This window comes from Ostrinia furnacalis, unplaced genomic scaffold (genome assembly GCF_004193835.3).
Source record: "Ostrinia furnacalis isolate ACB-3 unplaced genomic scaffold, ASM419383v2 OfSCF1161, whole genome shotgun sequence".
NCBI classification, from domain to species: Eukaryota; Metazoa; Arthropoda; class Insecta; order Lepidoptera; family Crambidae; genus Ostrinia; species Ostrinia furnacalis.
The window spans coordinates 40,586-162,001 of record NW_021131400.1 but is presented as its reverse complement, the minus strand read 5'-3'; the positions used below and the strand labels follow the sequence as shown (position 1 = coordinate 162,001).

Sequence of the window (121,416 nt, the reverse complement as noted above, 5' to 3'; positions counted from 1 at the left end):
GGCACACGATGCGCCAAACACCCTGTATATCGGATATATATCATAAATATCCGATATTTTGATATTTATAATAAATATCGGATATTTTCGAACCCTGGTAACAATGTGATCCAAGTTAAATTACAATTTATTTTAACAAGCAAGGCTATAAAATGGTACTTAATAAACTCCTATATTGTCTTCTTCTGACTAAGGGACAAATATGCGAACATCAGGCCTCCCCAACCCGTCTGGCCAGCGTGGGGAGTGTAGGCCAAATCCTTCATTTGCTTCTGGTAAATTAGAGAGGACCGTGTTCCGCTCCCACTCTTCCCGTGGATGTCGTAAGCGACTAAGGGACAAATATGCGAACATCGGGCCTCCCCAACCCGTCTGGCCAGCGTGGGGAGTGTAGGACAAATCCTCCATTTGCCTCTGGTAAATTAGAGAGGACCGTGTTCCGCTCCCACTCTTCCCGTGGATGTCGTAAGTGACTAAGGGACAAATATGCGGACATCAGGCCTCCCCAACCCGTCTGGCCAGCGTGGGGAGTGTAGGACAAATCCTCCATTTGCCTCTGGTACATTAGAGGGTCGTGGTCCTGCAGTGGAGACTAAATGACCTGATGATGATGATGAAATAAGAAGCATCTTAGAGCAGTCCAATTTTATGTAAAAAATCTCTGGTTAAAAAACCTTAAAAAATAAGAGATGACTCTATAATCTACATTACGTCAGAATGACGCAACCAACAAACTATAGTGTACTAGAAAGGGAGGCTTGTTTACAAAACAATTTGCAGGTATTACACTATCCGAGATCATAGCAAATGTTTGTCAATATTGTCATCCATTTCAAATCACGTTAGTGTGTGCCGTGAAATAGTCTTGAAAAGGTGTTTTGTGGAAAAAAGTTGTTGAAGTTGGTTCTATAAAAGTGTTAATTTAAAATAATAATATCTTAGGACGTTTTACAAGTTGCCATCTAGTGCTACACATTAGTTAACTAAAATTTAAGTGACTAATTGCATGTAAACTCAGTATTTAGTAGCAAGTTTCAAGTTAAAATTTAGTTAACAACTTAAAACGTGTAAATCAGCAAATTAAGCTTGTATTCGATATGTAACGGATATAAACATACTTATTTTTTTCCGGAATCATAAAAAGCGCAAGGACGAACAGTCGATTTGATACCTAAGTTAAATACTAAACTAAGGTATTTTGTACAAAATTGGGAAATTAATCACAGCCAAAGGCCCTAGTGCAAAATAACTGACGAATTAGTTTAGGTCCGCGTTGTTTGGAAGAGATCGCTTCCTAGCGATAAGACCGTCTAAATTGTGCCATTTCTTTTATTTATATTTTGTGTGGCACAAAAAAAAAAATTAAATCAAGTCAAAACTTTTTAGGAATGCTTCAGTATTTTTTATTATATGTATTTTCACAAAAAAAAATTAATACTAATTTTTCTGCATAACCCGAAGGTAAACTGGATGAGAATGCCTTATGGCATTAAGTTCACTTAATGTTAAAATTTTAGCATTAAAGTATAAATAAATAAATAAAAAATGCAGTCTAAAAATAAAACTTCAGTAACAATGACACAGTCTGATAGTATCGAGTTATTTTTTTATCAATGATAACATACGATTGTAGAGATATGGGCAAGAGCTATTTAGTCTTGGTATAACTACTTCAATACGTGACCGTATTAATTGTGAATACTAATATGTTTTAATATATTATTTCAAGTGTTAAATCTGTGCAAAAAGTGTAGTGAAGTTTGAAAAAAAAGTTATTGGTTTGGAAAAAAGTTGTATTTGGAGTTACGCCCTTTTTGTTACTGCAAAATTTATCAATCGTTTACGACTCAGATGTAAGATATCTTAAATGTATATTGCACTAGCGTTTGCATGGTTACAAATGAAAGAAAGAAAGATTTTTTTTATATTACTTCGTACAGTCTGCGTCAAATAGTTCGTGACACCAGGCCTGTTCATCACCGCGAGTTTAAATCAAAAACAAAACACGAACGACTCAAGACACTGAGAGGTAAATAAGTAGTTAATATTATTCATGATAATTCATGCCAAATCAATCATGCATTTCCTCCGCCACATTTTCCGCAGTTTGGCACCTCACGTCATCATTTTACCGAAGTCAGCCCTATAGCTTCGGCGCAGTGCCGATCACTGACGTTTGTCAACAAAATGGTGCTTGACTCTTGAGACAGGCTAAATTACACCATATTGTTAATGACATTGAGCATACATTTTTTTAAATACCTTCGCGAAGTAAAACTTCTGTACGTAGTACTTATTATTATTCTGTGGTGACACCCAAAGTGGCCAAACAGTTCGCAACACGTCTTTGTTACAATTGGAATAAGGTTGTGTTGTCCACTTTTTGGCCACTTTGGGTGTCACGAACTATTTGAAGCTGACTGTATTTCATACATTATGGGAATAACATTAATGTACAGTCGCGGAATGAAAAGGTTCGTCACCTTAGTGTCGGTTTTCGCTTGCACTAGGTACTATAAGAGTCAAACCTGCCAACATAACCGTGCAAGAAACAGTGCTGCTAACATTTAAATAAATATGACGTTTGCTAACGAATAAGGTTTTGCTTGTTTAATTTTCTATCCCATGCAATGTTACAAAATGTAGTTTTTATTTTATTTAATAGATAATGGCAGGTTGAACCAACAAGAAGGTTTTAGTTTATCAATCATAATAATCTTCTTGACAAGTTAAATCGTCAAACAACTTTGATCTGAATAATTTTGAACTTTACTGACGAACAGTTAAAGATTATTTTCTCTAACTCGAGATTATTCTGTAACATAGTTTCAAAAGGTAATAGGGTAAGTGCGCTAGTTTTCGTCCAATTATCGGAGTTGCCAACTTTGTGATGCGAAATGAATATCTTGAAATACCCTTACTCATATGTATCATATGTCATTTTAGTCCTTATATAGTCTACTTTACGTTAATATTATATGACAATAAGTAAATACCACGGGTTTTTTTATAAAAAATATTTTATGCAAAAGAGGCGATTTCACTAGTTTTCGTCCAAAAAAATCAGTTTTCGTCCTAGTGTACGCTAGTTTTCGACCACTGTGTAGAAAAAAGGGTGCAGTTGAATTATTAACTTAAAACCAATTCTACAATACAGTAACTATGGATTGTGGTATATCATTTGAAAGGTAATTTTGTTAGCTTTCAAATGATATCAAAAAGATTAAAATAAGTTTCTTACCTAAATTTAGGAAAATATTTCAATAGGTCGAAGGACAAATGGACGAAAACTAATCTACAGGAATAGCTAATTTTGGTTTTCGTCCACCCCAGTGCTTGCTCATGACGTCATGGACGAAAACACAACAACGTTTAAAGCTGTTTTTTGTTTTCGTCCACATCTTTTTAACGGTTTTTATGGGTTTATCACTGTTAAAAAGTGGACGTAAACTAAAATGTTTAATGTAATAGCAATAAAGATCATATTGGAAGAAAAAACATTGTATTTTGTAGGTCCATTGAAGTAAAATGATTATTAAAAATATTAACTAGGTGTCAGGGTTTCCGTCCACGTGGACGAAAACCAAAATCTTGCAAAATTGTTATGCTAGTATTAGTCCACTTAATTATCTAAGATTTCTATACAAAAACTTTAATAAACCCTTAAAATAGTGTTTATTATGCTAATAATTAGACATACGTGCCAAAAACATTACGTAAAGTAGCTAAAACAGTAATTAAACATACCATGAAAGTTCCCTACCGGCACGTTTTTTTCTAACTTGACGACGTTTTCCATTCACCTGTGTGCAGCAGCAACTTCCGTAGATTTTTTTGGAGTTATTACTTGTCAAATTACATTTTCATGCGGACAGAACTGTTACTTAGATATTATAGAATGTAAGAAGTCCAAACTTTCACGGAAAGTTAGGTTTGTATTCAAATTTTCCGTATTTGTTTGTGGCAAGTCGGTCAAATGGACGAAAACAGGAGCTGGACGGAAAACCGGCGCAATTACCCTAAATGTGCTCGCGATTCGTTGAAGGAATCAATTTGAAAACTGACGAACCTTTTCATTCCGTGACTGTACCATATGCGTGCAATAAAACATTTAAAATATGAATTTGAACAGTATTTCATTTTAATGATTAAATGTCATGATAAGTATAGTTAATATATAGCTTGATAAAATTCCCCATAGCTTAATTACCACAAACATGTTTTTCCATAAACAACTCAATAATTTAATTAATTTGATAACTCATTCCTATCGATGGGGTCAAAGATAAAGAATTACATTAATTACCTACTAGCTTTTGCCCACGGCTTCGCCGGCGTGAAATTAAATTTGTCACAGATCTTTATAAATTATGGAGTATAGGTAATTATTCTGATGTGTGTAAACAATAATACTGAAAAGTTTCATCAAAATCCGTTCAGTAGTTTTTGCGTGAAAGAGCAACAAACATAATTAACATCTATACGTAAACTTTCGCATTTATAATATTAGTAGGATAGTTAGGATGCCGGCAACATGGAAAGCATTGGGGGATGCCTATGTTCAGCAGTGGACGTCCTGTGGCTGAGATGATGATGATGATGATGATGATTAGTAGGATTAAGTTGTGAGTATTAGTATTCCAGTGTAAGCTTTGCGATAGCTATTTGTTAATTCCAGATGTAACAAGTTTGATTCTAAAGTGCGTAAAAAGTGTTAAAAACTGTAACACAAAATGGACAATGACCAAGTTACTGTAACTCTGTGACAGTGAAATGTTACAAAAATAGTCGTTAACTGTGGTGAAAAGTTAAAAAAATAGTTGTAAACTGTAGTGAAATGTTACAAAAATAGTTGTTAATAGTGGTGAAATGTTACAAAAATAGTTGATAATAGTGGTGAAATGTTACAAAAATAGTTATTGTGTTACAAAATGAGTGATGAGCCGTCCAAGTATAGCAGTCAGAGCTTGCCTCGTCTGAGGAGGAAAGAAACATGGAGGAGGAAGAAGGTCAGTTTTAACATTATTGTTATGTATTTATAAAGGACAAATTTTCAGGATTGCACCTTTACTTTTTTTGAATTCTTGAGGTTGGGAATTGAAGCTGCGGCTTTCATACATGTATGGAAGTGCGCACATTATATCAATTTGGTGTTGGCCGATTTCTAATACAAATCAGAAGCTGACCAATCTATCGACCCATTAAAAAACTGTTGTCTGTTCTTCTTCTTATCGTGTTGACAACAAACCTACACAGTGTCAGCCCAAAACTCCGCTACAAGAGTGGCGTTGTCATGATGTCGTGCCCTGAGTGCCCGAGCAACTGCACTCAGGAGGATTTAATGAATGCTACTGACAACGCCACTCTTGTGGCGGAGTTTTGGGCTGACACTATGTGTTGTCTGTTGAGACTCTTAGAAACTATCGACCGACTAAGAGGAAAAGTCTGTAGTTTGCTGTGCGGTCTCTTAGGTGTAAAAACGTAACAGACAGACATACTTTCCTATCTATATTAGTATCGATTAATAAGTATATTCGGTAGCATTCCAATGGTCTACCGACCTCCATCAAGTCACGAATCTTGAATGGCATTTTAGAACTAAACCGTACTCTGTCGGTCACGCCTTCGATTCCGGATATGGACAATGTGTCTTCATTGACTCATGTAAATTTGTCACAGAAAATCTTCTCAAAAATACTTTTTGAATAAAGATAGATAGATAGATAGATAAATCATTTATTTGCATACACTTAACACACATAAAGAGTAAAGTTGCAGCATAACAATAATAAGAAAAGAATAGAATACAGTAGAATACTAGTTATATAAGCATGCATAAAACAAACAAAAGCAGTAACAAGTGGAAGAATACTTCCTGCATGATGTGTGTCGCAGCGATGCAAAAAGCAAAGAGCTCAATGTAAACACTGCCCTGAAAAGGGCAGAACACTGATTTTCAGCTCTTGCTAGGGAATCCGCGAAGCGCACGAAAACGAAATGAACCCTCCCACCATCCGCTATCAGTAAAAATGTTTAAAAAACGACTAGGGGAAATACCAATCAATATCATACTAATATTATAAAGGCGAAAGTTTTGATGTCAGGGTGTTCTTTACTTCTCCACGCAAAAACCACCGAACGTATTCCACTGAAACTCCACAGTAGCATTGTTTACAAACCAGATCAACACATACGCCACAATTTATGACGGTATTATGTGACAAATAAATTTCAACAAATAAATAAGACGTCTAAAAAGCGCTATCTATCGTCATTGGCTAAAATCTACAGCGCTCGGCAAACCACTGTTTTTGACATTCGTAAATATTCATGCCGTGAAACACCATCTATCAACACAATATCTAACGGGGGCAAATCATGGTCCACACGTACGAAGTTGCGCATAATACTAAAAATGGTTTGGTGGTTCCCCATATTACAAACTTACATCCCCTTCAAGTTTTGTTTTCCTGACAAAAACTGTATTCTGTGGTGCCTTTAAATAAATAAATAAATAAAAAAGTATTCTATGTCCTCTGCAATAAATATTCGTCGCAATTTTCATCAAAATTGGTTTAGTGGTTTAGGCATAGTAAGCTTCTAACTTTCATAAATTGAAATAGGGATATTTTATACAGTGTGAGTCACGTTAAAGTGTACATATGAAAATATATGAAACTAGACCTATTTTTATCGACAAAAAAGAGGCCAAATTTTTTTTGAGATTTTTTTTAAATTTATTATAGAAATGTTTTTCTTCCAATTACTTATTTTAAAGAAAACGTAATAACTTTTAAACTAAGAGGTATATCCTGATAAAATAAAAACAGTAATAATGCTAAATAACAGACGATACTAAATAAATACATAAAATACTCCTAAAATGCCAACAAATAATAAAAATTGATACTTTTTGAAAAAAATCTGCTTAAAAATTCCTGTTTTTTTGGTTATTTGATAAATTTCTCCTAAAAATACCCGTATAACAGGTGGTTTTTATTACTTTTTATTATTTTCTATCGTATTGCCTTTGTAAAACCAAAAATCGCATGTCTCTATCCCTATCACAACATTTGCTATGATCGTTCGAACTAAGCCTCTCCGGGCGCGCCATTCAACGCTTCGTTAACAACGAAACTGAAAGTGGCTCTACATTTGTAAATTTGATAAAGACAAGTCAGATTTCAAATAAAAACAAAAGATTTCGAAGTAAAACAAGCATTTTAGTTAAAATTAAAATTGTCCCTACCTGTAGCGGAGAATAATGTGGTGGCAGGCCTTTGTTCAAACTATCATAGCAAATGTTGTGATAGGGATAGAGACATGCGATTTTTTATTTTACAAAGGCAATACGATAGAAAATAATACAAAACAATAAAAACCACCTGTTATAGGGGCATTTTTTGGAGAAATTGTCAAATAACCAAAAAAAACACGAATTTTTAAGCAGATTTTTTTCAAACAGTATATTTTTTTATTATTTGTTGTCATTTTCTGAGTATTTTATGTATTTATTTAGTATCGTCTGTTATTTAGCATTATTACTGTTTTTATTTTATCAGGATATACCTCTTAGTTTAAAAGTTATTACGATTTCTTTAAAATAAGTAATTGGAAGAAAAAAAATTCTATAATAAATTAAAAAAAAATCTCAAAAAAATTTTGACCTCTTTTTTGTCGATAAAAATAGGTCTAGTTTCACCTATTTTCATATGTACACTTTAACGTGACTCACACTGTATTACGGGTCGTATTCTGTAAAACGTCTCACTATACGTCTCGCTCTCTCACCACAGAACCCACATCGATGAAAGAGAGAAGTGATAGATCTTCGATTCGCGAATAAAACCGCTACGTGAGCAGCGTACTTAGCGCATCATTGGAAGACGCGAAGGTCGAAAGTTTGCAAACTTATTAGCATTTCCCTATGACCTTAACTATTGCGGAATATTATGAGTTTTGTAAAGCATTTAATTAATTTTCGCGAGTAATAGTAGAGTTTGTTCCGGCGTTTCTTCTCAGCACTTGCCTTATGTTTGTCTCGAAGCGCTGGTAGGGCCCAAAAGATAAGGAGACATGTAAAGTGCCCCATAAGGGCTACCTTTTCTTTTTATTATTTACTATATTTTGACGTTCATAAGTGCCACTTGTGGTCTAAACTGAATAAATATTTTTGATTTTGATTTTGAATAGTCTTTATAATTTATTTTTGTGGTAACTGACTTAACAGTCAATTTCTGTCGTCAACTGCTGGGCTTTCAAGAGATGATAAAGTTTCAATATTCAAAAGATGGTAAAGTTTCAAACTCATTTTAGGGCGGAGATGAATCCTTGTTGGATTTATGCCCGGTTTCACCATCAATCCCTAATTTTTAAGTGACCCCTATAGTGACATAATAATATGAATTTTGTTGTCATAGGGGTCACTTAAAAATTAGGGATTGATGGTAAAAACGGGCATTAGACCATTAAAATCCGTCCACTTCTTCTTGAGTTCTAAATAGTGTTGTAACTAACTCTACTTTGTCTATGTCCTTCTTAGACAGAGGAAGATAATATTGTATCTTAAGTAGAGGTAAATCCTATGATTGATAGAATATTAGAATATAATTTTTGTCATAATTCTGTCACCAGCTATTAAACACTAATGACATCACCGTGACATCACTGGGTCAGTGTCATCAAGTGTTGCAATGGTGTGGGTGGACGCGTTAGGTGCCAAGTCTATGGGGCCAATAACTTGTTCTGATGGAAAACTTGGGAAAAGTTAATAAAATATGTCAGATAACCGTCTCCCCAACCCGTCTGGCCAGCGTGGGGAGTGTACTCCAAATCCTCCATTTGCCTCTGGTACATTAGAGAGTGTGTAAATCTTGCAGTGGGGATAAAATTGATCTGATGATGTTGCGTGAGACTCTCAATAATCCATATATTATAATAGTCTTAGAAACAGAAATGATTCTTTCGGACCTTGGATTTAAGAACCAAATAGCCGTTTAGAAAGGGAGCTATGTGGCTAAGGTGAGAATGTTATTGGTCATTCATTACGCAGAGAAAGCTAAATTATACGTGGAAACTACAAATTTATTTTTCCGGTCGCTGTCACTAGAAATACTATTATTGGTTGGGAATACGGTTAGGTCCATGGTATAGGGTAGTTGACCATTAGTCGATTGACATACTTTTTGTGAGCTGTCATAACACGGCCCCCTAAGATTTTGTTAAAAAGGAACCCGTGATTTTTTAATTAATAAACATTATTTATCGATTTAAGGCTAGGAATCTAAAATTACAGCTATAATAATTGGAAACGGTTTTCAGGACTAAAATGAAGTTTTTAAGGTAGTTTTCAGAAAAGTTGATGAAAATGAGGGAAGTCTGTAAACTTCCAACTCCGTCTATTTTCTACTGATTAAATTCGCTATGCATCCAATGACAGTGATATCTTTCGCTTAAGTTTTTTATTGGATGTAAAGCTGTAGATCCTGGCTACACAGGAGTTGCAGCGGTGGGAACGAGAGGTGGGAATAGTCCCATCAATATCAGGAGTGATAGCGGTGAAATACCTGCCTTGTATTGTTTAAAAATAGTTGCAGTAATAAGAAAAGAGGTGGGATTAGTCCCCATACATTATTGCCTTCTAGAGTAAACAAATACGCGACCTTGATCGACGGTCATCGGTGCGCGTGAGCAAGCCGAATGTCATGCGCGTTACGTCACCGTGACTACACTACCGGTGATGGTATTCCACCGTTTTAAAGCTTAATACTTTGACAGACGATCACGACTATGTTGAATGACGTGGGAGATTAAGATGTCTGTCAAAGTGTTAATTCAACTTAAGTTCGTTCGTTTTAGCCAAAGAACGTCCATTGCTGGACAAAGGCCTCTCCCCCCAGGGATTTTCATAATATAGGAACATTAAAGCATAAAACCTTTATAATATTGGTCCAGCGCTTCTGTGTCAGTACCTAAGGTATGGGAGCGGCACGGGATGTTTTTGTGACGTCGAACATCAGCGAGACTAAAGCCTGGTCCGTGAGCACGTAGAATTTTATCCAATGACCCCAAGCTACCCATCCTTATCGCTCGCGCGTAATCATGTTGCTGTCACCCTCGCACACTCACTGCGGGCGCGCGTCGCACAGTCGCGACAGCAATATAATTACGCGCGAGCGATAAGGATGGGTAGCTTGGGGTCATTGGACAAAATTCTACGTGCTCACGGACCAGGCTTTAGATGTGCTTCAGATTTGTATGTTTCGTCACGTCATGATATTATGTCAATGTCACCCCTCCCGTGCCGTTCCCATACCTCAGGTACTGACTCAGTTATGAGCCTGGCCTATAATTTTCGTTGCAAAAGCGCCTTTAAATCCTACCAAACAAGATCCACGTCTTATTTACGCTGCTGCAACTCCTGTGTAGCCAGGATCTACAGCTTGACCGCCAATAACCCAACCAGTGAAGGTCAAGTTTGTCCCGGGGGAAAGTTGAACTGGCATTGGACCCGCAACGAAATTAATCAGAAGAACATAGGAGTTCGAAGTTAAGGATCATTACTTACTACTTTAGTACAGTGCTTAGAAGTTCTGTTGTTTGTCTTTTGTTTCTCTCTTATCTATTTTAATTAGATGCATTGTGTGCAGAAAGTCGTCCGTCCATCGAGTCAGGTGGCTTTTCTTTGCTATTAGACTGAATTCTAAATTTTAGTTAAATTAACAATGTACATTAGTAGTTATGATAATGATGATGATCTAATGTTACGCTCAATTTGTTATTCGACTAAACACGATGATGAATCATTGTGAACTCTATTAGAAGAGGCATAAGGTTTTTTATATGAATGTTGTTTGTCTACTTAATGTAGCTCATATTTGAAGAGAAAATTCAACGAATAGTTATGTTGAGTTTATCACATACTAGTTTCTACAACCGTCTTTGCCTGCATGAATTCCGATTTTGCTATTCAGAGGTGGAATTGTGTAAAGCAATCGTTTTCATTTGACAGTTCATAACGTACGATTATTCTGTCAAACGCTTTGTTTAATTGACTTTATCGTACGTTATGAACTGTCAAATGATTACGATTGCTTTACACAATTCCACCTCTGATGTGAATGTTCTAACATTGTAAAGTTTACCCAAAATCCTTCCAGTAGTTTTTGCTTTAAGAAGGAACCGCTGCAACTCCTGTGTAGCCAGGATCTACAGCTTGACCGCCAATAAAAACCCAACCAGTGAAGGTCAAGTTTGTCCCGGGGGAAAGTGTAACTGTCATTGGACCCGCAACGAAATTAATCAGTAGAACATAGGAGGAGTTTCCCATTAATATGTTAACACCAACATCATCTGGTCATTTAGTCTCCATTGCAGGAGCACGACCCTCTAATTTACCAGCAAATGGAGGATTTGTCCTACACTCCCCACGCTGGCCAGACGGGTTGGGGAGGCCTGATGTTCGCATATTTGTCCCTTAGTCGCTTACGACATCCACGGGAAGAGTGATTTAAATATTTCTGAATATTAACTAATGTTTTAAAATAGAACCGGCTCTTCTAGTTCCATAATTACGATGACGTCACAGTATATTAATAGATTAATTAAAATAACTGCGCTGTAGGAGACAATGGCCTGATTACACGCGTTATGATCTAAAATAGGCGTAGTCTACTGTTAATTATATTTTTTTAATAGCGGCCGCCCGCGACTTCGTTCGCGTGGATCCCGTTTTACCCCCTTAGGGGTGGAGTTTCGTAAAATCCTTTCTTAGCGGATGCCTACGTCATAACATCGGTTTGGGCTGTGCGTTGATAGATCACTATGTAAGTCAATCAGTCACCTTTGAGTTATTATATTTAGATATCTAGACTAGCTTTTTTCCCCGGCTTTTCACGAGTGTCTCATTTCCCTCCTGGTCCTACTAGCTGTGCCCGCGACTTCGTACGCGTGAAAATAGTTTGAATAATTATTTTAATTTATTTGCAACATTTTACTTTACTGCTCCGCCTCTATTGGCTGTAGGGTGATGTTATATAGCCTAAAGCTTTCCTCAATAAATGGGCTATCCAACACAATATTTTTTCAAATCGGACCAGTAGTTCCTGAGATTAGCGCGTTCAAACAAACTCTTCAGCTTTATAATATTAGTAAGTATAGATTTTACCCCAAATCCTTTGGCGAGGACTACCTTCCTCTTTTAAAAACTCACAAAACTCATAAATTTTTGCAAATAGGCTTTTAAAAAGCATTTTTACACGTCCCAGTATTAACCCTACCACTGCTTCAGGACAATAAATGGGCCAGTGCTGAGAAGAAGCAGTGCAAGAAACTCAGTCACTATTGAGTATTTTGTATGGAAGTTTAGTATGTTGTTCTATATTTAGTGCAAGTATGGAAGTTATAATAACCATAGATATGTGGAATTGGGTCAAACGCAAACGGAGGTCAACTCGATCCATTCAATACAATCAATTAACCGGTTACATTGAGATCGATATTGCTTCTCAATGAACTTGCTGATCATACAGGGTGGAAATATGTCAAGAATGAGGTCTTTGTTGACCAGTGTGGGTTGCCAGGGGTCATATTTCGAACTGAGACGTGGTCGCTTACATGGTCCTCATAAGAAGGCTCCTTGCTTATCATAATATAAGCTGTATATGTTTTCCTAATGAAGAAAAATAAAATAAAATAAAGGGTGGAAATATGTCAAGATTAAGGTTTTTGACCAGTGTAGGTCCTCGTAAGAAGGCTCCTTGTTTATCATACAGAATGGAAATATGTCATGAAGAAGGTCTTAGACCAGTGTGAGCTGAGTTCTGTTGCCATACACCCTGTACATTAATAATTATAACTTGTCGTCTTCTTGTGACAAAAAGTCCTCTCCTCTGTCCCACTAGGACTCATCTGTTTTTTTTACAAAATTCATCAAAATTGTATCAGTAGTTTAGGCGTGGAGAACATATCTGAGGGCATGTGTGAGTTTACATCAAACGTCTCTAGAGAGCGCGTTAAAAAAACTAAGAATTTAGTTCTTGAAAGTTTCCGCTAGGGGCGCTGTACAATCCTTCATACATTTAATGTCACTTTACGCAGTCGACATCGAATGTATTTGACGTAAACTCACACACACTACACCCCCTGAAGACGGAGCTACTTTCTTGTTAATAGCATTTTAAGAAACACCTTTTTACAAACAAAATATGAGCACAGTTGAGGTCACGTCAGATCACAGATATTTATTGCAGAATAGTACCTATTACGACTACATAAACACAGTGATTAGCTTAATGTGCTATCGTAAGTACAACCTTAAAATTCGCGCGCAAACTCCCGCGACGCGCGCGGAATGCTATCGCTGTGGCCACAGTGGAAATATACCCAGTAAGCCTAGGCGCAGACCACCGACTTTTAGTTGGCCGATAGTTGGGCCCGATTCTAATTTGTATGAAGAATCGGCCGATACCAAATCGGTGTAATGTGCGCACTTTTATACATCTCTATACTGATCAACAGCCCGACCCAACTATCGGCAAACTAAAAATCGGTGGTCTGCGCCTAAGATAAATCTAAAACCAACAACTGCCGTATTCGCTGTATGTGATTGAAAAAGAGGCTTAAAAAGGTGACTGAGTTTCTTCCGCTACTTCTCAGGATCATCCCATATGTTGTCCCGAAGTGGTGGTAGGGCAAGCTATTTGGGCCGTGTATAAGCGCCCTGGAAAGGCCCTGTGTACCGAATAAACTATTTGAGTTTGAATTTACCAAGCTTGAGGAGTGTAGGCCAAATCCTTCATTTGCTTTAGACAAAAAGAGAGTCGTGTCGTGCTTGTGTAGTGGTGACCAAATTGCCTTGTTTTATCCACAACTGAGAAGCTCTTAGCCATCATCTGCCTCTCGCCTGATTGATGGAAAGTGATGATCATGCCGAAGGTGGAAGCGGGCTTTACCTTAATCCTCATCCAAAGGAACTGACTATCTTACCTCCAACTACCGAAGTACAACAATGCTGTTAAGTAAACATTATTGTTATGGCGACAGACTTAGGTGGTGGCAGCCAGAAAGGTAAACACATTAAAATCATGACGCTTTACTTTCTTGCCAAAAATTCCCTGAATGTTGTCTTACTGAGTTTACTTATACGATGGTCGTGATGTCACGGACGCGTGCGTATCAAAGAAAGTACAGTATAATGGGAGCGATCGTGGCGCTTGTTGGCCTATATCAATTTTATATGAAAGAAAACTACCTCAGTTGTCTTACTGGCTTTGCTTATACTCTCTCTGACGTCACCGACGCGTGCGCACCGAAGATAGTACAGTATAACTGGAGTTATTGTTGCGTTTGTTAGCCTATATCGATTTTCAACCGACTTCAAAAAAAGGAGGAGGTTCTCAATTCGACCCGTATGTTTTTTTTTCTATGTTTGTTACGCGATAACTCCGTCAATTATGAACTGATTTGAACAAATCTTTCTTCGGCGTATAGGTAATACCTCAAGGGTGGTCCCATTTAAATTTAATAATAAAAAAAACAACCCCCAAGGGCGGAAAATTGGGGATGAACTTTTTTATACACAATATCTCCGCCGATTATAAACCAACTTGAACGATAATTTTTTTGTTGAATAGGTATTATCAAAAGGGTGGTTTCATGCGAATTTGAAGAAAATATTTCACCCCCAAGGGTGGAAAATTGGGGATGAACTTTTTTAACGCAATACCGATTATGAACCAATTTGAACGATTATTTTTTTGTTGAATAGGTATTATCAAAATTTTTTAATTTTTAGTTTTTTTTTGTGTTCACGCATTTGAAGTCGGTTATATTTAAAAAAAAAGTTAATTATGTTTGTAGTATCTCAAACTTGTCTTACTGGTTTTGCTTATACTGTGGCTGTGACGTCACCGACGCGTGCGCATCGAAGAGAGTGCAGTAACGATTACGGGAGCGATCGTGGCGCTTGTTGGCCTATATCGGTTTTGTTTTTGTTGTTGTTGTTGAAACAGTGTTGTGTGTGTGAAATTAGTGAAGGTATAGGGGGCGTGGTTTTTGGTTGTAATTGTGTGTGTGTCAAAGTATTTAAAAGCAAAAGAAAAAGATAAGAAAATAATATCTTTTTCCTTTTAAAATGTTGTTTGAAGGTGTACAGTGAGTAGGAAATTTGGAAATTTTGAATGTAAAATATGTAATTTAGGCTTTTATCTTTACAAGTTTCTGCCCCGGGTTCGCTCTGTTCATTGTTCTTCTATAAATGTGAACCATTCAAATTAATAGTCAAATTATGTTAAAAAAAGTGCAGTGGTTCATATAAAAACTGCTGTCACTCTTTCAAAATAGTAAAGTTTTAAAAGTATTGACTAAACGGGACTATTCCCACCTCTCGTTCCCACCGCTGCAACTCCTGTGTAGCCAGGATCTACAGCTTGACCCCCAATAACCCAACCAGTAAAGGTCAAGTTTGTCCCGGGGGAAAGTTAAGCTGTCATTGGGCCCGCAACTAAATTAATCAGAAGAACATAGAAGTTTGAAGTTAAGAATCGACTTCTTGGCGGGAAATATTGACTTTCTGTATAAAATTGTTAGTCATTTTTATATTGTAATAATATGACTCGAAAACTAAAACTTACGCATACTTTAGCTCTCTTATCTACCTTATGACTTCCTCAAGAAATAGCATCATCTGTTTTGGAATTTTATCATTCTTAAGCTGAATACATAAGGAAGTATTGCGTACTAAATATCGTATCTAATACATATTGTTTTAACTTGAATTTTAACACAGGTGAACAAAACACATATTCCTGTGTCACCTTTATGTTGTTTAGGAGGAGATATGGAACGGCTAGCTGTCAAAAATTGTATGGTAGCGTCACGTGTCAGATTAGGGGTTGCAAGTCCCGGTACTAAGGAGTGTTACTGAATTCCCGGTACCAGGTCTAAACCAGTACCGGGAAAACCGGGAAATTCGGGAATTTCGGTACCCATGTGAATGGTTATTATTTATTTAAACAAATTACCTAATTTGTACGTAATTTTAATAAAAATGTAAATAGGTTAACAAAAATAAATTAAACTTTTTCTGTTCAGTTCAATTGGTTTGTTACCTTAATAATAAATCAGTCCAAACAGTTACACAACACGACAAAACTAGTTATAAATGCCTATTAAAAATCATAACCGCCATATTCATAAAAAGCAACAATCGTTTAATCACATTGAAGTAATATTTACATTATAACTCAATGTTTAATCAACCTATTTTAGTTAAAATATGTTTTCTCACTTTCTTTCAATGTCAAATACTGGCAGCGACAAGAGAGAGTAGGGGCACACTGTTGATTTTTAGTTGGCCGATAGTTGTGCCCGATTTTAATTTGTATGAAGAATTGGCCAAATCGAATCGGCATAGTGTGCGCACTCCCATACCTGCCCATACTGATCAACTGCCCGACTAAATTATCGGCCGACGAAAAATCAACGGTGTGCGCCTACTCTTAGGGACAAAACATAAATAATAATTAACTAAATTAGGTTTATAAAAAAACACGCTGTTGAAAGAAATAATAAGTAGTATCTAAGTAGGTACAATCAGCTAAAACAATCAGTCTTAAAAGGATAGTACCTAATGAATTAGGAACATTATTAATATTTTTTCATTTGTTGATAGTGTGTACGTAAAAATATGATGGTATCTAGTCAAAAAATTGTTATTAAAAATAAATTATTGAAGTCCCGAAAGTACCGAAAGTCCCGGGAATTGCATCGTCAGTACCGGAACTAGATAAAGGATTAGATTATCGGGAATTCCCGGGAAAAATGAGTACCGGGATTTCCCGGGAGCAAACCCTATGTCAGATGCTTTAGCTTAGCGCTATTAAAATTTAAAAAAGTTGTAGTTCCTAAACAAAGTTGTAAAGTAATTTAGTTTTCACAATTGCAACCAAAATTCGCGCGGGTTTTTAAAATCTTATAAATGTACGGATGGTAGCACAGTTCTATTTCAAAAGTGTATAGTTTTTGATGCGCTGTCGACTGTACTTTATTTTTTTTTTCAACCATTTCAAGTATTTCCAAGTGAAGTGACTTGCAAGAAACAAAATAGTCATTTCAATTTCCAAAGTTTGCTTGCGTTTTTGTGAACTTTTCTCTGTGTGTGAACGTTAGTGAAGTTGGTTAAAAATTAAAAAGAGGGTTATGTTATCAAATAGTGATGAAGGCGAACGAATACTGGAGTTACTGGGTTAGTTTGTGCCCCCGGATTCGCTTGCCGAAATGTCGGGTAATGTGAAATTAAATAAAGGGTTTTTATATTGGTGGTGGTTTTGCATGTGAAAAATTTATTTTATTCTATAATTTTTTAGACTAGTAAAACATGAGGGAAAATGTTATTGTGAAAATAATTATGTATTGGTAGTCTAAATTATTCAGTTAGTTGGGAAATAAATAAGCATAAGCATTGTGTAACTTTCTAAAATAGAAAGATAAGGTATAGAAAATAGGTTAGACAGTGTTTCTTAGAAAGTTAGGAGGACTTAGTTGAAAAAAAAAAACATTTAAAACAAAAATCAACAATAAATAAATACATACTCGTACAACCGAATTGAGAACCTTCTCCTTTTTCTGAAGTTGGTAAAAAAAGAAGAAAATAATAAACTAATATTTTATTTAATTGTAGCACTTTAAAATAAGATACTAATGTTAATTGTCATACAAAATTAGTATTAACCAAGGATAATCGTATAGATAATTCCTTCCAATGATTAGTCACACCCAAATACGTTATCGGACACATTCCAATCCATACAACAATGTAAGGTCACCAGCAGATAAACCAACTACAAAATAAGAAATTTTCCCGATGTATTCTTATGTATGGCTACTACTAGTTTTTTTTTTTTGAAACCTTCCTGGCCTGGAAATTTGTACCATTGGCCGAATACTTGTAAGTTGTCAATATTCTTTCATTACTACTACATAGTTGTGCCCCGGGCACAGTGCCCGTGACTTCGTACGCGTGAAAATCGTTCGTTCGTTTCAGCCGAAAGCCGTCCACTGCTGGTTATCTAAAGGTTTTCCACAAAGACCGGTCCTGGGCCGCCCGCATTCAGGCACCTCCCACGACCTTCACCAGATCGTTGGTCCACCTAGTAGGAGGCCAGCCCACACTACGTCTTCCGGCTCGTGAAAATAGTTCGAATATTTTTTCCCGTTTTCGCAACAATATTAATTAATGCTTCGCTCCTATTGGTAGATGTGGCGTGATGGCACACAATGTATGATGCATGTAGCCTTCCTCAATAAGAGAGCTATCCAACAGGAAATTATTTCTTTTTAACTACAACGAGGAAGCTCTTGGCCTGCATCTCACTTGATGGTAAGTGATGACCAGGTCGAAGTTGGAAGCGAGCTTCACCCGGAATACTCAACCACAGAGGAACTGTATCTTGACTCTTTTTTAAATCGGACCCGTAGTTCTTGGGCGTTCAATCAACAAAAAAAATCTTAGCATTTTAATGTGAATAAATGTAAATCAAGTAGGTACCTAAAATAACTCTTTCAAATTGGACGTCAGTTGTGGTGCGATTGAAACACCCTGTATAGAATCCTAAACTAAACACATTCAATTTTATTGGCAACTAAAATAAACAGTATTTCAGTACCGAGAAGTGATTACGGTGATGATAATTCCATCATCATTGCTTTTAGACTGCATTTACAAACAAACGATGACGTAAACGCAGTGAACTTATTCAGTGTTCTTTGGAATGATTCCAATAAGGTGAGATGAAAGATTTTAAACTTTCGCCCTCTATTTCAATGAAAATACAGAACAATGTCAAATCAGTCTGCTTGTGACCACGGCAGCAGCATAACAGCCGAAACGTCAACAAGCAGCATATAAAAATTTCGCGTTGAGACCCGTGTTTCTATATTTTAGGTGAGAATGAAGTTGTTCATAGGTTTTACAATGGTGCCTACTGGTGAGGGTAAATAGGATAGCCCTCGAAAATACTTTTTTCTTGGCCGGAACAACTTAAAACCTCGAATACAAATATAAACCGTAAGACAAAAACTTCATATCTTTTATTACATCCATTGTGCCCTTTCCATAGCACGTATACAAGTCCCAAGTTTTGGAACTTGGCTGGCCTTATCCTATCACAGATTTTCGGAAGTGGAACAAATTATCGGCTGGTGCTGGGAATGGTGGAAGAAACTTAGCCACCCTTGTCAGCCTTTCCCTTAAACGCCTAAAGGAAGGAGGCTTTGGATTTGGAGGCTATCTGCTGTCGAGGAACTGAAGAACCGATTGACAAAGGTGACTGAGTTTCTTCCGCCACATCTTCTCAGCACCAGGCCATAAATGTTGTCCCGAAGTGGTGGTAGGGCAAGCTATATTTGGGACGTGTACTGGAAAGGTCCTAAGTACTGAATAAAAGATTTGATTTGATTTTTTAAATTCTTTCACCTGTAGAAAGCTATCCCTCATACATACTACGAACCCACGCACTTAAGCTAGTAAGCAACAAAAACAAAGAATAAGCAGATGAAAATAACACCACATCGTAATGAGATCACACTCACATGTCATCTCAAGATTCTCAAGCCAAACATCTTTACGAAAGACAAATTATATTAGACCATTGCTAAAATTACCCACGACCTTGTTACGTACGTAACAAATGCTTTTTCTATCAAAAACAAGGAAGACACTTGTCAGTTTTGTGTTTTGTATTTACTAATGGGAGCCATCAAAAAGGTCGATGACTTGGCTAAATGAATTTTAACGACAGTTGATGGGTTCTGAGATATGTTTAAGGACATAGCTGAGCTGAGGTAATTAGCAAGGAACTGTTACAGGAAAACATCAAAATAATGTACCTATGTCGTTATTCTTTTACTTTACCAGTAGGCCTAAGATGCGCGCCGTGATAACTTTTATCGACGTCAATTTGTATGGGTAAAATCGATAAAATGGCGTGATAACCGCCTATCACGACGCGCATCTTAGGCCTACTGGACCCTTTACCTGCAAGCTTTCAAGAAGAGAGCGTATCTTCACCTTAAAGGCCGGCAACGCACCTGTAACGCTTTCCAATAAAGCATATTAAACTTCCAGTCTTCCTCGGATTTGGCGTAGTTTATCAATTATCTGTTTTAAGTACACCTAAACCATCTGAAACAATGCACATCTAACTCTTCGATGTCATAGTTTTTAGCTTTATGTTCAAAGTTCCGTACCTTACAAAGGGGTGATAGACTTTTCAAATACCTTGAAAATAATAATACAATACAGTCGGGACTCGGGACAATTCATCAGACTATTTGTTACAAAATAACCCCTATTTAAAACAACATAAGAAGCAATGTTTAAATGCTCCAAACCATGGAAAGACCAATCACCATCCATAAGAGAGTCATCACCACCAAGGGCACGCCAACACATTGTCAACTTTATTCACTCGACACTGAGTTAAAAATAGTAATGCACCAACTTCTTATTTTTGGCGATTCTGTCCATCGCAGACTTAATTTTGGATTCAGTGTTTGCTTTGATTTTGTGAAGTGCGGACAAGTTGTAAGAACATTTCGGATTGAGTGAAGTGGAAATTGATGAATACTTGTTCTAAAATAAAATAAAGAAAAAAAAAGGAATTGCTAGAGGCCGCCCGCGACTACGTACCTACGCGTGGATCACGTTTTACCCCTTAGGGGTTGAATTTTGCAAAATCCCGTCTTAGTGAGCACCTACGTTCTAAAAGGAACAAGTTGTAAGAACATTTCGGGTCATGTGAAGTGGAAATAAATGATTACTAATTGTTCTAAAGCAAATATTTATACGGTCACCCGCGACTTCGTACGCGTGGATCACGTTTTACCGCTTAGGGGTTGAATTTTGCAAAATCCCGTCTTAGTGAGCACCTACCTTCTAAAAGAAACAAGTTGTAAGAACATTTTGAGTCATGTGAAGTGGAAATAGATGAATACTTGTTCTAAAGCAATTTATACGGCCACCCGCGACTACGTAAGCGTGGATCACGTTGTACCCCTTAGGGGTTGAAGTTTGCAAAATCCCGTCTTAGTGAGCACATACGTTCTATAAATAACCCCCATTACAGTATCATTCTTAGTCCAACTGAATTAATTAATTTGTAACAATTTTAAGTCTTCAAATAAGTAATTCGACTTTCCGCATTACCCAAATTTCTTTGTATGTCTATAGGTAATCCATTACCATCGTGTATAGCGACGATTACACATTCAAGGTTAAACTCATAGTTAATTTAAATAATGATAACATAATTAAAAGTGAAGTGTAAGATAATGGATACGATAAAAGTTGTCGGGGATTTTGTCAAAGAAAAATCGCCCTTCTCGGTAAGTGGAAACAGCCTTGAGTTTTTAAATTTTCCATCAAATAACATGAGAATGGTTTGCTTTGAACGCATGATTTTGATGTCAATTGCTTAATTTGAGTCCCCATAGACTGTCTCTAATTTGTATGAGGAATCGGCCGATACCAAATCGGTGCAATGTGCGCACTTTCATACATGTTCAAGTTCATCTGGGGGCACGGCAGTGCCCCCACCAAGTCGAGCAAAAAAGCGGCACGGCCGTACCATCCTTTTCTCGAAGCAATTCAGGCCATTTTCGACCGCCTGTAACTTCGTTGTGGATAAAACTAGAAGGCTGAATTTTCATTAGCTATGCAGGCATTGTAAAGACACGGTATATTTAAAATTTCATTCAATTTTAACCAGTAGTTTAAGAATTATAACGGGTCAAAGTTACTTAATTTTGTCACTCACTGACTGACTCACCGATCATCAAAACTCTAAGGCACTTCTAGCAGACCTAGAAGCTTCAAATTTGGAATATAAGTAGTGTTTGGTGTATGAATCAAGGAAAAACTAAAATATTTGGGGGCACGGTAGTGCAACCGCCAAGTCGAGTAAAATTTTTCAATTTCGGTCCAGTTTTCTAGATACATAACTGCTGTCTACAAAATACAAAAAGAAATGAGATCCCATCAAAAACAATACTTGTCAAAAAAACCAAGTCTCGCAACTCAGTTGTTCTACGGTAAAAAGTTGTGAGATCCATGTAATACCAAGTCCAGGCCAGGAAATCTTTAACGTTTTACATAAATATATTGACTTGGCCATCGCATGAAAACACGTGTAAATTAAATTATTTAGTGCGATGGCCAAGTCAATAATTTATGTAAAACGTTAAAGATTTCCTGGCCTGGACTTGGTATTACATGGATCTCACAACTTTTTACCGTAGAACAACTGAGTTGCGAGACTTGGTTTTTTTGACAAGTATTGTTTTTGATGGGATCTCATTTCTTTTTGTATTTTGTAGACAGCAGTTATGTATCTAGAAAACTGGACCGAAATTGAAAAATTTTACTCGACTTGGCGGTTGCACTACCGTGCCCCCAAATATTTTAGTTTTTCCTTGATTCATACACCAAACACTACTTATATTCCAAATTTGAAGCTTCTAGGTCTGCTAGAAGTGCCTTAGAGTTTTGATGATCGGTGAGTCAGTGAGTGAGTCAGTGAGTGAGTGAGTGAGTCAGTGAGTGACAAAATTAAGTAACTTTGACCCGTTATAATTATTAAACTACTGGTTCAAATTGAATTAAATTTTAAATATACCGTGTCTTTACAATGCCTGCATAGCTAATGAAAATTCAGCCTTCTAGTTTTATCCACAACGAAGTTACAGGCAGTCGAAAATGGCCTGAATTGCTTCGAGAAAAGGATGGTACGGCCGTGCCGCTTTTTTGCTCGACTTGGTGGGGGCACTGCCGTGCCCCCAGATTATTTAGTGCGATGGCCAAGTCAATAATTTATGTAAAACGTTAAAGATTTTCTGGCCTGGACTTGGTATTACATGGATCTCACAACTTTTTACCGTAGAACAACTGAGTTGCGAGACTTGGTTTTTTTGACAAGTATTGTTTTTGATGGGATACTGATTAACAGCCCGATTAAAGTACTTGACAAATGTGACTGATTTTCTCGCGCTGCTTCTTCTCAGCACTGGCCCATTTATTGCCCCGAAAAGCGCTTTTTAAAATCCTATTTGCAGAAAAAAGATGACTTCTAAACGCTTGTTCCCAACCACTCACAATTACTAAACCTTTGTTACCTGTCATTCACTTTGCAATGGAGGGAAGTCGAACCTTAACTTCGAACTCCTCCTATGTTCTTCTGATTAATTTCGTTGCGGGTCCAATGACAGTTTAATTTACCCCCGGGACAAACTTGACCTTCACTGGTTGGGTTATTGGCGGTCAAGCTGTAGATCCTGGCTACACAGGAGTTGCAGCGGTGGGAACGAGAGGTGGGAATGGCCACGTAACCAGTGACAACGTAAAGCTTATGTCAGAAAATACAGGTTACAGTGTGACCGAATGGGAAGATAGTTAAATAAATGTCCTATACGAGTGACGATGTGACTTGATGGGCTTTTTTCCAACGAGTAGCAGCGTATGTCTACCCACAAGGTAGACCGACGACGCTGGATGCAGGCCGCTACCAATAGGGCGATGTGGAAATCATTGGGGGAGGCCTATGTTCAGCAGTGGACGTCCTATGGCTGAAATGATGAGTAACACTGTTACACATTACGGTGTGACTAGTTGGGAACAAGCGCTTTTAAAGAGTCTGTATTCTGTGGGGACTTACGCTCGTATTCACAAACGATCACCAGCTCTGTGAAGCAGCAAATCGAACGCACAGCGTTGAATAGAGCTCTATGACTGTTTCGTGTGTCTCCCTGTGCGTCCACGCGCACTGTGAGACATAGTAATGTTTGTGAATACGGGCGTTAGCTTGCACATAACAAAATCAAAATTCAATGAACCTTCATCACCATCGAAGACCTTCGTATAATCGATTAGTTAACTATCGATTGCATCGCCATTGCTGAATCGATTGTGGACAAACAATGGGACAATGCGATGACCCGTATCGACTTATTTGTCAAAGTCACCATTTAAATTCGTGTACGTACTTCGCGAGGCAACCGTTTCAAAACCATTGAGGTCAATTAAATCAAAAGGCAATGGTGCCGGTGGTGATGGCCGCTGGAGCAGGAAAGTTCTTGAGTGGCGACCACGAGCTGGAAAACGTAGCGTGGCAGGCCTCCCACTAGGTGGACCGACGATCTGGTGAAGGTCGCGGGAGGTGCCTGGATGCGAGCGGCGCAGGACCGGTCTTTGTGGAAATCCTTGGGGGAGGCCTTTGTCCAGCAGTGGACGTCTTTCGGCTGAAACGAACGAACGAACGAATGGTGCCGGTATCGGTATCTATGGATCGCTTCATCCACGAAGACGCGCCCCACCAATGTTTGGTCTCGGTCGCGCGGGGTGCGGGGAGTTTGATCCGAGCAATCCGAGCGGCATTATTGTAGTGTGCGTGTGCACTCATGGATCATTTGGCGTGTACCGATAACACTCAAACATTAGCGGAAGAATGGCGGGGCGCGTCTTCGTGGATGAAACGATCTATACCTGCCTTGAGCGAAGAGTCTACAGTGTAAAGCTTGAGGTGCCCGCGCGTCGTCTGTGGAAATCGTGTTGAAATTCTTTTTTCAGACCGATAATTAAATTAATTAGTAATAAATATTTAATATTGCAATAATCGTTCACACTGCAACTCATTAAGGAACCAGAAAATCAACTTTTCAATATGTTCTATATTAAACAATGCTATTTATTGCTTAAACATTTTTGTGCATTAATATGCATAAAGTATATTGTATGTAAGTACTAGCGGCCGCCCGCGACTTCGTAGGTACGCGTGGATCCCTTTTTACCCCCTTTGGGGTTGAATTTTGCAAAATCCCGTCTTACTGAGCACCTACGTTCTAAAAGGAACCCCCATGCAGAATTTGAGACTCCTAGCACTTGTAGTTTCTGAGATTTCGTGATGAGTGAGCGAGTCACTAGTCAGTGACCTTTCGCTTTTATACATTGTAGATTTACAAATAGAAATATAAGCTACCGTTGTCTGTTTACCATTGTTTTCTAAGTTTGGAACTAGATGGCAACTGAAGTACAAAAATGCGAACATCAGGCCTCCCCAACCCGTCTGGCCAGCGTGGGGAGTGTAGGACAAATCCTCCATTTGCCTCTGGTAAATTAGAGGGTCGTGCTCCTGCAATGAAGACTAAATGATCTGATGATGATGATTTTCTTTATCTTTAAACTTTCTTTAATCTGTTTATAGTATACAGTATGAAAACGGAATACGAAAACGCACCATCTCACATAATAGATTATGTAGAAATTACGAGGTTCATGTAAATATGTATATTTTTCTTGGTATAGTTGAAAAGTAGCCTGCCCGTACGTATTATGAAACGTCGATCAGGAATCAAGAATTGATTTAAGTCTTGTTGAATTTGAATATAGGGTGAAAAAAATGATACAAAAAATATAAATAGTAAAATAAGTCTCGCTGGCCCGTCTAGCCATCGCGGCAGGTGAAGTGTAGGTCAAATCCTCCTTTTGCCTCTGGTAAATAGAGAGAGTCCTGATCTTACAGTGGAATTTCAAATCACCTGATGTTGAAAAAAGTTTTGACTTATTTATTTTGTACCAACACAGTTCAGATTCTGAAAACAACATTCAGAAATCAGAAACATAGGCCTCACAAGATAAAACTAAGTTCGTAACCAAGTTTTTAACTTGAACAAAAATATTTCTTCATGATCATTTTTTTACAAAACTAATGCCTTTGCCCTTTTAGCACTTGAGTAAGTGACACAAGACTATGCTGAAATGAATTTCAATTTAAAGGGGCTCCCTAAAATCCGTAAACAACACATTTACTCGTAAACACATAACTTTTTTATATTGTGATTGTTGGCTGAGGTTTTAAAAAAAGCGACACCCTGTATGAGTAATGCTCTTACGAACACTTCATATGGCCGTGCTACTTAGCAAAGCATGCACCGACTAATAGATTCGCATACTAACAAGGCACCTACGTCATTGTATTTAAATCATTTATCAACAATGTACAGAAAAACTTACGTTTCTTTGGTTTACCGGTAAATAAGGAAGCATTTTGTTAAATGGCTCACGAAGAAAAATACTGTTACATCTTTAGAATTGGTGTAATTTTGCCCCAAAAACGTAGTACTACCCGTATTCACAAACGATGCTTGCTGAAGTGAAGCAGCAAATCGAACGCACAGCGTTGAATAAAGCTCTGTGATTGGTTCGTGTGTGACCCTGTGCGTCCACGCGCACTGTGAGACCTCATACTAATGTTTGCGAATACGGGCGTTAGATTCTGTCGACTGTATTGTTTGCTCCATGTCTCCAAATTAGTTTGCGATAACCACTTTTGGTCAATCTGGTGAAGGTCGCGGGAAGACCCTGGATGCAGGCAGCGAAGGACCGGTCGTTATGGAAATCCTTGGGGGAGGCCTTTGTCCAGCAGTTCCTTTTTGCTGGTATCCCGCTTTGCGTGAGAAGGATGGAAGCATTTGAAACTTCGGATTACTTTTCTGACTGTTGGACAGGGTTTCCCCGAAGATTTTCACAAAGACCGGTCCTGTGTTGCCCGCATCCAGACGCTCTAGATCATCGGTCCACCAAGTGGCTGCGTACACTAACTTTTCCAATTGGTGGACTCCGCGGTTACCACTCGAGAACTATCAGTTCTACGAGCTTCGTGCCCCGTCCACTGCCACTGTGGCCATTTTGCGGACTATATCAGTTACTACTGTAGTTTTCCCTAACCATTTTCTCTCTTTGCCCACAGCTGGACACATGGTTCGGGCGTCCGAAGAAAGCGGGCGGCGGCCCCGAGCGCGGTTACGATACGGTACCGCGCGCCGAGCACCGCGGCGAAGAAGACGAGGCCTCCGCCACTGCTGAGTATAGGAGCAAGCTGGACGCGCTGGATGATGCACAGCTGCAGAGGAGGTTCGAGGAGATGCTCGTAAGTACACCTGGAATGTTCTAGATAGTTCTCAGAATATTTAGGAAGCTGGAAGCTTCTAAAAAGGAGCCTGGATAGAGATCTACTAGCCTAAGACAAAAGCGTGGATAGGACATCCTCGTGAAGACGCCTGGAAGGGTCTAGAAGGCTCCAGAATGGGAAGATGGAGAAACGCTGATCTGATGTGGAGACGCTTCAAAGAGACCTCGTGAGTATTCTAGAACATTCCAGAATGTTCACTACGAATGTTTCACGGAGCTGAAACAGTAAGACGATGAGGCCTCCGCTACTGCCGAGTATAGGAGCAAGCTGGACGCGCTGGATGATGCACAGCTGCAGAGGAGGTTCGAGGAGATGCTCGTGAGTATACCAGGAACCTTCCAGAATGTTCTAGTGACTTCTAGAAAGAGCTGGAACGCTGAGAAAGAAACGCTTCCATTAGACGCTCCTGAGTAGACCAGGACCCTTCTAGAGACTGTTCAGGCCTAAAAAGGAGTCTAGGTAGAAGCTAGAGACAGATACGCTCAAGGCGATGCTAGTGAGTACGCTAGGAACCTTCCAGAATGTTCTAGAGACTGCTTGGGGCTTTTACAAATGTTCCACGGAGCTGAGACAGTAAGACGACGAGGCCTCCGCTACTGCCGAGTATAGGAGCAAGCTGGACGCGCTGGATGATGCCCAGCTGCAGAGGAGGTTCGAGGAGATGCTCGTAAGTACACCTGGAATGTTCTAGAAGGCTCTAGAAAAGGATCTAGATGGAGAACCGTTGGCCAGAGAAAGGGATGCTTCTATTAGATGCTTCTGGGTAGACCAGGAACTTTCTATATACTGTTAAGGACTGCGGAGGCTTCTAGAAAGGAATCTAGGTGGAGAACTACTGGCTAGAGGCAGAAATGTTTCAAGCCGATGTTAGTGAGTACGCTAGGAACCTTCCAGAATGTTCTAGACTCTGCTCGGGGCTTTTACAAATGTTTCCCCGGAGCTGAGACAGTAAGACGACGAGGCCTCCGCCATTGCTAAGTATAGGACTAAGCTGGACGCTCTGGATGACGCCCAGCTGCAGAGGAGGTTCGAGGAGATGCTCGTGAGTATACTGGGAACCTTCCAGAAGGCTCTAGAATGAGATCTAGATGGAGAACTGCTGGCCAGAGAAAGAGACGCTCCTGAGTAGACTAGAAGTCTTCTAGACACTGCTCGAGGCAGTGGAGGTTTCTAGAAAGGAATCTGGGTACAGAACTACTTCAGGTAGAGACACTTTAAGGAGAAGACCAGGAACCTTCTAGAAACATGATAGAACTGGACTTAGACGAAGACCGCTGGCTAAGGGACGACGCGCCTTGTGAGTATCTAAGAATGTTCTAGACACTGCTTAGGCTGATCTGGAAGCTGGACACTTCTAAAATGAAGACAACTGCTTGCTCAAAGCAGTGTGGCTTCGTATAGATGCCCTAGAACCTTCCAGAAACCATCCAGGTCAGTGGCTACAATACCGTACCGCGCGCCGAGCACCGCGGCGAAGAAGACGAGGCCTCCGCCACTGCTGAGTATAGGAGCAAGCTGGACGCGCTGGATGATGCCCAGCTGCAGAGGAGGTTCGAGGAGATGCTCGTAAGTACACCTGGAATGTTCTAGAAAGTTTTCAGGGAATTTCGGAAGTTGGAGGCTTCTAAAAAGAAGCCTGAAAAGAGATCTACTAGCCTGAGACAAGAGCGTGGATAGGACATGCTCGTGAAGACGCCTGTAGGCCTAAGATGCACGCCGTGATAACTTTTATCGACGTTAAAATGTATGGGGAAAATCGATAAAATGGCGTGATAACCGCTTATCGCGGCGCGCATCTTAGGCCTACTGGAAGGGTCTAGAAGGCTCCAGAATGGGAAGATGGAGAACCGCTGATCTGAGGTGGAGACGCTTCAAAGAGACCTCGTGAGTATTCCAGAACATTCCAGAATGTTCTAGACTCTGCTCGGGGCTTTTACGAATGTCGAATGTCCACGGAGCTGAGACAGTAAGACGACGAGGCCTCCGCCATTGCTGAGTATAGGACCAAGATTCGAGAAGATGCTCGTGAGTATACATAGAACCCTCTAGAACTTTCTAGAATGAGCTGGAACTGGAGCTAGATAGAGAACTCCTGACCTGACGCTTTAAGGATATCCTCGCAAGTCTCTTAAGAATGGTCTAGAAACTGCTCGGGACAGTATAACAGTTGGAAGTTTCTAGAAGGGAGTCTGGACAGAGGTCTGCTAGTCTGAGGCAAATGCTTGGCTCGGAGATCCCCATGCATGAGTGGATACGTTTTTAGAAACTGTTTGGGACAGTAGCAGGGGCACCTTCTAGAATAGAGTCCAGGCAAAGATCTGTTAGCTTCAGGCAAAATCTTTGGTACATGAGTAGGCCAGGAACATTCTAAAAACATGGTTAATGCTGCTAGTTCGACCAAGAAAATTCTAAAAATGAGACAGTCTACATACATAATTTTGATTTGGAATTGATTTCAATTTGCAAGCTTGTTCTTTCCAAGTTGTACCTACTGACCATTACTATTATTTTTTCAGTCCGACATGAACCTCAGTGAAGAGAAGAAGGCCCCTCTCCGGAAGTACTCCAACGCGCAGAAGAAGCAGATGCTTTTCGCGTACAAATTCGTCAATGCTCAGGTACTTGTTATTTCTTTATTTCATCTTTAACCTTTTGTAAGCATTGATCAGGACGAGGCACAATGACTTTCTTATTGTATAAATTGGTACATAAGAAGAACTCAATGCCATGAGACATTCTCTGCCTGTTGACCTTATGGGTGAACTGATTTTGAAGAAAATAGCGGCCAAAGCCGCACTCACCAAGGACAGTTTAACTTTCACCTGGGACCAACTCTGCCTTAACTGGTTGAGTTTTTATTGGCTGTTAAGCTGTAGATTCTGGCTACACAGGAGTTGCACTAGCCTATTTTTGCTCTTTAAAGCATTTGTTTGGTGTTTTTTTTGCCCTACCAGCTATTCGAGACAAATGTTTGGTAAATTTACTGACAAGAAGTCCTGCTACAAACTCAGTCATCACCCTGTTTAAGGTCAAAGCAGACTTATCAACTCGGAAAGGGATCAACACCGTATCGCCTTTCGCGAGCTGTCATCGTCTTTCGCGCGCTGTAAATCGCGAGGCGAGGCATTCACATTACGGTGCGGATAAGTGTGCGTTGCAGTATGGAGTTTACTGACCGCCTCGAGTTGATACGGTTACGATCCCTTTCCGGGTTGATAAGTGTGCTACGTCCTTACATTTGTGGTTAAACCTCGATCTCCTGTGCCCAAATAATGATAAAACCTCTAAAATGCACATTCTCCATTCCAGGCGGGGCGTTCCAAGCTGGAAAAGCCTTCAGACTACGTCCAGTACCTCAGCCAGCCAGAACTATCCGTGGGGAAACTGCACGGATGCCTGGAGAACCTGAGGATAGCTCTCACGAACAATCCTCTATCCTGGATTGAGGAGTTCGGGACCAAAGGCATTGAGACGCTGCTTACTACCCTCAACCTGTGTTACACCAAGTAGGTTTATTGTAGACTTTTAGGTTATGGTTTTTGCAGAGATGTCTTTATTCTAGAGGTTGAGGGCTCTCTCACCAACAAGCCTCTATCCTGGGTTGAGGAGTTAGGGACCCTCTACCTGTGCTATACCAAGTAAGTTTATTATAATAAGCCATCCACGAGGATGCGCCCATTCTTCCGCTAATGTTTGAGTGTTGTCGGTACACGCTAAATCATCCATGAGTGCACACGCACACTACAATAATGCAGCTCGGATTGCTCGGATCACACTCCCTGCACCCCGTTAGACCGAGACCAAACATTGGTGGGGCGCGTCTTAGTGGATGGAACGATCTATACACTCTTGTTATTAGGACTTTGCACAGATGCATCCATATTTTCTGGTGACCCTGAGGGTTGCGGCTCACCAACAATCCTGGGTTAAGGATCTTTAAGACGCTACTGATCACCCTCAACCTGTGTTATATCAAGTAAGTTTATTTGGCAGAAGTTTATAAAGGTTGCAGGAAGGCGCTGGATGCAACTTGGCAATCTGGAAATGTATAGGGGCCTATGTTCAGCAATAACCGCCTCTGTCGTCTAGTGGTAAGACCACCTGCTTCAGACGCAGAGGTCCCGGGTTTGATTCCCAGTGGGGGCAAATTTTTCTGTTCGGTTTAGTTGGTAGGGCTTGTTCTAAGTCCGCCGGGCTAGCTACCACCATCTTACCTAAGTCTGTCGCCATAACAACAATGTTAACAGCATTATTGTGTTCCGGCAGTTAGAGGTAAGATAGCCAGTTCCTCCGTGGTTGAGTTTTCCGGGTGAAGCTCGCTTCCACCTTCGGCCTGATCGTCGCTTACCATCAGGTGAGATACAGGCCAAGAGCTTCCTCGTTGTGGATAAAAAAATACACGTCCTGTGGCTGAAATGATGATGATGATGGCGTAGGTCACGGCGTCATTAACCAGGCATCTCACCCGATGGAAGGTGATGATCAGGTTGGAATCAACCACAGAGGAACTGCCTATCTTACTTCCAACTGCCGAAAAAATATTACTGATAACATTGTTTGCATTGAATATTACTTATTGCTACATATTATATTCATTGTTTTTTCATGCTATCAGTGGAAGTGGATTCTATCGGTAAGTTCTTGCGCGCAAAAAGCAAACCTATGCAAATAAACAATTATTCTATTCGATGTAAAATCATCAAACTTCTAATGCACGTAACTCAGTTCAGACTGAGTTTAGAGGTATAAATGTAATAATAAGTTTGGTTTATTACAGTATTTTGTAATCAAAAAACAAGGTTTGGTCGATGGCCGCGCGAAAAAAAAAGACGCCAATTTCCGGCATTGTCTTTTATCGTGGATTAGCGGGGAGCCAGTTGTGGTTGCGCCGAATTTTGTCAGTGTGTGCGTGCGCGCCGCATACGTATTGGCGCGCTCACACACAAACCGCGCTCGGTGCGTTTCTATGGAGATGACCTACTCATTTGTATTTACTCTGTTAGTGGAGATAATCGAAAGCCTGTATGTTGCCGTGTTGTTTTGACATACTTTTACGAGGATAAAACCATCCCCACTCTTCCCGTAGTAATTTGAGGTGTCGCGTTTAAAACTTATAAAACATTTTTTTTTGCAAGTAGGCTTTTCAACAGCTTTGACACCCTTTTCAAATAATTTTATTTATATCTAACATCTGCTATCTCTTTCCAGCGATTCCCGCTACGACCGAGTCCAGTACGAATGCATACGATGTCTGTCCGCTATCCTGAACAACACGGTGGGAATCCGGACCGTCTTCGAGTGTCGGGAGGCTCTACCAGTGTTAGCTAGAAGTCTGGACGCGAGGAAACCTCACTGCGCCATGGAGGCTGCTAAGGTTAGTAGGCAGTGGGAATATATTTCCCACCACATTTTGAAGCTTATTCGTTTGTCTTAATGTCCGCCGCACTGCGCCATGGAGGCTGCTAAGGTTAGTGAGGATTGATGATTTATAAGAAAGTGGGAATATATTTCCCACCATATTTTGAACCTTATTCGATATCATCCTCAACAACACGGTGGGAATCCGTACCGTCTTCGAGTGTAGAGAGGCTCTACCAGTGTTAGCTAGAAGTCTGGATGCGAGGAAGCCGCACTGCGCCATGGAGGCTGCTAAGGTTAGTAGGCAGTGGGAATATATTTCCTACCATACTTTGAACATTATACGCTTGTCTTAAGGTCCACCGCACAGGTTTATGGAGACTGCCAAGGTTAGTGGTGATTGATTCTTTTTAAGGAAGTGGGAATACATTTCCCACCATATTTTGAACTTTATCTACTTGTCTTAAGGTCCGCCGCACTGCTTTATGGAGGCTGCCAAGGTCAGTAGGGATTGATAAGGCAGTGGGAATATATTTCCTACCATATTTTGAACCTTATTCCCTTGTATTAGGGTCTGCCGAACTGCTTTATAGAGGCTGGCAAGGTTAGTGGGGGTTAATCCTTTATAAGGCAGTGGGAGTATACCGAGTTTCCCACCACATTTTGAATCTTATTCGCTTGTCTTAATAACTATGAAAACAAACTTAACTAGCTGCCTTATTACAAAAAAGTTAAACGCGCGATGAACGCTGGTTTAAAATGAAATTTCCGCACTAAATGCCAATTTAAAGTAGTGATCAACATGAGTTTAACTTTTTTTTTAATAAAGGGATAGTCGTTGACGAAACATTTCTTTTTTATTGCGCACGAGATTAAAGCCCGGCCGCCGAGCACGTAGAATTCCGTCCAATGACCCCAAGCTACCCATCCTTATCGCTCACGCGTAATTATATTGCTGTCGCGACTGTACGACGGGCGCCCGCAGTGAGTGTGCGAGCGCGACAGCAACATAATTACGCGCGAGCGATAAGGATGGGTAGCTTGGGGTCATTGGACTAAATTCTACGTGCTCGGCGACCGGACTATAGATGCCATTAACAAAAAGGTGCAATTTGGTGACAGTTGTCAGCCACACGCCAAATTGAAATCCAGGCTCTAAACTTTTTCTACTTTTTGATTTATTCATTTATTTATTTAAAACTTATATGCACATAGAACGGTGTACATAAGGCGGACTTAATAGCAAATCCATACGTATTAAGCACTCTTTTTTGTCTTCCAGGTGTTGGCAGCCATTTGTCTGATTCCCAACGGTCACGAGAAAGTTCTAGAAGCGATCACGATGGCGGGAGAGTCTAGCAGGAAGCCTCGAATGTTGCCCATCGTTGAGGGACTGGATACTAAAGCGCCGGAGAGCTTGAAGGTAATTTTTAAACAACTATTTATGTGGTACTAGCGGCCGCTCGCGACTTCGTACGCGTGGACCCTATTTTACTCTCTTAGGGGTTGAATTTTGCAAAATCCCGTCTTAGTGAGCACCACACATCACAGAAACTAAAGGGAGATATGACAAGGGGGCGTGGCTTGTGTCGCAGCAATATGCCCAAAAATAGTGGGCTGTATAACTACCGTAATAATTATATGTAATATCAATATTTCTTCGATATATTTGCATGCTATTGTTGATGGCTGGATAGGTGATCATATTTTGTTATTTTCGACCTTATGTGCACCCTATTCAAAGACAAATAAATATTTCTATTTCTGATTGTGAGTATACATCAAACGCGCTCACTAGTGAGCGCGTTCAAAAAATTTATGAAAATTTTAGTTTTTTAACGTTTCCCGCTAGGGGCGCTGTACAATCCGTCATACATTTAATGTCATTTTTTGACGCTCTCACTAGTGAGTGCTTTTGATGTAAACTCACACTAGGCCCTCAGAACACATTGCTCGTGACAGCAATGATGACAGCAGCGACGTCATAATGTAAATAGTTTACATTGCTTGCGTAGTACTAACGATTATTCGAACGTTGAGTACTGATACCGCAGTGGATAATGAGCACATATTTTGATTACTTTGTGTGTGAATTTCTAATGCGACACTTGAGTTTCGAACTCAGCGCATTAGTTGGCATCTCTCTATATCTCCATGGGTTTTGTGCAACAATAAGGTAGATCAATACGGAACTCTCATCCTTATGTACAGTCGCGGAATGAAAAGGTTCGTCACCTTGGTGTCGGTTTTTGCTTGCACTAGGTACTGTAAGAGTCAAACCTGCCAACATAACAGTGCAAGAAACAGTGCTGCTAACATTTAAATAAATATGACGTTTGCTAACGAATAAGGTTTTGCTTGTTTATTTTTCTATCCCATTAGTGCAATATTACAAAATGTAGTTTTTTTATTTAATAGATAATGGCAGGTTGAACCAACAAGAAGGTTTTAGTTTATCAATCATAATAATCTTCTTGACAAGTTAAATCGTCAAACAACTTTGATCTGAATAATTTTGAACTTTACTGACGAGCAGTTAAAGATTATTTTCTCTAACTCGAGATTATTCTGTAACATAGTTTCAAAAGGTAATATGTGCTCGCGATTCGTTGAAGGAATCAATTTGAAAACTGACGAACCTTTTCATTCCGTGACTGTACTTTACAATACGTGTCATTTCAGAACGGCTGCATGCAACTGATAAACGCCATCATCACGGAGCCCGAAGAGTTGGAATTCAGGTTACATTTGAGGAGCGAATTCATGAGGACCGGACTCTATGATATATTGGGTAAGGTTCAAAATAACCAAGCTATTGGTCCAAATATTGAGTGAAATGGCAATGCCAGATTTTGTATGGAAGGTGGCGCCTTTTTTTTTTCGCGCGGCCATAGACCAAACTTTGTTTTTTGATTACGAAATAGTGTAATAAACCAAACTTACTATGGCATGTATACCTCTAAACTCAGTCTGAACTGAGTTACGAGCATTAGAAGTTTGATGATTTTACATACTAGATTTGCTTTTTGCGCGCAAATTTTGTAAGAAATTGTAACTTGTCAGTTACTCTACTCGCAAAGTTGGAGTTTGTTCCGCCGTTTCTTCTCAGTACTTGCCATAATATATTTGTCTCGAAGCGCTGGAGACATGTAAAGTGCCCCATAAGGGCTACCTTTTTTATTTTGTACTGTATTTGACGTTCATAAGTGGTCAAAATTTAATGAAATATTTTTGATTTTGTATTAGAAATCGAATAATACCAAATCAGAGTAACGTGCGCAATCTACACTCGACAGCAAATAAATCGCACCACCCGCGACAAGCACTTTCAAACGTATGCATCCCCACTTCACACCAATATTGGTACCATTCAAAAGCCTAGTTCTAAACTTCATTTCATTATAGGAAAGGTTTTTACCCCAAAAATGTTTCTTTAGAAGGATCCAGACTCACTTCTTCAAAAAATAGATAGTTACGCTTGAGCCAACTTTTATGGCTATAAAACTGTTAAGTTGGGATTAATCGCTATCCATCTGTTAAAGAGGACACGTGTGATCATTATTTGGTTTTATAACCATAAAATTTGGTCTAATTGATCCCAGAGGTGAGCCCAAAGTGAGGTCTTTTTTCAAGTCACATTTATGGTATATGTTAATCATTTATTAAGAAATTAAATGTGTTTTTCTTTAAGGATATTTATTGGGCTTTCAAATAACACCAATATTGTTGGGGCACCATGATTGTGTCAAAAGAAAATCTTTAAAGTTCGCGTCGCGGGTGGTGCGATTTATTTGCTGTCGAGTGTATGATGGTAACAATGACACAGTTGGTTAGGTTCGTTATAAATAAAATTTATGTCTTTCCAGACGAATTACGCGCGGGCGCGGAAGGCTCGCGTCAGATCCAGATGCACGTGTTTGACACGCATGCTGCTGCAGACCAGGACGAATTCCTGGCCAAGTTCGATGACGTCAGGTAATTATCCGCTCTCCGCTTCATCTCCGCAACATTTTCTTTCTCCGCTTTCCTTCTCCGATGCCCCTCTCCACTCTAGACGATTTGCGACTTAACGGTTGAATGAGAAAACCATTAGGCGCGAATACACTGCAAATTTCAAAGAAAACGAATGTACAAAATTGCCTCAATTGTTGCCTGCCATCTGGAGACGCATGACGCGGAGGGCCGACCCCAAATAAAATGGGAATGGGCCAGGCAAAGTAGTAGTGTTGCCTGGGACATAATCTATATATATACAAGAAAGTCGTGTTAGTTACACCACTTATAACTCAAGAACGGCTGAACCGATTTAGCTGAAAATTGTTAGGGAGGTAGTTTAGAGCCAGGAGAAGGACATAGGATACTTTTTATCCCGTTCGAAATAAAAAAAAAAGTCTGCTTATTTATTGCCATTAAGGCGGAACAAAGTTCGCCGGGTCAGCTAGTACTATATAAAACACCTTTTGTACTCTATTATACTTATTTCACTTCCCCACTCTGATTCTCCTCTTTGCTCCCTCTCCGCTTGCTCTCCGTTTCCCTTCTCCGTACCCGCTCTGTCCCTGTGGTCATAAATACGGTTTTTCGTTGAGAGCGGGAGACCTTGCATAAAAATCCTATTCGATTCTGTGGGCGTAGTGTGAGTTTATATAGAACGCATTCGGCATCGACTGCGTTAAAAACATGTATGAAAATTTTAGTTCTTGAAAGTTGCCGCTAGGGGCGCTGTACAATCCGACATACATTTAATGTCACTTTTTTACGTAGTCACTAGTGAAGACGTTTTATGTAAACTCACACTAAGCCCTCAGAATGCCATTATAAGCATATCTTTTGTTCACTATTAGAGCGCTTTCACATTTAGGCGATTTAGCAGCGCTACAAACACGTGTCAGACGCGCTGGCGAAAATTTCATACTATGTGACAGCGGATGCCTGCCTTCACATTACAAAAACACCGCTGCCGCACTGCAGTCGCGCTTCTAACGCCCTAATGTGAAAGCGCTATTATACTTATTTACAAAGTTTAAAATAAATAAATATTACTTTCAGAGTGGATTTCAACGATGCGAACGAGTGTTTCGAGTTGGTGAAAAATCTAGCGATGGACACGCCAGCGGAGCCCTACCTGCTATCAATACTACAGCATTTATTGTTCATAAGGGACGATGAGCTTATAAGGTTAGTATCATCTACTAATAAAGAAATTATAGGTCTACAGTCTGGTCTGCGAGCACGTAGAATTTTGTCCAATGACCCCAAGCTGCCCATCCTTATCGCTCGCGCGTAATTATGTTGCTGTCGCGACTGTGCGACGCGCGCCCGCAGTGAGTGTACGAGCGCGACTCAGAAGAGCGATAAGGATGGGTAGCTTGGAGTCATTGTACGAAATTCTATCTGCTCGGCGACCGGACTTTAAAAAACAAAGAGAGTAGACTAAGGCCCCCCAATCGTGGGACTATAGTAGTAACCAGAGTGCCCTGTGGACAAAAGGGGCTTGTACCCCAAGCACCAACAACTCGTAATCATCGGGCTTTAGAGCTTATCAGTCAGTGCCTGAGGTATGGTAGCGGCACGGGAGGAATGACATTGACATATTATGACATGACAGAGCATACAAATCTGAAGTCTCGCTGACGTTTGTCGTCTCAAAAACACCCTCAAAATACTATCGATACTGGACGAATTATAATCGATCTTACTATCGTAAAATTAATAAATAAATATATAAATAAATCTTTGGACAATTTCACACAGCGCCAGCTAGCCCCAAAGTAAGCAACTCAATGCTTGTGTTATGGGTGCTAGCTTAACGGATATACTACTTATATACTTTTTTTTATTAAATACATACATATTATACATATTTACACCCAGACCCGTCACAGAAAGTTAAAATTCATCATTTCAATTTCTGCCCGGCCGGGAATCGAACCCGGGACCTCTCGGCATAGTAGTCCGTTCTGAACCACTACACCAAACGGCCGAAATTAAGATCGATGCTATGGATACTTTAACAATAATTGTAATGAATCGATTATAAAACACAAGCGAGTGTTTCGAGTTAGTTAAGAATCTAGCAATGGACACGCCAGCCGAGCCCTACCTGCTATCAATACTACAGCATTTACTGTTCATACGAGACGATGAGCTCATCAGAGGTGGAATTGTGTAAAGCAATCGTAATCATTTGACAGTTCATAACGTACGATAAAGTCAGTTAAACAAAGCGTTTGACAGAATAATCGTACGTTATGAACTGTCAAATGATTACGATTGCTTTACACAATTCCACCTCAGGTCAGTGCCGATCAAAGCTATTTCAAATAGGGCTTCGGATCATCATCATCATCATCATCAGGTCATTTAGTCTCCACTGCAGGAGCACGACCCTCTAATTTATTTATTTATTTCTATGTTTAGCAGTGGACGTCCTATGACGACGACGAGGACGATGATGATGATGATGATGATGAAATGGAGGATTTGGCCTACACTCCCCACGCTGGCCAGACGTTATTTCTGTGAAATAATTTAATTGAATTGAACTCAGACAATATTTTACATACTAATGAAATGGTGAACACGATTCGATACAGAAGACCGTATTTTGGCGAAAGGCACCTTCCAATTCTGTATTTTTGTGATTTTGTGGATTTAAGAAGATTAAATTAAACGATTAAAGAAGATCGCAATCAGACTATCCTGATTTTTTTTGCCAAAAGTTGCCTTTTTAATTCATACAGTTTGAGCAGTTACCCAGAGCTGTAATTCAAATAACTCACAATTTGAAGAAATGTTTCAAAAAGACAGAGGAGACCAAAATACCTCAATGATGAGTGATAAAAACACAAGAAAAACACTAAACGATATGATGATGATAAAATTATAAGTAATAATAATAATAATAAATCCTGGTAGTCCTGTCTTTTGGGGACTTGAGTTTGGTACAAATGTGTTTGATATATAACAAAAATTCAAGACCGCTATAGAATACCTGGTTTTGCAAGTGATTTCAAAAATTTACTTGTTCAAATTACACAGAAAAATAAACATAATATATAACATAATATAGTATAGTTTAGTTTAGGGGCTGATCAAATAAGTTGCGTGTGAGTGTGTGTGTGTGTGTGTGAGTGTGTGTGTGAGTTAGTATACTGACGATAACAATGTTTCAGCTTCGATGTAGCTAATTGAGAGTAGCCATTTTGTAACTATTCCCTTGATTTCACGCGGAGGACATGTTTTGATGTCACATCTTGCCACAACCCTGTTGTAAATGAAGGGATACAAGAAATTGATCTGCCTTCTACCTATTGATGAGGAAATTTTGGGCACGTCTATCGTACGTTTGGGTAAGTCTTCTTAAACAAAGCCTTTATTCCTTCCAGGCCGGCGTACTACAAACTCATAGAAGAATGCGTAACCCAGATAGTTCTTCACAAGAACGGCTACGACCCAGACTTCAGGGCGACGCAACGGTTCAATATCGACGTGCAACCGCTCATCGATGGGTTAATAGGTACGTTATAGTTCAAGCGCATATAAACTATAGCAGCGGTTCCCGAAAGGTGGTCCGCGGAACCCTGGGGTTCCGTGGAAAGGCCGCAAGGGTTCCGTAAAAAATATTATCCCACGTTTCGTGACCGACGTTGTTCGCGCGCACCGACTTGTTTACAAATAATTGCATAAAAACTTTATTGTTTTTCATTTAAATTTCCATTTATCAAAGTAGGGTTCCGCTAGGAAAAGTATAATCAATTAGGGTTCCTTGGCAAAAAAAATTGGGAAACCCTGAACTATAGGCTTTGTGACCAACTACACTGTATCTGTGCAATTTATATATTTGTAAGCTGTTTGTTTTCTGAATAAAACAAAATAAAAATAAATAACTCGAGTCAGTGCCTGTGGTGTGGGAGCGACACGGGAGGGGTGGCATATGACGTGACAGAGCATACAAGTCTAAAGCACAATTCGCTGATGTTTGACATCACAAAAACCCTCGATGCCGTTCTTCTTCAAAGTCAAAGTCAAAGTCAAAATTTCTTTATTTGTTTAGACTAATAAATAGTTCTTACAAATCGTCATTTTGCTCTTAAGGAGCCTCTACATGTCTCATAATCTTTTTACCCTACCAGCGCTTCGAGACCAACATTTGGCAAGTGCTGAGAAGAAGCGCCGCAACAAACTCAGTCACCACTGTCTGCCGGTTAATATAAATAAATAGAAATAGTAGTAGTAGGTACATTCGATTCAGGAGCAGTTCACTGAATTTACCATGCATTCTTGTATGGTGTATCATAAGAATGGGTATACAAGATTGCGTGGTATATTAAACAAGGTAGTGACGTGCTAATATCTAGACTTACATATTAAGGTACTAGTAGAAATGACTCGCATACATAAATTTGAATAACTTGGATTGACCAGTCCCCGAAAGCAGCGCCTGTTCACAGACATGACGAGTGAACCAGCCATCGCTTCACTCGACCATATTAGAGGGAATGTAACTTCACATTGACTATGACGTGACAGCATACAAATGTGAAGTCTCGTTGACGTTTGATATTAACAGAAAACCTCCTGTGCCGCTCCCTTATAGGCACTGAGTTATACAGCACAGCGTGGGACGTTCTGATGGACTGATGACCTTTTAAAGGTTGTAGGTAATTCCTTAACTGCAAAATGGACAGATTGGACAGCGCACCACAGTCGATTTGACAGAAAACTAAGTACACAAAACATCACATAAGAATTCTAAATGTTTGTTGCTATTCGTTCATTTGAGCCAAATGTCGTCCACTGCTGGACAAAGGCCTCCCCCAAATATTTCCACAACGACCGGTCCTGCGCTGCCCGCATCTAAATGCTTCCTGCGATCTTCACTAAATCGTCGGTTCACCTAGTGAGAGACCTTTCGATTTCGATTATAGTAACTGTATTAATAGTGTCACGAGTTTAACCCTTTTAATCAGTCGGGAATTTGGTTACTAAAGTCACTTTACTAAAGCCTGAGGTCATTGGTCAAAATTCTACGTGCGCGACCAGACTATACCATAAATTAAACTATACTCCCTTGATTTGAAAGTCAAAGCTACACACTAATTTTAAACCCAACTAATGTTTTCTTTTAGAAAAATCTCGGGCAGAAGAAGAAAGAAAAGTGGAAGAATTGAAGACCAAACTAGAAGCGGCGATCGCGGCCCGGCAAGAGGCTGAAGCGAGGGCCTTACATCTAGAAGACAGGCTCAAACAGGCCGCCAGTCCCACGGGGCCTGGTGGCGTCACGCAGGGAAATATCGCCGCTATTGCTAAGGTAATAGAAGCTGTATTATTATAACAAATACGTCTCANGGGCCTGGTGGCGTCTCGCTGGGAAATATCGCCGCTATTGCTAAGGTAATAGAAGCTATATTAGTATCACAAATACCTCTCATACATAAGGGAGCCTTACATTTAGAAGACAGGCTCAAACAGGCCGCCAGTTCCACGGGGCCTGGTGGCGTCACGCAGGGGAATATCGCCGCTATTGCTAAGGTAATAAGACTTGTTTTGCTGTCACAAAGAGCTATATTACTGTCATAACTTAGGTACAGAAGCGTCATAGAAGATACCTGGTCAAAAGGTGTTATGCAAGGGAATATCGCCGCTATTGCTAAGGTAGTAGAAGCTATATTTTACTACCAACGTAAAGACACTACAACGTCACACAAGATGACGGGTCAGTGGGTGTAACACACAAGGAAATATCGCCGCTATTGCTAAGGCAATAGAAGCTAGATTACTGTCACAAATGCGTCTCATACATAAGGGGGCCTTACATCTAGAAGACAGGCTCAAACAGGCCGCCAGTCCCACGGGGCCTGGTGGCGTCTCGCAGGGAAATATCGCCGCTATTGCTAAGGTAATAGAAGCTATATTACTGTCACAAATACGTCTCATACATAAGGGAGCCTTACATCTAGAAGACAGGCTCAAACAGGCCGCCAGTCCCACGGGGCCTGGCGGCGTCACGCAGGGGAATATCGCCGCTATTGCTAAGGTAATAGAAGCCATATTAGTATCACAAATACCTCTCATACATAAGGGAGCCTTACATCTTGAAGACAGGCTCAAACAGGCCGCCAGTCCGACAGGGCCTGGTGGCGTCACTCAGGGGAATATCGCCGCTATTGCTAAGGTAATAATACTTGTTTTGCTGTCACAAAGAGCTATATTACTGTCATAACTTAGGTACAGAAGCGTCATAGAAGATACCTGGTCAAAAGGTGTTATGCAAGGGAATATCGCCGCTATTGCTAAGGTAGTAGAAGCTATATTTTACTACCAACATAAAGACACTACAACGTCACACAAGATGACGGGTCACTGGGTGTAACACACAAGGCAATATCTCCGCTATTGCTAAGGTAATAGAAGTTATATTAGTATCACAAATACGTCTCATACATAAGGGAGCCTTACATCTAGAAGACAGGCTCAAACAGGCCGCCAGTCCCACGGGGCCTGGTGGCGTCACGCATGGAAATATCGCCGCTATTGCTAAGGTAATAGAAGCTAGATTCCTATCACAAATACGTCTCATACATAAGAGAGCCTTACATCTAGAAGACAGGCTCAAACAGGCCGCCAGTCCCACGGGGCCTGGTGGCGTCTCGCAGGGGAATATCGCCGCTATTGCTAAGGTAATAGAAGCTAGATTCCTATCACAAATACGTCTCATACATAAGGGAGCCTTACATCTAGAAGACAGGCTCAAACAGGCCGCCAGTCCCACGGGGCCTGGTGGTGTCACTCAAGGAAATATCGCCGCTATTGCTAAGGTAATAGAAGCTATATTAGTGTATCAGATTACTTGAAACAGCGTCACGGAATGTAGCTGCTTTTTCGAGGTAATATAAGAGTTCTTGTTAAGAGCCTTACATCTAGAAGACAGGCTCAAACAGGCCGCCAGTCCCACGGGGCCTGGTGGTGTCACTCAAGGAAATATCGCCGCTATTGCTAAGGTAATAGAAGCTATATTTGTATCGCACTTTTGGGAAAAAAGCTGAATAAAAGAAGATAGGGTCGAATAGGCTACTAAAGCCCGGTCTGCGAGCACGTAGAATTTTGTCTGCGCGCTCGCACACTCACTGCGGGCGCCCGTCGCACAGTCGCGACAGCAATATAATTACGCGCGAGCGATAAGGATGGGTAGCTTGGGGTCATTGGACAAAATTCTACGTGCTCGCAGACCGGGTTTTATAACGTCTTTCTGCTGCATCCTGCTCGAACTGCACAAAGGAATGTCTACCCTATATCTATAGGCTTTGTGTCTGGAATATTAAAATATGAATATTTGACAGGTGATAGGCAGCCCCGGAGGCCCCGCCCCTCCGCCACCCCCACCGATGCCCGGAGGTGAGTTTGCTATAACTATACTTATCTGTTAACAACAAGGAAACCCGTTCGTTCTAAGTTTGCCGGTCCGTGGAATGCGCGTCCCCTCCCCCAACCGCGATTTAACGCAATTAGTTAATGATTAAACGCAATTAATGAGTCTTATTTCCAATTTTCCAACGCAATTAATGACGCTTCCCTTCGAGTGACGTCATATCGCCAGCGGCAAACTTAAAGCGAACGGGTTGTATGCATGTTTTTAAATTACTCCCATTTCTTTAAGCTTGGCATAATTTTTGTTATTTTAAATAGTATACAAAGTGTGGACTGAAGGATTTGCCACGCAGAATGCGTTCTGCGGTCTGCGGTCAAAGTGAAAGCAGCCCGTATCATGTGTGAACAACATTGTCGTTCTCTATGATGGAGATCTAGAAAGATGCCAACTAATGCGCTGAGTTCGAAACTCAGTGTCGCATTAGAAATTCACACACACAAAGTAATCAAAATATGTGCTTATTATCCACTGCGGTATCAGTACTCCACGTTCGAATAATCTTTAGTACTACGCAAGCAATATAAACTGTTTACATTATGACGTCGCTGCTGTCATCATTGCTGTCACGAGCAATGTGTTCTGTTTTTGGGCATATTGCTGCGACACCGGCCACGCCCCTTTTTCACATCTCCCTTTAGTTTCTGTGACCTGTGGTCTCTATACTCATACATTTTGTATCGATGCGATTTGACCGTGCGGGCACGAAAGAACGCAAATCGACAGGTGCGAGCTGCGTTCTTGTGATCTGACCGCGACCGCAGAACGCTTTAATACTAAAACCATTATCTGCCAGTTGACCTTTGGGTCATGAAAATCTGTAAGAGCAGTTTAAACAAATTAAATAAAATAACTTTTTTTCATCCGCAAACTATCTTGGTAATTTATCTCAGTCAAACAAAATTTTAAACTGCATGTGTTTTAACATTTATATCTTCTATCTCACTCGCACGTACGCATGCTCACTATATCTATCTCTTTCGTGTAGGAGGCCCGCCTCCGCCGCCGCCGCCTCCGATGCCATCAGGTAGGTTTGATTTATGTACCTACAGAACTACAGACCACAGCACATCGAGGGTTTTCGCGAATGAAAGATCCGCTAGATGGCGGGACGTGGATGTGGGGTCTGACTGCTGCGTGATTGGTGGATTTTGACATATCTGTCAATGTCATGTCAAAAATAACCAATCATGCAGCATTTGGACCTCGCGTCTACGTATTGCCATCTGACGGATTTTTCATTCGCGAAAACCCTCATTGCTAACACAGTAATTTCCCACGACAATATAGTTTTGCTATATCCTGAACTACTGAATCCAGTGTTTTCACACGACAGTATCCCAATAATTTTGTAAGCCCGGTTTTTTGCGGTACGAATGTTTGCAAACATTTTTGCAGCTGCTCTACCTATTTATAATCAAACTGTATCCTGTTTTGGACTGGTCCAACAAAATGACATAACCGAACCGAAAGTAAGTCGAAGGAATCGGTTTTTGCGGGATACTGCAAACAGGATGCTTGTGTGAATGTTCAGTATTTTAAACACGTTATTAAACGGGATATTGCAAGACTGTACCCGCAAAAAACGGGAGGTCCCCGTGGGAAAGACTATGTACAGACGACAGCACATTAGACTGTATATTTTTGTTGAGAACTCGCCTTCATTACTACCGCATAAGATCCCACAGTATTTAGCTTGACTTGCCGCCGTCTGTACTTGTGATAGGTGCGACTTTGACTGTCGATTGTAGCTATTATTGACTGATTTAAAAATTATTGCTTATTGCATGTGCAATTATCACGGTTTTTTTGGTTATAAATATCATTTTGTATCATTTTTCTATTTATTTCCTTTTTCATCCGACTTAAAAAATTAGGAGGTCTATCAATTCGCTCGCATGTTGATTATTTTATTGAATGACTAGCGATCCGCCCCTGCTTCGCACAGGTACAATAGGCTAGTTGCCTAAAAAAATTTTTTTAGTCCGTAATGTTTAATATCAAAAAATATTGGACACATATATTTTTATTTGTTGTCAATCTAACAAATAATTACATAGTTATGGTGCGTTGAAGTTGCGCACGACGTCACAACGTGCGGCATTTTTAAGCAAGCGTTGACGTCACGGGCCTCTTCTTATGAACTTTGGGGCGCTTTATCTCTTTAAATTTTTATTAGTTTGAAAAAGTGAAAAATACGTGTAGAGTATTTTTTGATAAGTTAACTGACGGACTAATTAAAACTCTTGCTTTTTGACCCAGGCAACATCCCCATTTACTATATTTAAAAACCTTCCTCTTGAATCATTCTATCTATTATAAAAACCGCATCAAAATCCGTTGCACAGTTTAAAAGATCTAAGCGTACATAGGGACAGACAGAGCGTAGTGGCTTTGTTTTATACCTTCATGTAAAATAAGAAAATACTTATGGTGCGTCCAGACTGGGCAAACGTGCTCGCGCGGCAAACTCGACATCCTGCTCACTCAAGAGCAGGGTGAACAGGATGACCAGCGTGCCGCGCTAGCCCGTTTGCCCATTCTGGACGCACCATTAATGCCACACGCCATTCTGTAGCAGGCGGAGGCCCGCCGCCGCCGCCGCCGCCTCCCATGCCCGGCGGGCCGCCGCCGCCCCCACCGCCGCCGGGTTGCGGCCCGCCGCCGCCGCCGCCGCCCCCCATGATGGGCGGGCCGCGACCGCCGCCGCCGCCGATGATGGGCGGCCCGGCGATGCCGAGGATGGTAAGTTGTTTGTTCGTTAGTTAGTTTCAGCTGAAGAAAGTCCACTGCTAGACAAAGGCCTCATCGGTTCAGCAGCGGACATCATTTAGCTGAAACTAAGGCCTGAGGTGGAATTGTGTAAAGCAATCGTAATCATTTGACAGTTCATAACGTAAGATAAAGTCAGTTAAATAAAGCGTTTGACAGAATAATCGTACGTTATGAACTGTCAAATGATTACGATTGCTTTACACAATTCCACCTCTTATTTTAAAAAGCCTTGTTAGTAATTATTATGAAACGTGCGTTGAACACTTGTTTAAATTGACATTAAGTATGGAATTGTTATTTTATGCATTTCTTATGTGCTAGCTGCTACCTGCAGATTATCTCCAATGCATATTGACATGCATTGGAGAGTAGTGAATCCTTAATCCGAACACCTCAATTCTTCTGATTAATATTGAGTGATTAGTTGCACGTCTAATGACAGTTTAACTTTCTTTAGGAACAAACTTGGCATTTTGGCCTTCACTGGTTGGTTAGACTATGTAGATTGTAGATCCTGGCTATACAGAAGTTGCAGCAGTAGGAATAGTTTCTTAAATATGTAAGAATTTTCCCATAATTATACAATGTATACAGGGTGTTAGGTAAATGGGTATATAAGCCGACACTAGCCCATGTTAACATGGCCATATAAATGGTATGGTGAAGTCAGAAATTTGATATCATCATTTGATTTTTTTTAATTTTCATACAAAATAAATTTTATAAAATCCGATTTGTATGAAAATTATAGTAATTAAAATGAAGGTTTTAATTTTCTGACTTCACCATACCATTTATATGCCCATGTTTACATGGGCTAGTGTCAGCTCATATACTCATTTACCTAACACCCTGTATAATGTCCCAGTGTTCCTAGACGTCCGAAAGCAGCGTATCTACTCAAATACTAAAAGTTGTAGTAACAGGCGCATCTGCTCACTTGAAAAAGGTATATAACTAGAAATAATATCATCAATTTGTTGCAGCCCCAACCAGACGTGCTGCCATACGGGCTAAAGCCCAAAAAGAAGTGGGAGGTCGAGGGACCTCTCAAGAGGGCCAACTGGAAGACCATAGTGCCTCAGAAGATGTCGGAAAAGGCTTTTTGGGTCAACGTGAGTTACATTTTCTTTTGATTTAATTACTCTGAACCGTTCCAGCTATTGTCATTGTCAGAAGAGCGCTACTATCAGTACTAAAGTCCGTTCGCCGAACAGATAAAATTTCGTCCAATGACCCCAAGCTACCCATCCTTATCACTCGCACGTAATTATATTGCTGCCGCGACGGGCGGCCGCAGCGGGTGTGTGAGCTTGGGGTTATTGGACGAAATTCGGTCTGCTCGGCGACCGAACTTTAGATTATTATTTCCGATTTTTGTCACGTTGGACAAACATATTTGTGACGAAAACAGGAGGGCGCTACTATCAATACTGGATTCAGATTTTTGCAACTTGACATTTCAGAATCCTTTTACTTCCTCCAAACTTTGACAAAAGCTTCCTCGTTGTGGATAAAAAAAAACGATAGCAATAAGCTCGATGACGTCAATATTTTGATGACGTAACTTTTTAACAATATTAATGCATCTAAAAGTGTCACATTAATTAAAAATACTTTAGTTTTTAATAACAAAATGATGCGTTCTTTTAGAAAAATACTATGGAATAATTGATAAATGATGTCAAATACCCAATAGATTTAACAATTGTTTTCTAATTTATTGTTAATTAGGTGCAAGAGGATAAACTTGCTTCGCCGGACATACTCTCTGGGCTAGCGTTAAAATTCTCAAGTAAACCAGTGGCCAAGAAGAACGAAGATGCTGTTGATAAGTAAGTTATAAAGTTACTTGGTTTTGCAAGGGGCCCCGCCCTGTGTTTAATGCGATAGGTCTGACACATAAAGATTATTTTCGCGCGTACCTCTTCCGATAGCCGGGATAAAAACTATTCTATGGATTTCCCCGACTTTAGCAATTTTATCTCAAAGTTATCTAATATTGAACTTCTAATTGAGACTGATGAAGACGATTTGGAATACTGGGACCAGTAAAAGCGCTTTTTAAAAGCCTATTTGCAGACAATAAATCGCTTGTTACTCGTTGGGAAAAAAAAAACCCATCAAGATTTGTCCTGCCTATTCCATCATCTCAACGGTTGACAATTTGACATATTAAGCACCTTCAATCAAATTCAAAGAGATTTCGTTAAAAGGAAACAATGTACAAAATAATTAAGTATCATAGAGTGTATGTACTCTCAGAAAATACGGGTTACAGTGTGACTGGATAGAAAGATAGGTAAACAAATGTCCGTAACGAGTAACAATGTGAATTGATGGGATTTTTTTCCTAAACAAGTAACAGTGTTACTTTTTGGTATGACTGATTTGGAATATGCGAAATAAACGACTTACAAATAGTCTGGTCTGCGAGCACGTAGAATTTTGTCCAATGACCCCAAGCTACCCATCCTTATCGCTTGCGCGTAATTATATTGCTGTCGCGGCTGTGCGACGGGCGCTCACAGACCAGGCTTTATCTGTTACAAATTAATTATCTAGTTATAGTCCACATTCACCTTTAGTCAAGGCGCAGATCACCGACTTTTAGTTCGCCGATAGTTGGGCCGGGTTGTTAATCAATATGGTGATTTATGAAAGTGCGCACATTACATCGATTTGGTATCGCCCTAAACTTAGAATCGGGCCAGTTAGGATAGTTAATCGGCCAAATAAAAATCGGTGGTCTGCGCCCAGACTTACTTACCACTACATTTATACGTTCCTATCTCAACTGACACAGGGTCCACACTCTCAAGAAGGTGAAAGACCTGAAGGTCCTGGACAGCAAGGCGGCTCAGAATCTGTCCATCTTGCTGGGTGGTTCCTTGAAGCATCTGCCCTACGAGCGTATAAGAACAGCTGTGTTGCAGTGCGACAATACTGTGCTGACGGCTGACGTTTTGGATTTACTCGTGCAGGTAAGGCAATAGACGATCATCGATTAGATTAGTAATCGATTGATATTCGATAGAGAGAAAGTCGATTAGGTAGCTTTGTGACAATTAACGAGTAACTGAAAATCGATTTAGAAATCGATTAGTAACTGAAAATCGATTATAATCGATTGAGAAATCGATTAGTAACTATATGAATCGATTAAATCAATATTGTGGAAGAATCGATTAATCATTTATCGACTAGTAGCTTTGTGATAATCGATTAGTAACTAAGGAGAATCGATCATAATCGATAGAGAAATCGAGTAATAACTGAAAATCGATTATAATCGATTAGTAACTTAATGATAGTCGATTTCAAATCGACTTAGGAACTCTAATTATTGTTACACTATAATGTAAAACTTAAATGTGGAGGCCGCGTACCGAAAAACGTAGCGTGGGACGTCCAAAGTGGACCGACGACATCGTAAAGGTAGCAGGAAGGCGATGGACGCAGGCCGCTACCAACCGGGCAACATGGAAAGCATTGGGGGAGGCCTATGTTCAGCAGTGGACGTCCTATGGCTGAGATGATGATGATGATGAGAACTTAAATCTTCAGTCGTCTTCTTCTTGTCGTGTCGACAACAAACCTACACAGCGTCAGCCCAATACTCCGTCATAAGAATGGCCGTGTGGTGACGGCAGAGTAGAATACATTTGTCACCAACCCCTACTCTTCCCGCGGGTGTCGTAAGAGGCGACTTAGGGACTACACATCAAACAGAGAACGGGCAGCAGCGCTCTCTGACAAACATCAATCTTATAAACTGCGATCTCCAACCCGCCTGCCAAGCGTGAGGTATATGGCAAAACCCTCCACTGTAGTGGAGGAGGCTCATAGTCCAGCAGTGGACTGTAAAGGGCTGTTGATGATGATGATGATGATGAAGAATGGCGTTGTCAGTAAATCTTCATTAAATAAATAAATATATTTGTCCACAGTACCTCCCCCCAGCGGACCAAATGAAGAAACTGGCAGAGCTTAAAGACAAATGCTCCGAGCTGGTCGAAGCTGAGCAGTTTGCCGCTACAGTAGCTGATATCAAACGTCTGGCGCCGCGGTTACGAAGTCTCGCGTTCCGAGAGCACTACGCAGAAACTATTGCTGAAGTTAAGCCGGTAAGTCGCCTCTCTTCGTCTCTTTCTATCTCTCTCTAGCACCTGGAGTGCGAGTAGGACAGCTGCGTGCGGGCATCTAAACTCTTTGTGTCTTTAGAGCGCTCAAAGTGCGAGCGAGACAGCTGCGAGCGCGCATCTTTACCCTTCTTCTTACTGTCTCTCTCTATCGCCTAGTGTACTTATCCTAGAACTAGATCAAGCAGGTCAGTCGCCAGTCGTCACATTGTCTTTCCCGCTCCCTCCTCTCTCTAGCGCCCCTAGTGCGAGCAGGACAGGTGCGAGTGAGAAGCTGGACTGTGTCTTTATCTCTATACGGGCGGAACTCAAAAACAAATGCTCAGAGTTAGTCGAAGCTGAGCAGTTTGCCGCTACAGTAGCTGACATCAAACGTCTGGCGCCGCGGTTACGAAGTCTTGCGTTCAGAGAGCACTACGCAGAAACCATCGCCGAAGTTAAGCCAGTAAGACGCTCTCTTTTTCTCTCCTACGCCTATTCTAAATCTCTTCTATCCTTCTCTTAGATCTTTCTTACCCCTCTCCTAAATATCTCCTATTCCTCTCTTAGATCTCTCTTAGCCCTCTCCTGGATCTCTCCTACCCTTCTCTTGGATCTCTCCTACCCCTCTCTTGGATCTCTTCTACCCCTCTCTTGGATCTCTCCTACCCCTCTCTTACCTCTGTAGCATTTCTAGTGTAAGAAGGACAACTGCGAGCAAGCCGTCTCTTTCTAACGTCTCGAGTGCGAGCAAAACAGCTGGGAGCGAGACTGTTTCTTTATCTCTCACTTTAAAGTGCCCCTAGTGTGAGTGAGAAGCCGGAATCTCTTTCTCGCTCTCTCTCCCTTTAAGCTAGCAGCCTTCAAAGACAAATGCTCCGAGCTGGTCGAAGCTGAGCAGTTTGCCGCTACCGTGGCTGACATCAAACGTCTGGCGCCGCGCTTGAGAAGTCTCGCGTTCAGAGAGCACTACGCAGAGACTATAGCTGAAGTTAAGCCGATTAGTGGTGTCCTCTCTTCGTATCTTTCTCTCTTTTTCACTCTCCTACATCTCGCATCTCTCTTACTTTTCTCTTACACATCTCCTCTCTCCTACCTCTCTCTAGCGCCCCCAAGTGCAAGCAGGACAATTGGGAGCGAGAAGCGAGACTGTTTTTTTCTCTCATTCCCTCTCTCTTTAAGCTAGCGTGCGAGCGAAACAGTTGCGAGTACTAAGCCGAGACCATCGTCTGGTCAAACCGCTTAGTTGTATTTCTCTCTCTCTAGCGTGTTAGCGACACAGCTGGAAGTGAGAAGCGAGACTGTTTCTTTCTCTCTCGCTCAGTTCTCTAAGTTAGCAGCCTTCAAAGACAAATGCTCAGAGTTGGTCGAAGCTGAGCAGTTTGCCGCCATGCTTGCGAAGTCTTGCGTTCAGAGAGCACTACGCAGAAACGATTGCTGCCATAGAGATCTAGAGCAGCGGTTCCCGAATGGTGGTCCGCGGAACCCTGGGGTTCCGTGGAATGGCCGCAAGGGTTCCGTAAAAAATATTATCCCACGTTTCGTGACCGACGTTGTTCGCTCGCACCGACTTGTTTACGCACAAGGGAGGGGCAGGGCGTGCGGGCGGAGTAGTACGGGGGTTCCGCTAGGAAAAGTATAATCAATTAGGGTTCCTTGGCAAAAAAAAAAAGGGAAACCCTGATCTAGAGAGATGCAATCTAATGCGCTGCGTTCGAAACTCAGTGTCGCATTAGAAATTCACACACACAAAGTAATCAAAATAAAAACAATACGTCGCGAAGAGTGTGTGTCATGCACACATAGCATTCAGAGCTGCTATTCGTTCGCATACCAGGTTGCAAGTAATGTACAGTCGCGGAATGAAAAGGTTCGTCACCTTAGTGTCGGTTTTCGCTTGCACGAGGTACTGTAAGAGTCAAACCTGCCAACATAACGGTGCAAGAAACAGTGCTGCTAACATTTAAATAAACATGACGTTTGCTAACGAATAAGGTTTTGCTTGTTTATTTTTCTATCCCATCAGTGCAATGTTACAAAATGTTTTTAATTTTTATTTAATAGATAATGAACCAACAAGAAGGTTTTAGTTTATTAATTAATAATCTTCTTAACAAGTTAAATCGTCAAACAACTTTGATCTGAATAATTTTGAACTTTACTGACGAACAGTTAAAGATTATTTTCTCTAACTCGAGATTATTCTGTAACATAGTTCCAAAAGGTAATACGTGCTCGCCATTCGTTGAAGGAATCAATTTGAAAACTGACGAACTTTTTCATTCCGTGACTGTACGTACAGCACCACTACATACGCGTGCGTTCTGTTTTTGGGCATATTGCTGCGACACAGGCTCCGCCCCCTTTTCGCGTCTCCCTTTAGTTTCTGTGAGCTGTGGTTTTATCAGTTTTTGATGAGTTTTACTATAATTTCTAGGACATAGTCTCGGGAACCGCCGCGTGCGAGGAGGTCAAGTCCAGCAAGAAGTTCGCCAAGATCTTAGAACTGCTGCTGCTGTTAGGGAACTACATGAACACCGGCTCCAACAACGCTGGCGCGTATGGGTTCGAGATCAGCTTCTTGACTAAGGTAACGCAAATTTATATATATATATTTTTTTTTTTATGCTAGCCAAGGCAGGTATTTGACCGCAATCGCACCTGGTGTTAAGTGGGATGCAGTCTAGGATGGTACATATCTGCCCTGTAAGTGCCTATTATATTATATTATGTCATATTTCGATTAAGCTTTTTTGCATGTGTAGATGTGATGTATTTGTGATTGAAACTCGGTTTCTTCGATACTCAGCGTTTATAACATGAAATAACGTGTACAAATATTTGATGTTCGCGGTAAGAGGAATGGTAGTCAAGTGGGGTAGTTTCGTGCGTAGTGATGTGCGCGCTCGCTGGATTGCAGTATCTTACTTTGGCTTTAACAAACGTCAAAAAAAAAATAGCATTGGCACTGACACTTTTATTGCTAACTGACTTTATTTAAATTTTTAATAAATGTAACTTAATGTTAGATTCTCTAAGATCTTAATGAATGAATTGATTATTTATAATTCTCAATAAAATAGATGATTTGACTTCTTAAAATTTTTGCATGTCTTGACAAGACGAAACATGTTTCTACTGACACCTGTATGTTCTGTACCATGTTTCTGATAAATAAATAAATAAATAAATTCTCTTATCTTAATGGATTCAACTCTTGTTGTGTCTATACACTAAATCAATTAAGTTATTCTTTCCTCTTTTCCACGCGTCTTTCATCTAAGATATAACCGAAACCAGTTCATCTAATCGTTCGTCACTTATATGGATACTAACCCAATGTAACTTTCATGTATTTATATTGTATTTTTACAGTTAACATCAACGAAAGATCTAGAAAACAAGCAGACGTTACTGCACTACCTAGTAGAGACGATAGAAAACAAGTTCCCCGACGCGCTGACCTTCGCCGAAGAGATGCCACACATCGACAGGTATATTATTTGTCATTCTGTCTGTATAGTTTGCAGTTAGGCGATTATCACACTGCACCGCGTTCCGCCGCGGTACGCGGGACGACAGATTTAATCATTATATTATGCAAGCAAATATCATTATACCTCAGTTTGTATAGAACACACGCGCGGCACAACACACTGACAACGCGTTATATGTCGCCACGCGGACCGCGGCGGATCGCGGTGCAGTGTGATAATTGCCTTATAGCGCATTCGTTCGTTTCAGCAGAAAGACGTCCACTGCTGGACAAAGGCCTCCGCCAAGGATTTCCACAAAGACCGGTCCTGCGCCGCTCGCATCCAGGCACCTTCCGCGACCTTCACCAGATCGTCGGTCCACCTAGTGGGAGACCTGCCCGCACTACATCTTCCGGCTCGTGGTTGCCACTCCAGAACCTTGCGTCCCCATCGGCCGTCAGTTCTGCGTACTATGTGCCCTGCCCATTGCCACTTCAGCTTGCTAATCCGTCGGGCTATGTCAGCGACTTTAGTTCGTTTATGGATCTCATTTCTGATTCTGCATCTTGAATCATCATCATCATCTCAGCCATAGGACGTCCACTGCTGAAAATAGGCCTCCCCCAATGCTTTCCATGTTGCCCGGTTGGTAGCGGCCTGCGTCCAGCGCCTTCCTGCTACCTTTATGATGTCGTCGGTCCACCTTGAATAAAATCAGGCCTGTTCATCTCTGCGAGTTCACATCGAAAACAAAACACGCACGATGGCCCACCTACAGGATACTATTCGACAAGGCCTCACATACGAGCGAACATTGACTCACGCACGCGTATTCTTGTGTATGATGGAAGAAAATAAAGAAAATGGTGTACTAAATACTGTGCAGTATTTAACTGCCTAAATAATAATAAAAACACAGAATGTACTTTTTTAAGTTGCCTCAAGACACTGAGAGGTAAATAAGTAGTTAATATTATTATTCATGATAATTCGTGCTAAATCATGTATTTCCTCCGCCATTTTCCGCAGTTTGGCACCTCACGTCACATCATTTTACCGAAGTCAGCCCTATAGCTTCGGCGCAGTGCCGATCACTGACGTTTGTCAACAAAATGGTGCTTGACTCTTGAGACAGGCTAAATAACACCATATTAATTAATGACATTGAGCATACATTTTATTAAATACCTTCGCGAAGTAAAACTTCTGTACGTAGTACTTATTATTATTCTGTGATAAAATAAACGAATTCTTCTCCACAGAGCGGCGCGCGTTTCCATGGAGAATCTCCAGAAATCTCTCAAGAAAATGGAGAATGACATCAGGGCTCTTGAGACGGATCTCAATAACTCACGGGTGCCGCAGTGTCCGGACGACCTGTTCCATGAGAAGATGACTGTATCCTTTACAAATTCTAATCCACAATAGATCGATTTGAAGCCACGATGGCCGAATGGTGAAGGGGTCGGACTGGCCGACTCGTGTGGTGAACTCACTCGTGACGCAATCATAATTATTTAGCTCTACGAGGGGCTAACGCGATTGTTAGTAATTTTTTCCAATACAAATCCCAACTAATATTATAAATGCGAAAGTAACTTTGTCTGTCTGTCTGTCTGTCTGTCTGTCTGTCTGTTACGCTTTCCCGCTTAAACCTCGCAACCGATTTTGATGAAATTTGGCATAGAGATAGTTTGAGTCCCGGGAAAGAACATAGGATAGTTTTTATCCCGGTTTTTGAAACAGGGACGCGTGCGATATAGTTTTTCTGTGACAGACAAAATTCCACGCGGGCGAAGCCGCGGGCGGAAAGCTAGTTACAAATAATCTTAAAGAAAATAGCTTGCTCTACCACCACTTCGGGACAACATATGGGCTGGTGCGGAGAAGTGGCGGAAGATACTCGGTCACTTTTGTCGGCCTCATGTCATCATTATCAGCAGCCGTTAAACCAGGATCCGCGCCTGAATTTTAAAAAGTAGTATCTACGTGGACGTAGCGGCAAATCTGTTTGCATGCATTTTAGTATAATTTAGAAGTCTTTGCTCTAAATAAAAGGGACAACAGACCTTTAATTAAGACAACACTTAGTTCTAAGCAATTTTAGTTATAGTAATTCCATGTATGCCTGTTTGTCTTGTTGGTTGTCCTAATAAATAAAATAAATAGGTCTCAAACTCGTCCCAACCCATTATATTAGACTAACCTTATCCCCACAACACAAAGCACAAATTCCCTTAACACCACACCAGCCATTCGCCAAAGAGGCGCGCTCTCAGTGCGACCTCCTTCATTCCATGTGCCGCAAGATGGAGGCACTTTACAAGGAACTAGCAGAGTACTTCGTGTTTGACCCTCAGAAGTACGCTTTGGAGGAATTCTTCGCTGATGTCAAGACGTTCAAGGACTCTTTCACGGTAAGATATTAGTTAGAGACACGTACAAAAGATAGGGAGATAAAGGGAGAGAGAGAGAGACGTCGGCAGAACGAGACGGAAGAAGATATAGACTTTCAGAGAAGCCTTTACGGTGAGTTGACATTTTGACAAACATTTTTACTTTTTTAGCTACACAGGGACACGGTGAGAGTGAGAGGGGTATATGCTGGAGGAGAGAGAGACATAAAGTCTTTATTTATCCTTCAGAGAGCGAGAGAAATGTAGGTAGAATCAGAGGGAGATAGATGACTTTTTTACGGTGAGATGCAGGGAGAAAGCTAGAGAGGCGTGACAGAGCATGACACAGCTCAACAGATTTATCGCTGTAGAGTGGGGGAGATTAAAGACAGTGCGAGCGAAGGTATAGTAGTAAAAACGATGTAGGAAGAACGTGAGAAAAATACAAGTGAGAGAAAGTAAACAGAGATGGGGTGGAGTTTCGTAAAATCTTTTCTTAGCGGATGCCTACGTCATAACATCTACCTGCATGCTAAATTTCAGCCCGATCCGTCCAGTGGTTTGGGCTGTGCGTTGTCATGTTGACTATGTCAGTCGGTCAGTTAGTCAGTAAGGCTTATTCCACTATTCCCCGTTGACAATCCCCGTCAACGGGGATTAGTGAACTTTTTGTTATGTATATTTAGGTATGTTGCTTAACCTACAATATGTTGTCCCCAGACCGCCCACCAAGAGAACGTTCTTATCCGGGAAACGGAAGAACGCGCGCGCAGGGCACGCGAGGCGCGCGCCGCGGCTGAAAGGGAGAGGCGCGACAGACAGCATCGGTACAAGCAGTTTGTGGATATGGACCAAGCGCAAGAGGGCGTTATGGACAGGTTAGTAGACGCTACACGAAGCTAGGTGACGCTACGCGATGCGACGCGACATGACGCTACATAACGCGACGCTACGCGACACGACGCTACATGACGTAACGCGACGCTACGCGACATGACGCTACATAATGTGACGCTACGCTACATGACGTAACGTGACGCTAATTAAAGCGACGCCACGCGACAAGACGCTATATGACACAATGCGACAAGACGCGACGCTACGCTACAGGACGCTACTATAAGGGGATAAGGTTCAAATTACGGTAGCAACATGTGAAGCGAGAGAGAAAGAGAGAGGCGCGACAGACAGCACCGGTACAAGCAGTTTGTGGATATGGACCAGGCGCAAGAGGGTGTTATGGACAGGTTAGTAGACGCTACGCGACGCTACATAATGCGACACTACGCTACACAACGCGATAAGATGCTACATGACACAATGCGACAAGACGCGACGCTACGCGACACGACGCTACATGACGCGACACAACGCTACAAAACGTGACGCTACATGGCGCTAGACAACGCAACAAGACACAATGCTACACGATGCTTTATGACACAATGCGACAAGACGCGACGCGACGCTACAAAACGTGACGCTACATGTCGCGAGAGAAAGAGAGAGGCGCGACAGACAGCACAGATACAAGCAGTTTGTGGATATGGATCAAGCGCAAGAGGGCGTTATGGACAGGTTAGTAGACGCTACATGACGCTACACGAAGCTAGGTGACGCTACGTTACATGACGCGACGCTACAGAACGCTACAGGACGCTACATGACGCTATAGGACGCTACTATAAGGGGATAAGGTTCTAATTCGGTAGCAACATGTGAAGCAAGAGAGAGAGAGAGAGGCGCGACAGACAGCACCGGTACAAGCAGTTTGTGGATATGGACCAAGCGCAAGAGGGTGTTATGGACAGGTTAGTTAAAGACGCTACACCACGATACACAATGATTCATCACGCGATACGACGCGACGCTATAGGACGCTACACAAAACGTGACAACGCTATACAAAACGTAACGCTACAATACGCGACGCGACGATACAGGACGCTACATAACGCTACATGACGCTATAGGACGCTACTATAAGGGAGAGAGAGAAAGAGAGAGGCGCGACAGACAGCACCGGTACAAGCAGTTTGTGGATATGGATCAAGCGCAAGAGGGTGTTATGGACAGGTTAGTGCATTTACCTAGGTGAGCGTCGCGACGCTACGCGATGTGACACTACGCTACACAACGCGACGACTGGCGATGAGTCGCTACATGTCACAATGCGATAAGACGCGACGCTACGCTATATGACGCTATAGGACGCTACACGACGATACACAACGCGACGCGATGCCAGTTTGCAACGCTACAGGATGCGACGCCACGCTACATGACGCTACACGACGAGTTGCTACATGACGCGACGCGACAAGACGCTACGTAACGTTACAGAATGCTATCGAACGCTACAGGACGCTATATGACGCTAAAGGATGCATGCATACATGGCGCTATAGACAACGCAACATAAGACGTGATATTACATGACGTGACGGTACACGACGCTACATGACGTGAGGCTACCTACTACGAAACTACGCGACACGACGCGACATGACGTGACGAGACGAGTCACAATAGTTGACTCGTTTCGTCACATCGAGGGGGGGTTATCCTGTAATCTGTATTTAGAATAAAACCTTTGTTAAACACATTTTTCGACATAAATTTAAGAGCGTTTACGCCGTTTGGCGCAAAAACAGTACTTTTTCAACTCGTTACAATCATTAACCAGTAATACTACAAATATGTTATAGGCATAAATAGTTAGGCAATTTTGTCGTCTAAATAGTTAATTGAGAAAATATTGCGATTAGTTTAGTATTTAAGAATTCTATCAAGATAAGTCCACACAGGTTTTGTAAATTTCCACTTTAGCGTCAGTTTAAAAGCTGAAATTTTTATAAAAATACTGTGAAAACGATTTAACAAACATCTATATCCTATAGCATAGATCCTTGGGCAAATAGTTATCTGAGAAAATTTTTAGATTTAAGCATTTTACAATAAGAAATCACAAATTAAAAGAACGTGAAATACCCAAAAATCAAAGTGATTTTTTCACCAATATTCTTCCTTTATTCAACATAAAAATAGCTTAATATAATAAAACAACATCTTCTTTAAAATATTTACTTTGAAACGATATTTAATTCATTGTTATTGTTTTGCTATAAACATTTGAAAACTATTAAAAAACGCCGCGCGCGAATCATTTCCAATGATGCCCCTTGAAACGCCGCGCTTCGCGTAAACGCTCTTAATAATAAATTATTTTTTACAGTTTGATGGAAGCGCTACAGAGCGGATCTGCGTTTAGCAGAGAACGGCCGAGGAAGAAAGCAAACCCGAGGGTAGCTGGAGGTGAGAACGTTATTGTAAAACTAATTTGTATTGCCCAAAATAGGTTAGTTTCCTAAAAAAAATTTTTTAGTCCGTAAATTTTAATATAAAAAAATATTGGACACGTACCTATATTTTTAATTGTCATTACAAAGTTATGGTGCATTGAAGTTCCGCGCGACGTCACAAAGTGCTGCAATTTTAAGCACTCATTGACGTCACGGGCCTTTTCTTTTGAACTTTGGCGCGCTGTATCTCTTTACATTTTCATTAGTTTGAAAAAGTGAAAAATAGATGTCGAGTATTTTTTGATAAGTTAACTGACGGACTAATTAAAACTCTTGCTTTTTTACCCAGGAAACATCCCTATTACCAATAGTCCCGTTAGCCCCTCATGATAAGCTAAATATGCTTGTGTCACGAGTGGGCTCACCACAATAGTCGAGCGGCGGTGGGATTCGAACTTGCGTTCTTCGGTTCTTGAGTCGGCAAGTCCGACCCCTTCACCGTTCGGCTATCGTGGCAATACTTTAATTTAGAATAGTTTTCACTTTCACGGTTTAAAATATGCTCACAGTTGCAATAGTTACATTGAGTATCTATCTTAATCATAACACCCGTATTCACAAACATTACTATGAGGTCTCACAGTGCGCGTGGACGCACAGGGTCCCAAAAACCTATTCATAGACAATGCTTGAGTGGCAGGGTGACACACACGAACCAATCACAGAGCTCTATTCAACCCTGTGCGTTCGACTTCGTATAGCGTTGCTGCTTCACTTAAGCAAGCATCATTTGTGTACGGGTGTAAAAATCATTTTTCTGCATTCATAAAACCATTATTTCATTTTGAAATAACATTTTTGGGTCAAAATTACACTGAGCGCACATAATGTAATGTTAACATAATATTCCGTTCATACGAACTTTAAAATACTGTTTTTATCTTTTTATCCCTAACAGAAAGTGAAAAAGGATTAAGAAATAATGTTATTAAATTGTGATTTTTCACATAATAATGAAATCAACTAAATAAGTAAAATATTACAATATAGGGTAACACACCCCGTTTTCGGTTCCTTCAAAGCTAGTACGCTTTTGAAGTATAAAAGAACAATAATTTTGTAATTCCATTTTAGTAGTAAATTTTTGAGTGACCAAAAACTGTGGTTTTTATATTAAATTGATTGATTGTGCTCATTGTAAATGATCCCCAACCACCTTATAACCACGATTCACATCAAATGTCAACATTTCACGCACCACTAGAGGATTTGAGTGACGAGGAGGGGTTGGTTCATGCGATACTGCACCGTATTGAAGGTACGCACACGTAGCAATGTCGCGTGTCAGACACGATGAGATGAGAAAAGTGTTCCCTCTCGCTCTCTACGTTGGTAGTTTTTTTTCGTTATGGCTTTATGTAAACCTCTATAAGACCCTTTATGTATCTGAAATTACGCAAATCCAGAAGAATTTGATTTGAAGTAATAATGCCACTCGTTTATGGCTAAGACAGTGGCGCCAGTTTGTGCGTAATTACGGTAGCCCTCATACAAACAAAATGCTTGTATACGGAAATAACGACAGTAGGGCTACTCCGATACTCTGTTTACGTAGTTTCGGGTCTATCTGTCGCCGTTGCTCATGCTGGCTCTCTCTTTGCGTACCATCCAAAATTTCAAATAACTAGTGATGGGCCGACTATGGTCTTTGCCGACTAACCGACTAGCCGACTAATCGGTTTTCAAATTGCCGACTAGTCGGCCGACTAATCGGCAATGCCGATCATTCTAATACCTAGTTGTCGGAAGATTAATATCTACATTTCTTAAAGAAATAATAATATCTAGATTTATTAAAGAAATAAAGATATCGAGATTACTTGAAAAAACTTCTTAAAAAATAAGATTTCTTAAAAATATGAGAAAATAATATATTGCAGTACCTAAGGTAGATGTCATCATTTTCGACGCAGGAAGGGTCAGAGGAATGACAATGATCGCCTACTGATACTCCACGGTGATGGTCAGCGAGCTGAGGGCGTGGGGCACCCCCGCCTGCATTACCACCACCGTCGGAATAGGCAGAGCCCGCTATGCAGGCGAGCAATGCCGGGGGAGACTGTGTTAGTTGATGCCTTTCTGTACCCCCAGTGAAAACGGAGTTAAGTCGAAAATGGTGATTTTTGGGAAATCGCATTTGAAGTTAAAAAAAATCCTGCTTCGTCGCTATTAGAGATAACTTGGTGAAATATTTTTTAGGTGAAAGGTAATGTTAAATATAATTAGGCAGTGTGCCAGTTTGGGAAATATAGCATGTAGTTTTTTCGTAATTAAATAAAAACCCAGTTATATCGCCATGCACGGCAACTTTACATTCGTGTAAAGTGATGTAATGGGACATAAATCATTTTACACCACACTGAATTGACCACCCGCTAACAAGTGTAAAGTGATACATTTTACGCCATTTCTGTTGATATTTTTTTGTTTCTTTAATTTTAGAAAAAGTTGTAAAACAAACATTAGTAATTACACTATGAGGAATCATTATTTCAGGTTATTTAGGGTAAATCGTCCAAAAATTTCTACTTATATCAATATACACCAATTTTGTGATGAGAAAAAAAATGTGTAAACTGATCTAACTAACATAATAGCGATCTAAGTATCCTAATAATTATGTGTAAAGTGATATAAGTGGCGATTGTAAAGGAATAAGGCTAGAATTTTAGAGTGGATTCTAATTATTTTTAAGTTACATTCTTTTTCACCAACCAACAATACATAGTTTTTTTTGTGTATATTAATATGAGTCATCTTATATTGTTAATCACAAATTCAATCTGAACAACTTCAATCGTGTAAAAAGTAGTAACACGAGTCGTACCTCTTGACACAATAAAAAATTGAAAGAAGCCTCCGGTACACTTTGTTAAAAGTAGACATGTATCAATATACACGAAAGAAAACTCAAAATTGGTTCACAAAGCCTTACTTGTATCATTTGGCACAAAATTATTTTCTTTTCTATACGTCGTAGAAACATACCGATTAGATACAAAAATAGCTAATTTTTCAGAGATTCACATTATGTTATAAAGTCAATTTTGATCTAAGTCGAGTTAGATCCCTTTTCACTGGGGGTACAGCTTTGTCCGGATTCCCATAGTTTTTTTGCATTCCATCGCATTCCAGTTGTTCGCATTATAAAAGAGTTACCAAAACGCTTAGTGCGAGCTAGTGGAATGTCGACAATCTAGGGATGGTGCGCTAACCTGCGACGCTAACCTGCGTCTGGTTTCCCGCACTAAGGCGATCGACGGAGCACAGGGATTATTTTAGTGGGTAGTATGTAGTTTGCCTTATCCTTTCGGTAAGAGGAGCCCCACATTACTTACCCTATCCCCGCAAGGTAGATATGCAATTCCATGCATATTTTCCCCGAAAAAAAAAACCTGACATCATTTTTGTATGGACAAATGACGTACCTAAATGTTACACTTCACACGTATATTTTTGATGATTTCCTGGAAATTCAAAAGTGGTTGGAACACGTCCTTGGTCAATCATCTTGGTGATTATGAGTTTTATTTATTTAACACATTTGTTTTATTTCATTTCTTATGTGCCGATTATAATCGGCATATTTTGCCGAATAGTCGTCACTAGTCGGCCGACTACAAATGATGCCGAATAGTCGGCTTTCCCGACTAGTCGGCGACTAGTCGGCCCATCACTACAAATAACGTTATTCAGAGTAACCCTGCAGTCATTAAAAAATAGTTAACGATTCAGATATTCATTTTTACTACAGAAAAAGAGGGAGAGAGAGAGTGAAGTATGGAGAGGGAAAGAGAAAAAATATTTCGATTCTTAACTTATTGAGTCTGACAAACATCGACCTAAAAAACGTTTATTTTTAGACGTCGCACAGTTTTTACTTTATTTTAGCAGAATCACGTATTCCATTCGCTTTTTTAGATTTTTTTGTACTTACAGGCACATTTCTAAGTTATCATATTTTTAAGTTGTTATATAGAATAAATTGAAGGAATTGGTGGAACAGAGTGGTCTAACTTTGTCGAATGTTTATTAAAAATTACAAATTTTTCAAAACCCTCGAGATTAATATTTTAAAAATTGAGTTATGCCACTCTTGCCTATCGCCTCAATTTTATATTTTACATATAAGTGTATTTGAACCTGTGTGCACGGTAAATGAACCCCAATGTAAATGGAAACAGAGTCGAAAATGCAATGCGGCCGGCGCGTGCGCCGAGTGAGAGACACGTCACCACAGCCGGGGAACTACAGACAAGTCATACAAACATAATGGTCCTAGCTTTATATGTTTAACTATTAACATTTATTTTTTGTTTGATTTTGGACCTTAAGAAATGGCAGTAAGGTTCAAATTAATTTAACCTTTCATCAGGATAAGCACGTTCAAATTTTATCGTGCGATTGTGGAACTTAAGAGAGGGTAGTAATGTTCACCATTAAATTAACCTGTAGCCAAGATAAGCACGTGAAAATTCGTTGTAGTTTTTGGACCTTAAGTTAAGGGCAATAATGTTCATAGTAATAAACCTTAGCAAAGATAAACACGTGAAAAGTTTTAGTTTGTGGACCTTAAGATAACGACAATAAGGTTCAATATTGCAACTTTCTTTTTAAAGGTCAACGAACGACGTTATTTGACAGTCTTCCACTGTAGTATATTGCAATAAATAAATGCATATTATACTAAATACATTAATGATATAATGTCTTTATTTAAACCTATGATAATGTAGTTTTCTATAGAATAATCGACACAATATTAACTAAAAGGTTTAACCAAACTTTTTTGTATTTTTGTACTTATTTTATTTTTAATATTATCTAATCAAAGTTAAGTTTTATCTTATTTAAATTAATATGCTTTTGATGTTGTCTCGTTCGTATTTTTTGTAGTCTTTCTGGCATTTAGTTAGGCAAAAGCTATTTTGAACAATGCTTTGCTTATCTGTCAAGTTTGAAATATGTACAATGTACAGGGTGTGCCAAAAATCTTTGCAAGTAGCAACGCTTGATTTCTCAAAAAACGTTTCGAGGCATTAACGCGTGGAAGATGGGAGAGTTATAAAAAAAAAATCTTGAATTTTTAGTCACTATGGAGCGCTTCAATGTGTTTTTTTTTATTAAGAGATATCAAGCGTTCCTATTTGCAAAAAAATTTGGCCCACCCTGTATCTTATTTTTTGTATTAAAATGTAAATGGAACTGTAAAATCTGTTAAAAAATATGAATTTATTATGCATCGGCATAAATGTTTAGGAAATGCATATTATAGTATGTTATATTTTTTATAGCAGTTCGTTCTCATATCTTTCGCATGTTTTTTATGCATTCATTACCTAGTATTAAACTTTATTTATTTATTTATAGCTGAAAGAAGAGCACAGCTGAGTCGGTCCCGCTCCCGGTCCGGACTCACCGGTCCTATGACCGCGAGGGAACTAACGAAGTAAGTTGATATATTTTTTATGTAAGGACTAGCTGTGCCCCGCGGTGTTACCCGCAGTAAAACGTAGCCTATGTGTTAATCCAGGGTGTCAGCTAACTCCATACCAAATTTTACTAAAATCGCTCCCGCCGTTTAGACGTGAAGCAGTAACAAACATACACACTCAAAAACTTTCGCCTTTAGAATATTAGTGTGATAAAGCACAAGACCTAGAGACACTGTTCTTCTGATTTTTTTCTGTGTTATATGTCACCTGTATGCGTCCAAATCCAACCTTTTTTTAATTGCGAACATGAGTTTACATACAGTATTTGGTACAGTTTTTTAGTATCTCCTCATATCCCAACTTTTGGGATGCAGAAGTATATCATACTTAAATAATTCATTCACAGTTAACTATATTGCTATTATTTATTACCAAACGACGGATCACTCTTAAAAAAATGAAATTAATTAGGAGTGTCACCTATTTTACATTTAAGCATTCAGAGGAGGCTTTCCATTTGGTATGAATTTTTTCTACTATTTTTAACAGTAATCTGTCACTTGGACGCGAACAGGCCCCCTAGACAAAACGCACTTTTTGATCGAATCGAAAATCGAATCCGTCAAAACCCCATACAAAAAAGAGGCTTTTCGACTGGTTTGCGATTATAATTTGCACTTTGTCTAGACCCACAGGCGACATCACCCTAAAATAAAATAAAGTTACAGTGTTGCTAAATATGTTTTTTCCCTTTTTTAAAGAGTAATCCGTCACTTGGACGCGAACAGGCGATATCACCCTAAAATAAGATAAAATTGTAAATAACTTTAAAAATGATTTTTTTTTGCAGTGAACTCCTCGGAAACGCGTGACGAACGAAGCTCATATCAAGTGATACTAGTAAATAGTGAATATATAGCACGTAGTTTGTAGGTACATAACAAAAAGACATAACCGACTCACACTTAACATTGTATCTTCAACTTTAATAGTCCGCGTCAATAGAAACTGGCGATTTCTTATGTTTTTGGGAGTTGGAGGTAAGATAAAAAAGGCGAAAGATTTATACCAGAGTAGATGCCGTATGGTGACGGCAGAGTAGAATACATTTGTCACCAACCCCTACTCTTCCCGTGGGTGTCGTAAGAGGCGACTTAGGGACTACACATCAAACAGAGAACGGGCAGCAGCGCTCTCTAAAAAAAAAAACATCAATCTTTTAAACTGCGATCTCCAACCCGCCTGCCAAGCGTGGGGATTATGGCAAAACCCTCCACTATAGTGGAGGAGGCTCATAGTCCAGTAGTGGACTGTAAAGGGCTGTTGTTGATGATGATGATGAGGTAAGATAGCCAGTTCCTCTGTGGTTGAGGATACCGAGTGAAGCTCGCTTCCACCTTCGGCCTGATCGTCACTTACCATCAGGTTAGATCCAGGCAAAGGGTTTCCCCGTTGTAGCTAAATATGCCCAATAACCGCCTCTGTGGTCTAGTGGTAAGACCACCTGCTTCAGACGCAGAGGTCCCGGGTTCGTTTCCCAGTGGGGGCAGATTTTTCTGTTCGGTTTGGTTGGTGGTAGGGCTTGTTCTAAGTCCGCGTGGCTAGCTACCACCATCTTACCTAAGTCTGTCGCCATATCAACAATGTTAACAGCATTGTTGTGTTCCTGCAGTTAGAGGTAAGATAGCCAGTTCCTCTGTGATTGAGGATACTGAGTGAAGCTCGCTTCCACCTTCGGCCTGATCCATCCATCAGGTTAAATCCAGGATTAACATTGACACCGGGAACTGTCTTCTTCTGTATAAACCTAAATTTTTAAATAACTTAAAAAAATCGAACCCACGACCTTACGCTTGCCGGGCGTTGTGGAAATCCTTGGGAGGCCTTTGTCCAGCAGTGGACGTCTTTCGGCTGAAACGAACGAAGTCCTGTTTCCACTTCGTGATAAGACCCCCTTTATAATTTACCAGAGGCAAATGGAGGATTTGTCCGCCTGATGTTCGTATATTTGTCCCTTAGTCGCCTCTTACGACATACCTGTGTAAAGTTCTATGTCAATTTAAGAAATTGTCAGTTTCTATTACCATGGACAGTGCGAATGATCGCCACAATACAATTTTGAACCATAAACATATGTTAAAGTCGAAAATAATTAAAACCTCTCCTGTAAAAAAATACTTACAGCCATATTGGATTATGAAGGTGCTATCCTTCTCTAATCCTTGAAGTATTAAAGAGATAGAAATACAAATGTAGATTTAAGTTATAGTCCAGTTTTTCATTTGGTCTATTGGCTGAATTTTATGTAAAAAGTCACTTTTTAAAAGCGCTTTTCAAGTCATTCGGACATTTGGTATTACTTGTCTGTGGATCAAAATGACAGTTGGTTTAATCAACATGAAAATTGGACTAAATAATTACTTAATAATTGATACAAAATCGGTCATATTTTTGCAACTGTGCCTCAAATAACTAAAATAATTGTCTACTTAAAAGAAAATGGATTAAAATGGGTATTTGACATTATACTCATCGCTTAACTGGGTCAGTGCCTGGGGTATGGAAGCGGGGAGGGAGGGTTTTTATGTGACGTCAAACGTTAGTGAGACTTCAGATTTGTATAGTTCCAAAATACTGAACTGTCCTATCCATGACATTGACAGCGGGGCGCCACCGTCAATACCGGATCATCATCATCATTTCAGTCACAGGACGTCCACTGCTGAACATAGGCCTCCCCCAATGACTTCCACATCGCACGGTTGGTAGCGGCCTGCATCCAGCGCCTTCCTGCTACCTTTATCAGGTCGTCGGTCCACCTTGTGGTGGACGTCCCACGCTGCGTTTTCCGGTACGTGGCCTCCATTCCAGAACCTTGCTGCCCCATTACAATACCGGATCGCTGGTTCCGATTTTTGTCATGTTGGAAACCATATAGTTGAACGATGGTAGCGCCCCCCTGTCATTGAGTTTGGTGGGACAGTTCAGCGTGGGTCAACTTTATGCTCTGTCACGTCATAATATGTCAATGTCACCCCTCCCGTGCCTCTCCCATAACCCAGGCACGGACTCGGTTGAGTGCTATTATTTTTGTTTATATGAGGCGTCTAGTTTCAAATCCCGCTAAAACGATTTTGATAAGTTTTCGAGAAATTGAAAAAAACCGCTTATCCATATAGCTTTGGCCTTAGGCAAAAAAAAATATGATACGAATTATTATTGTCATCTGGCAATACTAACAGTAATTGCTATTTATCTTTAAATTAAATATAATTTGAATTATAATGAAAACTATTTTCATTTTGGCGTCTTTTGTTACGAACATTCGGTTTTAATGGGATTTGAAACGGACATGTTGTATTTTAGCGGGATTTGATAAGAGCAAATTATGAAGCAAGCACGTTATGAAAAAATCTCCATACTGATTTCGCAGTCACGTGACCAAAATACCGTGCTACCATTGGTCAATCAACTTTTAGAGGGTTTTGAAAGAAACGGACGGCGTTTTAGCGGAGTTTGTAACACAAACCGAATTTTAAGTGCTAGTTAAGTAGTCTTTTAGTGTATTTTGATCGAAAATAATTGAACAGTATGATGAGAAAATTGCAGTAGCATCATTTAGAGATATAAACAGAAATTAGTTGCAGGAGCGTTTTAGCGGGTTTTGAAACTAGACGACTCATATATCCATTTGTCTTGAAACTTGAATTGATGAGAATTAATATACAATTTTAAGGTAATCTCGTATAAATGAAATGTAAAACACCAATTTTGATATCTTGTAAATAATAATAAATAAATGCCTGATATTTAAATATCTGTATTGGAAATAGAATACTGTAAAATAAATACTTTTGGATACTTTGCAACGCACAATTATATCGAATTTTCACTTTAATTAAATTCAAGTATGGCCTACAATGTCAGCCGTTGCCTTTTAATCCTTCAAGGCCCGCAAATCTAGACACAATAGATAATCAATTGTTATGACATTAATGAATGCCGTCTGGGACTCAAGCGGTTAAATATAGGGTGAAAATATTTTTAACTACTTCTACAAAACAATTTCTTTTTTTTTAGAAACATGTTCATGTTGCCTTTTTTTAACATTTTTTACGTCGAGAAATGCTTTGTGTATACTCACTGATCAATGGGGACGGCCAGTGGGTTATGTGGGACTCTCCCCGCTTGCTCACTAAGGGCGGGGCCTACCCACTAAAACCCGACGGTGTCCACCGGAGCCAAATGAAACGCAGCCGCGAGTTATTGTCCTAACTTGAACATTTATTTTGTCCGCAGCTCGGCTATTTTCACCCTATATTGTCTCTGAAAATACTTAAAAATCAATTATTATTGCCTTAAAAATATTCTAGAATATTATAAAAAAGACTTCATTCCAGGCATATAATGCTTTAATGGGGGTTGAACATGCCCGCCATTTTGTTTTATTTTTAAAGTTGCGGCGATTAAAGTGGTATATTGATAGAGGAACTTTAACAAATAATGTCAAATAATATGGTACCCTTAAGTGTCACGTTCTCAAAATATTTGAAAGTAAATATCGCCATAATAATATGAAAAATATAAAAGTAACTAAAGCCTGGTCCGTGAGCACAATTACGCGCGAGCGATAAGGATGGGTAGCTTGGGGTCATTGGACAAAATTCTACGTGCTCACGGACCAGGCTTTAGTTACTTTTATATTGAGAACTTATTGGGTTTCAGGCCTAGAATAAAATATTTCGGAGAATTTGTGCCTTGAAAATGTTGCTTATTGGTTTTTACTACCAATTTTAATAGATAGTGCCATCCACGAAGACGCGCCCCACCATTCCGCGAATGTTTGAGTGTTATCGGTACACGCTAAATGCTCCATGAGTGCACACGCACACTACAGTAATGCCTTACGGATTGCTCGGACCACACTCCCCGCACCCCGCGCGACCGAGACCAAACATTGCTGAGGCGCGGCCGAGTGGATGAAACGATCTATAACGTTTCTCAGATATTTCAAGGTAAAGATGGCCATATAAGAAAAAATTAAATCACTAAAAACAATTTAATTGATGACAAGGTTATCAAAAATCTTATTTTACAGTTGATTAAGAACTAATGAGGTTTCAGGCCTAGAATAAAATATTTCAGAGAAGTAGTGCCTTGGAAATTTTGCATAATGGTTTTTACTACCAATTGTATTGTATGAAATTTGTATGGGAAGTGCTGAGCTGAGCTTTTTTATATGCATAAAATAGATCTAAAAAATTCGTAGCCTTCCAATAAATTTAAGGAAGTAGCACATTCATCAACCGGGAAAGGAATCGTAACCGTATCAACTCGAGGCGGTCAGTATTATTTGTATGAAACTCCATACTGTAACGCACACTTATCCGCACCGTAACGTAAACGCCTCGCCTCGCGGTTGACAGCGCGCGTAAGACGATGACAGCTCGCGAAAGGCGATGACAGCTCGCGAAAGGCGATGACAGCTCGCGAAAGGCGATACGGTGTTGATCCCTTTCCGAGTTGATAAGTCTGCTATGACCTTTGATCACTATTTTATCAAAGTGATTTGCTTATATCGCTTTTTTGAGGGTAGTCAGACTGCCATTTAAAATACGCTTCGTATTCTAAAACTGGATAAATGAGATTAACCCTTATTATAATGACATTAAAGCTTAATTTTACTTAAGTCCGTATTCACAAAGTTGCTTAAGTGAAGCAGCAAATCGAACGCACAGCATTGAATAGAGCTCTGTGTTTGGTTCGTGTGTCACCCTGTGCGTCTATGAGACCTCATAGTAATGTTTGTGGATACGGGCGTTAGTTTTGTGTATAATAAATCTTTTTATATAGTTTTAGTAACATTTGTTCTCTTAGTAAAAGGGTGTAAATGTCAGTTAAGTGAATTTAGTTTTAAATAGGTCGTAAGTTAGTAAACTATACTTACATTATTACACATGTAAATATATTTTTGTAAAATGTTACATTTTTAATTAATTAAAATGTTTTTGAAACTATTTTACTTGTTTTTTTTTTGCTTTTGAAAAATTATTATATACCTCCCTGAATTAACCCAGCAAAATGTCGTGGTTTAGAAAATTGAGAGTACCTATAGCAGATAAATTAGTCCATCGTGAATAGGTTCAGTAATAGCTTTTTTTTTCAAATTGTATTTTTAAAGTTATTCGGAAAAAAACTGATTTTGTTCCGTGCAGTTTAAATATGTATTATGCGCGCGCGCATCGAAACCTTGTAAGTGACGTTATAGTCATCTGTCATTGGAAAGAAAAACATTAATATTTGTTTTTAGACAGTAAAATAATTGACTTACGCCCGTATTGGAGCCCGTATGAGGTCTCACAGGGCGCTTGGACGCACTGTGTGAAACACGAACCAATCACAGAGCTCTATTCAACGCTGTGCGTTCGATTTGCTGCTTCACTTAAGCAAGCATCATTTGTGAATACGGGCGTTACTATAATAATATGATGCAATACAAAACACTCAAATCGATTAACTAGCCGAAGAGATTCAACAACTACTTAATTCGAGATCACCGACATTTTAATCAAAATAAACCGCTAACCATAAAGTATTTTCAACGAGCCACACATTTTAATAGCTTCAAAACACAAACAAAATCACTATTACCGTCTTTAGGCTGCGTTCACATTAGTGTTTGTTACGAAGAATTCAACCCCTTACCGTGCCTTTACGAATAAAAAGACACTCGTTGAACAGTAGTTATAGTGACATTTCCATATTAAACGTCACTAATGGAGTGTTCTGCATGGGACGCAGCGTGGGTCGTCCACCCACAAGGTGGACCGATGACATCATAAAGGTAGCAGGGAAGCGCTGGACGCAGGCCGCTACCAATCGATCAACATGGAAAGCATTGGGGGACGCCTATGTTCAGCAGTGGACGTCCTATGGCTGAAATGATGATGATGATGATGAAAGGAGTGTTCAACGAGTGAATTACTTATTAGAGGGGGTTAGAGATGTGTTAGGAAAGATTAGCTGAGCAAGATGTGTAGCGATGCCGTGAAAAGGTGTAGGTGTTATCCACTTATCTATCACTTATTTATTTATTTATTTATTTATTTATTTATTTACTTGTATAAAGATGTGACTTATGACTTTTAAAGATGTGCTAGGAAGATAAGCGATGTGAAGATATTAGCGAAGCTGTGAAAACGGTGCGCGTTTATAAGACGTTTGGTTTGGTTCATAACATTAAAACAATATCATAGAGCGGCTCGTTGTTCTGTTACATGTGAATGCTCTAATCTATACTCACCTTTACAGGGTTATTTTGGGAAAAATCCAATCGGATTGAACCCGTCATTAAGAGCTCCAATGGGCACTAGCGCCAATGGGCCAAGGTGCGCGGACGCAGGCGTGACTTGGCAGCGGACAGACTCCGCCCACTGATGTGCTATAATATGTTGATAATGTTAATACTATATTATGAGATTTTAGCTAGTCTTGTTCCTTGCTGAAGTTCGTGGTTAATAGGTAGATATTCATTTACTTATATCATTTACTTTATTTAAAATTAAAATTTAAAATCACTTATTTGTAGACCGATTGTTCTTGGGCGGGCTGCGCCCTTTTGCTCAACTGGCATCCGCAAAATACCAGTGGTCGTGACGTGCTCTCTGCCGTCACGGCTTATACTGAGCAGATGCCATTTTGGTGCATGTACTTTACTGTTTGGTTTTGTTATATCTATTTGTTATTTTATTTTGTACTAGCATCGAATAAATACTTTTCTTTCTTTTCTTTCTTTCTTACTTCCATTTGAATTTTGATTACGAAAGTACGATAGCTTAGCCCTTTAGATAAGTGGCAAAACGTTGACTTTTTTGTATGTTTGTAGTCTTCTCTGTGTAGGAATGTTGCTGAATCCATTTAAGTAAAGGCTGTAGGAAAAGATAGTTTGAGACCCTGGGAAAAACAGGATAACCTAGTTTTTATCCCGAGTTTTGAAAGGGGACGCGCGGGACAACTGCTTTTTGTAAGGGCTGAAATTCATGCGGGCGAAGTTACACATTTTTTCACACATTGTATTGCTGAGTTTTGTGGTTGATATGAACTAGGATCAGTGGCGGCGTAGCATGGGTTGGCACCCGGGGCGATTCCCCCCCCCCCCCAATCACAAGTCCTATGGCACCCCAAACAGTCTGTCATTGCCTGCAAATCATATCTTAGGGTTCAACTGCCACTGTTATTACAAAATAAAATGAAATAATTGTGAAAAAAATATAATAGATGACCAACAGTGAAGGGCTGATTAAGTGATTTTTTGAGACATAAAAATGCCGGTAGAGCCCTTGAGACATTATTTTATATTTTTTTAATTATTTTTACGGTAATCTACATCTTATGACGCAACTTTTGAGGGGTCTTGTGTAGCGAAAATATAAAAAAAGATATTTCGGGACACCCTATCCTCCACCCCTGTCGGAGATCGGACCACCGCGTACTTTTACCCACCGCGTGCTGTTACCCCGAATGACTCTAATGTTTAAAATTAATTTATTAAAAATATATAAACTGTTAAATGAAAGCATTTTTAGTTTTATAATGAAACAAAGTAATAGATCTTATCATTAATAAGTTTGATTTTTCATTACAAGGCTATTTTATTTAAAACTAGCTTTCCGCCCGCGGCTTCGCCCGCGTGGAATTTTGTCTGTCACAGAAAAACTTTATCGCGCGCGTCCCTGTTTCAAAAACCGGGATAAAAACTATCCTATGTTCTTTCCCGGGACTCAAACTATCTCTATGCCAAATTTCATCAAAATCGGTTGCGAGGTTTAAGCGGGAAAGCGTAACAGACAGACAGACAGACAGACAGACAGACAGACAGACAGACAGAGTTACTTTCGCATTTATAATATTAGTTGGGATTGTATTTGTGGGGTGACTGGTCACCCCTGTTGCCTTTTACGTATACAAAAAAAGTGTTGCCTGCCGAAGGTTAAATCCCATTCCCCCCCAATTGGGCCTCCGGTATCCTCACTCACTATTTTTATTTATTCCCTATTTTTATTTACACATTTTCTAACATAATTAAACTATAGGAACATCTTTCTAATATAGTAAGTTTGCAACTTTTTTTAGCTATGTTACTATTTATTTAGGGTACTGTATCGAAATTCGCTGTACGGAACCCTTTGCGACTCACACTTGGTGGGTTTTTATTATTTTTAAGGTGTATTTTTATGAATAAGTGTATGCGTTAATAGGTATGTTTCTGTTTGTAATAAATTAAGTACACATAAGTAGTTAAATAAGTATACCTAATCTATTTAAAATAAACACACTTAATACAATATTTTACCACCTTATCTACAGTTACAAATCAGTAAACCAACATTTCTTCTCCTTATTTCGAACCCGCTACACAAAATTTGAGTAATATTATTGAGCAAAGATTGATTTGAGCACTTTAGTAAACATTTATTTACTTTCTCTTACGAGAGAAGCAAACTAGAAAGAAAGAAGTTCTTAAAAAGGAAAAACTAAAGTCTTCTTACAAGGTTTTAAGCAATAGTTAGTAATAACTAAAAAAGCCCGGTCTGTGAGCACGTAGAATTTTGTCCAATGACCCTAAGCTACCCATCCTTATCGCTCGCGCGTAATTATATTGCTGTTGCGACTGTGCGACGACATAATTACGCGCGAGCGATAAAGATGGGTAGCTTGGGGTCATTGGACAAAATTCTACGTGCTCACAGATCAGACTACGAGTATAGTAAGAAAATACTTTGTTTTCTTCAGCCGTTTTAAAGTCCCATTTCAACTTTTTTGCTACAGACATTGAAGAAGGCCATTTCATTGATAAATACTAATTACATTCAATTAATGTCATAGAGCATTGTCTTTCACTGATAGAGCTTGGACGATACACCGTAATCTTGCTAGGCTGTTTACTCCACAACCACTGACTTCATCTGAAACAAAGGTTTAAAGTTACTTTCAATTATAAGACGCTGCTGGACAAAGGCCTCGCCCAAGGATTTCCATAACGACCGGTATCTTCACTAGATAGTGGGTCCACCGAATGGATGGACTGTCTACATTAAGGTTTTCAGCCAGTGGTCGCCACTCGATTGCTATAAAATTACAGAACTGAAACCTCTTTCTATGTTCTGTGAGTCCGACGCCTTCAGCGTTCAGCTATTGTCGCTTTTTAGCCTAGGTACAGACCACCGACTTTTAGTTGGCCGATAGTTGAGTCGGGCTGTTGAAAATCAGTATGGAGACGAATGAAAGTGCGCACATTAGGTAACACCCATTTGGTATCGACCGATTCTTCATACAAATAGAAATCGGGCCCAACTATCGGCCAACTAAAAGTCGATGGTATGCCCTACGCTTAGTGTTAAAAAAACAGGAATGACCCAATTTACTTACTGTTCAGAAAGGGTTTCTCTTTCTCCATTTTGGGGTCGCGCACGTCGCTTCTCGTGGCCGCGACTGGGGTGTCCATGTACCCCTTACAGCTTTCAGACTCCAACTACAACAACAAGCTAAATGATCACCTGAATGATAGGTAGGTCTACATTATGAAATTCAATTTCTTTTTTAATTTGTAGGTCTTTTTCAAGCCCTTCAAGTTTCAGTCCTAAGAAACTTAGTCTGATAGATGCTGGGCTGGGAATTACAGGAAATAATGTTCATCATCATCAGATTATTTATTTGGCCTCCAGCATTAACCCTAAAAGGTAAGCTAAGGCTCAACAAAAAAAGTCCCCACTGCAGGAGCGAATTTCTCAATTTTTTTTGCAAATGGAGGATTTGGCCTTCATGTCGGCTGGCGCTGAAAAGTGACACAAGAAACTCAACCAGCTCTTATGATTACAGAATCAGAAGCCTCATTGGGTACAATAGGTAGTACATTTATCCTGTTTTACCCAGCTACGGTGAAGCCAAAAGGTTTATGATTTTAGCAGTCTTGTAGTTGCGTAGGTGTCGCCTTAAAAAGTAGCCGTGTTAACCGAGCTGAAGTAGTCGAACAAAACGATTCTTTCTCTAGTCTTTTTGTAAGTTGTAATAATTTACAATAAAAAGACAATCCCATAAGCAAAAGGCCAAACCGAGCACATTGATGCGCGATGGCCAATAGAGCGGTATTTCCGAGCGCCTACCGCGAAGCGCGCGCGCATTAGATTAATACAGGCGGATTTCGCGGCGACAGGGCTGCCACATTGTAAAATTGTTATTTTGAATGTCCAAACTCCATACTATTCTAGTATTCTAGTTCGTTGAGAGAGTATGTGTAGATTAGATGACAATACAAGATTATGGTACCATCGAGCTGGTCTGATGATGGGACTGGAAGGTGGCCATAGTGGCCGTTTTGTTTTGGACTTCTAAACGAAACGGCAGGGCATTAATTAAAAGCGTGTTTTTAGTTTTTTAGACTATTATATTTTTATTGTAATGGGTGTTATACGGAACTATTCCCACCAGTGCAAACTGACATGTGAGTATCTTACAGCCGTATTCACAAACATTACTATGAGGTCTCACAGTGTGCGTGGACGCACAGGGTCCTAAAAACCTATTCATAGACAATACTTGAGTTGCGGAGTGACACACACGAACCAATCACAGAGCTATACTCAACGCTGTTTGTTCGATTTCGCATAGCGTTGCTGCTTCACATAAGCAAGTATCGTTTGTGAATACGTGTGTTACACACACATGTGGATAAGAAAATTATGTAAAACATATATGAATTGGAGAAACTCTGAGCGAAGTAATGTGAAGGGTAGGTAGTCGGTTTCAAAGTTCCAACTGAGGCAGACCGTTATTCCATGCTTTAAAATCCAAAAATCATTATTAAAATTAACTTATCTTTAATCTAATCACAGATTTAATAATAAGTGGCATCCCTGCCCATTCTATTTCCAACGTGCACGTGCTCGAATAAATAATCTGTGGACATGAATTAATGGTGGTTTTACATCGCTACAAGATCGCGCCGACTGTGACAAAGTTATAGAAAAACAAGAAATGGGAGTTTTATCATTGAATCGGGATAGATGGAGTCTGAAAACAGATAAAACTGGACAAAAGTCCACAGTCTTACAGTAAGACTTCAGGGCATGGGCGTAGCGTATAGATCGTTTCATCCACGAAGACGCGCCCCACCATTCTTCCGCTAATGTTTGAGTGTTATCGGTACCTACACGCTAAATTATCCATGAGTGCACACGCACACTACAATAATGACCCTCAGATTGCTCGGATCAAACTCCCCGCACCCCGCGCGACCGAGACCAAACATTGGTGGGGCGCGTCTTCATGGATGAAACGAACTATACAGTCGAAGGGGGCAGGGGAAGCAGCATCCTTTAGGGTCTGTCTGTAGTAGGGGGGTACTGACTAAAAAAATATCTATGTTTTCCCTATCCTGGACCAGGCCCCCTTCTGGTACAATAACCGGGTTTGCCCATGTCCAAAGACCTTCAGACATTCATCATCAGGTCATTTTGGTTTGATGGTTAAGAAAGATGGGTTAAGTAAATAAAACTTAAAGGAGGGGCGATCATGAAGAAGTAGTGTAAGGCAGGCCTCCCACTCGTTGGACCGACGATCTAGTAAAGATCCCGGGAAGCACCTGGATGCGGGCTGGCGCTAGTTGTTGTGGAAGTCTTTGGAGGAGACATCAAAGGAATGGCTAAGTATTTTTACCCACAACGGAGAAGCTTGGCCTGAATCTCACCAGATCTAAAGTGATGATCAGACCGAAGGTGGAAGCTTCACTCACAGAGGCACTGGCTATCTTCTTACTGCCGAATTTGTGCATTGAATAGGTACAATGTTCTCAACATTGTGCGTTCCAGCAGTTGGAGGTAAGATAGCCTTCCTCTGTGGTTGGTTATCGATTCCGGTGAATGCGCTTCCACCTTCAGCCTAACGTTGAACTGCAGGTCTTGAGATTCCACATTGTGGATCATCATCATCATCATCATTTTCAGCCACAGGACGTCTATGGCTGAACATAGGCCTCCCCCAATGATTTCCACAATGGCCGGTTGGTGGCGGCCTGCATCCAGCGCCTTCCCGCTACCTTTATGTTACATTGTGGAGAAAATTTTCTTATTTTTTACCCAGCTGCGTCAGAAGGAGGGTTATGTTTTCAGCAAAGATGATTTAAGAGATACGCTCCCAGCGACGCATTGATTCTGCCCTTACAAATAAAAGGACGAATCTCAGATCGAGGGTGCACCGTGACACCGCTGAAAATAGCACCGCCTTAACTCAACGGATTAGAGTTTAAAATTAAATGCACACGTGTCCTGCGCAAGAGTGTCACAAGCAAAACGACATGAGATATGGGTCAATTTCCCAAACACATTTTTTGAGCGGCGTAGCTGAAAATCATATGTTTTTTATGACATAGAACTTTGATTTTTTTTACACGAAAATATACAGAGGTTCCATTTTGAGGACAACATTATTAATGAGTATTTTCTTTTACAAATTCGACAAAAAATAATTGAACTAAGCGTTTCTAATTTTGGTGCAGTGTCCACATCCTTAATTTCTTACAATATGTATTTTTTTAGCTGAAGATCAAAACAGAACTTAGGGAAAAAGTATATTTTTGGATTATACAATCTATCTATTATCTAAGATTACCAAATTAAGCAAGTTTCCCAAATAACTGTGATTAAGTCACGTCCTTAAGTTTTGTCCGCGAAAAATTTATGATTTTGGTGTCAATAATGAAATAGCTCGTCAGTTTCTTTAAAGATCAAACAGGATTTAAACACTCCCATCATTCGTTAGGTTTAGTACCGCCCCCGCGAGCAGTGACGGCAGACGGGTGCAAGACCTCTGCGTCTTCCCGCCAAAAACGTAAATGTGTTGTTTTTTTTTAAACGGACAACAATTCTGCAATTTTGGTGTCTTTTTGTATAAGATTTCTAAGCTATTCTTTTTAGTTGAATTCCTCGTATAATGTAAAGGAACTGTTTTCATACCATGTGTTAAAATGTTATTGTTATATTTAAAACAGATTTCATATAATTTAGCTTTTTCAACGAGAATCTAATTTTGGTGAGTCAATTTTGGTGTTTTTGGTGGTGCACCAAAGCATTTTTAACCGACTTAACTCCGTCAATTGTGAACCGATTTTCAAAATTCTTTTTTTGTTCTATAGGGTACACTTATGTGGTGGTCCCATTGTCACCAAGTCAGGATCTGATGATGGGATCCTAGGGAAATCGAGAGTAAACCTCAAATTTTGTAGGAATGCAATACGTTTTCTAAAGTTATTCAAGTAGTCATCATCTAATGTTGATGAGGTGATGATGGAAGGTAAAACTCCTTAACGCTTAGGAGTTGGAGGATAATTCTTTAAATATTTTAGGTAGGTATGTACATACAGTTGTATTATTTCAGGTATTTAAGATGAGCTGATGATGAAAGGTCAAACAACATAAGTTAGGAGTTAGATGATACTCAATACTCATTTGTTGATACATACATTGACACATGATACATTGATACTTTTTAGTTGCCGATATTTAAAGTAGGGAGCCTGTATTTTGCTAGGAAGATTATTTACACTTGGATTGTGATTAAGACTATAATTTTCCATTACAAAATGGAAAATTATAGTCTTAATCACATTAAACATAGGTACTGTCCCTCTTCAGTGACAATAACAAGGACTAATCAACTAAAAAGCATGAAAAAAAATAATTTTAACAAAAAAATTAAAACCGACGCCAACAATCACTTAAAAGTAGAAAATAAGTACGTCGTTATTTATTTATTAGGACAATATACCATGATTAATATTTTTGGAGTCGGTGCTGGTAAATTTAAAACCATTTCTTGAGCTTGGCACTAAGATATGACCGACTGACAGCATATTTTCTAATTTTGGTGCTTTAATATAAATTTTGGTGTTCTCTTAATTTTGGTGTAAAGAAAATCTAAAAAACTACTGGACAAAATTTAATGTCTTAATCATTTTAGAAACAGTATAAGTTTCCAATAAATTTGATCTGTAATTAAAGAATAAAAATACACAAATAACAATTTCCACCAAAATTAGGCAAAAATATGCACTTGTTGAAATTCACCCATATGAAGCACGGGCTACTTAGTTGTTTATTTGTTTGAATGGACTGTCTTGGTACAGTCAAGAGCTAATATTTTTGTTTCAAAATTACATGGTATAGTCTGGTCCGGGATCACGTAGAATTTTGTCCAATGACCCCAAGCTACCCATCCTTATCGCTCGCGCGTAATTATGTTGCTGTCACGCTCGCACACTCACTGCGGGCGCCCGTCCCACAGTCGCGACAGCAACATAATTACGAGCAAGAGATAAGGATGGGTAGCTTGGGGTCATTGGACAAAATTCTACGTGCTCCCGGACGAGACTATAGTAGGTACAATTTTGCAAAGATTCAGCTCGATGTCCTCTTGATTCTTGACTATATGTATATTTATTGATGCACCTTACAGTAAGGCCCAGAAGTCAGAACAGACGGTGAAACGCAACTGCAACGAAACTGCAACTGCTAAGTTACTTTTGAGTTGCATCTAAGTTTCTGCCATAGCGTCCGTTGAGAGACCACACATGACGCGACCAGTTTGAAACTTTCAGTTTCAGTTTCATTCATCAGAATCATCACAAAGTTGCAGTTGCGTTTCACCGTCTGTTCTGGGCCTAAGTAGATTGGAGATTTTGTGCACTGGCCGATGGGGACAAACACCCAACGGTGTCCTCCGAAGCCTAGAATGAGCCCTCTCTTCCCCAGGCCCTTAAAGCTGGTCCATGGGAGCGGATGCGGCCTGCAGCCTCTCTATGTGTTGTCGCAGCCCTTTGTATCTCTAGCTTGTAGTATTACATAATATTTTAAGGATTTGTAAAACCTTGAAAAATACACTGACTAGTGACTGAGTTTCTTGCGCTGCTTCTTCTCAGCACTGGCCCATTTATTGTCCTGAAGCAGTGGTAGAGTTAAAATGATACTGGGACGTGTAAAAGTGCTTTTAAAGAGTTAGTTCGTTCGTTCGTTTCAGCCGAATGACGTCCATTGCTGGACAGAGGCCCCAAGGATTTCCACAAAGACCGGTCCTGCGTCGCTCGCATCCAGGCAGGCCACACTACGTCTTCCGGCTCGTGGTCGAGAACTTTTCTGCCCCAGCAGCCATCAGCTCTGCGAGCTATGAGCCCCGCCCATTGTCACTTGATTTGAGCGATTCTGCGGGCTATGTCTGTCACTTTGATTCTCCTGCGGATCTCCTCATTTCTGATTCGATCACGCTTTAGGTATATAAGGCGGTTATCACACTGCGCCGCGCTCCGCCGCGGAGCGCGTGATTCCATATAAAAAATCCCGCGCGCAGACGCGTTGTCAGTGTGTTGTGCCGCGCGTGTTTTCTATACACACTGAGGTACTTGCATACAATGATTAAATCTGTCGTCCCGCGTACCGCGGCGGAGCGCGGCGCAGTGTGCTAACCGCCTTAATGCCTTTCAAAAGTATCAAAAAAAAATTACTTACCACGGCAGCCGCTCGTAGCGCCGCTTGAAGTCTCTCAATGTGTTGTATCGCAGCTCTCAGTATCTCCAGCTTGGGCAGTCGCCCGCTGCCCGCGCGGGCTCTCACACGCAGTTCTTCAAACGCAGCGTTTACCTGATGAAACAACGTTGCGCTTTATTAACAGACTTCTTTTTCTCAAAGTTTAAGAGCGTTTGTACTACGTGAAAATACGGTTCGGAGTAGTTAGAACTATACAGGGTGTCCTAAAATCAGCACTTCACACTGACAACGGAGGTAGCCGGGCCTAAGACGTATCGAACAAGCCTATGCCATAGAAAAGTGCCCATGAACCATGCATTCGGTGTCAATGTCACGTGTAAATTTTATGGTAGTTTACGCACTAGATCCGTCTCCGTCATAGCCGGGTATTTCTCATCGCCACGGTTCTCATCGTCACCTTCGTGGCAAATTTTATTTTTAACTTATTTCAACTTTTTGTAAACAAAAATTGTAGCGCTTGATGTGAAGAGTGTATTCTCAGTAAATCAGTCAAATAGTGAGTCTGGTTTGGAAGCTTTAACGTTTTGAATTTTTTGATGCCACGAAAGTGATTCTGTACTTCACAGCAATAATTATTTCAAACTTTACTACTGTAAATGACTCTTAAGTATTTATAAAACTTATATTTTGTCTTATTTTCATAGATAAATGGCAATAACATAATATGTATAAATAGGTAGGTAGTTAAATACAAGATAAAATTTTACCGATGACGTCACCTACTAAGTTACAAGATTCTACGCAATTGGTTTTAAGGGTGATACTGGTGGTATTCTGAAATCCTAAAGAAGCAAAAAAAAGGATTATCAGTACCTCAATAAAAAAGAACTCTTAACTTATCAGTCCCTCAACAAAAAATATGTTTATTTATTGAGGCCAGATGGCCTTGTATTTTTGTTGTACAACTTTTAACTCAAACTTCAGATTAAATTTATCTTACAAACAGATACACAGTCACATATACAGACATACATACAGTCATACAGACAGACAGACAAAAAAAATACGAGGCCCTTATTTTTTTATTGATGTACTGAACTCTACTTAACACGTATAATTTATTCGTTATTAAAATATTGTAAAAACTTAAACACCAGTCATTATATTTTAAAATAAACCAAAGCAAGAAATCACTTTCGTGGCCTAAAATCACATTCGTGTATAAAACACCACGAAGGTGATGCCACGAAGGTGACGAAAATTTTAGTTTTTTATTCATTATCCCTAAATTTGAGTTTAACGGTTCAAGTCGAATACTACACAAATAAGTCTAACATGTTAAGTTTTCAATGGCCTAAGTTTCAATTAAATTGTTTAAATTTTAGAGGTAGAAAATATTGATCAAGCAAGCGACGGAATGTCTATGGATAATCACAAAAAGTTACGTATTTTTTTCCCGGAGCGACGATCGACTTATCTCACCTCGGCAATGGCAGGAGCGCGACTGACGTTAACCGAATAGAACACAGTGATTGGTTGATGGTGTTCGGTTTAACGGCAATCTTGTATGATTACTCAAAATTTTAGGTACCTAAAATCGTGTGACCAACGTATTTTCCTTCCTCAATTCGAAATAATTATAAGAAGATATTTTTTTGACTATTGTGTGGAAAGTATATTTAATTACAATGATTTTAGTATATGTTACACACAAATTGAATGAAAATTGTGAACGCAGTAACCAAATGTTTCATTGCAACCGAAGGTGTGACACGATGAGAACGCGAAAAATTACCCCGTTTTGTATCGTTTCATGTGATGTTTTCGTATTATTTTTGCTTCTATTACGATAAAATTTGTTTTGTATGTAGCTAAATAGATATGTTATCACCTGAATTCAAAGTTATTGTTCTAACTTATACCGTTTATGAACTATTATTGTGTGACCATCAAATTTGAGTGTAAATGAGAAGTACCCAGCCCATTTCTCTAGTTACTTTTCTAGACCGTATTTTGATGGATTCGGAAACCACAAGGGACGATCGTATTCTCGTTTTAGATAGCGTTTGTGCAAAGGCTACAATAAGAGATGCTTATAAACTTTTTTTTAGGAAAAAATAGGTAAATTCCCACCTTAGGAAATTCGATTTTTTCAAGTTATTTATAATTTAGTTCGAGATGCGACCAATGCGACTCTTAATACTAAAAATGCCCTGAAGAAAAATCACAACTGATCTTTTTAGTTAATATTAATACCGTTTGACCTAGCCGAGAAGTGAACCCGGAACAACACCATTTAAACGAACCAATACGAAATGATATTTACGAATCAATACGAAAGAGGCAGGATTTCATACATAATTCGCGTTCAAAAGCATGAAGTACCCTCATTGAGAACGACCAACGTTTGGCACGGGACTGCATTTCTGCAGCCAAGTAATTACTTATACCTAAACATAAACCTACCTACAGGTATACAGGGTGGCGTATTTTGTACCTAAACAAACCAGGGTGACCCATTGGTGGGTGGTCGAACAAAAAGGATTGATTCTACTGATCAAATGTAAATTATTACATTAATTTCGTTGCGGGTGCACCGTGCAACTATTGACAGTTTAACTTTGCTCCAGGACAAACGGGTTTTTATTGGCGGTCAAGCTGCATGTAGATCCTGGCTTGGCTACACAGGAGCAGTAGAATCAATAAGTACTTTTTGGTCGATCACCCTGTATATTCGTACCTGAATGATATCCATAACATCTACTATAATATTACCTATAATTGGAATCTGTACTGTAACTACGTTGATTTGAAAGGAATTAGAGTCAAAATAGTTCGTTCGTTTCAGTCAAAGGATGTTCACTGCTGGACAAAGGTCTAAGAAATCATTCATCTACTATCTAATTTATTATTTTCACTTAGGTTAGATAGAAGCTTCAATTGACTCTACATTTATGACATGTGATAACTTTTTCACGATGTTAACTATTATAGACTCGTCTTGGCAACATTGTACGTGAAAATGCTTTTGGGGGACTTTTTAGGCTTTCTAAAAATACTAAAATTGAAATGGATAATGCCACAAGCAAAAACTAGTTAAAAAGAAAGAAAGAAAGAAAAACATTTATTTGGTTCCAACTTAAAAAGGAACATTAAAAAGCCTAGCCGACCCAATTATCTTATGGGAAGTAGAAAGCTAGTAGCTATACAATTTATAGCTTCACGACTATTAAGCAATTTAATGAACCCATAGTACCTACCAAGTTGAAGTAATAAATTAAAAGTCAAAGAAAAATGAATTAACCATTCTGATTAACCTTCCGCAGGCAACACTTTTTTTGTATACGTAAATGACAACAAGGGTGACCAGTCACCCCACAAATACCATTTGAAGTAAAATAGCCTTGTAATGAAAAATCAAAGTTATTAATGATAAGATCTATTACTTTGTTTCATTATAAAAGTAAAAATGCTTTAATTTAATAGTTTATATATTTTTAATAAATTGATTTTTAACATTAAGCATAGTTAAAGCAAATATCTTTGCGATGTTCAGGGCATGAGGGTAGTTGACATTTTTTTATACGAGATGTCTTAACTTTTTTGTCCAGTTTTCTTTGACACAGCACTCACCTTGCCTGCTTCTGTAACTTTGCTGAAGGTGCACCCTCAGGAGGTCCCTAGTTCATATTTAGAATGCCATGTGTAATTGTTCTATAATTCTCGCATCTCTCGCAAGAGTTACTATATTTCGTCATGGTGTTTGACTCCTAGGTGACGGAACCAAGAAGACTGTGCCAGTATGCACAATACTTAATCTCTTCATATCCTATCTTGATCACGTTCACATTTATCACCTATAGTGCTGATGCTGTGACGTCAATTACCTTTAATCTATATCGTATAAATAGTCACGCAGTTCGCGTTAATAAACAGACATATAGCAGAGACTAACTACAACCCGTGTCTCATTCATACGGTCTCCCAACATGGCACAAAGACCAAACATGTCCGTTCTTACATAGTAGCAGATTTTGTTCAAACTATGCTAGTAGAACGTCATCGTCGTAACAATTTTCGCCATTGGAAATAAAGTCTTCCTCCTCCGACTTAACTGAGATATTGTCTTAAATTTTGGAAATTTTATGATTATCTGAGCAGCGTTTATGTTAGGAATTGACATCAGCAAATCCATGAAAGTATTTTTCGATTTGACCATCCGAACACAAAGCCACTTTTACTCCAAAACCAACCATTTACGGTAGCAACACGAAAAAATAAAGTATACGTAAATAGCAACAATAAATAGCACCCCAGCAGTGTCATAATATCAAAAACATGAGCCTAACGCGATATGTTCACGCATGCGACTGATAGCTCTCCCTCCAATTAGAGAATAGACCAAACGACAGAATACAACATCATAATATAATCATTTATTTGCAATTAAACATGGTATATATAAAGTTGTTAGGTACAGACAGTGAGAATTATACATGTTTAGCTAAAATTATTAGCATGCAAAAGTTACCACAATATTAGCGACGATTCTAAAGAAGAACAAAACTACAGCAAGTCAAAGAACTCTTTTAAATCGTAAAGTGTCAGTGATAGCAACCATTTACTCAAATGTTTCTTAAAATTTCAAATGCTTAATGTCCTAAATTCTTTGGGTGTTTTATTATAGATTTTAATACACATGATTAAACAGCTATTTCTGTACTGCACTGTTTTTGGGGTGACCTGAAGTACCAACCTGTTAACCTGTAAAATCAGCAACTAAAGGTATGAAGACTTGAACTGGTGGGGTGACCAGTCACCCTTGTTGCCTTCCGAAGATTAAGGCCTGGCGTAAACGAGAAGTGGACACTTTTTAAAACTTTCATCATTATCAGGTCGTTTAGTCTCCACTGCAGGACCCTCTAATTTACCAGGTGACTGACTGACTGACTGACATAGTGATCTATCAACGCACAGCCCAAACCACTGGACGGATCGGGCTGAAATTTGGCATGCAGGTAGATGTTGTGACGTAGGCATCCGCTAAGAAAGGTTTTTATGAAACTCCACCACTAAGGGGGTAAAACGGGATCCACGCGTACGAAGCCGCGGGCGGAAAGCTAGTAATTCCATAAATTAATAACATTTCCGACAGTCCCTGTAAACAGTCCGCCTACCGTCAAAAATAGCCGTGACACGTCAATAAACACGTGAATATATTACGGACATCTTAATTTCACATAAAAACGAATTTACTGCCTCTGAGCAGCGCGACATATTTTTATTTTTAATCGCATGTACCATTTTGTCGTGTAGTAAATTAGGGAGATTGGTAGGGATGTGACGTGGGACGGGAAAGTATCGAAACTCGATATATCGATATTTTAAAAAGTCGCGAGAGCTCTTAGAATTTTGCGAACTTAAAAGTGGCAGTGGGCGGGGCACGTAGATTGTAGAACTGATGGCCATTGCGGCAGAAAAGTTCTCGAGTGGCGACCACGGACCGGAAGACGTATAGTGCCTCTTACTCGATGGACCGATAATCTTGCGAGGGTCGCGGGAAGCACCTGCTTGGGAAAGTCTTTGTCCAGTAGTGGACGTCCACTTTTCATCGGCTCTAATAGCTGACCACTAGATCACTACTACTTAGCTTGCTAGATTTTTGTACACCGTCCATTCATTTGAAGAAGACTAAAAAGTCTCCTTCTTTGCTTGACCTGTGGTTGACTGGTAGATAATGTATCCGTGCAAAAAATATTAGATCTACAGGGTGTTAGGTAAATGGGTATATGAGCCGACACTAGCCCATGTTAACATGGGCATATAAATGGTATGGTGAAGTCAGAAATTTGATATCATCATTTTATTTTTTTAATTTTCATACAAAATTAATTTTATAAAATCCGATTTGTATGAAAATTAAAATAAATAAAATGAAGATATCAATTTTCTGACTTCACCATACTATTTATATGCCCATACTAACATGGGCTAGTGTCGGCTCATATACCCATTTACCTAACACCCTGTATACTTCTATACTAATATTATAAATGCGAAAGTAACTCTGTCTGTCTGTTTGTCTCGCTTTCACACCTAAACCACTGAACCGATTTGATGAAATTTGGCATAGATATAGTTTCAGTCCCGAGAAAGGACATAGGATAGTTTTATCCCGGTTTTTGAAACAGGGACGCCGCGATAAAGTTTTTTCTGTGACAGACAAAATTCCACGCGGGCGAAGCCGCGGGCGGAAAGCTAGTAACTAAATAAATTGTTCATTATGGCAGCTTAAACAGACATTTTTGCATGTCAACTATCGATATTGCCACACCCTCATCACTAGCGATGGACGAGCTATAAATCTGTCAAGGGGCGTGTATGATCCGCGCTTAATGTGATGAGTGTGCATGGGCTTTAGAAGTTTGGATGGCTTTTAGAAATGACAATTAGCTTTAATTTGAGTAATAAAGTAAACTTTTTGATGTTTACAGTTATAAAACTATGGTTTTATCGATATTTAACTGACATCACTAGGTACAAACAAAATTAACCTTCAAATTCAAATACTTAGTTTTATTGGTAACTACCGTTCTGTTCCTAAAATAATTGAATTAATTAAAATTCAAGATTTAAGTATTTGATTTGATTTTAAATACGTCACACATTGACTACTTATGATTTAAAAATAATTGTTCTATTCATCATCATCATTTCAGCCACAGGACGTCCACTGCTGAACATAGGCCTCCCCCAATGACTTCCATATTGACCATGGTAGCCTGCGTCCAGCGCCTTCCTGTTACCTTTATGAGGTCCTATATAATGTATTAAACAAATACACGTCCGTATTCACAAACGATACTTGCTTAAGTGAAGTGACAAATCGAACGCACAGCGGTTAATCTATTATAGAGCTCTGTGATTGGTTCATGTGTCACCCTGTGCGTCCACGCGCACTGTGAGACCTCATAGTAATGTTTGTGAATACAGGTGATAAAATCACAGGCCATCCAAACATCTCAGTCTGTTTTTAACTTTTTAGATATCTAAAACTTAGCTTTCTGCCCGCGGCTTCGCCCGCGTGGAATTTTGTCTGTCACAGAAAAACTTTATTGCGCGCGTCCCTGTTTCAAAAACCGAGATAAAAACTATCCTATATTCTTTCCCGGTACTCAAATTATCTTTATGTCAATTTTCATCATGATCAGTTCAGTGGTTTAGGCGTGAAAGCGAGACAGACAGACAGAGTTACTTTCGCATTTATATTATTAGTATAGATTGAACAACAAACTCTGCTACAAAATTCAGCTTATTAGTTTCGCGCCGTTTGCGCCAACCGAACCGATGCGGCGCGTCGCGGCTTTTGATAAAATGTTGTGACTTTTATTCGTAAGACTAATTGGTGGGCTTTTGATGTATTTTTGTACTGAGATACTGTTGTTAATAAATTGGGGAAAGTGAAGAAGAAACTTAGAGAGACTTTAGTATTTTAAAGTTTAACAATTTTTTACGATTCACGTAAGAGTTCTTAAAAAATACACAAATTAAGAAGAGTAGATAAAGGGTGATAATTCCTGTTTTCACCACCAATCCCTAATTTTTAAGTGACCCCTTTGAAAACAAAATTCTGTTCTGTGCTACTATAGAGGTCACTTAAAAATACATTACGAAAATTACATAAAAGTAAAGAGTAGTAAATAATTTTAAACAAAAAGAATAAAGCCTAGGTACTCCCAATAAATATTAATAAATATCCAACTAAAATATTAAATAATGTTTCTTTTATTCATAACTCTTTAGTAAATTAATGTATGTTCACAACGAGGCAGCTCTTGACCTGCATTACCTAATGAAAAATGATGATCATACCGAAGGTGGAAACGATTTTGAGCTTTACCCTCTTTTACTTTTGTACTCTTTAACGCAAACACGACTGAACCGATTTTGATGAAATTTTACAGGATAATTATTGTTTACTACACCAATTAATTAATTGGTTTATGAACAACTTTAATGTGTAACTCAATCTTTCTGTAACAAACTGAATTTCATACGGACAAAAACTAGTACAGTCAGCATCAAATATTTCGTGTCACCCAAAGCGACCAAAAAGTAGATAACACAACCTTTTTCCAATGAGGGTTTTCGCGAATGAAAGATCCGCTAGATGGCGTTGGACGTGGATGTGGGGTCTGACTGCTGCGTGATTGGTGGATTTTGAAATATCTGTCAATGTCATGTCAAAAATAACCAATCATGCAGCATTTGGACCTCGCGTCTATGTATTGCCATCTGGCGGATTTTTCATTCGCGAAAACCCTCATTGTAACAAAGACGTGTTGCGAACTTTTTGGCTACCTACTTTGGGTGACACGAACTATTTGACGCTGTTTCTAATACATTTGAGCTACACAAAAGATTCTCTAAAGAAGAAAGAAACAGTTTGTGTCACGTTTCCAGATTTAAAACCTCAATTAACTCCCTAATTTGTTACGACAGGCGTCCTCCAGGGGGCAGCACTTTAAACGCAATCAGAATACATGTCGCTCAGTCGATTTATTCTGTGCCAGTAATAGAAATGTTAATGGAAGACGTGTGTCAAATGTTTAAATGGTTCAAAGGATGCTTTGGCAGGTGAAATTAAGTGTTTTTGGACGGTAAGAGTAGGTACCTAATAGATGAACCTTCAAAACACTAACGCCCGTATTCACAAACATTACTATGAGGTCTCACAATAGGCGTGGACGCATAGGGTGACACACGAACCAATCACAGAGCTCTATTCAACGATGTGCGTTCGATTTGCTGCTTCAAATAAGTAAGCAAGCATTGTGAATACGGGCGTCTATCATTTATCTATATCTTTAATTTTGAAATAGGTACCTGGAGATGATCTTCATCATCAGGCTCGGAATCAGGAATATAACTTTAACCGTAACTTTAACGATAACCGGTGTTTTTGTATGGAGTTTGACAGATTTTAGACGTTCGTTATAGTTAAAATAAGATGGTGCAACCCAGCCTAAGATTTTCTGTGACAGAAATCTCTAGTTTATTTATTTATTTATTTTATTTATTTGGGAAATCAACGGCGATACATTATGGTAATATTATACATTAGTATTGAATAAAACTTACAGCTAATTACAGATTTCCACAGAATATCATATTGAGTTGGAAATGCAAATTAAAAATAATAAAATAAATTATGCTGACACTAAAACATTAAATGAAACACAAAACATATACACATTATGCTCCTTGTGTGTTTGTGTGTGTGTGTGTGTGTGTGTGTGTGTGTGTGTGNTCGAAGAAACTGGTGCACTAAAATTAGTGGAAAATGTATACTAAAGTTATAAAGAAAGTAAACATAGTCATTACAATACTGTTATAGAACAATCAGCGGCAGAATCTGAAGATGATGTGCCAAGGGTGCAATAGTAGTGCAAATTTACTGTGCAACGCACATTAAATGCACATGGTGACAGGCCTGTTTTGTTGAAGCACATGTCATATGTAAGGAAAACCTTTAAGTGTGCTAATAAGTTTAATATTTGATGATGTATGTAGGTAAAAACAATAGTGTTTCTAAGATTTCTATAAATATTTCCTAACATTTCCAAAATATATTTTTTTCTTTAAATTTTAACCACAATCTTTAATAAACGTCATTTTCTAATAGTATATGCTTTATTCTATCATTTTTAATTGATTTTCATATTTTTAAACTGTTAATTGACACACAACCGGACTTTAAGTTTGGGCGGCAAAATGCTCATACGCGAGCACTCACGTTTCACGAAAAGGCGCGACTGCTCTAGGGTTAATAAACAAACACAAAAATCAACAAAAATCTACTCTAGAATTTTATTTTAATGTGGGCCCAGTTGCCGAAAGAAAAAATATTTAAAAATTCAATCCGGTGACTTGGCCCGTGGACCAAGCTAAAAGTTGGCCAAGACGCTGAAAGACTCCTGAAATTGTATGCTTACTTAACTGGTCTGGTGTTCTGTTTTAAGTAGAGTTTAGTTGCTTATTACCCTGTCTCTACCAAAAAATAAAATACTTATCGTAAATGGACGCGAAATGTTAAGAATTACGAGTTGCTTTTGCATAAGTTTACGAAAAGCTTTTTTCTCATGGGTAAGAAGGACCCACAATGGTAATAATAGAAATACTGCAAAGTATAGGTACCCCTAGCTAGACAACTGCAATTAGTGCAAATGACGGGACAACATTATTTATTGTAGTTACACGTATGAAAACAACAAGTAATTTTTACATAATAAACACGTATTATACCTAGAATGCATCACGTTCCTAAAAATAGCTAGCGCGCGCGATTTTCAGTTCTTTGATTTATCACCTCCCTTTACACGACAATGCTCTTTCAATTAAGTACAGATAGCACATCAAGTTAACACTGTAGCATCTTATGTAGTCGTATTAAGAGCGATATTGCCACTAAAATTTTGTCTGTTGGCGACTGTACACACAGTTCTTTATCCCATAAAAGGTAACGTCGGCGGCAAATTTAATTAAAGCCTTTACTTAAGATTGATGACACACCACGAAGACAGAGAACATACGTTCACGTCCCGACAATAAATCTCGTTTTTGCTTGAGTCACGAAAAAACTGTAAAGTGTTCGCGGCCGAAAATGTTATTTATATTGATGCGCCTGACAATATTATTTAGCAACAAATCTCCTATAGATGTTTTTGTCGATTTATTTTATTTATTTATTTATTTGGGAAATCAACGGCGATACATTATGGTAATATTATACATTAGTATTGAATAAAACTTACAGCTAATTACAGATTTCCACAGAATATCATATTGAGTTGGAAATGTCGAATCGTTTAGATAACCACATAACCACATAACTATAAATAAAAATAATAAAATAAATTATGCTGACACTAAAACATTAAATGAAACACAAAACATATACACATTATGCTCCTTGTGTGCTCGTGTGTGTGTGTGTGTGTGTGTGTGTTTGGCCCACCCACTGATCAGGCATCTTTTAGCACTTTAATGGCCTGTAACCTAAATTTTACCTTGCTATATGTAAATAGGTCAATCTCGCTGAAGTACTGGTTATACACTCGCGGCAAACGTGATAGCGGTGCATTGCTCGCGTATCTCGTCTTGCAGTGCGGTACATTGAAAAGAGGACGTGGTTGGCGGCGCGATCGGGGGGCCGGAACGCAGTACGATACTCCTTCCACAAGCTCAGGGCAGTCCACCCCACCGCGTACTATGTCGTACAACAGGCAAGCATCAGTCAATTTGCGTCTATCCTCAAGGGTCAGTAAACCATACTGTTTACAGTTGTCACTATAAGTCGGTAATGTGGGTTCACGAAGACGGTAATTAAGGTGTTTAATAAAAAGTTTTTGAATCCGTTCCAAGCGATCCCTGTGTATAGCATACTGTGGAGACCATATTGCACTAGCGTACTCCAGAACGCTGCGGACGTAAGCATAATAAACAGTTTTGAAGGTATGCTCGCTGGAGAATGCCTTACATGATCTCATGACAAAGCCCAGGCTTTGGAAGGCTTTATTAGCAGTCCTGTCTATGTGATCAGACATTAGCATTTTTGCATCCAGATAAACACCCAAGTCTCTTACCACCGTTGATCTACGTACGTAGTAGTTTAACTAAAGACACTTATTTATACCCTCAGTTTGTCGGTAAATATGGCTTTATATTACTAAACAGATTCAAATAGAAATGGCTTCCTTGCGACAAATCTTTTAATCCGTGAGCCGTGACAAACGGAGTCTACGTTGAGCGAAGATTAAAGAGTTAAATTTGAACCGTGTTGCGACGTTCTAAGTAAAGATTACATAAATTTAGGTAAGCTATAGGTACAGGGTGTATGCAATATGCGATGAAATTAACCAGAAGATAATTATGTGTAATTTAAGTAGAAATATAACTAGGCTAGTTACTTGAAGATCAAGAAAATATATGTTGTGATGATGTTTTAAATTGCTAAGGATCGTATTTTATGTAAATTGCTATTTACTAGCTCTTGCCCTCCATAAGAGATACAGAGGTGAGGGATTTCAGAGGAGAGTTTGACATTGTCGGCCGTTTGGTGTAGTGGTTCGAAACGGACTACTATTCCGGAGGTAGCGGGTTCGATTCTGGCACAGTACAAACATTTGTGTGCATGAACATATTTGTTTGTATTGGACTGGGTGTTTTCTATGTATAATATGCATGTATTTACAAAAAAAAAAGTATATAAGTATGTTTATATCCGTTGTCTAGTACCCATAGTACAAGCTTTGCTTAGTTTGGGATTAGAAGCGCAGTGTAAAATGTCCAAGGATATTTATTTTTATTTATTTATTATTGTCGATTTTTTGGAACTACCAAAATATGTGAGAGCTCTTCCAAAAATCGACAATGCCACAAGTGCCACAACTTTCCTCGGTATCCTCTATACTAAGTTGCAATCCCGTATTAACCTTTGAATTTTAGAAAATTCTGTGTTTAGTGCTCAACTCCGTTTTAAAAAGACTTACTTTCCGCCTGCGGCTTCGCCCGTGAGATATTTTTTTTTCATAAACCGGGATAAAAACTATCCTATGTCCTTTCCCGGGACTCAAACTATCTCTATACTTTTCATCAAAATCGGTTCAGTGGTTTAGGCGTGAAAGAGGACACAGACAGAGTTACTTTCGCATTTATAACAATTAGTACGGTTTTTTTGTGTAAGTAAAATGAGAGATTGAGATTTTTCATAATAATCTTGACTGAAAAGATTATGACACTAAACTTTTTGTTTAACGGTCAGAGCAGTCACCAGCAAACGAAAGGTCGCGGGTTCTTTTCCCACATAAGGGAAACGTATTTCTATGTATTTCTGTGAAATAAATAAATTTGAATTTGAACGATATTTCTAAACTCACGCACACACACACACACTCGCATGCATTTACATATCATAATTACAACACTCACTCTTTTGTACCTCTACAAATTGTATTTTGCAAAATGGGATGTAATTTTGTTTACCGTTTGGAAAGATGCGAGATATTCCCAACACAAGTATCTCCGATTACTTACTGGGAAGCCTCGGCACAAATATTGTGTAAAACTTTTTGACAATAAACAATTTTTAATTTAATTAATAAAACTCGAGGTGCTAGTTTAAGTTGAAAATCCTTACAAATTGACACTAACTTTTCTTAACCGTCGTCTCTCTCTCAAAGTGGCTGCTTTTCTTCTGTCAACCGCTGCAGTCTTTCTCTTGCAGGCCTTACAGGCCCAGGCCAAGCATCGCCTGCTAGGCCCCAGCACATGCTCCACATGAGGCTCCTTCTCCTCGCCGCCCTCTTGGATTTCCGCAGGTTTACTTTCATTTTTCACCTGACAACACTCGGACTTGTCGCGGTCCGTTTTCTCGAATTCAAACTCTTTGAAATTACTCGCGTAGTTCTCGTAAATTGCGCTGTAGCTCATTATGGAGTTTAAAATACTATTTTGGATTTATTAATTAAAAACTATTAGATACAATAACTGCAGATTATTTCCAAAAAACTTTGTAATGGCCGGTTAGTTAAATTCACTTTTGAAAATGTGTTTTACTAAAATGTTGTAATAAAAACACAAGCAGTATTTTCGTATTTCTGTAATTTACCACACTAATCACAGGTTAAAACTCACACTTATTTTAACACGTACGTTTTATTCATACACTTTTAGTAGCACTATTTTTCAATGGCACATTTTAATAAAAACTTTTTTCAAATCCAAACATGGCGTCTCGCGCCAATTCCGCACGAAAATGGCGGTTCCCGCCAATTTTGACAGGTGTCACGCGCGCGCACAACTTTTTTCAGGCGCCGCGCGGCGCGGCACAGACGACACTGCTTGAGGGTGAGATTTCAGAAAATATGTACTGCTATTAATACACTGTCTAGCTCAGCTTGCGTTGAGAGACGCCAATTTATTGGTGTTTGGATTGAAATTGATGCCGGCAATATTTTTCCTTTAAATTTGTTGCGTTGAAAGCCCTCGGACGTTTTTATTCGGCGCTCATTTTCGGTTGGTGTATCGATTTTTAATGTCGCCTGCTAGTGGCCATAAAATATAGCTGGTTTAAAGATTTTAACGTGTTAATAATTTCAAAGTCTTTTTTTGAAGCGGTCGCCATTTTTAAAGGAAATATGAGTGCACTTTGGTATTTTTATTTCAGGTTAGGGATTGCTTCCGGATATTTTGCGAATGATTCAACTATTGTTATACAAAGTCAAGATGAATAATGGCAGTTGGAAAGGAGTTGTGCCAAAAAGTTGTTAAATCGTGTAAAGCACAACATTTTTTTTGTCTGTAAAAGATATCTTAAACTAGGTACTACAAAAAGGCTTTTATTAGCACTTAGCTAAATATAAACCAGATAATATGTTTAGTAATAAATTTGCAAAAATATAACATAAGTTGCGAAAAAATATACAAAAAATCTTTAAGATTACTATACTAATTATTAGAGCTACAGATTAAAGAAAATGCGCTACAACATAATATTTTCAGGCTTCTAAATGCTATTTCTACTGAACTGAGCTCTATCAGTTTTTGAAATTTTAAACCACATTATTAAATCAAGTTTTTTTCAGGGACAGTAAAATATTGCAAATTGCAACCCTTACCGCTATTCACACCTTTTTATTAAATTATTTAAAAGGTGTAACTACAATTCAATAAAATAATTTAAGAAAAAAAACATAGTTTACATAGTTTTTTTTTTCGCCAAGCTGAAAGCGTTCTATTCTTTTGCATTCCAAATAAAAAAAGCAATATAGGAATCTGTCAAACGACTCCATGGAGGTAGCAAGCGCGCGCCGATCCCTAGCGCACGCGCGGTGAAGGCGGATGCTGGGGCCGCACAGAAGCGGGTGTGGAGTAGCTTATTATTTAAAAGTATTTGTAATATAATAAAAAACATTATATTATCATCATCATTTCAGCCACTGGACGTCCACTGCTAAACATAGGCCTCCCTCAATGACTTTGGTAGTGTAGGTAGGTTTTCAATATGCTCATTTTTTTTTAAATTTGAGTATCTATAGCCCGGTCTTTGAATTGAGATTTCCAGCTTCATTTGGCTCATCTTCTACTCAAAGATGAATTTGGAAGATGAGCACGCTCAAGCCAAAACTAGAAACTGGGCCTACATACTCGTATGTGTGACAATTTGTGAGGGTGTGCATATTATCAATGCAACCAATCATGTTTTTAATGACTAAAGTTTCCTGAAGTTAAATTAGACCTAGTTTGATAGAGAATTTCGCACACAAACCTCTACATTTAGTAGAGTTACTATAACCTAAAGGTGTTTACTTACTTAGTTGTTTACGTGCCATTCAAATACCTATTTTATTGGACTTAAATAGGTAGTGCTTTTTTGGTGACACCAACTTTGAATCATTGATATTAACCTAAAAATCCAGTTAATACTCCATTATTAACAGCACTAAATGCATACTAAACTAAAATGTTCACCAAAAAAATAACATCTCCATCGCCTCTCCACACCTCCCATAGTCCCCTACACAACATCTCTCCCGATGACTGGGGTGTGATCCGCGAAGCAAGGACACTTGCGCTGTTAAATTAACAATAAAACACAATCCTGCAAAACAAATATCAAAATACCAAAGAAAATTCAGTGAAAATTAACCAACAACACATGTGCACGAAGAAAAAACCACAGTGCAGTTATAATAAACGCTATACGAGCGACAAAAAGCTATGTTGAAGGTGGGTAACGATTTTTCGTGGTCATTTTTGAACTGTTTTAATTCTATTCTATTTTCGCACCTCATTTGTTTTTTGTTTCTTAAAAGTCATTTTTTTATTTTTAATCTTTATGTCATAATTTTTTGCAAAGAGGTTTTATTGCAAATAGTTTTTTTTTACCTTTTTTGAAAGAATTCTGAAATAAAATCACATTTTTGAAGCATTTTCTTCAAAGAGAAACATAAATACAAAGTTTAAAGGTAGATAAAATCTTGAAATCGAATTAACTATGACCTAATTCGGTTTAAGATGACATTTACCTACTAAGTGGTAGTCTGTAGATCCAGGTCATAGAAGATATACAGTTTACAGGTCACCAAATTGAGTCTATGACGTAAACGTACTTAGCTTAACTGCATTTCGTAATTCATTTACGTTATTTTAACTGAGAAATGACAAAATATGTATTACAAGTTTTTTTTATTAGTTATGTTTTGGACCGAGGATTTGTCTGTTTTGACTAATAAGATTTTGAAAAGTTTTACCTACATTTTTTAATAAGCACTTGACTTAACTGAATTTCGTAAAACATTTAAGATAATTTACTTGTTTAATTTAGCTGAGAAAGGATACATTATTATTAAGCTATGTTTTGACCGCAGTTTTGGCTAGATTTTGAAAAGTTCGCATTAAATTCGTTTTCAGTCAAAAGCTTAAAACAACTTATTTAAAAAATACGAACAGAAACTGCAATTTAAATAATTTCTATGCATTTGTTTAGGTCATAGCTAATTATGAAACAAGGGTCTGTTTTAACAAAGTCCCTGATAACCTATCAGGAACTTATCTGCCAGATAAACTACAACTTTTGGTCTCATAGCTTAAGGGGAGAGATTTGGGTCAAATCTATCAAGTTACATTACGAACATCAGAAACATTATGAACCAAACTCGTATTTTAAGAGTGAAATAATAAAGTAAGTAAAGATTTCACTAAATTGCATACAAATATTTATTGAGAATCTATACTTAATATTATAAATGCGAAAGTAACTCTGTCTGTCTTGCTTTCACGCCTAAACCACTGAACCGATCTGGATGAAATTTGGCGTAGAGATAGTTTGAGTCTCGGGAAAGGACATAGGATAGTTTTATCCCGGTTTTTGAAACAGGAACGCGCGCGATAAAGTTTTTCTGTGACAGACAAAATTCCACGCGGGCGAAGCCGCGGGCGGAAAGCTAGTTTCTTATAAGCTGTTCGCAAACGTATACAGTAGTGAGTAGACAATTTTGTGTCCTGTGTCGCATACAAAATACGTGCCGTGCCCGCGACTACGTACAGTCAGCGTCAAATAGTTCGTGACACCCAAAGTAACCAAAAAGTTCGCAACACGTCTTTGTTACAATTGGAATAAGGTTGTGTTGTCAACTTTTTGTCCACTTTGGGTGTCACAAATTATTTGATGCAGATTGTGTGGATGAAAATCGTTTGAATAATTTTCCCGTTTTCGCAACATTTTTCATTGCTCTTAGCACCAGCCCATAAGTTGTCCCGAAGTGGTGGTAGGGCAAGCTATATTTAGGACGTGTATAACGCCCTGGAAAAGGCCTAAGTCCTATTGAATAAAATATTTGACTTTGGTGTGTCGTGTGGGAAGCAAAATCATTTTTTTAACGGGACTATTCCCACCTCTCGTTCCCACCGCTGCAACTCCTGTGTAGCCAGGATCTACCTTGACCGCCAAAGCCGCCAATAACCCAACCCAACCAATAAAGGTCTTTGTGTCTACATTTGCGCAGCCCCTTAGAAGTGTAACTTATTCGTATCTCTACCATGTTTATTGGTCTCTAGGGCCTAATGATCCACGTCAAGGGAATCCCATGGGTCTAAACCGACCCAAGCCTTAGTAAGTTATTCAAGCGAAATATATGTTTTATTTGTATTGACCAGAGAGAGGAATTGGAGAGTGGTAGAGCGCTTCGGTGGCGTCATATGTACCTATAGATCTAGCTCATAGAGTATCCTACTTTATAAATGTAAAAGTTTGTGAAGTTGGATGGATGTTTGTGACGCATTCACTCAAAACCTACTTACTATCTTTTTGTGTTGGATCAGGCCAGGGGTCTCCAAACTTTGAAGCCTTGGGGCCATAATAATTTTTTCGGTATGTTGCAAGGTCCATAACAGTTTTAATTTTTCTGCCCACCTATGCGAACAAACATAGGGTCGCTCGCGGGCCGGATTGATGGCAGAAGCGGGCCGGATATGGCCCGCGGGCCGTAGTTTGGAGACCCTTGCTCTAGGTTATAATATAACAGCGTTCTGCAGCCAATATATGTATATAAAAAATAGTTAGAATAATATTTACCGTTTTAATATTAAAACGGTACAAAGTCGCGCGCACTGCTAGGGATAAATTTGGTGATAGTAGAGACCAATGTGCAATAATAAGATGCTGTTTTAACATCAGCCAGACAGTTTTGACTATTACAATCCCTTTCCACACAATCATTTTAGGGTAGCTGCCAATGCCACCATGACACAAACTTCATGATAAGCTTGGGAGCATGCGCTGACAAACTTTCATAAAACTCATTTATTTTTGCAAATAGGCTTTTAAGAAGCACTTTTATATGTACGTCCCAGTATCAACCCTACCACTGCTTCGGGACAATAAATGGGCCAGTGCTGAGAAGAAGCAGCGCAAGAATCAACTTTATAGTAGCCCTTTTTCATTCGGCTTTTATGAAACAAAAGTTTGGGATTCACGGGCTTTTGCTCTACCAACATAACGATAGTTTTTGTCTCAGTTTATGAATGGGGATACCCGCGTGACAATGACAGTGACAGTGACAGATCGAATATTATGCTGGAGAAGTCGCGGGCAAAAGCTAGAATCAGGAAGTTGTTCTGAATTTAAATCGTTTTAGCCTAGGCGCAGACCACCGACTTTTAGTTGGCTGATAGTTTATTTATTTTATTTTATTTTTANCGTATTGGTACGCCATTAAAATTATATGAGAACATTGTTGGATTGCGCCTACGTGTAAAAGTAATACATTCACACTTATTTATATTGACAGTTATATTGTTTTCCGTATAATAGTTGAATAAAGAGTCCAAGTCATGTTGCATTAAAATACAGTCACGATCATTTTGTATTTTATAAAAAAAAATTTTGTCATCGGCATACATTAGGTGTTTTGTGTATGTGAAACAATTTGTAATATCGCCCATTTGCGACGACACTGTGACATCTCGACATNACAAAATCTGACCTGTAACCTCCCATCACTACAGCCTGCGACCGATTATTCAAATACGACTTGACCCACCTAAGGAGATATTGATACGAAGCCGTCTTTGTAACCTTTATTGTAAAAGTTATGAGTTTATTTGCTTGGATTACCGCGATAATCTCTGGAACTAGCTCAGCTAGTTCGAATTGAAAATATTTGCGTTGGATTTTATCAAGGAAGGCTATATTATAGACCAATAGCAATAGTGCTAATATTATGTATTCTGTGCAAATAGGAGCGGAGATTCAATGAAAAATGTTGCATATTTATGCTATTCTATTTAGAAAAAGTATTCAAGCTATTTTCACGCGCATAAAGTCGCGAACACTGCTATTGCAGTGATTTAAGTAAACCTATAATTGATGTCAATTGGTGTTTAATGCCCGTATTCATAAACATTACTATGAGGTCTCACAGTGCACGTGGACGCACAGGGTGACATACAAACCAATCACAGATCTCTATTCAACGCTGTTCGTTCGATTTGCTGCTAATATTAAATTCCTAAAAGATTACCTAATGCCTGTTTTCACCATCAATCCCTTAATATTTTTAAGTGACCCCTATGAAAACATAATTCCTGTTATGTGTTACCACGTGTTACCATAGGGGTAACTTAAAAGTTTAATGATACACAGCAAAAGCTGGAAAAGCTTAATCTGTTTAGGGTACCCAGAGATCTAAGGCAAATTGAAACGGAAATTTACTCAGCGCACCGCCTAAACAAACTAATAACCTCAACTTAACGTCTGATCGCGGCTAACAACGTAAAAGTAAAAAAAGCCAAGTGTCACTCTTGGCCCGTTCGAGACTGCTTTGGCCAAGTCGCCCTGGGACGCCAAGTTCCACGTAATATTCAGTTTCATAAGAATATTTTCACTGTATTTGCTAAGCTTTGTTACTATTAATTGTAATAGCAGTAAACCAGACATTTCGTTCTGAAACGAACGAAATAGGTACTTCTTAGATTTGGGATATTTTCAACATACTAATGAAACATAAAAGAAATACAGCAACGAACTAAATGATATCGCATATAACACATGATTACTTATTATTATCATAATAATATACTTATTTCATAAGTTAAATAACACTGTTTTCCGAATAAAGTAAAATAAATAAACTAAATCGTCGTTCAGTTTTGTTAATGTTTTCCAATATTTAAATTAATTATGACTATTTGCTATAAATGACCAAACCACAGCCTCCCAGTGAGAGCGTGCCCCTTAAGTTTCCACAATAAGAAAACCGTCGATGGAGTAACAAGTCGGCGAATTTTCCTCTGCTCGTTTTTCCAGGAATCAAGTTGGAAATATCGACTTGAAAATTTCTAGTTTGTTAGTTCGAAATGACACCGCGGTTCTAGTTGGATTATTTCCAGTGCAACTGCGGTTCGATTTCGCATCTCAGGTTTAGAGCCAAGGCACATGATGCGTTGCGGTGCCGCACCGCGAAGATTTCGACGTATTGTGTGACGTGACGCGGTGCCGCACCGCTCGTGTGCCCACCACGGATATTTCTATGTTAGATGACGCAGCGACACCGCTCCGGCATCGCACCGTTGCCGCAACGCATCGTGTGTTTTGGCTCTTATGATGCCGATTTAGTTTGTGATGCCTAATACGTATTTATTGACCGCTGACTCTCTCCAATTTGGATTATCTGTCGCTTTTTATTTAAATAATGAGAATAAAATATCTCTATAAGAGTCCTATTCTCAGAACGCTGTCTTTGCATTCGCAGCAGAAAACATTTCATGTGATTCTGGAAAGCGAATAAAGTTTGGATCGAGATAGTATCACTTGAACGAATATTAGTTTTTAAAAAACGTACAGTTTGCTTTTTAGATTTTTCATTTGGTTTAACTTTTCTTAGATTTTTATGGATAAGTTTTCGGTTGCTAATAGTTTTTCTGACAATAATATTCACATTATGTATACAATTTATTTATGCTTTGACTTGTTTTTCAAGCCTGAATGTCTTTCTACTGTTTTGTCCTGAATAATACGTATGTGGGCCTTCTCAAGGTAGGTTACCTTACCTGCCAGACAGTAGGTATAGATAGCATCTATGAATGATAAAGTGAGAGTGGGGTTAAATACCTGCTTAGTTATATAAAAAATATCTCCTCTAACTTATTTTTAATCTAAAAGATACAGACGATAGCGATATCGAATATAGCCGGAGCCCATAAAAATGTGCTCACATTAAAATATAAATCAAAATGTGGAAATATTTTTCCGAGTACATTCGGGATATGGCTACCTTTTTATTGGTGTCAGCAATTTGTAGACCCAAAGTGGACTTTGGTTAACAATGTCAAAGTGTAATATAGTGATGTGCAGGTGTTGTCAATATTGGCTGCGGTAAATTAGCTTCGCATGATATTATGCTAATAGGCTAGGCTAGTGGCCGTCTAAACTGCAACGGTGGCTGTTAAAACGAAATTAATTCCTATACAATATACAGGGTGCAATTTTTAAATGAAAAGGGTTGATTCTACCACCCACACAGATTCTAAGGGTTGTATATGTTACGGTTAATGTGATAAATTGAAAATTATTAATAATAACCGGTTATTATGAATAATTACCCAAGTAACATTTTACTCCATTTAAGAGTTCACATTTAGTTCCAATGTGTACTTAAAGCATTAGTACAGTTCACTCGTGATGTATAAGCTGTATTATTGCAATTAATTACACCTATACCTGTCTAAGGGACTTATAGGAGTGTAGACTAGTGTAGAGTTATACTTTTATACGATTGTTGGTGTTATAATACTCTAACAACTATCCTTTAGTCAGCCATCTGACTAAGAGCATGGNTTGGAGTTATACAAACAAAACTTAGTTACTTACTAACTTAGTTGGGCCCGATTTAATTTGTTTAAAGAACCCGACCGAAGCCCGACTCAACTAAAAGTTGCGATTTTTTAAATAATTGTATTTATAACTATTTTTTATTAGCTGCTCAATTTCATGCGCTTCTATTGTAACTTTTTGGTTGCTTTACCTTTATGTTTTTTACCATGAATGAAATTAAAAATGTTCTATCAGCACATCCAATTACAAAATACGTTACTACCCTCATCATTTTCGGTTCAGGCACACCCCTAAGCCCGCCATGAGCTGTGCGCAACTCCTGCAATGGACCCCGTGGTGACTCCCCGTTTTAAGTTTTGTTTGGGCCAGGTAAGTTTAGTAGTTTGCACATTAATGTTACATTTAGCTTAGGCGCAGACCACCGATTTTTAGGCTGGTTTTAGTGTCACGCGGACCGTCCGGTGCGGACCCGCTCCGCACGGCCAATCTGTATGAACTTCTAGGGAGCGTTTTAGAGTAATGCGGTCTGGAGGAACCGCTCCCGCTCCCGATCCGCACTGACAGTCCGCGTGACACTAAAACCAGCCTTAGTCGGCCGATAGTTGAGCCCGATCTAATTTGTATGAAGAATCAATCCGCGTAATGTGCGCACTTCCATACATGCCCATACTGATGAACTGCCCGACTTAAGCCAGATAACATTAGAAATTGTTTCAGTAACATAATGTTTACTAACAAAGTGGTAATTTTAAGGATTTACTATGAGACTGTTCAACGTCTACTTCAATTAACTTTTTAACATAATATAAGGTAAGTGCCCCCTACTTCGGTATATTTAGGCTCTTACGACTTTAACAATTTATTTAAAAATAACCAAGGATGATATCAGTATGAAAGCTTTTGTATGCTAAAGTTTGGTCTTTTGACAGTAACTTAATACATAAACTATAGTTATATTGTTTAAACTTTTTTTAATATTAATTGTTCTGCGGACCTCTTGTTTGGATCCTGTTTCGTGATAAAATTTTGCTCTGTTTCTAAGTTCGTGAACTCATGTCCCCTATTTCGGGATAAAGTCTTACGCATCGAGTTAGGATATTTTAATAATGATTAAGGGTTTAATAAATTTAAAAACGATAGTATAAATTTAGAATAAAAGAATTCTGTGAAATTGACGATATTATTTACCTGAAATATTCATGAGAAATAATGTGAGTCTGTCTAGCTAGGTAGGTACGTACCTTCGTATAAAGTTTTGATTTATTATTCTAACAATATGTGAAAATATTTATATAACCATCAGAAATCTAGGGGGGCCTTACCCCCCCCCCCCCTTCGTACCCATAACATTTAGATTTTTTATTTCTAACGATATGTGAAAATATTCATGCAAGTCTAAATTTAAAAAATGTGGGGGGGGGGGACGACGACTAACCCCCTACCCCTGGAGCTACTTCAAGTGAGGGTAGTCCCCCCCCTGAAAATAACCCCATATACGCCAATGACTCATAATAAAAATTAATTTATTTATTACTTAGGTAGGTAAGTATTAAAAACTAAAAAACATGTCGATTTATTTGATGTTAGTGTCATACAAGTACCTAACACTATACATTTATATATCACGAACTTGGGAATAAGTAACAATAATTACGGTTCCTTGTTTCGTGATAGTGATTATTCCAAATTCCCCAAGTAAAATTCATGTATTATTTAATATTTTAAACTATTATGTTGCATTTTTTACTATAAAATTATCACTTCACGGTGATTAGTGACCGATACTGATGCCAAAAATGCAATCAGTAAAATTTTTGTCTGTCTGTCTGTCTGTCCGTCTGTCTGTCTGTCTGTCTGTCTGTATGTTCCTTATAGAAACAAAAACTGCTTGACGGATTTTAACGAAACTTGGTACAATTATTCCTCATACTCCTGGGCAGGTTATAGTATACTTAGGAACTCCCACGGGAATGGGAATTAGCGGGAAAATCCTTTCGTATGAAAAATCTAAACCGCTTAAGTTAGACGCTTGAAATTTGGCATGCAGGTACCTTAGTAAACTTAAAGCTTAGTTACAACAGGATATTGCAAAATTCCCACGGGAACGGGAGTAAGCGGGAAAAAACATTTGTATGAAAAAATCTAAACCGCGTAAGATAGATGAAGGGGGTAAAACGGGATCCACGCGTACGAAGTCGCGGGCGGCCGCTAGTCATAAATAATTATTTAAAAACCAAGCATCAAAATATTATCCATAATATCCTTGATTCGGTAGTATCACGAAACAGGGGACACCCGAAAAATAATATGTACGCTATTTCGTGAGTCAATTAATCGCAATTTTAAAGGAATTCTACGTTTTCATATAACTTTTTTCTAAGCCAAATCAATTGTCAAGGAACACATGAAACCACTATTACATGTTTTATGCAAATGGACGTTTCTTCGCCTTTTTATAAGCTTAAGAAGTTGGAGCGCTAACCTTACAGTGAGAGCAACATTTTCACACCGCACGGCTGTTTTTAGCTCTCTGAGAGTTTGAAGCTTCGTATTGCTCTCATTTTTGGCGCCACAATGTTGGTACTTGGTTTTTTAGATAGCTTAAATAACAGAGTTTTTGTAGTAATAAAGAATTTGTATAAAGAATATTCCATTTGCTTATTATTTGAGCTAGAAAAAAAAGTTACGAACTTACGTACTATCACGAACTAGTAGCCGTTTACCTTACGGTATGGTATTATTTATTTATTTATTTAAAATCTTTATTGCACACATAAAAATACAGTGGTACAACAGGCGAGCTTAATATTATTATTATATGGTTTATAAGGTAAAGTCCGGTCGCCGAGCACGTAGAATTTCGTCCAATGACCCCAAGCTACGCATCTTTATCGCTCGCGCGTAATTATATTGTTGTCGCGCTCGCACACTTACTGCGGCTATTAAATGATATTCTTCGTACTCGGCGACCGGAATTTAGTTGGAAACATTTGACATTTTGTCTCGCTCTTTCCAGTGAGCTTGCGCGACGTGCGAGCGAGAGGCGACGATGCACCCAACGGCCAGGTGACCCTGCCGCCTCCACCCGCGGAACATGTCATGGGACTCTATAGAGTCGCGCGACTTCCTCGGGTAAGTTGAAAAATGTATGACTCACCTAGCGCGTCATGCCACAGATAACATAATTTTGAATTAAGTTGACACGCCTCACGTGTCATCTAAAAAGGTCGAAGCATGCTTATCAACTCGGAAAGGGATCGTTACCGTATCAATTCGAGCCGTTCAGTATTCTCAGTATGAAACTCCTCCCCACTGTAACGCACACCAATCGGAATCGTAACGTAATCGCCTCGCCGCGGCGGATAAGCTCTCGATCCGCGGTGCATGCGTGATCATCTAACATACGGCTAGCCGTTCCCGCACTTACGGCTCGTCCGTCCGTTTAGGCCCTGTTCGGATGATGAGTGCTCAATGCGCGTTTACAACTACAATATATTAATATCTGATCTGTTTTTTATCCAGTTTCTTTTATCTTTATAAATTGTTAGGTTATGATGGGACTGACGTACATCTACAGGGTGTTAGGTAAATGGGTATATGAGCCGACACTAGCCCATGTTAACATGGTCATAAAAATGGTATGGTGAAGTCAGAAAATTGATATCTTCATTTTAATTATTTTAATTTTCATACAAATCGGATTTTATAAAATTTATTTTGTATGAAAATTAAAAAAATTAAAATAATGATATAAAATTTCTGACTTCACCATACCATTTAAATGCGCATGTTAACATGGGCTAGTGCCGGCTCATATACCCATTTACCTAACACCCTGTATATAAAAGTCCCTAAATAAAGAAATAAAAAATACAATACATTGTCATGTAGGCATTTTATTCTCGGGGCATGGTACTCCGCACGCATACAACGCATGAAGTCGTGAAATCGCAATGCTGCACCGATTTTTTAAACAAATCCGCCGATGCTAAACGTGTCAGCTGTGCTGTGGCCTCATCATCTCAACGTGGCCTAAGGGTCTTTGATGAGCCGTAAGAAGACTACCGTAGCCGAGTCAATACTCAATTTGCTTACGACGTTACGTTGAGGCGAAAGGCGACGACGATCCCTTTCCGAGTTGACTTCCCAGTTTCTGGCCTTCGGGAAATTCAGATTTCTTAGGTCAGATAGTTTGACTTAGTTCCTTCAAAGCGACCCTGGATGCCCTTGGGTACGCCCATGGCTACGAAGATCCTTAACCGACTGCAGAAAGGAGGCTAATGTGTTGTCTTTCCAGCGGGGCGCCGGCGCACCAGTTGTCGGCCACGCGACTGCTCAGCTCGCCTGATCCGTCGCGACACCATCTCGATGAGCAGCCAGGTACGGATCCTCTTCGGAAGTTATTGGTTCGATTCCCTGATGGAACACATGATTAGTTAGGTAGTACCTGTTGGTGGGGATATTGCATGGATCATTCATGATCTTAATATCAAAGTAGCAGAATGGTACATACTCTGTTTGTCTGAATATAATTAATTTACGAGGAAATAGACTGACTCACTGATCATGAAATCTCAGAAACTACAAGTGCAAATTTTGCATGGATGTTCCTTTTAGAACATAGGTGCTCACTAAGACGGGATTTTGCAAAATTCAATCCCTAAGGGGGTGAAACAGGATCCACGCGTACGAAATCGCGGGCGGCCGCTAGTTGTAGAATAAAATCCTGTCACTGTCCAGTGTGCGTCTACTATAGTCTGGTCCGGGAGCACGTAGAATTTTGTCCAATGACCCCAAGCTACCCATCCTTATCGCTCGCGCGTAATTATATTGCTGTCGCGACTGTGGGACGGGCGCCCGCAGTGAGTGTGCGAGCGTGACTACAACATAATTACGCGCGAGCGATAAGGATGGGTAGCTTGGGGTCATTGGACAAAATTCTACGTGCTTCCGGACCAGACTATAGAGTGAGCGATAATACAGCAGATCTTTTTGCATCATCCACAAGATATTCAATTTAAGTTTAGCGAGCAGTTCATAGAAAAAGTAGCCGCATTTTTAAAGTAACTGCTAAACCTTGGAATGTTTCTTCCAGAAGTATATCCGTTCGCGGAGGAGTACGGAGGGGGCTCGCGCAATGGGGCGCTGCGGTGGGGCTCGCGCTTCGGGCCCGCGCACCGGCCGCAGGGGGGGCTGCTCGACTGCTTCCGCGCCTGCCGCGAGCGGCTCGACCAGTACTTGGCGAGGAGGAAGGTGAGAGAGAGTTTATTTATGGTCCGTTTCAGCAAAATGACGTCCAATGCTGGACAAAGGCCTCCCCCAAGGCTTTCCATAATGAACTGCGCTGCCCGCATCCAGGGCCCCGATTACGCTAAAAATTACTCATCTTCAACGCGCCTGGACGACGAACGAACATCAGCTGTTTTGAAAAATCCGTAGCGCGGTGTCGTTTTGACAACTACATAGTTGAAACGAAGCATAGACGTAAACGTAAAGCTAAATATCTCATGTGACAATGAAAATACTAGGAAGGTACGTCCATTACAGTGATACCGAATTTGCACCTCAGCTGGAATGAAAAACGGAGCGCAACTGGAGAAGAAACGCGTATGTATTGGAGACGTTAAAAATTGGCGTAATCGGGGCACATGTTCTTCCCGGTTAAAATAAGGTGGTGCAACTCAGCCTTAAAGGCGACAATGGCCCATCGGTAAAGGTGACGGACTAGTCGACTCAAGGTCCGCAGAACGTTGGTTCGATCCCTGTTCGGACTGTTGTGGTGAACCAATAGGTGAAGTGATAATGGTGAAGGTGTGTTCTTAATAATGTAAGTCTAGATATTAGCACGTCACTACCTTGTTTAATATACCACGCAATCTTGTATACCCATTCTTATGATACACCATACAAGAATGCATGGTAAATTCAGTGAACTGCTCCTGAATCGAATGTACCTACTACTACTATTTCTATTTATTTATATTAACCGGCAGACAGTGGTGACTGAGTTTGTTGCGGCGCTTCTTCTCAGCACTTGCCAAATGTTGGTCTCGAAGCGCTGGTAGGGTAAAAAGATTATGAGACATGTAGAGGCTCCTTAAGAGCATATGACGATTTGTAAGAACTATTTATTAGTCTAAACAAATAAAGAAATTTTGACTTTGACTTTGACTTTGGTGAAAGGAAGCCCACACTTATCCTCGTAGAACTTAGCTGTTTGATTCCGGCAGAGTAGGATAAGAATTAGGTCAACCCCCAGTTTCTCGTGGATTTTGTTAGATGCGAGCTATAGGACAAAATAACAATGCGAACATCAGGCCACCCCAACCCGTCTGGCCAGCGTGGGGAGTGTAGGCCAAATCCTCCATTCGCCTCCGGCAAATTGGAAAGTCGTTTTCCTGCATTGGAGACTAAATGACCTGATGATTATGATGACTGGGATATCCAGTATTTTGGGTATCGCACTAGTTCAAAGAGGTTAGGGTACGACTAACCTTGGAGGAGGCCTTTGTCCAGCAGTGGACGTCATTTGGCTGAAACGAACGAACGAACGAACGAGGGTACGACTAATCAATCGACGTACTTTTCTACACTAGACTCAGGCCCAAGGGTGTCCCAATTTGCTTGTAATTTTCAGGAAAATCAGCGCCATTCTAATAAAAGCTTTCTACCCTCAGATCGAGCGCGGCGTCCGGTTATACAGTCAGAACGAGCAGCGGCTAGCCGTCAAGATATGGCTGTCCGCGCTGCGAGGCGTCCGGCACCGGACGGACAAGTTCACGCTGCTCGGACACTTGTATCAGGCGTACATGGACTTTGGGAAGTACAGGTGAGGTGTCCAGAAGCTTTTGGAAACTTAAACTCATGGGTTTTTTACCAACCTATTAGTAAAAAGAAATTAGATAACGTGACCATTGAGACTTTTGCTTTTTATATGCCTTTAAGCATAGATTTTTAAGAAACCTGATCTAGGAATATGTGATTCGGTAAGCAGCAAAGTACAGCATGAATACTTAAAGGTACGAAGCAGGCTCTGCGTAGTAGAGCAGCAGGAAATTATCGAAATAGTATAGAAAAAAATGGCAGGTTCTTACAAATGTCTGAGTAAGCTTAAGAGTAAGTAGATAATCCCACCTCAGTACGTAGATTTTGCGTGTGAAGACTGTCTCGGCAAACGTAACGAAAGACGCATCAGCTCGATGGAAGTCATGGAACCGATTTTAAAAAGTTAGGTATTGAGGTTCTTGTTAAAAAAGTTTTGTGGCATGTCTTGGGTTCCTTCGAATGCTAAAAAAGATGTTATTTATTTAATCTTTCACAGAGAATCGATAGAGTTCGCCACACGCCAGCTGGGCATCTCAGAGGAATTAGACTCGGCGCCAATGCGCGCGGAAGCGTACTTGAACCTTGCTCGCGCGCAACAGACCCTGGGAGGACTTGACAGGTGAATCTAGATTTTAAATATCTGTAGTTAAAGTTGGCATTCATCTGTCTCTTTTTCTTCTTATGAATCTGAATAAAATGGTTTGTACATTTAAGTTTACAGTACCTACATACGAACGCTTCATTAGGTCAAGACCGTGCGGCTGAACCATTTAAGAACCTAGTAAGTGCAGCGGAGCAAATTTTACAGGAGAGCGAAAAATCGCATTTTCATTTGCCCTGCTAAGATGCTTAAAGGTTTGGATAACTTCCGATGTTTATATTAAAGATTAGTTACTAAAGTATACTTTATGGAATAAAAGAATATATTTAGTTAAAAATTGCAAGTTTTATGCTCTTTACTAACACTAAAAATTATTTTTTTGACAAAAGTGCCTCGTAAAAATCAAAATCAAAATCGAATATGAATCAGTACTCATGTAGTCCCCAGATTTTGATATGGCTATCGAGTGTCAGCCAACAGAACTCGAAATAATATTTAAATTACAGTAGCATTTTACCTCTAGTAAGTCACATTGACCATTTTGAAACCTAGTAAGTCCATGCACTTACTAGGTTTTAAATGGTCATTGTAACTTGCTAGGTTTTGATAATGGTTTTTGCAGATTTGAATTGGACTTACTAGGTTTTTAGCAACGCGTTTCTCCGGTGTTAAGTGTAATAGAGCGATTTCTGTCTTCACATCCTGTGGAGACCTTAATTCTAAGGTGATTTGTGACAAAAAACGAAAATCTGAAAAAGTGTCCCTTACTAGGTTCTTAAATGGTTCAGCCGCGTGGTCAAGAGCGTTTTATAGTTTGTTGTGTTTATTTAATTTAACGTTTAATATACAGCCATGACACCCGTCACGGGTCATCAAATAAATAAAAATAGGACTGGACTCCATTTACTCGACTGACCAGTACGCTGGTCAGTTAGTAGGGTCAGTGTAGATAAAATCCTCTTTTTTCTCATCTCTGGTAAATTATTAGACGGTCTTGCTCCTACAGTAGACCCTGCCCTGGACAAGCAGTATCAGTTTTTTTCCAAATCGCTTCACGGAGCCAAGTAATACAGGGTGTCCCAAAATTGTCACTTCACACTGTCACTGGAAGTAGCTAGGCTTATGGCAAGTACATTTATTTATTTATTTAAAAAGGCCGAATCCCACCACCACCCATGGTTCTTCCTGCCTCACGGCGTACGAACCGAATCTCGGGAGAGCGCGCGGGTACTTGCTCTGGGCTCCTTTCCCCTTTGCTTGACTCCCTACAAATTTCTCTGATCCATGTCCCTTCTCATAGTCAATTCTCCCCCTTCTGGGGCTTGACACCACAAATATACGGTACTTCGCGTCGGGCTGCTATCGTTGATAAATGTCATCTCTTCCTCTATATTTAAAAAGGCCAGTGAATCTTTCACTTTAGTTACTTTGTCTAGAGGGTTGATATAATAAAATAACTATCCATTTTCTTCCCAGAGCACTATCCTACGCCCGCCACGCGCTCTACAACGACTGCGGTGGCGGTAACATCGCGGGCTTCGTGCATCTGACAGTAGCCAGTGTCAGCCTGGAGTTGGGCTCCTTCTCGAAGGCGATGGACGGCTTCCAGAAGGCTCTTTCGGTGGCCCAGACGCAGCAGGACAACACACTTCTACTACAGGTTAAGAAAATATGGATATTTTTGAGATTTGATGGCTTAAATCATCCAAAGTTTGAGTCATCTACTCCAGAAGTTTCTATTGAGGGGTCAGACGCAGCAGGACAACTTTTTTCTACTTCAGGTAAAGTATCTAGTAAGCTGATGCTATAGGTACAATGATCATGGAATACTTCGTAAACTTGTCAGTAACAAAGTATACAAAGGTCCATCAGCATGCTTTTGTGCCTGGGATCTATCTCGAAGATTCTAAAATCATGGACAGTTTCTAAAAGGATTCATCAATGGCACAAACACAGCAGATTCTTCTACTCCAGGTAAAGTCACCATCAGGATAAATATTTCTGAGATCTTAAATTAAGGCGAGTCTCGAGTGGAGGTCCTTAAAGAAGACTCCAGATGTTTCTATCAATCGCACATACTCATACAGCAGAACAGAACAATCTACTCTCTATAGAACATCGCGGGCTTCGTGCGTCTCACTGTGGCCAGTGTGAGCCTGGAGTTGGGCTCCTTCTCCAAGGCGATGGACGGCTTCCAGAAGGCTCTGTCGGTGGCCCAGACGCAGCAGGACAACACTCTTCTTCTCCAGGTGAAGTTCACCAGCAGATGAGTCTCTGAAAGACTCTGTCCCATTCTTACTGTGGATGTCGTAAGAGGCGACTAAAGAAAAGTCAGACCTACCTACCTAAGTCATCTGGATAGCGTGGGAATCTGGGGAGTGTATGCTAAACCCAGGACGTGCACAAGGTGGACTGACGATATCATGAACGTAGCAGGAAGGCGTTGGACGCAGACCACTACCAACCGGGCAACATGGAAAGCATTGGGGGAGGCCCATGTTCAGCAGTGGACGTCCTATGGCTGAGATGATGATGATGCTAAACCCTCAATTTGTCTCTGGTAAATTAGAGAAAGTTGTGCTCCTGCAGTAGAGACTTAATGACCTGATGATGATGATTTTCAATCATTTTCCTCTAGATTTAAGTCGGCCACTCACAGGCAGCTGTAGCACAGAATAATAATAAGTGCTATAGTGGCAAATTGACAATCGACGTAGGAGGCATTCTTAAAAACCCAATACTAAACCATTGGGTTTGTGGATACCTGATGTCTGATGGTTGATGTATCAGGTTCAGCCTCTCACTCAGAGCTGCGATGAACTCAGAGTGGCGAATTCAATCTTAATATCTAAGCCCTTAGACAAGTTAAGCTAATATCCCTGAACCCTGAACTGTGTAGTCTAATCCTCCATTTGCAAAGCCTCTAGCAAGCAAATTAGACAGGGTGATCCTCCTGCTGATGCTCATGATGACCTGATGATGATTTTCAATCCTTTCTTCCAGGTGTACGTCGGCCTTTCAGAGCTATGGCGCCGTTTGCGCGACGCCGAGCGCGCGGTCGCGTGCGCTGCACGCGCGTGCGATCTCGGTCGCGGGCCGCGGTCGGCCGACCTGAACACGCGTCACCACCGCACTGCGTTGCTGCAAATGGCCGCCGCTTTGAGGGCTAGGGGGGAGCTGGGAGACGCACACGACTATTGCAATGTGAGTTTCTTGCCTAATCTGTATTTAACAATATTGTTTCCACCAAAAGACGTCCGAAAAAAGTTGGGATCCGTAGTCATATCTAGGTCGTAGAACCATTATACCTACAACGAAGAAGCTCTTACGCCCGTATTCACAAACATTACTATGAAGTTTCACAGTGCGCGGGGACGCACAGGGTCACACGCGAACCAATCACAGAGCTCTATTCAACGCTGTGCGTTCGATTTGCTGCTTCACTTAAGCAAGCATCGTTTGTGAATACAGGCGTTAGTCTGTGCACCTCACCTGATAGGATAGAACTTGGCATAAAGTCAAATCAAGGTCAAAGCGAGCTTCACCTGGAATCCATAAACACACAGGAACTGACTACCTTACCTTCGACTGCTGAAACAACAACGCTGTGTAACATGGTGGTAGCTAGCCAGACCTTCCAAAATTAAAACGAGCAGAAAAGTTTGCTTCCACTGGGAATGGAACCCGGAACCTCTGGGTGTGAAGGTGGTGTTACTAGACCTCGGTCGCGGGCCGCGGTCGGCCGATCTGAACACGCGTCACCACCGCACTGCGTTGCTGCAAATGGCCGCCGCTTTGAGGGCTAGAGGGGAGCTGGGAGACGCACACGACTATTGCAATGTGAGTTCATTTTTTTAACGTTTCCATTCTGTTCTTGGTAGGGCCCATGAGTCAGTTTCATAGTACACAACAGACTGGTTCATGTATCATACGTTATTCATGGGTAATCTTAGGAAAAGTCCTCAGTCCTCAGCTTTATTACATTCCCAAGTCTCACGTATAGTATGCTCCTTCTCTTCTCTACCACATCTTATAAAAATCTTGGTAAGTTCAATGAGCTGGAGCTCAATCAGTATAAATATTATGTCACAAAATAGCTAGAATAAGGATGGTCTTCTACTGTCAGCAGCATATTCGGCACTTGAAGACTTTATTGAATAAATGTCTCTCATCCAGGTAGGTACATTTATTTATACTCTGAAAGGTAGATTTTTTAGGAAAAGAGGAACACAAAATATTGGATTAAGGTGATGGGGGTCAAAACTAAAGACTTGTTAGGTTGGTCAAAGGTTTGGGAAAATGTTCTGTCATCATGTCCCAACTTAGATTTTTAGAATGTATCTTTCTCAATATTCCAGGAGGCATTGAGGCTGGCGGCAGTGGCAGGAGACCAGGGTTGCTATGCGAGGGCTGTTCGCATAGCTGGCGATGTCTACCGGAGGAAATGCGACATCGGGAAAGCTCTTAGGTATTTGCTGATCCATAAAGCTCCGTTTCCACCGAAGCAGAGAATATGAGAGATTTGATTAACCAATAAGATTTTTAGACGTTATTTCCACGTCAGGATTTACATCTGTAGACAGGAGTTGCAGCGGTAACGAGAGGTAGGAATAGTCGCGTTATTTCCACGTCACCTGTCCGCCCAACTTCAGATGAAGTCTGATTAGTTTTCAAACAGCTCTTCTCACTGCTTTGGTCGAAGCCGTGCCTAAATCTGTACCAAAAGAGTGACAAAAGGACTTTACTCAGTACTCTATTACCAAACCTCTGCAGTTTCGTCAGTCTATCTTTTAGGACTCAGGGTGAATCATTTAACAAAGTCAAAATTTCTTTATTTGTATAGACTAACAAATCAAATCCTTATGTCTTATAATCTTTTCACCCTACCCGCGCTTCGAGACCAACATTAATTGGCAAGTGCTGAGAACAAGCGCCGCAACAAACTCAGTCACCACCAGCAGACGCTGGTTAATTTAAATAAATAGAAATAGAAATAATTGCAGCGAGCTGTATCTTAGGTATCGTAATAAGTATTTCACCTGATGGAAAGTGATGATATGGCCAAAGGCTTCACCCGAAATCCTCAACAATCTCAACTCACGAAATTAGGGGACCCGTCCCCCCATTGACCCCCGGTCATAAAATTGTCGTTTCTTATAAACTTCTCACATACGTAAAGTTAAGTAAGGAATTTCCTTTTCCAGACATTACGAAGTGGCAATGGGCGCTGGTCAGGCGCTAGGTGACAGATTAGCCCAGATGGAAGCTATGGACGGAGCTGCTAGATGTCTGGAGGTAAGACTATCATCATTATCACATATACATCCTCTAAATCAAGGCTGCTCAACTCCAGGCCCGCGGGCCACAGTGTGGCCCCCAAAATAATTTTAAGTGGCCCGCGCATGTACAGTTTGAAAAAAAAAACGAACCAAATAAAAAATCCCGCCGAGCACAGTACAAACTTTAAGATCTCTCTGAAGTTAGCTGTCAAAAATGTAGGTGGCCCGTCGTTAACGACTGAATCCACCGTTTGGCCCGACTCTTCAAAAGGTTGAGCAGCCTTGCTCTAAATTTTATCATCTTCATCATCATTTCAGCCGCAGGACGTCCACTCTTGAACATAGGCCTAATGATGTCCACATCGCTCGGTTGGTAACGGCCTGCATCCAGCGCCTTCCTGCTACCAGAGACAAATGCAGGACTTTGTTTGTACTTTCCTTCCCTTGAGGCACCGTCCTGCACAACAAAATGGCTAGCTTTCTGACGGTTATTATAGAAAATTGTCACAAGCATTAGGAATAAGTCATTCCAAGGCACCTTTAAAAATACTCATTTTAGTCCTAACGCTTCTTTTCAGACGTGAAACTGCTACACAAAATCTGGAGTTCTAAAGCCTGGTCCGTGAGCACGTGACGAGACTGTGCGACGGGCGCCCGCAGTGAGTGTGCGAGCGCGACAGCAACATAATTACGCGCGAGCGATAAGGACGGGTTGCTTGGGGTCATTGGACAAAATTCTACGTGCTCACGGACCAGGCTTTAGAATCTTTTTATTTATTTATTTATTTATTTATTTGAACACCAACAAGGTTACATTGAGGCTTCACAAAAGTAACTATAAAAAATGACACTTGTTAAATGCAAACTTAATTATAGGTGAAAACATCATGCGTTAGAGACTAAAGCAACAGCAATTAGGGGTTAAAAACTAAAAATATTTAATATGGTGTAAAGAAGTCCCTATGCTTGTTTAAATCGGTGAGATTTGTCCAAGCATGTGGACTTGTATTTACGTAAACTAAGGAAAAAAATATCAACATTAACATTATTGGACCTAGACAGGGCATTGTATTGATTAAACATTCTATTTAAAGGGGAAAACAGACCTAGATTTGATTTGGAGCTCCTGGTCGCAAACAAGTTGTATCGGGATATCCTAGGCAACTTATAGGGAACGTTTAGATTAACTTTTGAGAGCAGGTTAGGGCAGTCAAAAGCACCGTTGACCAATTTGTATAAAAACGAATTATCAAGCACACAGCGGCGTTCCTGAAGAGTATTTAACTTGAAGTAACGTAATCTATCTTGATAGTGGGGTAATTTTTTTGCCAGGTTGACACTGAATGCCAGATGCCATAAAAACCTTTTTTGGATGCGCTCAAGTTTTTTTATATAAACGTCGTAATGTGGATTCCACACTACACTACAATATTCTAGACCACTTCGCACGAGTGCGTTGTATAAAACTATTTTAGTTTGTGGCTTCTTGAACTCTTTACAGTTTCGCAACACAAATCCAAGTAATTTATAACTCTTATTTACAATGTTATCTATATGAATATTAAATCGCAGTTTATTATCAAGAGTCACTCCCAGGTCACGAATACAATTCAATTCCATAAGTTTGTCAGGTCCTATAGTATAATCTCTAGCGATGGACGTTTTGTTACGGGTAAAATTAATTACAAAACATTTTTTCGCGTTTAGAGACATGCCGTTTACCTCGCACCATTCAACCAGACTATCCAAATCCTCCTGTAGTAGTTTAGTATCACTTATGTCCTCAATTTGCCTCAGAATCTTGAGGTCATCGGCAAACAAGTAAATGTTAGAATTTTTAAAGCAAAGATGAATATCATTAATAAAGATGTTGAAGAAAATTGGGCCGAGAATAGATCCCTGTGGGACTCCAGAAGAGGCATCGAAAGGATCCGACGTGTAGCCATTCACTACCACTACTGACTTTCGTTTCTGTAGGTATGATCCACACCAATTCAGTAGGTTTCCACTAATACCAATCAAGGAAAGTTTTCGAAGTAGTACATCGTGATTGACTTTATCGAAAGCCTTACTGAAGTCTGTATAGATAACATCCACAGGCTTTCCCTGGTCAAGAGATCTCACCAAATCCTCTACAAGGGTTACTAGGTTGGTGGAAGTTGATCTTGCCTTCACAAAGCCATGCTGATGCGGAGAAACCAATTGGCGGAAATGCCAGGAAATCAAGGGGCTTACCATCGATTCAAACACTTTGGCAAATGTAGGAAGAATAGAAATTGGCCTGTAGTTATCAACATGACCCAGATGACCAGACTTATGTAAAGGTAGAACCAATGATGTCTTCCAATTCGATGGGAATGTGCCGGTACTCAATGATTTGTTGAATATGCGTGATAATGGATATGCAAGAACATCGGCACACCTTACCACAAACACCGACGGCAGTCCGTCTTCACCCGCTCCCTTATGCAAGTCCAGTCTCTTCAAAACTCGATAAACTTGATCCCTGGTAAAGACGACAGAAGCGAGACAGACGTTACCAGAGTGATCCGATGTCGAGGCATTAGCAGCTCGGGGAGCATCTCGATTATACACAGACTCAAAATGGGAAGCAAATAGATTGCAAATTTCCCTGCCCTCAGTCGCCGCAACATCCCCGAGAGACATTTCCGCTGGGTACATACTTTTACCCTTCCTTTTTTGCTTGATAAAGGACCATAGAAATTTAGGATTAGAAGTTAATGTCTGTTCCAGGTTACTCAGGTGTTTATTGTATGCAGATTTTTGTAGTTGGTAGCATCTATGCCTTAACAGCTCAAACTCTAAAATATCACGTGGATTTTTGTTATACTTGCGCACTTTTAGTCTGCATTTGTGTTTTTCTTTTAATGATTTGATAAGGCTCGGCGTGAACCAGGGCGGGAACTTATAGTTTGGTGGTTTAGACTTCGGGACATGCTTCTCGATTACATTGCGAAGGATGGCATGGAATTTGGTCGACATCAGATCAACTCCAAGGTCGTCCGGTAATACGTCGTTCCATGATATCTTCTGTAGCGCAGCAACTATCTTAACGTAATCAGCCTTGAAGAAACAGAACTTTACGTCACTATTCGGCAAAAGAGTTACAGGGTCAGCACTAGGGACTATGAATTGAAGCGGTGGATGCAACGGATCCACTGATGTTAAAGGATCTGAATTTAGGTCCAATTCCGTAATGGCAATTGAACAAAGTACCAGGTCTAGTATTTTACCCTTCACATTTAAAACACAATTATATTGCTCCAGCTCATTTAAGGCCATAAATTCGAGCAAATCATCAGTGAATTTACCTCCGTTGCTGAAACCCTTCATTATAGTTGAGTCCTCGCTTGGGCTCCATGTAACACTGCTTAGATTAAAATCGCCCATTATAAGCGTGTCACCTACTCCTTGATTGGCTATCATGATACGGCTAGCATTTTCAAAATAATGATTTAATATGTGACCCTGGATTGGCGGAGGTAAATATACACAACAAATAAAAAGCTTCTTAAAACCATCTCCACCTCTCGCAACATCTAAAGATATCCAAAGATCTTCACAGCTAGATTCCAATTTATTTAGTCTTGAAGACTTAAGTTTCACGGAGACTGCAATGAGAACACCACCACCATCCTTATGAGAATGAAAACCACTACTTTCCCGATCCCTTCTATAAACAACATATCGATTATCAAAGAGCTCCGAATCATGAACACTTGAATTAAGCCAGGTTTCAGTAAAAACAACCAAATCGAAATTGTTACATACTACATTATTAAACAAATCCACTGTCTTTGTCCTTAAACCTCTGACATTTTGATAATATATCTTTAAATCAGCGAACTTAACAAAAACAAAAACAATCCAACACGCGGCCAAACAAAAACTAATAGTAATAAGTTAACAAATTAGGTCATCTTTTCTAGAGCATCAATATTACGTATATGTATATAATTTGTCTCTTCACTCTTTCTTACAAAAACCTTGCCGTCTCGTACCCAAACAAATTTATAATTTAAATCCTTAGATTTACGACGAGCCGCAGCATGAAGTTCCTTATTCTCTGGAGTCAAGTGTTCGGCCACAAAGACAGGATGCTTTTTCTCCCCGCCTAACCCCAGGTGACTCGTATTCAGCTTCTCGGTGGAATTCTTTTTATTGAATAAAGAAGTTGCTGCCAAGAAATTGTCTCTGAGGCGAGGGCTTCTCAATTTCAATAGTATAGACCTCGGTCTAGTGCTATTCGCATTCAGTTTCGCTACTCTAGAACAATAGTGTATATCGCTATCATTTACAGGGCATTTAATAACTTTAGCTAGCTGCAATACCATATTGGTTAAGTTTTCCTGCTTGNGTATAAAACTATTTTAGTTTGTGGCTTCTTGAACTCTTTACAGTTTCGCAACACAAATCCAAGTAATTTATAACTCTTATTTACAATGTTATCTATATGAATATTAAATCGCAGTTTATTATCAAGAGTCACTCCCAGGTCACGAATACAATTCAATTCCATAAGTTTGTCAGGTCCTATAGTATAATCTCTAGCGATGGACGTTTTGTTACGGGTAAAATTAATTACAAAACATTTTTTCGCGTTTAGAGACATGCCGTTTACCTCGCACCATTCAACCAGACTATCCAAATCCTCCTGTAGTAGTTTAGTATCACTTATGTCCTCAATTTGCCTCAGAATCTTGAGGTCATCGGCAAACAAGTAAATGTTAGAATTTTTAAAGCAAAGATGAATATCATTAATAAAGATGTTGAAGAAAATTGGGCCGAGAATAGATCCCTGTGGGACTCCAGAAGAGGCATCGAAAGGATCCGACGTGTAGCCATTCACTACCACTACTGACTTTCGTTTCTGTAGGTATGATCCACACCAA

General features: G+C 39.7%; 4 protein-coding genes across 4 annotated transcripts in view; 2 read left to right on the top strand and 2 right to left on the bottom strand.

Annotated features, from left to right (window-relative positions):
* Positions 1-4,681: 4,681 nt before the first annotated feature.
* dia (diaphanous related formin 1) lies at positions 4,682-67,705 on the top strand. The gene is made up of 26 exons (XM_028302832.1): positions 4,682-5,009; positions 26,799-26,978; positions 29,537-29,638; positions 30,330-30,526; positions 32,229-32,394; positions 33,661-33,801; positions 35,061-35,169; positions 36,245-36,353; positions 37,428-37,556; positions 39,767-39,897; positions 41,510-41,691; positions 43,721-43,775; positions 44,795-44,833; positions 46,388-46,551; positions 47,568-47,696; positions 48,316-48,416; positions 49,388-49,565; positions 50,532-50,708; positions 53,140-53,292; positions 54,078-54,196; positions 55,441-55,576; positions 56,431-56,595; positions 57,295-57,452; positions 59,810-59,889; positions 65,307-65,385; positions 66,222-67,705. The coding sequence occupies exons 1-26, from the start codon at positions 4,932-4,934 to the stop codon at positions 66,241-66,243; spliced, it is 3,279 nt and encodes a 1,092-aa protein (XP_028158633.1). The 5' UTR covers positions 4,682-4,931; the 3' UTR covers positions 66,244-67,705.
* A 7,460-nt stretch (positions 67,706-75,165) lies between these two features.
* nau (myogenic-determination protein nautilus) lies at positions 75,166-95,453 on the bottom strand. Its single transcript, XM_028302841.1, has 4 exons — positions 95,116-95,453; positions 81,925-82,056; positions 75,800-75,902; positions 75,166-75,336 (listed from the first exon to the last, which is right to left on the bottom strand). Exons 1-4 carry the CDS (start codon positions 95,392-95,394, stop codon positions 75,251-75,253), a joined length of 600 nt encoding a protein of 199 aa, XP_028158642.1. The 5' UTR covers positions 95,395-95,453; the 3' UTR covers positions 75,166-75,250.
* Positions 95,454-106,892: 11,439 nt separating this feature from the next.
* Positions 106,893-121,416, top strand: part of LOC114351569 (43 kDa receptor-associated protein of the synapse homolog) — a 26,775-nt gene continuing 12,251 nt past the window's right edge. The window contains exons 1-9 of the mRNA XM_028302831.1: positions 106,893-106,930; positions 108,096-108,178; positions 108,894-109,051; positions 110,476-110,627; positions 111,120-111,242; positions 112,701-112,884; positions 114,228-114,428; positions 115,583-115,692; positions 116,429-116,519. Coding sequence (XP_028158632.1) covers positions 106,893-106,930; positions 108,096-108,178; positions 108,894-109,051; positions 110,476-110,627; positions 111,120-111,242; positions 112,701-112,884; positions 114,228-114,428; positions 115,583-115,692; positions 116,429-116,519 — 1,140 coding nt within the window. The remainder of the gene's footprint in view (positions 106,931-108,095; positions 108,179-108,893; positions 109,052-110,475; positions 110,628-111,119; positions 111,243-112,700; positions 112,885-114,227; positions 114,429-115,582; positions 115,693-116,428; positions 116,520-121,416) is intronic.
* The window catches only part of LOC114351572 (uncharacterized), a 4,684-nt gene continuing 1,091 nt past the window's right edge, over positions 117,824-121,416 (bottom strand). Inside the window, exon 2 of the mRNA XM_028302833.1 lies at positions 117,824-120,855. Coding sequence (XP_028158634.1) covers positions 120,436-120,855 — 420 coding nt within the window. The 3' untranslated portion in view covers positions 117,824-120,435. The remainder of the gene's footprint in view (positions 120,856-121,416) is intronic.

Bases quoted from the DNA above. Each gene is read 5' to 3' on its own strand.
- dia (XM_028302832.1), top strand. From the start codon at position 4,932: ATGAGTGATGAGCCGTCCAAGTATAGCAGTCAGAGCTTGCCTCGTCTG. The intron at 43,776-44,794 runs GTGAGTTTGCTA...TCTTTCGTGTAG, and splicing joins ACCCCCACCGATGCCCGGAG to GAGGCCCGCCTCCGCCGCCG. The intron at 44,834-46,387 runs GTAGGTTTGATT...ATTCTGTAGCAG, and splicing joins GCCGCCTCCGATGCCATCAG to GCGGAGGCCCGCCGCCGCCG.
- nau (XM_028302841.1), bottom strand. From the start codon at position 95,394: ATGAGCTACAGCGCAATTTACGAGAACTACGCGAGTAATTTCAAAGAG. The intron at 75,903-81,924 runs GTAAGTAATTTT...TTGTTGTTGTAG, and splicing joins CGCTACGAGCGGCTGCCGTG to TTGGAGTCTGAAAGCTGTAA. The intron at 75,337-75,799 runs GTAAGTAAATTG...CCTTTGTTTCAG, and splicing joins AGAGAAACCCTTTCTGAACA to ATGAAGTCAGTGGTTGTGGA.